This window comes from Felis catus, chromosome D1, assembly GCF_018350175.1.
Source record: "Felis catus isolate Fca126 chromosome D1, F.catus_Fca126_mat1.0, whole genome shotgun sequence".
NCBI lineage: Eukaryota > Metazoa > Chordata > Mammalia > Carnivora > Felidae > Felis > Felis catus.
The window spans coordinates 58,028,062-58,172,240 of NC_058377.1; the positions used below are offsets into that span (position 1 = coordinate 58,028,062).

A 144,179-nucleotide genomic window follows, 5' to 3' on the forward strand; every position below is an offset into this window, starting at 1 on the left:
AGAAATTTAAAAGAAAATTGAAATAAAATAAAAACTTGACATCAAGAATTGGTGAGTACGTAAAACAAAAAGGAACTCTCAGACACTGCTATTTTGTTAGTGTAAATTAGAATAACCACATCAGAAAACTGTGACATTCCCTTGCAAAGTTGATGCACATACCCAAATGTTCAGCATTAACAGTGAATACTATACAGTCTTTGTGCAAATAAGCCACACACACACAAATACATACCATTTGCATAAATGATACCACTTATATAATGTTCAAAAACATGAAAAGATAAATATGTTGTTAGGAATACATGTAGTGATTGCTGTGCTGGAGCTGGTTGTAACAGCTTGGAACAAACTGGCAAATGCTATCAGGGCTATTTTTTTCCTTCTGGTGAGCTAGTTAAATATTAACAAGTACATGCATAGTAGTAAGTAAAATAATAAATAAAAGCAAGAGAATACTAAACAGAGAGGGGCACACAGGGGCAACATTCCTTCAACAAAGAATATTCCTTTTTTTTTTTTTTAACATGTTTTATTTATTTTTGAGAGAGAGAGAAAGAGAAACAAAGTATGAGCAGGGGAGGGGCAGAGAGAGAGGGAGACACAGAATGGGAAGCAGGCTCCAGGTTCTGAGCTGTCAGCACAGAGCCTGATGCGGGGCTCAAACTCATGAACCATGAGATCATGACCTGAGCTGAAGTTGGACACTTAACCAGCTGAGCCACCCAGGCGGCCCTTTAAACTGATTTCTTAGCCACAGTTGCCTCTTTGTAAAGTAAAAATATGGCACTATTTTTTATTTTTTGCATTTCTGAGCTTTCTTGTGAATTTTAATCTCCATTTATTTAACCACTGAAGTTGAGCATCTTTTCATGTGATTGGCCATATTTTACTCTTATTACCAGAAAAAAAGATGTTATTAAAAATTAAACCCAGAGGGTTGGGTGAGAACCTTGCTCAGCCTGGGACTGGCTGAGGTGAATGCAGGGGACTCCATGTAAGGAGCACCAAGTGTGCAGGGGCTGGAGTGAAAGGGGAGGTGGTTTGTGTAGTTGTCAGATTGGTTACTCACAGAAGTATTGAGCAAATAAGTGAAATATTGAGGATTATGAGAGCCAAGTTTCTCACTGTTGGAGGAAGGAGGTATGTATGCAGACTAGAATAATCCCAGTGGAGTTGGACTGGAATTGGGAGACATCAGTGTGAACTCATGAACTTTAGTGTATATCTAGAATGCTGGATGTAGAAATATAGACATATATATGTACTGTCCACTGGTAGGGACTAGAAGCAATAATACCCCCAAAACAAAGAATATACATACAGTGCCCAGACTTGATTTCCAAATCCATTCTCCACTAAAAAGAACTGAAGCCATCTAGACAAATGACTGATTCCAGGACTGGGGTGGGGAAGTATAAGATGAAGCTTGAATATCTTGTAGTATCAGAAAATATGGAAGTGCTAAAAGAAAGATAGAAACATGTCAAAAGGACATAGGATCCAGTTTGAAGGAGCTACCACTGGCTCAGCTGGGACAATTTAAACACCACAAGAAATCATAGTAATAATGGATTATAATCCATAGAATAAAATATGAATCCATGTGTAGTCCACACTAATAGATCTATGATGAATGAGTGAATTAGTAATTAAATAAGTGGGGGAGAAGGGAAAGCTCTACCTTATAGTAGAAAGCAAATTATAAGTGAAAAAGAATGATGAAATTATAAAATCACCTTTTGGCAATTGTAGTAGGAATAACTGGCTCAGACAGAAATCAACAAATGCTGAAACTAAATGATGCAAGTTGTATGAGGAATAGGATATTTATAGTCTCAAAGTAGCTCTCCACAAAATACTAACTTTGCCATGGACAAACCTGGTAGACACCATTTTAACCAGCTGATTATAATAAAAAAGATGGACAAACCAAGTGTTGGCAGTGTTGGCAAGGACATGGAGAAAATAAGAACCTGTATACACCACTGCTGAGAACGTAAAATGGTGCAGCCACTTGGAAAACAGGTGGCGGTCTTAAAATGCTAAACATAGAGTTACTATATCCTTGCAATTTTTCTGAAGGTGTGAAATTACTTCAAAGTGAAAAGTAAATTAGAAAAAAATGTATCCACAAAGAGACGTGTTCAAGAAAAAGAAACCTTTACGGGGCACCTGGGTGGCTCAGTCGGTTAAGCATCCAACTCTTGATCACGGTTCAGGTCATGATTTCATGGTTTGTGGGACCAAGTCCAGCACTGGGCTCTGCATGGACAGTGCAGAGCCTGCTTGGGATTCTCTCTCTCCCTCTCTCTGTCCTTCCCCAATTGCATACTCTCTCTCTAAGTAAATAAAAAAATTTTTAATGTTTATTTTTGAGACAGAGAGAGACAGAGCATGAATGGGGGAGGGGCAGAGAGAGAGGGAGACACAGAATCGGAAGCAGGCTCCAGGCTCTGAGCCATCAGCCCAGAGCCCAACGTGGGGCTCGAACTGACGGACTGCGAGATCGTGACCTGAGCTGAAGTCGGACGCTCAACCGACTGAGCCACCCAGGCACCCCAAATAAATAAAATTTTAAAAAAGAAAAAAGAACAAGAAACCTTTACTTTGCAAGGCTATTGTGAAGACCGTGCCTGGCACCGAATATACGCTCAGTAGCTGATGCCACTGACAGCTTTCCAGATCTCAGAAAGAGGCACTTCTCACAATTAGTCACAAGGGGGCATCTGAAAGCCAGGAGACAAGATGGAGCTTCCCTGGGCCATCACAGCTGCAGAAGGGGGTTGTCCATCCTTCCTTACCCAGAATGCACTCTTCAACCCAAAAGGAAAAAAAAAAAAAGCTTTGTCTGCTGCATACTGGGGATATTCCATTCAGAGAAGACAAGGCTTTTGGCACCTGAGAGCTAGCCTCTACTCTTTCTGTTTGAATCTGGATTTTAGGGCAGCTATCAAGGATCGCTGCATCCATCACAACCAGGATATCAACTCTGGAGACCTATGAAAAGGGGCTTATGGATGTGATGGCAGTGGAAAAGAGTGAATCTTGGAACAGGAACTCAGACACACCTGCTATGTGAACTCAGCCATATCCTCCCTCATCCTGTCTTCTTCATCTGACTTCTTAGAGGTTCCCTTTGAACTTTGGATCCAATGTTTCTGAGCTCCGGAATAGGTCCCTTTGGGTCTACCTGACCTTATCACAAATCACTCCTTAAATGAAAATGGTCTAGTCCCAGAGGTCTTGTGACCATGTGGTATAGTAGAAGGAGCACAGGCCTTGGAGACAGACCAAACAAGGTCCAAAACAAGGGTTTGGTACTTAATTTTTCTTTATTTCTTTTTTTAAAATGTTTGTTTATTTTTAAGAGAGACAGACAGAATGTGAGTGAGGAAGGGGCAGAGAGAGAGAGGGAGACAAAGAATCCAAAGCAGGCTCCAGGCTTCAAGCTGTCAGCACAGAGCCCAATGCAGGGCTTGAACTCAAGAACTGTGAGATGATGACCTGAGCTGAAGTTGGACACTTAACTGACTGAGCCACCCAGGTGCCCCAGTACTTAATTTCTTGACTCTCAGTTTCCTTGTCTATAAAAAAAAAAATACCATTTCCTTTTTAAGAGTGTTATGAGGATTAAGTATATAAATATAGTCCCCAAAATGGAGTAGATACCCAATTATACTCAACAAATAACAGTATTTTATCTTCACAATTTAGGCATACACAACAGGTAGAAAAAAATGGATTTAAAGATAAAACGTGTTCAAGTTCCTGTTCTCTATGACTCTTGGCAAATCAATTCATCTGAGTCTCACTACCTTCATGTCATAGTGAAGTTATAAAGATTACATGCTGTGAGCCATACTATTATTCCACCCAGGTATTGGCTTTTTCCCCTTAAATAAATCCAGATCTTAGCCTACACTGCCCAGCTCAAGTGTCTAATTTCTAAAGCGTAAATGATAAGGTATTCATACTCTGGAAAGTGTTAAAAAGTACAAAGGTCTAAATGTACTAAGTTAAAAAGAACTCAGAGATTCTAAGTGAAAATAAAACATGGAATATATACATTATGACTCCATTTTTATATTTAGGAAAAAAATAAAAAGAAGTGACCATGTTATACCCTTGCTTAAAACTCTTCCATGGGCTTCTCATGAACCAAATGAAATTGAAGCTTCTTACCTGGCACTCAAGCCCTTTCAATCTGGGTCCTGTCAACCTCTGCAGCCTCATCTCCTAAAGACCAGCCTCACCATCCTACGAGCACCGTGTTCCAGCTATGCCTAAAGTGCCCTTCACTATCTCTTCCTCTATGTTCCAAAACTTTAGCATGCATCAGAATCACCTGGCTGGCTCTATCCACAGAATTTCTGATTTAGGGCCGAGGTGGGGCTTAGGAATTTCTATTTCTAACATATTTCCAGATGATACGGATGCAGTTGTTCCAGGGACCACACTTGGACAGCCACTGCCTTTACAATGATAGGATTCAACTTTTATCACCTGTATTTGGGATGATCAACCATGTCAGTTTGCCTAGGACTGAAAGTCACATGTAGCAGAAAATCCCTGCCCAAACTGAGACAGTTTCCCTACCTGTGAAAGAATCTTTCCCAGATTGCTGCTTATAGGATATTTACTGCTAACAAGCAGTCTTTCTCTATGGCCAGGTCCACAGGAAGTGCCCAAGACAGGTACTCAATCAACTTGAATGTCTCTCTACTGGAGAAAGAATATTTAACCAAGTTTTTCAAATTCAGACTCCTTCAAACACATTCTCTTTATTTCCTTCAGAGAACAGGCTTTAGTCCTCTGGTCACTGTAAACAATTAACACAAATGGTGTTAAGAGCAAACTGTAAGCATCCATACCCTTGCCCTGCGTTGTTGGGGGTGAGTTTATATATGCAACATATGTGAGCTTCTTACTTAGTTCACAGTTGGTTTTATCATGGAATGATATTCCATATTCCATGGGCCAATGTAGCTGACTTTCTGTGACTTCCCAAGGGTGCCCAAGACAATAAAGGTCCATGGTCCTTGAGAAGGACTAATGACTATTCTCTTTGTCAACTAGGGCCAATCTTTTTCATTAACTGGGACTCCTCTTTCCAAGGAGTCAGAGATCAGAGAGCTGATAGCGTCGCACAATACCATCTCGACAGCATGTGTAGATCTGCTTCTCCCATGTAGCTACCTGGAACACAAGAGTTCACAGCTCAGAAGAAGCCTGGGATTCTTCCATTTCAAAAACAAAGAACCCTGGGGCACCTGGGTGGCTCAGTCGGTTGAGCATCCGACCTCGGCTCGGGTCATGATCTCGCAGTTCGTGAGTTTGAGCCCCGCATCGGGCTCTGTGCTAACAGCTCAAAGCCTGGGGCCTGCTTCGGATTCTGTGTCTCCCTCTCTCTGACCCTTCCACGCTCGTGCTCTGTCTCTCTCAAAGATAAATAAACGTTAAAAAAAAATTTTTTTTTAACTTATTAAAAAATAAAGAGCCCTGGGGCGCCTGGGTGGCACAGTCGGTTAAGCGTCCGACTTCAGCCAGGTCACGATCTCGCGGTCCATGAGTTCGAGCCCCGCGTTGGGCTCTGGGCTGATGGCTCAGAGCCTGGAGCCTGTTTCGGATTCTGTGTCTCCCTCTCTCTGCCCCTCCCCCGTTCATGCTCTGTCTCTCTCTGTCCCCCCCCCCCAAAAAAAAAAAAGTTGAAAAAAAATAAAATAAAGAGCCCTGTCATTGACCCCCTTTAGTACAAGTGAGTCTAAGAAGCTCTACCAACTCCAAAGACAAGAGGAGAATTATATCCATGATAGGTATTTTAAAAATAGCTGGTGAAGGTTCAGGGTACTTATGACTACAGAACAGAGAAATGAATTATCCAAGTAGAGAGCAAACCTATTAGTGTGGTACATATTTGAGGGCAGAGGGTCTGTACCTGGGAAAGGAGATGATCCACAGGTGGGCCAGGGTATCCCTCAACCTTGTACAACTATATTCAAAGAAGTTCTCAAGGGGCGCCTGGGTGGCTCAGTCGGTTAAGCGTCCGACTTCGGCTCAGGTCACGATCTCGCGGTCCACGAGTTCGAGCCCCGCGTTGGGCTCTGGGCTGATGGCTCAGAGCCTGGAGCCTGCTTCCGATTCTGTGTTTCCCTCTCTCTCTGCCCCTCCCCCGTTCATGCTGTGTCTCTCTCTGTCTCAAAAATAAATAAACATTAAAAAAAAAATTTTTTTTTTTAAATAAAAAAAAAAAACAAAGAAGTTCTCAATACGTGTCTGAGGAGGAGTGAGGCACTGCTGGGGCTATGCAGTGGTACTGGGGGCTATGGTGAGTGCCACTCAGGCTGTGCAGCTCCCAGTGGGGAGGCTCGGCTGCCCCTGCCACCTCACTTGGTGTGCACATGGTGCCAGTAGGCTGCCGGCACCACGGATGGGCCAGTGCAGCATCATCTCCTCCAAGATTTCGGAGCTGCTCATCCTCCTCCAGGACTGGTGTTTCTCAACCTCATCTTCAGGGGGAGCTGGCATTTTGCACTATGTGGAAGCCCATGCCTTCATCACTTATGATGACTCTGACCACTACTTTGCAGATGTATATCCTCTCTTCCCTGCTGCAGTGATCATAGCTGTGGAGCCCGACTTTTCATTTTTGGGCTGACTGGCTGCTGTGCCACAATCTAGGAAAGCTGCTGCAGACTTGCCGTGTCTGTCATCATCCTACTCTTGGTTTTTGTCATAGCAGTTGTAGCAGTTTCGGGATACGATTACAGAGCTAAGGTGGAAAGTGAGGTTGATCACAGCATTCAGGGGAACCCTACAATGGAACCAACCAACCATACTGGAGAAATAGAGACTGGTACAAATAAACCAAAAGACAGCCAGCAGCTATAACGGCAGGTTGGCCCACTCCTCCAACCTCCATGCTGAGGGATGTGAGGCTCCTGTTGTGAAAAAGCTGCAGAAATCATGGTGCATGTTATCTGGGCAGTGCTGGCACTTCCAGCCATTCAGCTGCTAGGCAGGCTGTGTGCACGCATCATATTGTGCAGGAGTAGAGATCTGGCTTATGAGGTCCTCGTCACTGGTGGAATTATGCACAGCAGAAATCGCAAGCCTGAGCTTTTAGTCTTATTTTTCGGATTTGGAAGGTGAATCAAGCAGGTCTACTGCTGTGTTCATTTAGTTAAACCACACGTAACACAGGTGTTGGGACACAGAAGTTTGGTTCTTCGTATGCCGACCTATGACTTTCTTTTCCCTTGTTCTATCTGAGTCTCCATGTTCTTAAATTTTTTTTAAGGTTTTAAAAAATTTGTTTATCTTGAGAGAGAGAGAGCATGTTGGCACACGTGCCTGTAAGCAGGGGAGGGGCAGAGAGAGAGAGGAGAGAGAGAATCCCAAGCAGACTCTGAGCTGACAGCATGGAGCCCCAAGTGGGGCTCAATCCCACAAACAATGAGATCATGACCTGAGCTGAAATCAAGAGTTGGATGATTGGGGCGCCTGGGTGGCTCAGTTGGTTAAGCATCCAAATTTGGCTCAGGTCATGATCTCAGGTTTGTGAGCCTGAGCCCTGCATCAGGTGAGCTGGAGCCCCACTTCAGGCTCTGCACTCTCACTCTCTCTCTCTCTCTCTGCCCCCTCATGGGTTCTCTCTCTCTTCCTCTATCTCTGCCCCTTGCTCACTCACGGTCTCTCGCTCAAAAATAACAAAATATATAAAATAAAATAGACACTTAACCATCTGAGCCACCCAGGTGCCCCCCACATCCCTAAGTTTTTAAGTACAACACTGAAGGTTCTAATTTCAGAACCGTTTGTGAGCTCAACAGTATGGGAAAATTAAAGGAGGACCTGGGCCTTATTTATTTTTTAGAAAGAAAGAGAATGTGAGTGGGAGAGGGGCAGAGGGGAAGAGAGAGAGAATCTTAAGCAAGCTCCACACTCTGCATGAAGCCCGATGCAGGGCTCAATCCCATGATCTGAGCCAAAATCAAGAGCCAGATGTTCAACTGACTAAGCCACCCAGGTGCCCCCAGCGTCCTTTTAAAACAACATATATTGTAGTCCAATAAAACAGCAACTGTACAAAATGGCTAAACTAGATTTTAGAATCATACAGTGTGTATCTTTGTTCATCTTCAAAATCAGACTAAGCTTTGAAACCAGTGTATATTAATGAAAACTGGCCTTATAGGAGGAGCATAACATATGTGCTCTTTTAAAACAATGTGTGTGTCTTTTTTGTTGTATAACTGAGTCCACTCATCATAAATCTAAACTCATTAGGATTAATGTACCCATGCAGACTAGCAAAATAGTTCGTAGATGGGATCTCAGTTGTAAATAGAAAAATATAATCCAAGATGTATCACCCTTCAAAAAAAAAAGAAGCCTGAAACTCAAAGGTTAAGAACCACTAATTTAGTGGAAATAGCAGGAATTCTGGAGGGAACTTAATCTCAGATTTGCAAATCCATAGCTACAGGACCTAAGGCAACTTTTCAACTACTCTGAATCTCACTTTTCTCACTTGTATGGTATGTTAAATCACAATATAGAACACTACATAGAAATTTTTAAATATGAAGCGGATCTAGGGGCGCTTGGGAGGCCCAGCTGGCTAAACGTCCAACTTCAGCCCAGGTCATGATCTTACATTTCATGAGTTTGAGCCCCGCATTGGGCTCTGTGCTGACAGCTCAGAGCCCGGAGCCTGCTTTGGATTCTGTGTCTCCCTTTCTCTCTGCCCCCATTCTGCTCGTGCTCTGTTTCTCTCTCAAAAATAAGTAATAAAACATTAAAAAAAAAAATGAAGTGGATCTATATGCATTTATTTGAAAAGAGCTCCAAGATGTTAAGTAAAAAAAAAAGTTATAGAACAATACATATAGAATGATCCCAATTATGTACAAACTAAAAATAAAACTGTATTATTTACATAAATACATAAACACAAGATGTAAGTGCAGATTGTCCAAAAATAGTCTGAAAGATACATGCCGAACTATTAATGCTACTTACTTCTGGAAAGAAGAGTGAAACTAAAAAGTTCTTATACGGGACTTTTAAGTCTGTATAATTTTGTACTGTTTGAATTTTTACAGGTATGTATTAACTGTATAAAAACAAGAGAAATCATAATACCTATACTTTAAGAATAATAGCAACAAAACAAGATGATACACGTAAAACATCCAAACATCCAGCAGAATGTCTGGTCAATAGATATTTCCCCTTTTGTTTTTCTCTTTCCACTCTAATCAAATGAGTGAACTTTATTATTTCTTTAAAAAACAAATTTTTTTAACGTTTATTTATTATTGAGAAACAGAGAGAGACAGAGCATGAGCATGGGAGGGGCAGAGAGAGGAGGAAACACAGAATCCAAAGCAGGCTCCAGGCTCTGAGCTGTCAGCACAGAGCCCGACATGGGGCTCCAACTCACAAAATGCAAGATCATGACCTTAGCCGAAGTCAGACACTTAACCGACTGAGCCGCCCAGGTGCCTCTCAAATGAGGGAACTTTAAATAATAATAATGACAGTTAATATTTGTAGATGTAAAACCACTTCTGACTCAAAACTCCTTCTGTGTTCTATCTCACCCCTAAGTATTTTATCATCCTGAATGCCCACCAAGTGCTGGATTCAATCCCCTCACAAGCCTTAGATCCCAGGTGAGAATCACCCAGGCCTGTACCTTGTACACAGGGTCACAGTCAGCCCCAGTGAGCTCAATGAGATAGTCTAGGTCTTGCTGGACAATGAAACAGCTTCCATCACCTAAAAGGCAAAAGAAAAAAATCAGATAACTGAAGAGAAAGCTGCATACAAAGGAGTTTAAACTCAGTATTTTAGTTTATTTCTGTACATCACTAGCCGAAAGAAGATTGCCCCAAGACTGAGAATGGCAAATAGATCTCATTATATGGGTCAAATATGAGGACCTACAATGGTTGCCTAGAATGCTGAGCTAGAGGATTTGAAGGCCAAGTGCAAGCTCAGTGGGATAAAGGGCCGTCTTTGATTAGCAATACCTGCCAAAGGCACACAGCAAGCAACTGCAGGGTTATATGTCTGATTACAAACTTATCCTAGACAAGGATTTTTTAACAGAGAATCTGTCTACACAAATATTTTAAGAAAAATCTGTGCTCCCAAATTATTCTTCAATCTATGAATTTGACCGCATAAAACTAGGCAAAGGAGCAAAGTTGTTATAACAAGAAAATAAAAGCATATCTAATTTTTAAACTTAATTTTCTCAAAAGAATGTGGACAAATGAGACTTGAGATGATCTATAAACTGCTGAATGAGGTAATTTTCGTTTTTTTTTTTTTTTACTTAATATAAAAATAGTACATGCTAATTGAAGAAAACTTTAAAAATGAAACAGAAGTAAAAAAAATCACCCATAATCTACCAAAGATAATCATTGCTAATATTTTAATGTTATTTTCCAATCTTTTCTGTGAAAATTTTTATTTTACATGATTGAGAGCATATTGCATAAAAGAATACCTTTATGCATGAAGTTTTTCTGAGCAACACTGTGACTTTGTATAGAACCCGGGAAAAAATTTTTTGATTTAATTAACCTTTTCAAGCTTTTTAAAATTTGAAAAACTGCTGTCCAAAACTACCCGTTAATCAATTTTATTTTAAGTTATTTGTTAATCAATCTATATCCCAACCAACAGCATACAGGAGACTGTATCCTTTCTTATGTTATTATTATAAATCATCTTTTTAATAAAAAAATTATCTTTTAGAGATAAATATTGACAGGTGAAATAATACAATGTTTGTGATACGTTTCAAAATATATTAAGGGTTGGAGATTGTATGGGAATGGGCAAAACAAGATGAAACAGGAATAGCCATAAATTGGTAATAGTTGAAGCTGGATAATCAGGTTCATTATTCTATTCCCTCTACCTTAGTATCTGTTTGACAATTTCTATAATAAAAATTGTTTAATCTGGCAGGAGATTCTAATAACTTTCTTTTATTAGCCTTCGTTTTGTCATCTGAAAACAGAGTTATATTATGATGAATAAGGTAAAGTCATTACTCTCAAGGAACGTGGACTAGAGGGGGATATAGACAATTATAATGTAGAGTGATAAACACTATATGATAAACAAAGTATGCCAAAGAATGGTGGAGGACCATGCCCCTAACCCTGCCATAGACCAGGCATTTAAACCTATATTTATTTATTAAAAAATTTTTTTTAATGTTTATTCATTTTTGAGACACAGACAAAAAGACAGAGCACGAGCAGGGGAAGGGCAGAGACAGAGGGAGACACAGAATCTGAAGCAGGCTCCAGGCTCTGAGCTGTTAGCACAGAGTTCGATATGGGGTTTGAACCCACAAACTGTGAGATCATGACCTGAGCCGAAATTGGACACTTAACAGACCAAGTCACCCAAGTGCCCCTATTTATTTATTTTTTAAATGTTTATTTATTTTGGGAGAGAGAGAGAGACAGTATGCATGAGTGGGGTAAGGGCAGAGAGAGAGAGAGAGAGAGAGAGAGAGAGAGAATCCCAAGCAGGCTCTGTGCTGTCAGCGCAGAGCACAATGTGGGGCTGGATCCCACAAACCATGATATCTTGACCTGAGCCAAAATAGAGAGTCAGGCATTCAACTGAGGGAGCCACCCAAGTGCCCCTAAATCCATGTTTAAATGAACTACAGGAAACTCTCTCATCTCATCTGGCTACTGGACTCACCTTGACTAGCAATGAATCCATCTCTGAAACTTAGCAGGGACAGAACCGGTGCTCCTGACCTGTGGATGACTTGTACTGGAACCCTAGGATTCAAAAAAAGGGGCGATTGCACTTTCTTTCTTCAAAAGCAATGCTTGACAGTATTCAACATATAGTACTAACCATACAAAAGCAAACAGGACGAATATGGACAGAGATTAAACATTCACACAGTTTCTTTCTTGGCAAGATCCTTAAAGGTCATCCATGCAAAACTGCCTTGAAGCGAATCTAAATATGTCACTAACTAAACAAGTCATTGAGCCAAATGAACTAAGCCACCACCAATAACTCCAGTTTTTAGGGGAGCCCTGATAAGAGTTTAAGACAACAATGTTAACAACATGTTAATTATTTTGCTTATAGACAGAATTAAGACAACTGCAAAATATTAAAAATGTCAGGACTCTTTAAAATGAAAGACAAAGGTGAGAATCAATTTAATATATATGTAAGGCTGATTTTCTAATAATGATCAGAGATTCCCTATCTCCACAGGGCAAAAACAAGTAAAAAAGTAAAGTAACTTAAATTATGGGAGAAAAGGTATAAGGTGATCACTCCTTCGTTGGAATTTCTTTACTACTCTTGGAATAAAGTCCAAACTCCTCTGGATGGCTTGCAAGTTCTTTCTAAACAAACTCCTGCTTTCCTGTCTGGCATCACTCCTCCCTCCCACCCAGTCTGTATCATACATATTTGTCATATTTTAGAGATCCCTAAAAGTGCCATACGTGTCTTCACCCTGCTCTATATGTGATTCTATCAAGGCAGGCCCCTTCTTTATTTGGTAACTTCCTACCGGACAAAATCCAATAAAATCCTCATTTCCTTGGAGAAGAAGTGCTTTCTCAAATTCCTGTGTAGAGCACTGATCACACCTGCATCACAACAGTCTTTTACCTGCCCATTTTTACTGTCAGACTCCAACTGCCTCAAAGGCAGAGTCTGTATCTTTTATTTCTGTTCTTCAGTGCCCACAAAAGCCATTCATTTAATGTCAACTGAACAAAGAAAAGAAATGAAAGGAAGAAAGGACAGAAATTGGAGAAACTGTTAAATCCTGGGGCAGAGGGGTTGCTTGATTTTCTCTGGGTATCTGTAAGACCAGAATAAGGCCTGTTTCAGACAGGTTATGATCCAAGCTAAACAAAGAAACACAGCTGGCTTGCATGAACTAAAAATGATCAATCTTAGGCCAACCCAGATTTAATACCACTGAGAAAAATACTGAGCTCCTTAAAATTACAAGTTCTACACAATCATTTAAGTGAAATGTTAGTTCATTATTTAAGCTTAGATTCCACAGTAATCACTACAATAGAACAATCATGACAGCATGAATCAAATTACCTTTTAATATGATTCCAGGAATAATAAGAACAATCAGACAACTCAAACCGGAAAACCTTTATAAATGGAAAAATACACCCTTGATTCAACAGTCATCTCCATGCTATCCTAAATCAATGTTAAAGCTAATAAAAATTTCCACTCTGTAAGAAGACCTGCATCATGCAAATGAGTGGTGACTCACCTCGGACTCCTCACGTCCAGCTGATAAATGTTTCCATCTTGTGTCCCAGCCAATAACAAGAAGCCAGAGAGAAAAGTGCAGCAGTTGAAGGCATCTGAGCCAACAAAGAGGAACACCTGGGAACAAGCAGGAGCCAAAACTGCTGTTTAAAGATTAATTTGTTTTCAGGAATAAACAGCCACCAAAAAAAGAAAATTCTCCTATTTTTAGAGAAATTTTCTTTCTTCTCCCTTTTAACATTCTCAATCTAAATTCACCAACAATGGAGGAGGAACCACTCTCGTGATTTCAGGAACCTGAGGCTCCCTGAGTACTTCAGCAGTTTATGTAATACCATACCCTAAGGTGGCAGTTTTCAAACTATTACCCCTCAATACATTGACTCATAGGATCCTCAATACCCCAAATCCTTCTTCTCCTGCTTTTCGTTAGAACCTTCCATTTGAGAAACACTTGGAATTCACACATTTAAATTTTGCTTCATGTCATTTCTAACAACCTTTTGAAGGGAGACACTATGTAGGAAAAGAAACAAGCTTAAATGAAGTGGCAACTTAAAGAATTACAGGGGCACGCGGGTGGCTCAGTTGGTTGGGTGTCCGATTCTTGGTTTCGGCTCAGGTCATGGTCTCACAGTTGTGGGATCGAGCCCCGTGTTGGGCTCAGCACTGGGCATGGAGACTGCTTGAGATTCTCTCTCTCCCTATCTGCCCCCCCCCCCCCCGCTCACTCACTCACTCACTTTCTCTCTCAAAAATAATGCTAAAAAATAAAAATTAAAAATAAAAAATTATAATTCTCCCCATGTGCCTGACAAAAGAAATTATCAGATTTTTATGTATTCTGTACTATTAGTTCAATGTGATCGTTTCTCCTTCAAATGTTCTAAAAAGGAAAGAAAAAAACAAACCCAGTCAAGCAAACAAAACCTGTGATTTCTCATTGGAAGGAAAAGTCAACATGGAAATTCAGAGTGCAAAAGCAATATGATAAAAAAGAGTGATGTTCCTGGAACGTCATTTCTGAAAATGGAAACATTACTAGCATAATGAAGTAACGAGAAGAAATGAAATACAAAACCTGGGGGTGTCTGGGTGGCTCAGTCAGTTAGGTGTCTGACTTTGGTTCAGGTCTTGATCTCACGGTTCGTGAGTTTGAGCCCTGCATTAGGCTCTGTACCGACAGCTCTGAGCCTGGAGACTGCTTCTCTCTCTGCACCCCCCACCCCGCTCTCTTTCTTTTTCTCAAAAATAAATAAACATTAAAAAAATAAACAAAAAAACCTGTGGCCAAACCAAATCATTAAAGTTGTTTGGGTGATGTTGACAGGAACTGGAAAGAAAATTTAAAAGTTGAATCCCAGGGAACTCAGAGCTTAATGAAGAGCACAGTCTTGCCCAGCAAAACCTCAGAGTCTGAAGGAAGAAAACTAAACTAATTCTTCCATAAAAGACATTCTGGCCATTAATTGATCAAAAGCCCTGAACGTATGAGTCCTTTACTCAGAATTTCTTCACATTACTTTGGACACAGAAGGGAATCTACACAACCTCATCATTTTATATATAGCATACTAAGGCCCAGAGAGAAAGTGACTAAACAAAGCTCACAATGCAGTAGAGCATTTAATCCTAATCACATAACCCTAGAAGGTGAGTACTACTATGCCTAGTTTGGTGACAAGGAAACTGAGGCTCAGAATGGTTAAGTAACCTGTTCAATGTCACAGCCATTGTGGAGGAGCTAGGATGTGAATGTTGCCCTTAACCCAAAACCTCTGTTCTTAATCATTACACTTTACTGTTCCTTATTCCTGCAGCTTCCTCAAAAAGTGAACACAGGGAGCAAACAGAAATGTTTCCAAAACAGCCTTTCAAAAATCAGAGTGACCCAGGTTGCACCAGAGTTCAAAAGTCTTAGAGGAACCACTTGCCGGCTGCCTGCTCTGCAGTCCCAAGCACTGAAGTTTCTTATCTTCCCGTGCCAACAGCAGCATTTTCGACTCTGTTCCAACCTCCCGTTCACCTGCATGACAGATGAGCCAAGTTAACAGTGGGCAAGGCTGATCAGCTGGCTGTGCCCAGAAAACAGATACTGATGGCTGTCTACTGAATTACTGTTAGTGATTAACTTACTAACTTAAAAAAACATTATGTTCTATATCTGGACTTTTGATATTGTTTATATGACTGTACACATATGTCAAAATTCACAGAACTGACATTTTAAAAAGAGTGACTTTTGGGGTGCCTGGCTGGCTCAGTCAGTAGTGCATGCAACTTTTGATCTTGGCGTTATAAGTTGGAGCCCCATGTTGGGGGTAGAGATTACTTAATAAATAAATTAATCTGAACAAAATAGTCTCTGCCCTCAAGGCTCTTATGGTCTGTAGTCAATGAAATTTATTCATTCACTAAACAAATCTTTATTGAGGGTCTACTACATATCAGACACTATCCTAGTAATATACAAATAGCATACACAAATAATAACATAGTAACAGTAATATATAAACAGACAAGGTCCTTACTCTCAAGAATTCTAGTGGAAAGAGGAAATAGTGGAGTAGGTAAATAAACAAATAGGATATTTTCAGACAGTGATGAGTTCCACAAAGGAAACAAAACAGAAAAGTATGATCAAAAGTGAGTAGACAGTGGAAGGAGAGTGAGGAAGGTAACTTTAAATTTAAACTTCAACTTTAAAAAAACTCCAGGGAGGCCATTTTTCAACTGAGACCTGAATGGTAACCAAAAGGTAGTCATGCAAAGAACTTTTGGAAGTACATTCCAGACTAAGGGAAGAACAAGGCAGAGACCAAGAGGCTGGCAAAGTTTGTAGTGATGAAAGAACAGACAGAAGGCCTGTGGCTGGAACGTGGCGGGTCTAGCAGAGGGCAGTATGACATGAGGCTAGAGAGGAACGAGGAGGTTAGAAAGTGGAAGGGTTTGTGATAAGCCCAGAGAAGGGGCTAGGATTTTAATATATGTATAAAAGGAGGCTACTGGAGGAGAGTAGGAACAAAGGAGAGAGACATAACTTATGCTTTTTTAAATGACCACAAAAGTTGCTCTCAGGAGAATGGATTACAGGAGATGAGTACAGGCAACAGATGATGACAGACCAGAACACGAGGCTAGGAGGAAGGGAGAAGAAGAGGGCAGGTGGAAAAATCAGAAACAATCTGTAGACTGTAGGTAGAGATGACAGAGTCTGCTAACATAGGACATGAGGAAAGGTGGGATGGATTGTGAATGATCATTCAAATAGGTAGATGGTAGTGCCATTTACTGAGACAGGACAAAATACAGATTTGGGGTGGAGGGAAATAAAATATTCCATGCTAGGTAAGGTTAAGTTTGAGCTGTCTATCAGACATCTAAAGAGTCTGAAACTCAGGAAAGAGGTCTATACATTAGACCTAGAGCTCAATCTCACAAACTGAACCATGAGATCATAACCTAAGCCTGTTTGGGATTCTTTGTCTTCCCCTCTCTGCCTCTCCCCTGAGCATGCTTGCTCTCTCTCTCTCTCTCTCAAAAATAAAAATAAAAACTTAAAAAAAATTAATTTTTAAGTAATCTCTACACCCAATATGGAGCTTGAACCCACAACCCCAAGATCAAGAGTTGTACGTTCCACTGACTAAGCCAGCCAGGCGCCCCTAAAGATTTTTTTAAGTAATCTCTACACCTAACATGGGGCTCGAACTTACAACTCTGAGGTCAAGAGTCACATGCTGTATCAACTGAGCCAGCCAGGGGCCCCCCACTACTACTCTTAATCAAACCTCTGCCCCGGCCATGCATATCTTTCTACCCAAGTCAATTTTACCTCCAAACCGTCTTAATGTGAACTGCCCCTATTCCTGCCCCCCATCTCCCATTATTCCCATTCTTGTCTGTTCAACCCAAATTCATCCTTCAAGGTTCAAGTCAACTTCTTTCTGACATCTGTCTCATGTACACTAACCTAAAATATAAAATACTCTCTTCTTCCAAAAAACCATTACATTTGCATTAAGAATCATTAAGTTGTTTCAGCTAAAAAATTTTTGTTCTATTTTATAGGCATCAGTCTCGTCTGCTAAGCTAGACTGTACTCACTCAAATGTAGTTAACAATGACATATACTTCTTTTGTAGATTCCAAAGCAACAGGAACATAGTATAGGTAGGCAATAAATATTAACCTTATGGTGAGAATAATCAAATACCAGCCAAAGACCAGGAAAGGATGAGGAAGGAGAAGCTAAGGCAAACACTGAAGGTGCCTAAGGTAACAAAATAAGCTCAACATATCATTATCAACTTACTGGGCATCTGCTCAGGGGAGCCAAGATTTATGGAGTTGTCAGCAGCACCCACAGCCATTCCATTGATGGAAGAACCACAGTCTGCAATGACTCCCAGGCAGGCTGAGCGCCCACAATCCCAAAGTCGTGCTGTTCCGTCTCGAGAACCAGACACCACATTCCTGCCCCGATCAACAATGGCTGTATCCAGAATACCTGGCAAGAAAAAAAAAAAACAAAAAAAACGACCCTGTGATGGAGTGGGTAGAAAAGGAATTACAGGGCAGAGAAGATGGATCTGCATAATGACTCCATTCCTTCACAAACACACACTGGATACGTACTACATGCTGGGCAAGTTCAAGTGCTACAAAACAGAAATAAATAAAAGAGTCCCTGCTTCCCAGTGGTCCAAAGACTAGCCCTTAGAGACAGACATGGAAAAAGGTTTGGATTTAATTCTTAGTGTAGTGTCCTAGAACAGTGGTTTCGAAGCTTCAATTTTGGCTTTAAAACATGTGTTTTAAATAAAAATTAAGAAGACATCTTAGTTCAGTTTGAAAATCACGGTCTTACTGCTTCCATTGAGAACTAAGTGAAAGGATTAATCTCCCCATTTTACAAAAAGATGTGACTTCCAGTCTGGACAAGATAGAGTAGCCCCATCTCCCTCAGGTCGTTCCCCTTGTAAATGAAAAAAACCTGGACATAGAAAGTATAAGAAGACTGAAAGATGGGGGCACCTTGGTAGCTCAGTCAGTTGAGCGACTGACTTTTGATTTGGGCTCAAATCATGCACAATCTCATGGTTGTGAGACTGAACCCTCAGTGTGAAGCCTGCTTAAGATTTTCTCTTTCTCTCTCTCTCTCTCTCTCTCTCTCTCTCTCTCTCTCTCTCTCCCCCTCCCTCCCTCCCTCCCTCCATCTCTCTCTGTACCCAACCCCATCACTCTCAAAACAAAAATAAAACAAAAAACCATACACAAATCTTACCTCTGCTTTAAAAAAAAAATGTTTATTTTGAGAGAGAGAGAGAGAGAGAGAGAGAGAGAGAGAGAGAGAAGAGGGGAAGGGTATACAGAGACAGGGAAAGAGAGAATCCCAAGCAGGCTCTGCCCTGTCAGCACAGAGCCAGATGTGGGGCTTGATCCCATGAAGCTTTTTAACATTCTGATTAAGGATAAAACATTTCTAAATTATCATTTTTTCCAACAAACTAACCAGTTACAAGGGGAAAATGTTCTCATTCTGTCTCTATAACCTAACTGGCTGTATGGCTAATCCATTTTTAGTATCTGAACTGTGACTTAATCCATAGGACCTGACAAGTACCACGCTCTATCTTTGTTGTCTAGTGATGCAGCCATTGCCACCCAGCTTTTATTATCACCTCAGCCAAAGGATTAATGAGAAAATGTTGGCACACATGTCTGTCTCTCCCAGCACACAAGCTGATGACCTCCTGGGGAGGATTTTTTTTCACTTGTCTATTGTGGAAAACAACTATCTGTGTAAGGCAGTTAGTAATAACAAGACTCAGTGTCAAAGTAATGTCTAATCCTTGAGGAAATAGCTCATTTAAATGGCCAGTTGGAGGAATTATTTGTGTTTCTGTAGATAACTAGCTTCTGTTTCTACCTTTTGGTGATTCGTCTCTGGGGATCATTAGAGAAGCCTTTTGGAGAAATTACCCTTCATACCTCCTTTGTGACCTTTGAAGGTCACCACACAGCTAGCATCTTCAGCTGACCAGATCTTCAACTGGGCATCCATTCCCCCACTCAGAACCACAAGGCCTGATGGGAAAAACCTGCAACAATTCACATCAAACACATGTCCTTCCAATACTCTCTGGAAAAACAAAAGAAAATTCCATGCTAGTTCTCTTGTCCATCCCCTGATTTTCTCTTACCTCTTATATCCTCGGTCCCTTTAATGAAATATCTACCTGCTATACCTACATGCTGGGTTTTAGAACTATGGGGGTCAAAAAGGAACTCTTTAGCTCATTTGTATACCAGGTAGTGTTCTAAGAGCTGCTGACTCCCTTTCCTGTAGCTCTGGCTACAGATGTTGTGGATTTGAAGTCCGAGGTTCTCACAGCCATCTTTAAGTCTACTTCTACATACATGGAGGCTTGAGGACTCTTTCCTCTTCTTAAAATCCTCTGTATGGGTTAGAGGAGCTCAGCCATATAATTAGTAATAATAGTCTAGTTACTTTGTCTTAGAAACTGATCACTGAAGGAAGTTCATACCAAGGGACCACCCATTTAGACATTCACAGTGGCTCCTCCACTGTTCCAGCCCCAATTTGTTCTGGAAAATCACCAAGATTGAGGATGGTTCTGAGATTAACATATGGGAGAACAAAGGTCAACTGAAGTGCAGTGGTCCTACAAATTTAGAATGTGCCACTCTTCCACCCATGACCCAGTCTAAGGTTTCTCAGACCACCCTTCAGGCATGAGACCCAAAAAGCATATTCAAAGCCTTTACTCTGAGCTCGCCATTGGAAGCCTGCCAAATCTTCATGCTCCCATCAGCACTAGAAGACACACCAAGGCCGCCTCCACTGGAAATGTCCAGGCACGTTATCTATTCAAAAAACAAAACAACTGGTGTTATAAATAATGAAATGCTCTTATTCTCTTGAAATATGTTAAAGATTTCCCTGTTTCACATTCCCCCAAGACTTCTTCAAGCCTACACTTCCCAGCACAAAGGACATCACCCGTCTCCTAACAAGGCTAGTGCCAATACCTTTTATTCCTCAAAACAAAAAGATGTTCTTCTAATCATCTATATAGTCTCCTGCTTCAGCTTTTTAAACAGTTTTTCCTATCCCCATACCATTTCCATCATTTTCATCTTTTGCTATTTTAGAATTAAGATACCTAATTCTTAGGAACCTATTTACACAAAATAAAGTCAACTAAAATGTACCAGAAGGATTCAAGGAAAAGCAAAGATGCTTCCAATTTACTATTTTACATTCTCTCTGTAAAATCCTAATTATGTGTATATGTCTATTTCAGAATAAGTAACAAAAAATTCTGATTCACTTATGCAATTTCAACATTAACAATGACTTCATACATAAACAATGACCATACACATGTATACATACATACCCTTTTTATTAAAAAACACCCAGGTGCAAACATTCCAGAAATGCAGGACTAAGATATATAATCCCAGATATATTCCTGGCAACAGTGATTCCCACGTGACCTAAATTATCAAGGAGAAAGTAGGGACTTTGGCTTTAAATTATCCAACCTTCCATTTAACTTTTTTCTATGCCATTTGAGCCATAATGAGTAAATCTGGCAAGAACTGAAGGGATACATCTATCAACTCTAACACAATCTAAGACTTTTTCTTCATGTTTTGAGAGAGAGACTTTGAGCATATGTGCAAGTGGGGGAGGGGCAGAGAGAGAGGGAGAGAGAATCTCAGGCAGTCTCCATGCTCAGTGTGGAGTCTAATGGGGCTCAATCACATGACCACAAGACCATGAATTGAGTCAAAATCAAGAGCTGGACGTTTAACTGACTGAGCCACCCAGGTGCCCTTTTCTTTACTTTGGTTCCTTGGAATAAAAGTACGGTTAACTTAATTGTGGATCCTTTAATTTTAAGGATTATGACAACAATTAACCTTTATATCGCGTTTTATCATTTATAAAACATTTTCAAATACATTATACTACTTGATTTTCATAATAATCCCATTCTGCTCCTAGTTTATTGCTGGTAATAGCAACACAGAGGTAAATCGGACAGCCCTGCCTTCACATTCTAGTGCAGGAGAACTATCTCCCAGATCTATCTTTCTTCTCCAAGACCACTGCTACCACCCTAATCTTGGGCCTTAAGCCAATTAACTTCTTTCAACTCCATGTCTGGCTCCCTAGCTACACGACAAGCTCTGTAAGTGTCAGAACAATGTCCAGCACTTTCTTTTTTTTATTTCCTTGAAAGATTTTTAAAAAATTTTTATAACTTTTTTTCTAATTTTTTAATGTTTGTTAATTATTTATTTATTTATTATTTATTTTTTTTGAGGGGCACCTAGGTGGCTCAGTCGGTTGAGTGCCTGCCAAGCTCAGCTCACGATCTCGCAGTCCATGAGTTCGAGCTCCGCATTGGGCTCTGTGCTGACAACTCAGAGCCTGAAACCTGCTTCAGATTCTGTCTCCCTCTCTCTCTGCCCCTTCCCCGCTCATGCTCTCTCTCTCTTTCTCTCCTTCTCTCTCTCAAAAGTAAATAAACATTAAAAAATTAACATAAGTGGAATCAATATTGTTAAAAAATAACTTATTAAAAAATTTTTACATTTATTATTTTTCTGGTGGGGGAGAGAAAGAGAGAATCCCACGAGGGGCAAAGAGAGATAGACAAGAGGGAGAGAGAAAGAGAGAGAGAAAAGCAGGGCCTACCTGAAGTGGGGTTCATGTTCACCTGAAGCGGGGCTTGAGCTCACCCAATGTGGGACTCAAACTCACAAACCATAAGATCATGACCTGAGCCGAAGTCAGATGCTTAACTAACTGAACCACCCAGGTGCTCTTTTTATTTATTTATTTTGAGAGAGAGAGAGAGAGAGAGAGAGAGCGCACGCAGTTGGGGGGGGGGGGGCAGAAAGCGAGGAAGTGAGAGATAGGGTCCGCACTGTCAGTGCAGAGCCCAACATGGGGCTCAATCACAAACCATGAGACCATGACCTGAGCCAAAATCAAGAGTCGGACACTCAACCAAATGAACCACTCAGGTGCCCCTGAAAGATTTTATTTTTAAGTAATCTCTGCACCCAACGTGGGGCTCCAAACTTACTTCCCTGAGATCAAGAATCGCATGCTCTACCAACTGAGCCAGCCAGGCGTCCATGTCCAGCACCTTCTTAACACAATCATAGACTACGTACATAGTAACAACTCAACAAATACCACCAACAGCAGTGTGGTAATAAGAGTGAAGTACCTTAGGGGCACCTGGGTGGCCCATTTGGTTAAGCATCCGACTTCGACTCAGGTCATCATCTCTCGGTTCATGAGTTCGAGCCCCTGCATTAAGGCTCTGTGCTGACAGCTCAGAGCCTGGAGCCTGTTTCAAATTCTGTATGTCCCTCTCTTTCTCTGCCTTTCCCCCACTTGCACTCTGTCTCTCTCTCTCTCTCAAAAATAAACATTAAAAAAAAAAAAAAAAGGAATGAAGTACCTAAACGACACTAGGTAGGAAAGTGAAGCCATCTGACCTATATCCATAAGAGCAACCACAGTCCTCATTTGCAGGGCCCAAGAAACAAAGACACTTAAACACTCTCCTACTCACTCTCTGAAATGGAATTAATCCCTAAAGCAACAAAGCGCAACCCCTTTCCTGACTCAGGTAGTCTATCCAACTGCCAGCTAGGCATCCGTCCACCTTTGGCTTTATAGTGGTCACCTCAAACTTAACATGTTCAGAACAGAACTCTCATTTCTCCCTGCTCCACACCAATACAACTACTTGACCTCATTAGTAAATGGCACCACTATTTACCCACTTCTTTGGAAATTTTTGGAAACATCCCTTCTCCTCATTTTCTCTCACATCTCACACCCACATCATTAGCGAATCATGTTTAGTTCTACACCCCAAGAAGGTAGGCTCTACATCACAGTTTTATTCACTGCTGTAGTCTCAGTGCCCAGAGAAGTACCTGGAATATAGTAGGTGATTAATAATTGGATAAATTACCTACTGATGAACTCAAATAAGAGAAAAGGAGAGTAAGAAATAGAAAAAGAATAAGAAATAGCATAAGAAATAGAAAAATCAGTAAATTTTTTTAAATGACCTTCTTTCAACTATACTCAAATAAAAATAAGTAAATTTGGAGCACTTGGGTGGCTGAGTCAATAGAGCACATGACCCTTGATCTCAGAGTTGTGAGTTCAAGCCCCACATTGGACACAGAGCTTACTTTAAAAAAAAAAAAAGTAAATTTAATTTAATTACAAATATATTTTTTTACAAATGTTTTATATTATATGTATTACACACTGTATTCTTACAATAACGTAAGCCAGAGAAAAGGAAAAAAAAAATTGCCTACTTCTCAAAGGTTCTCCCAACTCTGCCAAAAAGTTTATCACTTCCTCCTTTAGTAAGTCTGCAGCACTATGTTCGTATATTGTAGTGGTCAACCATGGGCAAATTACCTCATCACATTTGGTGATGTCTGGAAACATTTTTACTTGTCACACTTGGGGAATAGCTCACTACAATGAAGAATTATTGAGCTCAAAATGTCAATAGTGCCATGATCGAGAAACTTTGATATATTCTATTGTATCTTCTCAGTTAATATACTGTCCCTGGAGGGGACAGGGATATTGTTACCTTATGTGTGTTACATATCTCTGGGGACCTAGTTCCCTGATATAAAAACTAGTTGAATCTGAACTACTCAGTTCTTCCAAAGTGAGAGAACATTGAAGAGTCGATTATAGGTCATACCAACTGTCTCCTTTCTCCAAACTTTTGTTAAAGAGGAAAGGGAACTAACATTACTGAATAGCTATTATGTACCAGACATGTAACAGACACTACCCAAATCTAGTATGCTCAAAAATCTATAAGATAGGTATTATTTGTATTTTTCAGCTGAGAAATCTGGGGTTTAAGAAGGGATTAAATAATACTGCCAAGGTGAAACAACAGAGCCAGGATGTAAACATAGGTCCAGGTCTAAAGCTAAAGATCTATTTCTTAGTTATGGCAAAAAAAAACCCAGATGAATTGGATAATTCTAAATATTGGATAAATATGACAATTCAAGCGAGTGAGATAAAGGATGGATTACTTTATAGTGCTGTGATATGCTAATCACTTCAAAAAGAATTATGTTAGATCCCTACTTTAAACTAAGTAACAGGAGCACCTGGCTGGCTCAATTGGTAGAGTCTGCAACTCTTGATCTCAGGGTCATGAGTTCGAGCCCCACGCTGGGCATGGAGCCTACTTTAAAAAAAAAAATTAAATTAAATAACAAAAATAAAGTTTGAAATGTAAAAAAATAAAACATTCAAAAAAAATACTATATAATTGTATTTAACACTTATATCGTGCTTACTATGTTTCAGACCGAATTCTAACTGTTTCAATCCTCATAACACCCCTATGAGATATTACTTTTACTCCTATTTTACAAATAAAGCATCTGTGGCACACAGAGGTTAAGTACCTGGCCTAAGGTCACAGTTAGTAAGTGGCAGAACCAACATTCAATGCCAAAGAAGCAAATCAAATGAGTCTATCCCTAAAGTCGGTGCTCTTACCCATTATGCTTACCATTACACCCAAAGTGAATATATAAAAATCATGGACTACCATAAGCAGGACCCCAAAAGTGTTACCATAAAGGAATAAGTTGCTGGGTTTTATTATCTAGAGATATTAAATACCTGTATGTCAAAAGACACCATAAATAAACAATAATAAGAAGCAACTATCTGAAAAATATATGGCAAAGGGTCATACCCTTAATATAAGAGCTCTTATCCTCAACATCATTCATTATCAGGGAAATACAAACCAAAACCACAATGAGATACCACCTCACACCTGTCAGAATTGCTAAAATTTGTAACACAAGTAACAACAGGTACTGGAGAGGATGCGGAGAAAGGGCAACCCTCCTGCACCACTGATTGGGACGAAAAGTGGTGCAGCCACTCTGAAAAACAGTATGGAGGTTCCTCAAAAAAAACTAAAAACAGAGGGTGCCTGGGTGGCTCAGTGGGTTAAGCATCCGACCTCAGCTCAGGTCATGACCTCACAGTTTGTGAGTTCGAGCCCCGAGTCAAGCTCTGTGCTCACAGCATGAAAGACTTCTTGGGATCCACTGTCTCTCCTCTCTCTCTCTCTCTCTCTCTTTCTCTCTTGCTCAAAATAAATAAATTTTAAAGAAAAAAAAAATCTTTTCCCTAACATTTTGCATTTATTTTGCTTACACATATCATTACAGCAGTTTTTTAAAAATCCTCTCCTTTATCAAGTGTTTACAATGCAATCAACTTAGTTTTCAAAGTTTTCACACTTATATTACATTGGTTGGACATATTTAATTCATTAACATAATTTCAGAAACAATATAACTGGAATTATAACTGATCCTTGGTAAGCATTCAACTTAACCAGTAGTGTCAACAATATGCAGATCTCAGGAACGAGCTCATAAATCGTGAATATGCTGTGAGCATCAGTCAGTATGTTTTATATGGGAAATGCAGAGAAACAGTAAGCTCAATAAATTAGTTAAGTGGAAGTCAGTTAAAACATACCAAAAGCTTTATAATTTGCATTTCCTGTGACTCGACAAGTCTATTTTACCAACGTATTCTAATTTCTTCCTATCTTTGTGAGTAAAGGGTTAGCTCTAAGTATACCATCGAAATAGGAAATCAGGAAATCAAAGATACCTGAAAGTCCAGTAAGATTGGAAAAAAATAAACTGTGGTAAAATCATACAGCAGAATACTATGCAGTTCTTAACAGAATATATAAAAAGGTGACGTACAATGATGTACATATTATTAAGGAATATAAAGCAAGTTATAAAACAGCATATACTGTAAAAACCTATTTTGATAAAATATTTAAAGAAAAGACAGGGAGAATCAAGTAAAATAATACATAAAGCTTAGCATGGTACAGACACATAGTAGGCAAACGTTAGCTATTACTACTAAAATTATTATTAATACAGGCTTTGTACCAAAAGTTCGCATTAGTTATCTTCAAGTAGTAGAATGTGAGTGATTTTTCACCTTTTTTACATTTCCTAAATTTTCATTACTAAATCTATGTTCCTTTTATAATATGGGTAAAAACTAGCTATTTTTAAAATAAGAAATGGAAGGTTTTAATATAATCAGTTTATCCACATATTTCTCATTTATGCTTCCATGGTAGTTAGAAAGCATTATCACAACGACCTCTGAAAATTATCCCTCAATATGCTGTACTTGGAATTTTGAGAAAATGTCCCTGCCTTGTCGGCAATGAGACAGAAATATGAGCAGTGACAAATTATACAAACACAGTTACCAGCATTACCCAAAAACCACTAAGCAGCTCTGCTAAAACATATATAAATAAACTTCAGACAATTCCTTTCTCTAAGATTAACAGTGAGTGGATTTATGTACATATTCTATGTGGACCCAAATACCGGTTTTGCCAAACATCACACTTCAGCTGTGTTACCTTAACAATGCACAGTAAATGAAAGGCACATTAATTATGGATGTCTATAAGCACTCAAGCAGATAAAATGAAAAAATAACATGCCATTATATTTTCTCATTTTTTTTTAACATTTTTTTTTAACGTTTATTTATTTTTGAGATAGAGAAAGACAGAGCATGAATGGGGGAGGGTCAGAGAGAGGGAGACACAGAATCTGAAACAGGCTCTGAGCTGTCAGCACAGAGCCCGATGTGGGGCTCGAACTCACGGACCGTGAGATCATGACCTGAGCGGAAGTCGGCCGCTTAACTGACTGAGTCACCCAGGCGCCCCTATTTTCTCCTCATTTTATCAAAATACTTACACTCTTGGAATGAATTCTGGAAAAAGTAGTGTATGGTGCCAAAAACTTCGAGGATGCGTTTTCCTCCGGACAAGAAATATGAATGCTTTTCTAAATAGAGAGGAAAAGATGAAATTCATCAATAAAGTTACTCCAGTGAAATTAAAGCCTCTTAAAGAAAACATCAGGATGATAGGAAATTTTCATCTTTTAAATGTACCCGCTCTTATCGTCCTTTCCCAGCTCACAACACAACCACTCCCCTATAGATCAGCAGCCCTTATAATGCAAAGGGGTGCAATGTAATTTTGTATTGCTTAGATGCCATTATCTTTTTATGGTGAAGTAAACTCCCACAGAAGACAAACCAACAGTAAGTACAAATGACAAACACGAGGGGTGTTTAGGTGGCTCAGTCACTCAAGCTTCTGACTCCTGCTTTTGGCTCAGGTCATGATCTCACGGTTCGCGAGATCAATACCCACATGGGGCTCTACACAAGACAGCATAAGAACCTGCTGGGGATTCTCTCTCTCCCTCTCTCTGCCCCTCCCCTGCTCCCAGGCATGTGTGTGCTTTCTCTCTCAAAATAAATAAACACTTAAAAACACTTAAAAAAAAATGACAAACATGAAAGCATTAATTTTTATGAGAAAATCTAATACCAGTACTTTCAATTAGCAATGGGGGGAACAGGATTAACAGGAGGAAACAGCACCAGATTCCAAGTCTAGGGCCTAAACAATCAGTCTAAAAGTAAACTTACCGCCTTTAAGACCTTTTAGATAAAATGTTAGACTACTGATATCTATAGTTACCAGAGAAAATTAGCAAATTATGGTATACTTATACAATGTGTATGCCTGGTCAGGACTTCAGTGCTCATTCCTACCTAGGACTTAAACTGACTACACATGTTCACTGACTGCTCATCGCCCCATAGCTGTATTAATTCCCCATGTATTTTTGCTCAGTCATTACCACATATCTTTCAGCTGTCGTAGCAAGAAAACTGGTGACATAGTGGGAAACCGCACCTAGAACTAGATGTTAGATTCAGGTGACATAACTTGCAAAGGCAGCCTTTGTAACCATTTAAGATTTCAAGGTAGCATGTATACAGGTATAAAAGGCTTGGTAAACGTTTCAAGGATTCTTGCAAATAGGACAGCCCTTTATTCTAACTGCCAGAATACCAGCACCACCATCTAAGTGTGTGTCTCCTACAGTGAAGCTGAGGAGCCACACTCACCCAATGGTTCCTAACCTGTTATCTCTTTTGCAGCAGTACTTCAAAGTTTCTGGAAATTCTGCTGAACAATGAAAATGTCTTCAAAAATCAAGATTTTCCAAACCTTTTTCTAAGGTTAATCTATATACAACAAACACAGGTCCTCACAGTTCATTAGAAAGAAGAGTTTCAGGGGTGCCTGGGGGGCTCATTCGGTTGAAAGCCCAATTCTTGATTTCAGCTCAGGGCATGATCCCAGGGCTGTGGGATCAAGCCCCGCATCAGACTCTGTGCTGGATGTGGAGGCTGCTTAAGATTCTTGCTCTCTCTCTCTCTCTCTCTCTCTCTCTGTCCCTCTCCCCTGCTTGTGCACCCTCTCTCTCTCTCTCTCAAGTAAAAACAAAAAATTAAAATAGAAGAGATGAGAAATAAAATATTTTTTTAAAAAGTTTCAAAATTATAATATTCTCATCACTAAAAATCAAAATAGTCTTATTACAAGTATTCTACTCCTTTAAAAACACCATCAGAATATCTACCTATACAAACAGCACTTTCTTAGCCAGCATATCCATATGTGGTTGCCCGCAGGTTTTTCATTAAATTAGTTTTTGCTTCTAACCGCATGACAAAGCCCATACGGCAGCAAGAGAGCTGACCTGGATTTGGAATTGCCTCTTGTATCCAAAATTAAAGCGTCAGCTAAACTCTCCTGGTTTAAACATTCCTATCAGCAAGGATTCAAGGAACTCCATGAACTCAGTGTTCAGGCATCTGTTAAGAACTGGGTTTGCTCTCAGAAGACTTCATTTCTTTGAGACTAATTATATGAAAGATTTCACCAATCAATAGTATTCTCTCACTTAATCAATCAAGCAATTCAGCCTTTAATCCATAAACAAACTATAGAGGAAAAGAAATGTTAACTACCTTCCAATATCAGCAGTAGAAAATCATGCTGTTAATGAAAATATTTTAATGAAAAGCTGCAGGATATCAAAACATAAAATTCAGGACAAGGTTTGGGGGAAGAGTGTGAGCATTCTATGCTAAGATAAAATTCAAAGTCAAACTTTTTTATACTCCAGGATTATGTATTTAAGCATAATCTACTGTTTAATAGAACGATGTAGCAACTGCCAAAGTTGACTGCAAAGTAACTCAGGGCAATTAGGAAACAAATGAATGTTCAACTATAACCACTTACTGTCTTACCTAGCAGGTACACTGGCAGAAGTTAACAATGAGGTTGGAAGAGATAAGGATCGTATCAGGGCCTACGTATGAAGGGAAGAAAGGAAATCAGAACTGACGCTGTGGCTGGCAAAACACCTGGGAAAAATGTAGGCTTGCAAGCTGGTGTTCATATTTGGAAGTTTATAGAACTGGTTTCAATTCTGGCATACAGTCTAACTAGATTTGATTACTAGGGTTAATTAATCTCTCAATCTGTTTGCTTACATGCAAAATGGGAATTTAAAATATCAATACCACGGGATTGTTATGATAAACAAAAACTCACTTTTGAAATATTTTATAGTTTCATTCATATGCAGTCTCACTCCCCATTAATCAGCCTATAGGTAGAATATCATCTCCATTTAATTACACATTAAAAGAAAGGCTGGTTTCCCCTTTGGGAATCAGGTTACCCACCAGAGCATACTGACTACAGCCATCAGAATGAGTAAGGAAAGTCAGATCTTGGGTTCTGCAATACAGTAAAACCCCAAGCATAATTCATTACAGAAACATGCTTTTAATCCAAAGCATTCATTTATCAAGGCAAATTTTAAGAACCATTGGCTCAGTTGTGATTATGTGATATTGGGCGTCATATTTTACTCGTATTGCAAGACATTGCTCATTTAACAAGTTAAAATTTATTAGAAATGATTAATCATCTTGCAGAATACTCACAGAAAAGGTTACTCGCAATCCAAGGTTTTACTGTACTTAGTTTAGCCATCTACTCACTTCAAAGACCAATGAGAAAAACTATTAAGTACTATTAACGTAGGTCTTCATCAAGGCCTAGCCAGATAAAGGCTATGCTGTCCAATATGGTAGATACTGGCCACATGAGGTTATTGAGCATTTGAAATACGGCCAGTGCAAATGAAGAGCTGCATTTTTATTTTATTTAAAATTTAATTTAAAAACTAATACTTGACTCAGTTTTTGGAAAACTTTTTAAGTATATTTGGAACTACCTGGGTATGTGAATCTGTGTTCTCACCTGTAAATTTTATAGAACCTAAATACATTTATCAAGTATTTTCAATAAAAAATTAGAGTCTGAATTGAGATGTGTGGTAAATGTAAAATATACACAGGATCTCAAAAACTCAGTAAGAAAAACGGAATGTATAATATCTCATTAACAATTTCTTAATATTAATTATAGGTTGAAATAATATTTTAGATCTACTGGGTTAAATAAAATATATTCTTAAAATTAATTTCAACCGTTTCTTTTTACCTTTTTTATGTGGTTCCTAGAAAGTTTTAAATCACATATGGGGTTTACATTATTTTACCTACTGAATAGCGCTGATATAAGGGAAGTAAGAATAAGTATACATAACTAAAAGTATCTAAAAGTATATGTAACTACAAAAGAAAAAAAAACTCTTGACATTCAAAGGCGTAAAAACTGTGATTACTATACAAGTAAAGATAACACAGATATACAAATAACAGTATACATATTTACAGTAGATATATAGGTACTACCCAGTTTTGGACTCGGTGTCATCTAGAAGACATAAAAACCTACCTTATTTATTTCATTCACAATAAATCCTTCTGAAGCTGTAACTTCTGGGATGCCATCGAGGCCAATTCCTTGACAAGTCAGGCTACCATACAAAGTTGGTTTCCCTACATAGCACAAAAGAAGCATGTCTCAAGAAAATAATAAGAACTCAACATTGTTCTCCTTGAAGACCCAATTCAGGCATTTGTACTTATGGTAGGAAATTGGCTCATGGAAGAATAGAAGGTACTTGTGTTAAAGTGACGTGAAGTGGAAAGAGCACTGTCCTAAGTGAACCTAATTTGGGAGGGAGTACACTCAAGAGCTAAAACCTAGGACAAAGATTTAGAGATGTGATACGGCATTTGTAAGAAAGCTACTAGAGTGATCTCAAATTCAGTTTTACGGACTGTGAAATGGAATTCTTTCAGAATGAAAGATAAAGACCAACATGCACAGATGTATTTATCTACAGTACATATATACATATATATATATATGTACTGTAGATATATATATAATACATAGCAAAGAATTAAGCTTCAGTAACCTAGAAAATTTGCCTAAGTAGACCACTGTTTTTGCAGTGATGAGGGCTAAATAAGACATCCTACACATAAACATAAGCAGATGGTAGAATGGAGTTAAACCATTCTCTTCTATTCTTCTTCTGCACTTTATATATACACTTCTGTAAGAGCCCATAATACACTTTATATGTCTGACCTCCCTATTAGACTATAAAGTCCTTGACTTCAGAAATGATCAGGGTCTACAAATTATTCAGTAAATAATTATTGCACTAAACTGAAATTCTAGGAGTAAGAGGGGAGTAGAAAACATCAAGGATTCACACAGAGTAGGAGTGCTTCCTAGAGAGGGTGGGATTTAAGTAGAACCTTGAAAGATTACACCTAGACAGAGGACAGAAAGATAGGGCTAGGCAGAATATAAGGGAAAGGAAACTCCAAGTCAGGGAGGAGCATGTCAAGAATAAAAGAAAATTAGAAAGAACAAGATAGGGAGAAGGCATCAATTAATGTAACAGTTTGGTTAGGGACGCCTGGGTGGCTTAGTTGGTTAGGTCATGGAGTCAAGATTGTGAGATCAAGCCCAACATCAGGCTCCACACTGCACTTGATCTTAGCCAAAAGGCCGAGAAGCGATTCAGGCTCCACACTGAACATGGAGCCTGCTTAGGATATTCTCTGTCTCTCTTCCCCTCTCCCTCTATCCCCCCCTTCCCCACACTCTATATATAATTTTTTTTAAAATTGTTTTGAAATACCAGTTTGCCAGGGTAACTTAGTTATTAAGCATCCGAATTCGGCTCGGGTCATGGTCTCGTGGGTCATGAGTTTGAGCCCCACGGGGGTTCTGTGCTGACAGCTCAGAGCCTGGAGCCTACTTTGGATTCTGTGTCTGCCTCTCTGCCTCTCCCCCACTCATGCTCCGTTTCTCTTGCTCTCTCTCAAAAATAAATAAATATTAAAAACAAAAAATGTTTTAAATAAGTTTCTTTGCCATTAACATTAAAAAAAAATACCAGTTTGGGGGCGCCTGGGTGGCTCAGTAGGTTAAGCGGCTGACTTCGGCTCAGGTCATGATCTCACGGTCAGTGAGTTCAAGCCCCGCGTCGGGCTCTGTGCTGACAGCTCAGAGCCTGGAGCCTGTTTCAGATTCTGTGTCTCCCTCTCGCTGACCCTCCCCCATTCACGCTCTATCTCTGTCTCAAAAATAAATAAACGTTAAAAAAAAAAAAATTAAAAAAAAAATACCAGTTTGGGGCACCTGGGTGGCTCAGTCAGTTAAGCCTCTGACTTCAGCTCAGGTCATGATCTCCTAGTTTGTGGGTTCGAGCCTTGCATCGGGCTCTGTGCTGACAGCTCAGAGCCTGGAACCTGTTTTGGATTCTGTGCCTTCTTCTCTCTCTGCCCCTCCCCTGCACACACTCTGTCTCTGTCTCTCTCTCTCTCTCTCTCTCTCTCTCTCTCTCTCTCAAAAATAAATAGACATTAAAAAAATTTTTTTAAAATACCAGTTTGTGGGGCGCCTGGGTGGCGCAGTCGGTTAAGCGTCCGACTTCAGCCAGGTCACGATCTCGCGGTCCGTGAATTCGAGCCCCGCGTCAGGCTCTGGGCTGATGGCTCAGAGCCTGGAGCCTGTTTCCGATTCTGTGTCTCCCTCTCTCTCTGCCCCTCCCCCGTTCATGCTCTGTCTCTCTCTGTCCCAAAAATAAACGTTGAAAAAAAAAATTAATAAAAAAAAAACAAAACAAAACACAGTTACTATATGATTAAAAAAAAAATACTAGTTTGGAAAAAAATAAATTAAAAAAACAAAAAGACAAAACACAACAACAAAATACCAGTTTGGTTAAAACAGTCATAAAAAGGTAGTTGAAGGATATAAATGGAGGAACTTACAATCTGGGATAAAGGTCTGGAATAGAGAAAATCTAGCAAAGAAGCTTTGGGAAGGAAAGTGGTGTGAAGTGCTAGTTCAGAAGGAAGCCACAAAAATAGTATCAAGGGAACTGTGCTTTTTGTCCACCTCCACGATTCCCTCCTGGCTTCACCCACTGCCCCATGATGCCTGGTCCACAGGGTATATCATTTTAACCAATCTTCTGTCAACACCCTCAAAATGACCTTTCTACATCTGTAGTCACTGAAATGATCTCAGTCTTGGTTTTCTGTTTATAAAATAGAATTGGTTCAGTCAGTAGAACATAGGAATCTTGATCTCAAGGTCATGAGTTTAAGCCAAGCCCCACATTAAGGCATAGAGCTTACAGGAAGGAAGGAAGGAAGGAAGGAAGGAAGGAAGGAAGGAAGGAAGGAAGGAAGGAAGGAAGGAAGGAAGGAAGACACTCTTAAATGTCTATGTCCACACCAATGCATTTATCTACATCTGCACTTACCCTCACCTTCTTTCATCTTAGTCTTTTAGAGTTAATTGAATCTCTCTCTCCTTTAAGACACTAGCTTTTCAGTTAGCCCTTCTCTCCTCTACATATAACCTGTATTTTAATTGCTCTACATTTAGTTCTCATCTTTAAAAACAAAATCCTTGACTATGAGACCTAGCTACTATCTTCTATACAGCATCATTTTCCTCAAAAGACTGTTTAAAATTCTATTTCTCAGAGAAATAGAATATAGTTATATAAAGAATCAAAGGTATCTGAGGTTAAGGATAATCAGTAAAACGAAACTCACAAATTTATTAAAAAGTTTGATTTTTTTTTTAATAGTACCACAATAACTACAAACAAATGGATAAGACTAACACAGAAGTGTCATTCAAAGAAATAACTGATAGGATTTGGGAGCTATCTGGATGTGACATGGTGAAGTGACTAGGTTTTTCATTCTGATGCCTAGAATGGTGGTAACTTAAATTTGAAAATGAAGAAAGAGGGGCGCCTGGGTGGCGCAGTCGGTTAAGCGTCCGACTTCAGCCAGGTCACGATCTCGCGGTCTGTGAGTTCGAGCCCCGCATCGGGCTCTGGGCTGATGGCTCAGAGCCTGGAGCCTGTTTCCGATTCTGTGTCTCCCTCTCTCTCTGCCCCTCCCCCGTTCATGCTCTGTCTCTCTCTGTCCCAAAAATAAAATAAACGTTGAAAATGAAGAAAGAAAGCCTGTTTGACAAGAGAAGGGCTCAGCTTGGTTTTAGATTTGATAAAATCAAGAGAACAGTGAGAGCTTCAAGCATTAATGTCTAGCAGATAATTGTTCAATCTCTGCTTGAACTTGAAGAGAGTTCAGGGCTGGAGCCATACATCTAGGAATCATCATCAGGAAATCACAAATGAAACTACAGAACTGCTTAGAATACAATAATATATAACTAAGGGACTTAATCACTCCCTGAGTAAGTCTGTGGCCTCCAAATGGAAAACTAATCTTAAGGCCTTCCCCTGAAATGGAGGAGTTGGTGTGAATGGTCAAGAACATTTGAAGACTATGAGCATTATGCAAGGAGTTTGGGTCAAGAGAAAGTATGAAGCTCTCTTCTAGGGGTAGTAAATCCCCTTTCTCTAAAGGGAAGGCATATAGTTTTGGGCATATGGACATTACCTGGGGGGTGACAACTCAGCCAGGCTTCCCCTTCATCCTTCCTATGAGGAGAAACAAAAGATTAATTAGGCTCATTCAATGCTGAAAAGGATGCCACTGGTGCAAGGGGGAAAGAAGATCATCTAATTTTCAGTTTGGACATAGTACTGAGGTATGATCCAGTATAACATCTCATCCAGGCATAGATTATTCTAAGACAAACTTTATTTACTGAAGAAATATTCATGGATTAAGCACTTAATGCATAGATATCTATGGGTTAAATGAGTACTCAAATATTTCATCAATAGGGAGTTCACTATCCATACAGCTGCACAGCTTTGAAAAATCAAGAATACTTTCAAAACTGAACTACTGGGACCTCATCAAAATATAAAGCTTCTGCACAGCAAAGGAAACAATCAGCAAAACTAAAAGGCAACCAACAGAATGGGAGAAGATATTTGCAAATGACATATCAGATAAAGGGTTAGTATCCAAAATCTATAGGAAACTTATCAAACTTAACATCCCAAACCCAAATAATCCAGTGAAGAAATGGGCAAAAGACATGAATAGACACTTCTCCAAGGAAGACATCCAGATGGCCAACCGACACATGAAAAAATGCTCCACATCACTCAGCATCAGGGAAATACAAATCAAAACCACAACGAGATACCATCTCACCCCTGTCAGAATGGCTAACATTAACAACTCAGGTAACAACAGATGTTGGCAAGGATGTGGAGAAAGAGGATCTCTTTTGCATTGTTGGTGGCAATGCAAGCTGGTACAGCCACTCTGGAAAACAGTATGGAGGTTCCTCAAAAAACTAAAAATAGAACTAACCTACGACCCAGCAATTGCACTACTAGGTATTTATCCATGGGATACAGGTGTGCTGTTTCAAAGGGACACATGCACCCCAATGTTTATAGCAGCACTATCAACAACAGCCAAAGTATGGAAAGAGCCCAAATGTCCATCGATGGATGAATGGATAAAGAAAATGTGGTATATATACACAATGGAGTATTACTCGGCAATCAAAAAGAATGAAATCTTGCCATTTGCAACTATGTGGATGGAACTGGAGGGTATTATGCTAAGTGAAATTAGTCGGAGAAAGACAAAAATCATATGACTTCACTCATACGAGGACTTTAAGAGACAAAACAGATGAACATAAGGGAAGGGAAACAAAAATAAAAACAGGGAGGGGGAGAAAACAGAAGAGACTCATAAATATGGAGAACAAACAGAGGGTTACTGAAGAGTTGTGGGAGGGGGGATGGGCTAAATGGGTAAGGGGCATTAAGGAATCTACTCCTGAAATCATTGTTTTACTATATGCTAACTAATTTGGATGTAAATTTTAAAAAATAAAAAATAAAATTAAAAAAACACTTTATATGTAGATATTTATTGGGATTACTGGAAACTAAGTCCTGTGCCAGACACTTTGCAAACAGTGTAATTAATCCTCACAATTTAACAAAATACCTTTTATTATTCCCGTGTTAAAGATTAAAAACAAACAAACATTAAAAACAAACAAACAAACAAAAAACCTGAAGCTCAGGGGCACCTGGACGGCTCAGTCATTTAAACATCTGACTCTCGGGGAGCCTGGATGGCTCAGTCGGTTGAGCATCCAACTTCAGCTCAGGTCATAATCTCTCAGTTGTGGGTTCAGGCTCCACATCAGAGTCTGTTCTGACAGCTCAGAGCCTGGAGCCCGCTTTGGATTCTGTGTCTCCCTCTGTCTCTGCCCCTCCCCCACTCACGCTCTATCTCTCTGAGTCTCTCAAAAGTAAATAAACATTAAAAAAAATAATAATAAACATCTGACTCTTGCTTTCAGCTTGGGTCATGATTTCCCAGTTCCTAGAACTGAGCTCCACGTCCTGCTCCACGCTAACAGAGCAAAGCCTGCTTGGGATTCTCTCTCCCTCTTTGCCCCTCCCTTGCTCTGTCTCTCTGTCTCAAAATAAAAAATTTTTATAGGGGCACCTGGGTGGCTCAGTCAGTTGAGCATCTGATTACTGATTTCAGCTGAGGTCATAATTTCACGGTTCATGGGTTCAAGTCTGGCAATGGGCTCTGTGCTGACAGCACGGAACCTGCTTGGAATTCTCTCTCTCTGCCCCTCTCCCACTTGTGTGTGCTCTTTCTCTCTCTGTCTCTCTCTCTCTCAAAAGAAATAAAACATTTTGGGGGAAGGAGAAGGAAAAAAAAAGTTAGAGAGGGGGAGCCAAACCATAAGAGACTCTTAAAACCTGAGAATAAACTGAGGGTTGATAGGGGGTGGGAGGGAGGGGAAAGTGGGTGATTGGCATTGAGGAGGGCACCTGCTGGGATGAGCACTGGGTGTTGTATGGAAACCAGTTTGACAATAAATTTCATATTAAAAAATAAAAATAAATAAACATTTATTAAGAAAACTGACTTTAAAAAAAAACCCTAAGGCTCAGGAAAAAGTGACTTGCTCAAGGTCACCTAGCTATCTGGAAAACGAATTGAAACAAGGGACTAGTACACAATGTCTGCATTCTAACAGGTCACTGACTTTTTACATGTTTTAGAATGCTCCTCTCCAATCATCCACATCCTTACCTCATCACTCTTAACACTTTTAGGATATAATGAAAAAGACACTTTTAAGACAGAAAAATCTAGGTTGATACTAAGTAACTTTCTGTCACTTACTGGCTGCAAAATCCTAAGCAAGTTACTTCTTTATTCCTCTCCTGCATTCTCTCCTGGTTGGCCCTCAGTAAAGGTTAGTGTTCTTCCTTTATTACTTGTCACACATTCTGTGTTGTAGTAAGTAATTTAGTCCACATAGTAAAGTGTAAGTTTCTTAAATGCAAAAAGCTATGTTTTATTCATCTTCACCACTGTTCCGATTTGAAAAACCCTTAGTAGTAACAGTTGCCATTCATGGCACTGCTGTACTCATCCTGGTGCAGGCAGTAGTAACTTGCACAGTATACCATGAATAAATAGATACTGAATAAATGGTTTGCTGTGCATTCCCAATTAAGCTGTCAGCTTCTTAAAGGCAGGAACCACTGTTTAAAACTCCACAACACTCACAGGGTCTGGACGTAGTGGTTGTTACACTGTTTCCTGAATAGAACTGCCCAATATGTCTAACATAGCACTGGGGGTCCGAGAATACAAGGATTCCATCATACACTCAAAGACAATGTGGAGGTAGGTGGTTGAGTACTAGGACTTTTGCAAATACAGTAAATATTTGCTAAATGACTAGGACTACTTGGCCAAGAGTTTCCCTGCCTCCCAGTTTGCCTGTCTTTGTCCACTCATTGATCCTAATCCTGGTGCTGGGATCTCACAGCACATACGTGTTGCTTTGGCCTCAGGACAGCTCTTCTGAGAATGAAAACCTATGACCATGTGTGACTTCTTTTTCTACACCCAGGGATCCCTTAAAAATCGATGAGGTAATCCTTATCCTGGACTGGGTACAGCGCTCCTTAACGCAAAGACAACATGCGTTACCCGCCTCCTCCGTCCCGGGTCTGGGCCTTTGTTCACCTGAGGGCTTGGGCCCAGTCGCTCTGAATCCTCAAAGGCGCCGCCATCTTAACCCCGCCTCCACCTGCCCGCCTCTTCCGCTCTTCGCCGGAAGTGGGTCCCAGAAGGGGCTGCGACGAGGTTGGAGGGCGGAATCTCTACTGAGAGGCCACCAATGATTATGCGCGGCGGGTCCCTCTTCCCCACTTCCGCTCTCAAGCTCCCTTACAGGCTGGTTTCCGGCCGGAGTGTCGGGAGAGTTATAACTGCCTACGAGACGGACGGCGACGTGCGGGAACGCGCGTCCAAATTCTCGTGTTCCACCTGTTGCTCGGTGAGCACTCTGTACCGCGTCCTTGCGCTGTAAGGCTTAGCCGGCACAGCGGGGCTGCGGTTGGCTGCCGCGCGCGCGCTTGAGTCTTCTTAAACTGGGAGACTTTAAAGTGGAAGCTGCAGGTGATTTGGACACATGAATTTCTCTGCTTTCCTATGACTTCCTAGTCCAGGCCAGTCTCAGCCATCCTGCTGCCGACCATTTGCTTGCCCTGATCTCCAACCATGGGTCTTCCTCTTTTTCCTTCAGGGAAGACTGACGCCAGAATGTGGTGGGGAAAGAGTACCGTCGCATTTACTGTGAGCCCTGTTGTCGCGCATGCGTTTCTCGTCCATTATCATATTAATCCTTATATTAGTTGTATGAGTTCAGTATTATTAAGGAGGAAGCTAAGAAGATTGTATGGTAAAACGTGGTGTCAGGATTCGAACCTAGTTCTCTTGGCTTAGAATCCAGGGCACTTTTTCTGTACAGTAATAAAAACTTATTTATTGAAGTCTTTGGACATGCCAGGCTTACGTGCACTATGTCATTTAGTCTTCAACAGTCTTGTGAGGTAGATGTGAACTCTTTTTCAAGAGAGATTATGAAGTGATTTTCTTAAGGTCACCCAGTGAGTCAGTAACAAAGCTAGGTTTACAATCTTAGTCTCTTCAAAACCTATTACCCACCTCCTTCCTTAAGTTATACTGCCTCCAAAGCAAATGAGTTTTGGGTAGGCTCTGTTGGCTTCACGTGGCCAACAAGACCTTGCTATGATCAGATATTTTCTCATAGTGCCGATTTCATTTGCTATTCCCTAGTCATACAGAACTTTGAGTTCCTCTCCTGTGTCAAATACTGTCTCAACCCCTGACCCTGCTCTTCCATTGACTACCCGTATTGTTTTTCCCCATCCTTGGCTAACTCCTATTCATCCTTCAAGTCTGTTTAGAAATCACTTCTTCCAGGAAGCCTACTCAGCCTGTTCCTGCCATGTCTGGATTAGGTGATCCTCTAGTGTGTTCCCAATCTTAGCTATCTGTACACACTGTGTGGTAACCTGTTTATTGTCTAGATTGTAAACTCCATTAAGGCAGGAACTATATCCGTCTTGGTCACTCCTGTATCCTCAACTCTAGCATAGTGCCTGGTACATGATAGGTACTCAATAATCATTTGTTGAATGAATCAGAGAAACAGGAAAGGCATTGAAGAGTGCTAGTTCCTTTAAAGCCTGTCATGGTGAAATTTGTTCAAAGGCTGAGGTTATTTCCCTTCAAAGCTTTCTCAAGTTCCTTCTGTAGGCTGCTTTCTGCTGGGTGCTCTGAGGCAGATGATCTTGGGAAGACAGTCTGGGCAAATCAACCTCACATTAAGTACTCTCATCTCACAGACTTATGCGCCCATGCACACTCTATGCTACAGCTAAACTGAATTCTCCATTCCTCCTGTATGTCAAACGCTACCCATATTTGGGTAATCTCCCAAGTGTTAAACTATGTTCTTTTCCAGCCATAGGAAAAGGCTAATAGGAGGAAAGGAGAGATTCATTCTTTTGGGGAGACATCTGCTGCAAAAAGGTGACATTTCACCTAATTCAAATTCCGTTAGCAAAATCCATTCAAGCTTATTTAGTGCTGTGCTAAACATTCTCATATACTTTATGTCATTCTATTGAGTTCAAACCGTTTTACAGATCTGCTCTCTTGCCAGGCCTAGTACTGATGGCACCAATGAATCAGGCCCAATATCTGTTCTCAAATAAGCTTACACTCTGCAAGGGGAGACAGATGCACAGATAGGCTATAACAGTGCAGTTTGGTCAATGTTATTGATAGTAATGGAACCTCATAATCACATTCCTACTCTAACTTTGCCTCCATTATTCCAGAGACTCTCAAAGATGTCAACTCAAGGCCATACTTGGGCCCGACAGGTGAAGAAGGAGGATGAGGAAGAGGATCCGCTGGACCAGCTGATTTCCCGCTCTGGTTGTGCTGCTTCCCACTATGCAGTACAGGAGTGCATGGCCCAACACCAGGACTGGCGACAGTGTCAGCCACAGGTACAGGCCTTCAGGGACTGCATGAGTGAACATCAGGCAAGGCGGCGGGAGGAGCTGCAGAGGAGGAAAGAGCAAGGCAGTGCTCACCACTGAGACCCCAAACCACCTATCCCCAGAGGATGTCCCTGAAGAAACCAGCCCAGAGAGATCACAGGAGGAAGAAGTCCTGAACAGTGGAAGTTTGGGCCGAGAGGTGTAGAACATGGGGATTGTCTGGCCAAGACTGACTTTGAGAGCCAGACAGCCATGGGTTTGGACATGACTGCTGTAAAGAGCTGTCATATTTTCATTGTGCAATCCCACACATCCTCACCTACCATGTTACACCAGTATTAAATGTCAACTGATATTTGCCAAGTAAAACAAAGAGTTGGGTTAAGGGATGCTCTCTTACCTTACATCTTGGGTCAGTGTGCCAGGTACTGAGCCGATTACATGGATGTTTAATTTTAAAAGTAAATTCACAATCTAAATGTAAACTGATTACCTAATCAGGTCTTCATTTATTGAGTAATTGGTTCAACACAGCAAGTTTTTCTGAGACCTTCCCATGTGCCAGGTACTGTGTGAATGAATAATATGATCTGATGTGATAAATAATAGGATCTCTTCTTTCATGTTTCTTAGTCTGGTTTGAGAGATAGAAATAAATAAAACAGCATTAGAACAACTAATTACTGGCCATTATATAAGTGCCTTTATCTTTCATTAGTTGTTTTAGACGTTTCATTCAGTCTAAGGAAGGAAGAAAACAAATGGGAAAATAAACATCGAGTGCCTCTTATGTGCATACAGATACAGTCTGACCTCAGCGTGCTTCCAGCCCAGGAAACACACAATGTTGGCCTGACATTTAAAAGGCACATTTAACATAAAATACAGATTTTCAGATTTTAAAAACTGGAGAAGCTATCAACATGGAGCTTATATTCCTACTTGACAGTAATTTGCTGGAGCTGAATATGGATGCTTCTTTTAGGTGGTTATGTTCTCCAGTTGTTAACAGTTGCCATTGATTTTCATTTCCTTCCATGAAACTACATTACCCATTCTATTACTTTCTGCCTAGCCCTATGAGGCATTTGGGAGTGGGAAGGGAGTTAGAAGAGTGACTCTTGCCACAGAAGCTGGAATGCAAAGGGGCATATGCTCTCATCATCAGTTACATTTCTTGAGCATCTATATATTGGAAGCACAAATCTGAAGTATTGTAGGCCGTAAAACTACTTTGAGTCTTTGTTGGTGACTGGGGAGGAAAGAGAAGAGGGTAGAAGACAGGAGGAATACGAGTTTAAAGAACAATAAAATCCAATTAGAATGGGATGACTGGGCATATAGAGAGAGATGAATCTCTTTGGGGTGCATGTCTGCTCAATGCTGAGTCATCAGAGGGAGCAGTGTGGACTGCAGCTGTCAGCAAGAATCTCAAGGGAGTTAGTTGAGTTGAACCTTTAATGATAAAGGAGACATTACCTATTTGTAACATATGTAACAGAATACCATCTGCACAAGTAAAAAGTACCTAGAAATCAGTGAGAAAAAGCAAACAACCCAATTGAAACATAAAAAAGTTAAAGTGGTTATTAGCTATTTCTATTGACAAAAATTAAAAGTATTTATAATGACCAATACTGGTGAGAATGAAGAACAGACACAATCACACTTAAAGGGATAATAAATTAGTAAAGCTTTTGGAGGACAATTTGATGGGATCTATAAATACTTTAAATATTTCAGGGGCGCCTGGGTGGCTCAGTCAGTTAAGCGTCCGACTTCGGCTCAGGTCATGATCTCGCGGTCGGTGAGTTTGAGCCCCGCGTCGGGCTCTGTGCTGACAGCTCGGAGCCTGGAGCCTGTTTGGGATTCTGTGTCTCCCTCTCTCTCTGACCCTCCCCCATTCATGCTGTCTCTCCCTGTCTCAAAAATAAATAAACATTAAAAAAAAAATTAAAAATAAATAAATATTTCAACAGCGGGGTACCTGGCTGGCTCATTCAGAAGAGTATGTAACTCTTAATCTCAGGGTCATGAATTCAGGCCCCACTTTAGGTGTAGAGATTACTTAAAATAAAAACTTAGAAAAAATTAAAATATTTCAATAGAAATTCCTTTTTTAGGAGCCCTCTTAAATATATTTTTACAAGATGTATATACTGTTACGTTCATTGCAGCATTGTTTAAAGAGTGGATAAATGGTCACAATGTAAAACTCCATCAATAAGAACCATATTTGCTTATATATTCAAGTCTTTTACAACAGGAATGTATCTATGTGTTAATTTGTGTAATTAAAATAGAAATGATAGACTGTGGGTAAGGTAGGTGGGATTCTAGCAAAGGGGAAGGTTAGAAGGACCTCCTTAGCAGGAGGAAACTAAACCAGCTAAGTGTAACTTTTTTAGGACTCCAGCTCTACCAGGGAGCTAACACTGGGTGGGTCACAGGATATATCTGGGTAAAGAAGGCTCTGTTGCCACCCAAATCTGTTTCCTCAAAGTAAATGGGAATAATTCCTGTTTAATACACATACTTAGAGAATTAAATGAGGGACAATATATAAATAGCAAATAATAAAAATTACTAGCATATTTTGAACTATTAAAACTCTTATAAGTATTATATTTATGTATATTATATATGTGTGTCATATATAATAAATGTTATGTTATATATTATAATAGTTATGTTATGAAGCATTTAACCCAGGCTATTTGGTTCCATCGTTTTCTCTCAATCCCTATGATACAATGCTTTCAAATCCCACTATGCCACTTAAGCTGTGTGATTTGGGGCAAATTAGTTAACATCTCAGGATCTGTTTTTTTCTTCTGTAAAATACACACCTAGGCCTTAAAACTAATAAATGTAGACCTTCCTTATAAAGTTGTTGAATGAGTTAGAAACTGTGTGGTACACAGGAAGCATTCACTAAATGTTGCCTATTATTGTGTGCTAGGCACTCTCCTGAGTTACATTTTCTCATTTAATCCCCATAATAATTCCATTGGCTCCCATTTACAGAGGAGGAAATAAACGTCAGTTTGGGGGTCAGACTTTCAAGTCTTATTCTAAAGTCTATGCTATTCTCTGTTCTGTGTTCTCATAGTCATCCAGTGCTTAGTATAATGTTTAACAAATAGTAACTACATAGACTATGTAAATACTACCTTTTCTTTCTTTCTTTTTTTAGTGTTTTTTTATTTTTTTTTTTAATGTTTATTTAGTTTTTTGAGACAGAGAGAGACAGAGCATGAATGAGGGAGGGTCAGAGAGAGAGAGGGAGATACAGAATCTGAACAGGCTCCAGGCTCTGAGCTGTCGGCACAGAGCCTGACGCGGGGCTCGAACTCACAGACTGCAAGATCATGACCTGAGCTGAAGTTGGATGCTCAACCGACTGAGCCACCCAGGCGCCCCTTTAGTGTTTTACTTAAAGATTAACCAGTACACATTGCCCACAGGGTTATAGATTGGCACGTTTTTTAAGTCTCTCCACTCTGGAGCCCATAGCCATGGAGCTGTAATTTAAGGTGGTCCGTACTTATCCCTATATAACCTATACTTACCTGTGTACAGAGGCTTGGTGCCAGGGATGAGTGGAGAGACCTCTTGGCTGGGTGGATGCCACCCTTGGCTAGGCCTAGGGCAGACTCAAGAGTTGGCCCTTCCCTGCAAGGTCTTTAGCTGGGGACTTGGCCTGTGCTCAGGACAAAGGTGCACTGTAATGGCATTTTACTAGATGAGTAATAAGAGATGCCTCCCACTCCCTTCCTCAGGTAAAGTTGCGAGGCTAAGTCCTTGGGCTGCTGACTAGAAATCTAAAGAGAACTGGAGCCAGTCCAGGTTGAAACCTTACACTGTCCACTGTATAGAATGATAGAGTTCCCTACTCTGCTCCAGCAGGGACTTAAAGCTGGCAGAAGTGGGAGGGATTCTTTTCCAGCAGCTTTCTTCTGAAGCGTTTTCATTCTCTGGAGCTCAGGCATCTTTCAGAGCCTGGGCATTCTGTCTAAATGGTGAGCTAAATCTGCAATGACTGGGAATGAAAGTCATTCCAGGGGGATTTATAAGAACTAAATGAGTCATTTCAGATTCTCCAGGGAGACCAGACATTTGAAGACAAAAATGGCACAAAGATATCAAAGCACAGATTAAACCAGCACAAGACACATTGGCCAATTCTGTGTGCACTGCCTTTCCAGCAGGTCTAGTTCTAGACATACCTAGTGCTTGCGCAGAGAGCTTTCTTTCCTTAGGTACAATTTACACCCTAGAAATAGGGGTCTCTGAGCATTGCTACAGTGTTTGAATGCCCAAAATGTCCAGATTCCATTTCTTTACCTGCAACTAAAACACTCTCAGAATCCACAGCTGCCAATTTCCAGCTGCCAATTTCTGTGGTAGCAGAACAAGGCATCCTTAGCTAGAAGAAAGGGACTAAAACATGAAGCTAAGGAATTTGCTGGCCTTACCTAGGAAGACTGCCCATTCAATCCAGGCATTCAGTCCTTCTTGAAAGTTACTGATCTACATAAAGATTCATTTCTGAAAATCTCAGTGATATGCACTGACCAGGAATTGAGTAAACTGGAGCTATCTCTGGCTCTCACTGGCTAACACAGTGACCTTGGACAAGTCGGTTTCCCTGCTGGGTCAATTATCTCATCTTTCAAATGAAGACCAAAACGGATCATCCCGAAGGTTATGTATTGATGGAGCCAAAACTAGCACCCAGATGTTCTGAATCCCAATCCATTGATCTTTCATCTTGTCTCTTCTGCCTACCCCTCATGTTTTCATGGTGGTTCTGGGCACAGTTTAACGCTAACCAGGACATTAAAAACTAAAAGTATGCTGAAGGGATGAACTATTGATAGACACAACAACATGGATAAAACAGGGTAAATGAAATCAGACACAAAAGGGTATATACTGTGATATTATATGTAATACTAGAAAAGCAAAACTAATCTGTGGCACTAGAAATGATATTAATGGTTGCTTCTGAGGAAGAATGAACGAATGTCAAGGAACTTTCTGAGGTTATGGAAGTATTCTTTATCTTGATAGAAATGTACTTCTAGGGGTGACAATTTTTTTGAAACTGATCAAATATACACTTAAGATAGGTTGTTTTACTATATATTTTTTAAGTTATACTTAAAAAAACTCTTTTAGAAAACTCTTTAAGAAGTATGCTGAAGAAGTTTAGAAGGGAAGGTAATCCAACATTTACTGAGCACTTGCTAGCCCATTGTACACATTATCTCTATCTCAAACTGCTAAAGGGATTCTTTCCACTTTACAGATCAGAAAACTGAGGTTTATGAGGTGAAAATAATTCACCTGAGGCCTTAAGACTAATAAGTGCAGAAACTAGGAATAGCCCAAGTTTGTCTGACTCTTTCCTTTATAATAAGTTTTCTCAGGGAGAGTGGCCAAGGTATTTTCAACCTAGAGCCAGAAGACTTGCATTCCATTTGATTTCACTGCCATGTGATTCTAGGAAAGTCCATTTCCTTATGGGCCTCACTCTAGAGAGTCAAATGAAGCTTGTCATCGTAACTCTGAGGTTCTAGCAATCAGAATATCTCCCATCCTTCTTGCCAGGATAAGACATTAGGAGCAATTTCCACTTATTTCAGGGCAGACTAATGAGTAACAAAAGCTCTTTGACTCTGGCAAGAGGAAAAATCAACGAGGTCAGTGACATAAGACTCCAAGGTGACAGAACCCAGCTGCCTCCTATTTACGAGATAAGCCTGACTCATCCCTCCATGATGTAATGGAAAGGGATGGACTGGGAATCAAGAGATCTAAATCCTGCTCCCAGCTCTGCCAATGAGGTGCCCAGTGACCTTGGGTAAAGCACGGCCTTTCCTTGGCCCCTAACCCACACCTGCTAAAAGAGAGGGTTAGGCTGGCTGGGTCCTAATGTTCTTCAGCTCTAATATCTTCTCAATTTATGAAATCCTGTGTCCTGCTTCCACAAATCAATTACAAGGAAAAGTGGGAAACTGAAAAGAAATGCTGTTTTCCAGGTTCCTAAATGGAGTCCATATGATAGATATGGGGACAGTGTGTGTGTGTTTGCAAACATGTGTTTATTCATCTTTTTATCTTCCTGTCACTATACATCCCCCAAATTTACACTCATTGTTAGCAACTTCTCTTTTATCTTCTCTAAAGGAGACTCAGCAATGAATAATTCTACAACCAAAATACCAGTCTTCACCTAAAAAATTCTGCCCACACTCCCAGTGGGGTTCACTTGGAAGTACTAGCCTGCTGAACCTCCAATGGGAATTCAGTGAAGCATTTTAATTGAGGGTATCTGCTCTCTTGACCCCTTAGGGTTATACCTTGGAAGGAAATCTTGAGTTTCTTCTTAACTTCCTTTAGAGACCAAGGCAAAGAAACCATAATAACATCAGGACTGAAACTGTTGGGTTTCAGAAAAGTACCTGCAATGCTAAGACTGCTCTGGGCTCCCACAGACCTCTGTGTAGGAGTATCCCACAGAAGTGAGGAGAAAGATCTGCCACTTATTAGCTATGTGACCCTTCAGGAAAAGGAAGTAACTTCATCTCTCCAAACCTCAGTTTCTCCATGTATAAAACTGGAATACTATCAATCTCAAGGATAATCTTTATAAAGTACATAGATATAATGAGGGCTCAGTAAATGTGAGATACATTCATGCATACTCAGACACACCACTCACACATAACCTTTTCACATACACAGATACCCATCCACATGCACACTCCTATACACATCCTAAAAGACTGGTGTAAGGATTAGCGCTCATTTAGTACCTTGAGCAGGGTCTAGCTCAATAAATGATAAGCTATTATGTACAAAAGTATGAACGAACTAATGTTCAAAATAGGAAAAACATCAGAGGTCACTTAGACTAATGGTTCTCAAAGAGGTAATCCTGGGGGGGCCTGGGTGACTCAGTCAGTTAAGCATCCAACTTCGGCCCAGGTCATGATCTCATGGTTCATGAGTTCAAGCCCTGCGTCAGGCTCTGTGCTTACAGCTCAGAGCCCAGAGCCTGCTTTGGATTCCGTGTCTTCTTCTCTCTGCCCCCCTCCTGCCCTCTCCTGCTCATCTCCTGCTCAGTCTCTCAAAAATAAACGTTAAAACAAAAAGTTAACCCTGGACCAGTAGCATCAGCATCACCTAGGAATGTGTAAGAAATTCAAATTATAGGCCCTCATTCAAGATCTACTAAGTCGGAAAATCTGGGGGTAAGAGCAGCAATTTATGTTTAAAAAAGCCCTCCAGGTGATCCTGATACACACTTAAGTTTGAGAATCAATGACTTAGATCAGGGATTGACTGTTTTTATAAAGGACACATAATGAATGTTTTGGTTTTACAGTCTGTGTTGTAACTACTCAGCTGCCAGTGTGAAAGCAGCCATAGATGACATGTAAATGAGTGACCATGGCTCTGTTCCAATAAATAGGCAATGGGGTTTTAGAACTAGATATAGGTGGTAGTTGTATAACACTGTGAATGCATTAAATACCACTGAATTGTTTGCTTTAAAATGGTTAATTTTGTGGTTTGTGAATTTCACCTCAATGAATTACTTAAAAAAAAGAAAAAAAAAAAGCGCGGGGTGCCGGGGTGGCTCAGTCAGTTAATCATCCAACTCTTGATTTCAGCTCAAGCCATGATCTCACAGTTCATGAGGCTGAGCCCCTGTGTCAGATGCACTCACAGCGCAGAGCCTGCTTGGGATTCCCACTCTTCCTCTCTCTCTCTTTCTCTCTCTGCCCCTACCCCGCTCATGCTCTCTAAATAAAGAAAGAAACAAACATTAAAACAAATAAACAAGCAGGCAGTCAGTGGGGCTTGGCTCACAAGCAGTAGTTTTCTGACCCCTGACCAAAATCAACTTTAATTCTTTGTTTAAACCCACTTCAGGTAACCCTAATTAGCAGTTATGTAACATCTGCCTGAATATGACAAGTCACTCACTGCCCCACAAAGCAATTTTTTTCACTATGGACAGACCTTGTTTCTATCTGGAGAGCTTTTTTCATAAGCAAAACCAAAAGCCCTGTCCCTATTCCTTCTACCCAAGTTTACTTATGATCCTCTGTTTCACTAAAAGACTCAATGCCAGATTGCTTTAAAGAATGAGATCATTCTAACTGGAGAAATATTGAAGGGAAGTATGTTTTTGTGCTAAAGAGAAAATAGAATCCCTTAAAGATACTCCACAGGGCAGCTGGCTGGCTCAGTCGGTGGAGCACATGACTCTTGATCTTGGGGTTGTGAGTTCAAGCCCCACGCTGCTGGGTGGGTGTAGAGATTACTTAAAAATAAAATCTTAAAATAAAAAAATAAAAGATACTCCACAGGATGGACGGACTTCTCACATACGCACATGTCCACCAGCTGCAGATTTTTATTAGATGAAGGATGTCTTAGGTTGGCTCAAAGGAAAGTGGTAATCGGCAACACTCCTCCATATAAGAGAGGAGGCATTCCTGGCTAATGGGGATGGGAAGTTACAATATCTAAAGGATCCTCTTAATTTTGACCACCCAGGAAGCTCTTCCCCTTGGCACTCAATATCACCAGTCCTGGCTTGAAAGGGTTTGCAATGAGCTAGTTCAACTTAGCCAACAGTTCTTCTAGTTCTGGCCGAGCTTTGAACCTTCCTTTGAAGTCTTCTTCAGTGTGCTGGGGAGAAGAAAAAGAAAGTAAGTGGGAATTACTACAGAGCTTTCAGTTATTCATACATACACAGCATTAAAAAAAAAAAAAAAGCAGGGCATCTGGGTGGCTCACTCGATTAAGCATATGACTCTTGATTTTGGTTCAGGTCATGATCTCACAGTTTGTGGGATCAAGCCCTGAGTCAGGCTCTGTGCTGAGCATGGAGCCTGCTTGGGATCCTCTCCCACTCTTCCTGTCCCTCTCCCCTGCTCGCACTCTCTCTCTCTCTCAAAAATAAATAAATACACATTAAAAAAAGCCATCAGACAGCTCTGTAGAGAATGATTCAGATTCAACTAACTTTTCATGAGACTTATATTAGATACTAGGGATTCTAAGTTGAATCGGACTTCCTCCCTGCCTTAAATGAACTTAAGTCTGGTGAGAGAAGACAGACATATAAAGAATTAATGTCAGAATGCTGAGTATATCATTAGAAGCATTTAAAGAGAGGCAATGCCCAAATTCTCCATCTACAATAGGAAAGACATAAGGACTGGAATATTTAAGTCAGCATGACCAGCACATTTTCTCCTGTATACAGATCTGTGTGAAACCTGAATAACAAGAAGAGAATTAACAAGCATGGACTCAGAACAAGGAGAGCTGGATGCAGCAAATTGCATCAGTCTAAAATGACCTGATGTATCTGTGTCATAACAAGGCTTGTCTTGGCATATGGACCCAAATACTCAGTATTTAGGCTGAAGTTCCTAATGTTTTCTAAGTTTTGCATGCCAAATTTCCTTCTGATTGGCATTCTTCAGTCAGGCTACAGTCAAGCCTTAAAGGTCCAGGAAACTCTTCTTTAAAGTACATTTCCTTATTTGTGTTCTGATTAATTAGACTGTATGTAATCTTAAATCATGTTATTTCTGCACACAACTATGGGTTCACCCCTAACACCAGGATACTGTGATGGAGTTCTGCTCCTGTGGTCCATAAAGGATCATCCCTGATCCATTGGAAGAGGCAGGATAATGACCACAGTTATACCAGTCTGCAAACCTTTCCTGTTTATTATCTGGGCTAAATTACCCACATTTCTGTCTTGTTTCTAAAGCCAGATGCTCTTATCCATATTGAACACAGGTGGGCCACCAGGGGGCCTCTTCTCAAACTAGCACATACCTCCTTCACTGACAATCTGACTCCTTCAGGAAGATTGCTTTGGATTATTTCCAAGAAAATCTCTGCAAATGTAGCACTCAAACCGCTGATCTGCAAAGGAAAGAAGATGCTCTAAGAGAGAGCACTGAAAGCCAGGTGATTGGGCAGACATGGCAGGGGCTCAGATGTCAGCTTCAGCAGAGCTACAGGGCCCTTGGGGTAGAGGATTAACACCCAGAGCCAGTTTCAGAGCCAACCTCTACAGGATTCCTCTTGCCATCAAAGTGTCTGCTTGCCAACATAGTAGTCATGGCTAGTGTCTGCTCCTGCAGACAATGGATGTCATAACTGGACCAAGAGGTTATCAAGTCCAGGATGACTTTCTGATTCAACTCAGGTGTACCCACATAGACTGGACTAGTGTCAGACCCTGTGCGGAGAATCCAGAGGCGAATCAGATGTGTAGTAGAAGGGCATGCAGGGGGCTGCAGGAACCCACAAGACAAATATCTCCTAACCTAAGGAGGTCAAAGACAGCTTCCAAAAAAAGGTAACTTCTAGGTGGAGTCTTGAAGAAAAACAGGAGTAAACTAGGAGAATTCAGCAGTAATAGGGAGGGTTTTCAAAGCAGAAGAAATCAGTAAAGTGTGTTGCATCACACAGTACTAGGGAATTAAAATGAGTTCCATGTATGGCTGGAATGAATGGGGTGAGAAGAGGAAAAGCAGGAAGAGAATCATAAAGGTATTTAGGCACTAAAGAGATCAAACTTTATCCTAAGGGCCTCAGTGGCAAGATAGATCTTTCTTAAGATCTGTATCTCAAATAATTTATTTCTGATAATATTTAAAGAACTAAAGATTGTTAAGTACTTAATTTTTAAAGTTAGCATAATAGATTTAAGGTGTTACTACCTTAACATTCTGTTACGGAATGTTATATTACGGAACATATATTATGGAATATATACGTCTTGTTGATATACTTCTTGAGTGGGTCAGAAAGGGGTGATGTCCACACACGGGAATATTATTTGGCAATACAAAGGAATGAAGCATTGATACCTGCTACAACATGGATGAACCTTGAAAACATGCTAAGTGGAAGTAGCCAGACAGAAAAGGCCGTATATTGTATAATTCCATTTAAATGAAATGTCCAGAAGAGGTAAGATCATAGAGGCAGAAACAGATTTGTGGTTGCCAGGAGCTGAGGGGGACAGGGAAGGAGGAGTGACTGCAAATGGGTAGAGTTTCCTTTCAGGGTAATGAAATTGTTTAAAATTGTGGTGATGGTTGCCTAACTGTGAATATATTAAAACCCATTTAATTGTACATGTTAAATGGGTAAATTGTATGTGAATAAAATTCTCAATAAAGCTGTTAGGGGGCATCTGGGTGGCTCAGTTGGTTAAGTCTCCAACTCTTGATTTCGGCTCAGGTCATGATGTCACTATTTGAGATCAAGCCCACATCAGGTCCTGCACTGACAGCAGGGAGCCTGCTTGGAATTCCCTCTCTCCCTGTCTCTCGCCCTCCCTCTCCTCCCCCTGCTCACAAGCTCCCTCTCTCTCGCTCTCAAAATAAATTAAAAAAAAATAAACTTAATAAAATTTTTTAGTGTTTACTTTTGAGAGAGAGAGATAGAGTGTGACAGAGGAGGGGCAGAGGGAGAGGGAAACACAGAATTGGAAGCAGGGATCAAACCCCCAAACCGCAAGATCATAACCTGAGCCAAAGTCACAGATTCAACCAACTGAGCCACCCAGGCACCCCTAAAAAAATAAACTTTAAAAAGCAAAATGTCAGTTCCTCTACAATTGGTTTTATATATGCTGAGGGTAGGACACCTGTGGAATATCCCAGTGGAGAAGTCCAGTAAATAAATGGATATCAGGTTTGAAGCTCAACGGAGAGATCAGGACCGGAGATGTTATCTAGGGGTTATTAGTATATAACCCATCAGGACTGGGAGATATGTATCAGGGGGTTGTCGGTATGTTACGATGGCCACTGAGACCCGGGGAATGAGTGAGATTGTATAGAGGGAAGGTATTACACAAGGAGAGATGGAAGGATCAAGAACTAAACCCTGGAGAGCATCATCATTTCAGGGGGCAGGCAACAGGAAGAGAAGGGCATGGTAGAAGGAGAAAAAAATAGAAGAACCAGGAGAGGCAAATACATTTCAAGTTTCTCCCAGAGTGCCTACCTGAACCACTCGCTCATGGGTGGTAAGAACTGAGTCCAAGAACGTTTTGCTGCCTTGGTCTTGCAGCCGCAATACCTCCATGGTTTTGGTGGGCATCGCATAACTATGGGAAGGAAGAGTCAGCTATGAGGAGGGTTCCTTTAAGTCAGCAGCACCACTTGAATCAGGGTGGTCCCTGAGTACAGCCACTCCTGCAATGCAGTGACTCCTGGAATCTAGGGCAGTTTATCTGCAACCAGGGTAAAGTAAGCAGATCCTCTTAAACCTCCTCCAGAAACCTCTAAACTCCCTGAAGGAACAGACCATGTCTAATGCCTTTTGCATCCCTAGTTCTTACCTGATAGAACATTGAATAAAATCTGGTGATTAATAACTATTCACTGCTACTAAAGAAAAGCCAATTCTAAAAGAATTAACCTCATCACTTTCGAGGCTAACCTTGGGTATTTCACCTCTTCTGGAGAAATGAGGCATGAAACCCAACTGTTTTAAAAGAGCATAATTTCTCAACCTCAGCACTATTGACATTTTAGACCAAATAATTCTTTGTTGCAGGGGGGCTGGCCTATGTATCCCTAATCTCTACCCACAAGATGCCAACAGTACCCCCCTGAAATGGTGACAATAAAAATTATCTCCAGGGGTACCTGGGTGGCTCAGTTGGTTAAACGTCTGACTTTGGCTCAGGTCATGATCTCACGGTTCGTGAGTCCTGCGTCGAGCTCTGTGCTGACAGCTCAGAGCCTGGAGCCTGCTTCAGATTCTGTGTCTCCCTTTCTCTGTCTGCCCCTCCCCTGCTTGCTCTCTGTCTCTCCCTCAAAAATAAACATTAAAAAAAATTTTTTAATAAAAAAAATTATCTCCAGACATTATTAAATGTCCCCAGCTTGAGAAATACTGTTGTAGAGACTATGCTTGCTATAATAAGCTTCAGCAGATCTACATGCTGCAGTGAAAAGAACACTGGATTTAGGGTCAAATCTTGGCCCTCTAGCTTATTAGCAATATTTACTAAGGCAAGTTACTTGTCTCTGTCGGCCTCAGTTTATTCCACAATAAAGGGGATTATAATCTAGGTCTAAATTAATAGACGTGTGAAGACCAGGTGTGGTGATAAAATAGGATCAGTGGCTACACAGAAATATGGTATTAGTGTTATCTTGTCAAAAAGGTCATCAAAATGAAGATAAATGGAATAATAACAATAGAATTCCTGAATTTTCATGCCAAACAAAGCTTCATCAATTGATAGCAAGGGGCATGGCTCTCTACGAAATGAATAATGGAAATAATGGAAGTGGATTAGAGACGTGATAGTCCTGGATTTAAATGTTGGCTCTGCCCCTTATTACCTATTTGACCTTGGACAATTAATTCAGTTTTCTGAGTCTCAGATTCTTCAGCTACAAAATGAGAATAATGATACCTAGTTCATAGAGTTGTTGCAATGATTAAATAAGATTATATAAGTAATTTGCCCGGCATAATATGACTACAAATGCCAATTCCCTTGCCCTTATAAAGAGTAAATGCTAGGTACTGCAAACTTCCAAGTAACCTCCCTAAATAACATTCCTTACCACTTTCTAGCACAATCTCTGACTTCCTCTTCCAAAAGCTTTCAGGAAAGTAAAAAGTATTCTAAAACGCTAGTTTTCTTTCTTGACATTCTGCAAATAAGACTGACTAACTAAAGTGGGAGTTGTCCATTCCTGCCACTGAGCATGCATTCTATTCAACACTTACTTCACAAGATTTTGTTCATTTGTTCATTCACTCATTCATTCAACAAACATTTACTCAAAGCCTGTTTTGTCCTAGGCACACTACTGGGCAATATGTAGCCTATCCTTTAAAGGAGCTCACTAAGGGGTGCCTGAGTGGCTCAATTGATTAAGCGTCCAACTTCGGCTCATGATCTCACGGTTCGTGAGTTCAAGCCCCGCGTTGGGGTCTGTGCTGACAGCTCAGAGCCTGGAGCCTGCTTCGGATTCTGTGTCTCCCTCTCTCTCTGCCCCTCCCCTGCTTGCACTCTGTCTCTTGCTCTGTCTCAAAAATAAACATACATTAAAAAATAATAATAAATAAATAAATAAATAAATAAATAAAGGAGCTCACTAAGAGTGTTTTGGAGAGACAAGAAAGTACACAAACATCTTCACTACAGTAAGAAAAAGGCAGTAATAGTCACATACTGAATATTACAGGGACAAGAGAGAGAAAGGGAGCTCAGGGAAGACTTCACAGGTGAGGTAGCATTTTATCAAGTTATAAAGAATGAACATATAGGCATTTGCCTAGGCAGCATTCCAAAAAAGTGAAGCAGCTATTGATAAGCCCTCAGAGAAAACCAACAGAAAAACCATAGTTTGACGTACTTTGACAAAGAAATATTAGGAACTCTGGTCATTTCAAGGTAGAATAGGCCTTTGAGTAGTAAGAATACATGTAATTTTTCTTCAGTGTCTACACTTTTCTGTATTTTACAAATTTTCTTCAATAAACATAACTTGAACGATCAGACAGGGAAAGCAGAAGGGAAGAAATGAAATAATTGTCAAAAGTCAATCTAAAATGACAAAATAATGCTACCTTCAGGATAGCATTCTTACTGCCTGAGACAGGACACAAGGGAGCCTGTTGGGGTATTAGGGAACTTAGAATCCATGGATTCCACTAAATATAAATCATACCTCCATTTTAAGCAACGTAAGTGGACTTCAAGGAAAAAGAAAAAAAAGTAGCGTTAGAGAGAGTGATGCTGAGTGATGCTTTTAGTCTCCACAAAGCACAGGGGCTACATCAGCTTCAGGCTTGGAAGCTGCTCCCAGATGAATAAGATTTCCATCTCCAGGCAGCTGCTCAGCAAGGGAGGCAGGCAGATTAAGAAACCTGCAGGACCTTCTTCCTCTCCCCTCCTGGGTGAGTTGCAGCTGCAGCAGTGCAGACCATTTATAGAACAAAAGCCAGCACTTTGCTCCCCTGCCCAATTCCATCTCAAGGTCAGAACCCTACCCCACCACTCCCAGAGGAAAAATGGATCATGATGAAATGAAAATCAGAAGAAAAGAAAATCATTTTATCTCTGAAAAGCTGGGCAGTGAGAATGCCTAACAATACAATGGTCTGAAAACCTCAATCAATGCAGAGAAGGGAGTTGCTGAAAACGAACATCTCTTTATGCTCTGTGCTATTTGGAGAAATGAGCTAGAAAAGAGGCAAAAAGCAGCACATCATTCATTCTGCTGTTCTAAGAATCATGCCAACGACTATTAAAACTCAATCCAAGTCAATGAATATTTATTCAGTGCTTACTATGTGTCAGGTGCTGGGAAAGGTCTTAGGGTTACACTGCTAATGGAGATCGAGAGTCCTTGCCTTATAGATCTTAGAGTCTAAGAAGGAAGACCAATAAGAGACAAGTAATTACGAGGGTAAGGAATGAGTGCCATGAAAGGGAAGTTATATAATCTTTACTTCTCCCAAATATTTAACATAAAGACTTAATTTAATGAGGTTCTCTGAAGAAGCTAAGAAAAAAGCAGGGGTTAGTTAAGTAAAGGGGAAAGAGTATTCTAAGCTTTAGAGAGCAAGCATATGCACAGGTCCTGAGGTGGAAAGGGATAAAATCAAAGCCTCTGTTAATTGGAGGGAGAGGAAGACGGAACGGGAAATATGAGTTAAGGCAACAGAAGCAAGCCCAGGCCATAGAGCACCTAGCAAGCCATGTGAGGAACTTTCATTTTGATCCTAAAGGAATGGGAAGCCATAGAAGGATTTGAAGCATGGTACTAACATGGTAATATTTCCATTCTAGAAAGATCACACTGAAAGCTGCATATAGAACCAATTACAAAGAATTGAGAATTTGAAAAAAACGTGGATTCAAATCCAGACCTTGCCTTTTATTAGATGTATGACCATAGGCAAGCTTCTATTATATTAATAAATAATAATAATAGTAGCAGCCAACTCTCGTTGGGAACAGTTATAAGCACTTTAAATATATTATCTCCCTTAATTTTCACTATAGCCTTTGTATGTAGGAACTTGTATTAACTCCATTTTACAGATGAGGAAACGAAGATTCAGAGTTTAAGTAAACTGCCCAACGCCACACAATAAGAATGCTGCAGAACCAGAGCAAAACCCTAGCAGTCTGGCCACAGAGCTGATACTTTGATTCACTATGTGTTAGGTGCTGAGGTGCTTCTTGGAATCAAGCAACATTATACAAAAAAAGCCAGAATGGTTGGCTGATAGTAGGTGCTCAACAAATGCTACTGCGTTCCTGCCTTTACTCAAAAGAAGCCAGAGCTTTCCACAGCCAGGTTTTAAAAACAGCACCTTTTAAAAAGTCCTTCTAAAAATGTAAAACACTATTTCAGGGAATTAACCCACTATAGGTATGATGATAACATTCTGTAAATGACACTTAATGCCTCTTTGCCACCACAACCTCTGAGAAGCTACCCCTAATCCCTGCCAGCTAAAAAAATATATATTCTCAGTAGCTGTTAATAACAATATTATTTACAGAGTGTTTACAATGTTCTGGCCTCTCTGCTAAGTGCTATCATACACTTTCTTATTTAATTTTCAGAACTTAAAGGAATAAGAAAATTATCATCCCAGTTAGATAGATGAGGAAACTGAGGTTCAGAATTTCCGAAGGTCATACTGCCAACAACTGGTAGAACTAGAATTTGAACACAAGCCATTTGATTCCAGAGCCTGTACTCTTAACCAATTGTTACTCAAAGTATGGTCCATAGGCAAGTTAAGTTGCTGGTGAACAAACTGCTTGTTATCAGTCCGTTACAAGATAAGAAGCATGCAACAGTCATTAAACACACCAACATTTAATTCAGCCAACATTTTTTTTTTCAATAGTGAGACTTTCTTGATGAAGGAAGCAAAGCACTAATGTACATTTTGGCATTAGCTTCTGATATCTTTGCAGAGTGGCACTTTCAGGAAGCATTGTTCTAAATTATTATGCTGTTCAGCCTCCTTGAACTGACATTGCATTTCATCCTTCACTTACCACCTTCCACATTACGTTGTACATGCGCACACAAACACACACACGTGCGCACACACATACACTCCCTAAAATCAGGGACATTCTCCTTGGTATCCTCCAGTCAGGATGTCTAGTACAATACCAACCATACAGCAGGAATACACTCGATCAGTATTTTAATTCATTAATTAAAGACACTTTCATTAAACTTTAGGAAATGTATACCATATACACCACACACTTGCATTGTTCAGTCACATTCAAGAACCTGTCATTCTTTCAACAACGGCTTAATGTCCCCCATGTGGCAGGTCCTGTGCTAGATGCTAAAGAAATAAAAAAGAACACAGTTCCCACTAGTCAGTAGGGAGGGCAGCTGACACATGAATAGATTATTACGGCCCAAAGCACTAAGTGACATGATAGAAGTATGCGTCAAGTGCTCAAAGAGCAACCAACTCTCTGGGGCATCAGGAAAAGATAAAGCACATCTTTAGGCCTAAAACAATTGAAGTACTATTAGCTGTGAGAGCTAAAGTCACAGGTTATTATCCAATCTTTTCAAGTGCATGTTTAGCACAGTTATATTCCACGTTACCAAGGTTTAAAAGTTCAAATTTAGCTTAAGAATTTAAATTAGACCCTATACGATTAAAAATACTGGGAGACAGGCAGAAATGAGTTAAATCTAGGCCACTTATTGGTTTTGTGACTTTTGGGCCTTCTGGGCCTTGGTTTCCTCATTTGCAAAATGGGAATATACTGCTATCTAATGAGTAAGAAAGTATAATTTTTACCATATCCACACACCGGGACACGTATTACTTGCCACAATGGCAAACCACCAAAATGATTATTCTTTAAATAATATGGCAATAAATGGCAAACCACCAAAATGATTTTTCTTTAAATCAGTTCACTTAAAAAATTATTTAAAAAATAAACTTGAGGGGCACCTGGGTGGCTCAGTTGGTTAAGCATCCAACTCTTGATTTCCGCTCCGGTCATGATCTCACAGTCATGAGATTGAGCCCTGCATTTAGCTCCACAGTGAGCATGGAGCCTGCTTGGGATTCTCTCTCTCCCTCTCCCTCGGCCCCTCCCCTGCTCACATTTTTTCTCTCTTTCAATAAATAAATAAACTTAAAAAAAAATAAAAGAGAGACTTGAAATGTAGAGCAACTGGAATTCAAGTTGCTGATGTGTAAGAAAATGGTAAAGCCACTTTGGAAAACAGTTTGGCAGTTTCTTATAAATTTAAACATCCACTGCCCTTACCATTCGACCCAGCAATCAAATTCCTAGAGAAATGAAAACATGTTCTCACAAAAAGCTGTACATGTTTATAGTGGCTTTATTTATAACTGCCCAAAACAGGAAACAATACAAATGTCCTTCAACTGTTGAATGGATAAACAAACAAGCATCCACTCAATGAAATGCTAATCGGCAGCAAAAAGGAACAAACTACCTGATACGGGCAACATCATAGATCAATCTCAAATACATTATCCTAAGTGAAAGAAGCAGACTCAAAAGGAAAAATACTGTATAATCCCACTTATATGACATTCTGGAAAAGGCAAAAACTATAGGGGCACCTAGGTGGCTCAGACGGTTAAGCCTCCAACATCAGCTCTGGTCATGATCTTGCAGTTCATGGGTTAAAGTCCTATGTTGGGCTCTGTGCTGACAGTTCAGAGCCTGGAGCCTGCTTTGGATTCTGTGTCTCCCTTTCTCTCTCTCTCTCTGCCCCTCCCTCACTTGTTCTCTTCTTTCTCTCTCTCCCAAAAATAAGTAAACTTTTTAAAAAAAATTTTTTTTTAAACATTTATTTATTTTTGAGACAGAGAGAGACAGAGCATGAACAGGGGAGGGACAGAGAGAGAGGGAGACACAGAATCCGAAGCAAGGCTCCAGGCTCCGAGCTGTCAGCACACAGCCCGACGCAGGGCTCGAACTCACGGACTGCGAGATCGTGACCTGAGCTGAAGTCGGATGCTCAACCGACTGAACCACCCAGGCGCCCCAAGTAAACATTTTTTTTAAAAAGTATTAAAAACTATAGGGGCAGAAAACAGATCATTAGTTGTGAGGGACTAGGGCTAAGAGGAGGGACTGACTACAAACGTGGGAGGGAACTTCTTGGGATAATGTAAATGTCCTACATTTGGATGATGATAGTACATACTGTCATTTGTCAAAACTCAGAAATTGTTCACTAAAGGGGTGAATTTTACTGAATTTAAACTATATCTCAGTAAGCCTGACTTTATATCACTATTGTAAATGGAAGACCAGTATCAGCTGCCATCCATAGAAGTTAAAAAAAAATTACAATGGGGGTGCCTGGCTGGCTCAGTCCGTAGAATATATGACACTTTTTTTTTTTTTAAGTTTATTTATTTTGCGGAGGGAAGGGCAGAGAGAGGGAGAGAGAGAATCCCAAGCAGGCTTCATGCTGTCAGCACAGAGCCCCACGTGGGGCTCCAACTCACGAACCATGAGATCATGACCTGAGCTGAAATCAAGAGTCAGACACTCAACCAACTGAACCACAGAACACATGACAGGTGCCCCAGAACACATGACTCTTAATCTCAGGATCATGAGTTCAAGTCCCATGCTGAGCCTAGAGCTTACTTTTAAAAAGTACAACAGAGGGGCGCCTGGGTGGTGCAGTCGGTTAAGCGTCCGACTTCAGCCAGGTCACGATCTCGCCGTCCGTGAGTTCGAGCCCCGCGTCAGGCTCTGGGCTGATGGCTCAGAGCCTGGAGCCTGTTTCCGATTCTGTGTCTCCCTCTCTCTCTGACCCTCCCCCGTTCATGCTCTGTCTCTCTCTGTCCCAAAAATAAATAAATGTTGAAAAAAAATTAAAAAAAAAAAACAACAGATAAAAACTAAGAATAAACTGAGGGTTGATGGGGGGTGGGAGGAAGGGGAGGGTGGGTGATGGGTATTGAGGAGGGCACCTTTTGGGATGAGCACTGGTGTTGTATGGAAACCAATTTGACAATAAATTTCATATATTAAAAAAAAAAGTAAAACAGAAACAAAATAATGGTATAAAATTCTCGTTAGACATGATTGCTAGACAAAGACTCTTGAGTCTGAGGTCCTTTCTCTGCTATAAAGATTAGGAAGTGCTAGAGTGGTGTTAAGGACATACCAGAACCACACTAAAAAATCTCTCCTTGACATAATTAGGATGAATGAGAGTTAAAAAGGGAAGAAATCTCTCACCATGTGATTTAATGTTATTTAAAGCAAACTACAGGGCATCTCACACCTTCTGAAACCCTGAGAGATAAGATATGTAAAGTGCCTGGCCTGGAGTAGATAGCCAGTAATTGTTAGTTCTCTTCCCCTACAGTTTTCCAACAAATCCAAAGAGTAAATGACAACCAGAGCAGGCGAAGAAAGCCTAAATAAATGGGGAGATATACCTCGTTAAAGGATCAGAGGAATCAAAATAGTTGTCAATTCTCTTCAAATTGACCTACAGATTCAACACAATCCCAATAAAATCCCATCAGGTTCCTTTCTGTAGAAATCGACAAACTATAATTATAAAACGTTTAAGGAAAACCAAGTGACCTAGGACAGCCAAAATAATTTTGAAAAAAAAAAAGTTGTAGTTTCAGTAATCCAGCTACAGTAATCAAGACAGTCTGGTATTGGTATAAGTATAGATACATACATCGCTGTAACAGAAGAGAGTCCAGAAATATACCCACACATACATGGTTAACTGACTTTCAAAAAGTGCTAAGACAATTTGATAAAAGCTAGAAAATCTTTTTAACAAGTGGTGCTGGAACAACTGGTTACTTACATGAAAAAAAACCCAAAAACACTTTGATTCATATCTCATACCATATACAAAAATAACTCAAAATGGATCATGGACCTACAAGTAAAACTTAAAAATATAGAACCTTTAGAAGAAAACACAGGAGAATATCTTTGTGATCTTGGGTTAGACAATACTTTCTTAGATATGACATAAAAGCATGAATAAAAAAAAAATTAATAAACTGAACTTCATCAAACTTGAAAAAAGTCTGCCTTCCAAAGGACTCAGCTAAGAAGATGACAAGATAAGTCACAGACAGGAAGAAAATATTTGCAAAGCATACTGAAAAAGAACTTGTATCCAAAAATAGATAAAGAATTTTCATAACTTAATTATAAGAAAACAAACAACCCAATTTTAAAAATGGACAAAAGATCCGAACAGTCATCAAAGCAAATATATACCAAATTAGCACATGAAAAGATATCAAAATCATTATTTATTAGGGAAATGAAAATTAAGACCACTCACTATGAAATACTATATATCTATTAGATATATCTTTAGGGAAAAAAATGACAATACCAAGTGCTGCCCAGGAAAAGGAGTTACTGTAACTCTCATACATTGTTGGTGGGAAAACAAAATGGTGCAGCCACTTTGGAAAACAGACATCAGTTTCTTATGAAGTTAAACATACATTCACCATACAATCTCCAAATCCCAGGTTTAGGTAGCTATCCAGGAGAAAAGATATATGCATGAGAATGCTTATGACAGCTTTATTTATAATTACCAATAAACTAGAGAACAATGAAAATGTACATCAACTGGTGAATGGATAAACCAATTAAGGTCCAGCATTTAATGGAATACTACTCAGCAATAAAATACTTGCAAAAACATGGATGAATATTAAGTGTATTATGCTAAGTGAAAGAGGACAGACACAAAAAGCTACATACCGTATGATTCCATTTACATGATGTTCTGGAGAAATTAAAACAACAGGGACAGCAAATCAATTGTTGGTTGGGATTTGACTACACCAGGGCACTGGGGAAATTTTGGGGTTAATAGAACTGTTCTACATTCTGATTGTGGTAAACTATATACCTAAAAGGATGAATTTTACTAAATGTAAATTACACCTCAAAACCTCATTTAACGACAAAGCAGAGCATGCCACTCACACCAAAAACATCCCATGCAAAGGCATCCTTCATACCTTTCCTCAACTTTAATGGATAGATGGTTGCAGAGGTTGTGAACATATTGGGCATAACTCTCTGCCAGGGCCATGTCGTATGCAGTCAGGTGAATGTTTAAAACCCCATATTCATAATCTGTTCCCAAATTAATGGGTCTCACTTCCACTTTTCCTCTCTTCTTCTTGGGCTGAACCAAAAACAAAAGGAGAAAGAAAATAAATCAAAGCATTACACAAAAAATTCTAATCATCCCGTCTTGTTATCAAAGAAATCAATCTTTCAAATAAATTTACCATTTTTGTCTTAGGTTACCCTACCTTCAAATTGAAGTTTCTTTGGGAAGGAAAGAGTAGCTTCCCTTACCAGTCTGGGCTATGACATCAGCCAACAAAAGGAGAGGGAATATTGCTGGCATTCCTTTAACACAAATACAAGTGACTATCTTCTGCAATTAACTTGATATGAAACCCATCTCTCATCTCTGGCCCCCAGTTTCCCAATTTTCAAATTGGTGGGTTTTTTGATTCTTAATCTAGAATCCATGGAGGAATTTCAAATGGTCTATCAACCCCAAAATTTATATGCAAAATTTTACCAGCATGCATATTTTTCTGAAGGAAAGAATCCTCAGCTTTCATTAGAATCTTAAATCAATTGCAAGGAAACCCAGGATTAGTTCTCTTCCAGCCCCTGCAGCTTTCAATTTCTGCAGTCATTTAGTCTTCCTTTTTTTTTTTTTAAGTTTATTTATTTTGAGAGAGAGAGAGAGTGTGTGTGTGCACACAGGGAGGAGCAGAGAGAGAGAGAGAGAGAGAGAGAGAGAGAGAGAGAGAATCCCAAGCAGGCTCCCCACCATCAGCTCAGAGCCCTACGCAGGGCTAGATCTCATGAACTGCGAGATCATGACCTGGGCCGAAACCAAGAGTCAGATGCTTAACCAACTGAGCCACCCAGGAGCCCCCAATCTTTCTTTAAAAAAAATTGAGAAATAGACAAATTATTTCTTTTTTTTCATTAAAAAAAATTTTAACATTCGTTCATTTTTGAGAGACAGAAGGAGACAGAGCATTAGTTGAGGAGGGGAACAGAGAGAAAGGGAGACACAGAATCCAAAGCAGGCTCCAGGCTCTGAGCTGTCAGCACAGAGCCCAACGCAGGGCTTGAACCCACAAACCATGAGATCATAACCTGAGCTGAAGTCAGACTCTTAACCAACTGAACCACATAGGCGCCCCAAGAAATAGACAAATTATTTCTACTTTACCCTTTTATATTGCTTCACTACATATCAACCTGTGCAGGCTGTGGTAAAAAGTTAAAATGAGGCCTGGGAAAATAGATATTTAACCCAACATAGATCAGGATCAAGAAATCTTCTCAACCAGAAATAATCTAACCTGAATCCCCATCAAGAGTGGGGGACTTGTTAAATAAATCATGGAACATTCATACAATAGTATACATTATGCAGCTTTAAGAAGGAATAGGAATTTCTTTCTGTACTATATGGAAAAGTCTTTAAAATAAATGATAAAAGCAAACTGTAGGATAACATGCTCAGAATATTGCCATGCATACCAAAAAAGGGTGTGTGTGTGCGTGTGCGTGCGTGTGTGTGTAATTACATACGTATTTATTTGCTCATATATTAAAAATATGTCTGGAAGGATGCACAAAAATACTAATATCATTGGCTCCCTGTGAGGGAACTGGATAGCTTGGGCATAGGAATGGGAAGGAGACTTTTTTAGCTATTTCTCTTGTATATTTTTTGAATTTTTAATAAAGTTAATCTTTTGTCAGTTCAAAACTAGAATCTTAAACTCTACCATATTTTTAAGAAAATTTTTTTAGTAAAAGTTTTATTGCAATATAATACGCATACTAAAGTGGTGCTTGGGTGGCTCAGTTGGTTAAGCATCCAGCTCCGGCTCAGGTCATGATCTCTTGGTTCATGAGTTTGAGCCCCACATTGGGCTCTGTGCTGACAGCTCAGAGCCTGGAGCCTGCTTTGGATTCTGTGTCTCCTTCTCTCTCTGCCCCTCCCCTGCTTGCGCTCTGTCTCTCTGTCTCTCTCTCAAAAAATGAATAAAACATTTAAAAAAATTTTTAAATACACATACTGAAAACAATGCATAAGTACACAACTCAATGAATTTTCACAAAGTGAAAATATCTGTATAATCAGTATCCTGAATAACACATAGACGACTACTAGCATCCCAAAAGCTCGTGCTCCTCAAATAAATGACCACTATTCTTACTTCTAAAACCATAGAATGATTTTGCCTGTTCTTGAAATTAATGTAAATGGAATGATACGCTATGTTATCTTTTATGTCTGCCTTCTTTCATTCATTATATTTGTAAGATTCATCATGTATTTGGTGAAATAGCAGTTCTTTCCTTCTCATTGCTCTAGTAGTCTATTGTATGAATATGCAACAATTTATCCTTTTTACAGCTGATGGAAATTTGGATTGTTTCTAACATATGTCCATAATTAATAGCACATCATGAATACCTACACTCTGAACTATTGAATTATAGAGTATGCATATGTTCATCTTTAATAAGTACTCTCAGTTTTACAAAGATGTTTCCAATTTCTTCTCCCACCGGATGAATGAGAGTTCTAACTGCTCTACATTCTTGCCAACACAAAACTTAGTGTAGTTGAGTTTTCTGGTTTGCTTTAGCCATCCTGGTTGGTATTAAATTGTAATGAATTAGGGTTTTAACTTGCAGTTCTTTTGGGTCTATTGAGCCTGAGCACCTTTCCATTTGGATACTCTCTTTTGTAACATGCCTATTCAAGTATTTTGCCCATTTTTTAGATTAGGTTGTCTGCCTTTCTCTTACTGATGTGTAGATTCTTTCTATATTCTAGATATGATCCTTTGTTAAATATACATACTGCAAATATCAGCTCCCTCCCTATAGCTTCCCTTTCATATTTTAATAGTGCACCTTGGGGCGCCTGGGTGGCGCAGTCAGTTAAGCGTCCGACTTCAGCCAGGTCATGATCTCGCGGTCCGTGAGTTCGAGCCTCGTGTCAGGCTCTGGGCTAATGGCTCAGAGCCTGGAGCCTGTTTCCGATTCTGTGTCTCCCTCTCTCTCTGCCCCTCCCCCGTTCATGCTCTGTCTCTCTCTGTCTCTCTCTGTCCCAAAAATAAAAATAAAAAACGTTGAAAAAAAAATTAAAAAAAAAAATAGTGCACCTTGATGAGTAGAAGTTCTTATTTTTTATGTAATTCAATTTACTCATTCTTTCTTTTACAGTTATAGTGATTTGTGTGTCCTGTTTAAGAAATCTCTACCTTAATATTGTGAAGATATTCTCATATGTCATCTTCTAGTTGTAGATTATTTTAATATTTACATTTAGATCTACAATCCATCTTAAAGTAATTTTTGTGTATTGTATGAAATAGGAGTCAAGAGTAATTTTTTTCGGGGTGCCTGGGTGGCTCAGTCGGTTGAGCATCCGACTTCGGCTCAGGTCATGGTCTTGCAGTTCGTGAGTTCGAGCCCCGTGTCGGGCTCTGTGCTAACAAACAGCTCAGAGCCTAGAGCCTGCTTCGGATTCTGTGTGTGTCTCTCTCTCCCCCTCCCCTGCTCATGCTATGCCTCTCTCTGTCTCTCAAAAATAAATATTTAAAAAAAAATTTTTTTTTAAAAGAGTAATTTTTTTTCACAGTCATCCAGTCCAGTTGACTTAGCACCATTGGACGGTAGTGTCACTTTTGTCATCTAAGTGCTCACAGATATATGGATCAGTTTCTATACTCTTTATTCTGTTCTGTTGGGCTATTTGTCTGTCCTTGAGCCAATACCACATCTTAACTATTGAACATTTACGATAAGTCCTACTATTTGGTAGAAATAGATTCTTTAAGGGGTGCCTGGGTGGCTCAGTAGGTCAAATGTCTGACTTCGGCTCAGGTCATGATCTCACAGTTTGTAAGTTCGAGCCCCATTATCAGCCTCTCTGCTGTCAGCACAGAGCCCGCTTGGGATCCTGCCTCCCTCTCTTTCTGCCCCTCCCCACTCACAGGTGTGCACACTTGCATGTGGCATGTGCTCTCTCAAAAATATAAACATTTAAAAAAAAAAGAAATAGTTTTTTGAAGAAAAAGGTCAAAAATCTACCTCTATTTACATGTCTTAAGTCACCCCTATCTAACAGCCAACAGCCTAGTAGCTGCTACAGCAGAACTGTTCCTGGCAAAGCACCTGGAATGATTCTCTCCCATCACTGCTGGGTCAGTCCAAGATAGCAGAGGCCCAATCTAGGAGAGGAGGAGGAAGACCAAGAAATGATCCTTTCACAAGACCAGTAATACTGATGACAGACCTGATCTCACAGGGATGTTCTGAAAACTGAACAAAATATTATGTAAGGTGGTTAATACAATCTGTGCCACATAATTAAACACTGAATATATATAAACTTTTATTGCTATTTTCACTTTTATATTCCAATCTAGCACAGGGCCTGGCAAAGAGAAAACATGCAATGAATCACAAGTTTAGAATTTTAGAGCTGGACAGCATTTAGAGACAATTGTGTCCCAATTCTTCATCTTTGCAGGGGAAGAATACGAAGCCCAGAGAAATTAAACATGTCCCCCAGAGCCACACAGCCAGACAAGCAGATCCTAGGTACTAAAACCCAGACCTCCTGACCCCCAATACAGGGATTTTTCCACTGCAGCCTCTGCATTGCTAAAATTCTTTTTATAGCCTTTATAGTTTCTGGATTTCCCATCTTTATGATGAAAGTCTTCCCCACTTCTTTATTATGTATATAGTCTCTTATAATTTCTCATTGCTAAAATTCTTAACAGTGGTGGCCACCCCAGGGTCCTAGACTTTGCTATGAGTGAGAAGCCAACCTCTAGAGACCAACCATCAAAGAACAGGAGCTTGTCTCTCTCTTTTTCAGAGCCTACCACATTCGTGGCCAAATGCAATGATCCAGACTTCTCATCAAGACATTCAGCACTGCAGTCAGAGCTGTGAAGAATGCTAACGTAGGAATGCAATGAGGAGCTGCTAAAATTTTCCAGCAGAGAGGGGAGGAGCTTCTCTGAAGCCTTTAGAAAGCTTTTATAACCAGGGAAAATGCCAGGCTCTTCAAAGGTGTCACTTTAGGGGAACAAAACAAAACCAAAAAAGCTGATTCCAGTATCCCTCTTGGCATCTCACTTGCTTTTCTGTGTTGGCCTAGATATGCCTGGGCCGATCCACACTATCAGCAGCCCACTGTGACATTATATTTCAGTTCTGAGCCAGGGCACAGCATAGCCAGCAAGAGCTTGCCTTCATATAATATCAGTCACCAGTTCCTATAATTTTACCCGTACAATCTTTCTCATATCCATCCCCTCCTTTCTAACCCTACTGCCTGAGTTTATGCCCTTATGACCACCATGGGGAGTTATTAAAGATATTGTGCAGGGGCACGTGGGTGGCTCAGTTGGTTGAGTGTCCAACTTTGGCTCAGGTCATGATCTCACAGTTCATGGGTTCGAGCCTCACGTCGGGCTCTGTGCTGACAGCTCAGAGCCTGGAGCCTGCTTCTGATTCTGTGTCTCCCCATCTCTCTGCCCCTTCCCCACTCATACTCTGTCTCTCCCTCTCTCAAAAATAAATAAATATTTTTTAAAAATTAAAAAAACAAAGATATTGTGCAAAGGATGTACATGCGCTGTGTTTGGGGAAGCCCACCCTAGTTGCACATGGAGGAGAGTCAGGCAGGAAAGGAAGAGAAGATAGGAGAAAGGCAGCAGGGACAATGGACTACTAGTATCCACCATCAAACTTCGGCATTCCTGTGACTGACCTGTATTCAGTGTGTGATGGCCCAGGGTGGCCATTCTTAGATCCCTATAGGATTGTACTATGATCTTCCAAATAGGCCATGGGATATATTACTAAACCATTTTTGTAAAAAAAAAGTCTACATTATTATCCCCATTTTACAGAGAGAAAACTGAGATCCTCTGAAAGTACCTCACTTGCCCAAGGTTACTAGGAAATTTGCTGGGAACAGGCAGATAGAGAAAGGAGTCAGATTAGAATGACAGGCTGCTGTAACTGCAAGGGATCTCAGAAACAATATAGTCTCTCTTTCTTTCCCTCCCTAATTTTAACCAAGGGGAAAGCTGAAACCCAGAAGGGGGAAATGACTTGTTTACAGTCACAATAGTAAGGACATGGCAAAGATAACCACTTTATGTCTAACCATGGCTAGAAGCTGGGTCTGGGGCCCCAAGCCCAGGCTCTCTCCTCTAGATTCTGTGAAAGTGATAATATCTGCCTAATAGGTGGCATTTTCCAGGTGGGAAAATTGGGAAGGAATAGTACCATCCTAATCCTCAAATGAAAAGGCAAATATGCCTGCAGCATATTTAGCTTCCAAAAATTCTGGTGATGAAAATTTAAAAATTTACACCTGAGGGGGCACCTGGGTGGCTCAGTCGGTTAAGGGTCCAACTTTGGCTCAGGTCATGATCTCATCGGTTCGTGGGTTCGAGCCCTGAGTCGTGCTCTGGGCTGACAGCTCAGAGCCTAGAGCCTGCTTCAGATTCTGTGTCTCCCTCTCTCTCTGCCCCTCCCCCACTTGCACTCTGTCTCTGTCTCTCAAAAAAAAATAAACGTTAAAAAAAATTTTTTTTTAATTTATACCTGGGGACCTGAATGATTTGGTGATGGTACTCTGAACAGTCCATACTGAGTTTATGAGGTGCACAGAAATCAAGTGACTATGTTTATAACTCAATGTGACATACTCAAGAGACACACACCAGACAGAAGGCCTGGCCCTGACTAGGATGGCCAAAAGTCACAGCCTGGTACTGCATAAAGAACACTACACTTAGATGGAAGCCAAAGAAAATCTGGACTCAAATCCTGTCTGCTTAGTCACTAAATGACATTGAATGACCTCTCTAGGTGTCCGTTTCTTCACCTGTAACACCTAAAGTTCTTGTGATGCTTGAAATAGTAAATTTATATGAAATGGAAATAGCATAGACATCACATAGGTTCTGACCACCTTGGTTCAAATGCTGGCTCTGGAAATTACTAGCCAATTAGGCAAGTTATTTAATCTCTCTGAGTCTTAAAGTCCTCAGACAGGGCCTTTAATAACTAGGATATCTGAGGATTGAATAAAATACACTATTTATAATGTTATAAAATGGAGTAACACTTTTTTTTTTACTTTCTTTTTTTTATTAAGTTTTTAAATTTCAATTCCAATATAGTTAACTTACAGTACTATGTTAGTTTCAGGTGAACAATTCTATACATTACTCAGTGCTCATTGTGTTAAGTATACTATAATATTATAAAATAGAATAATGCTTTTAAAGCCTGGTACACAGTAGTTACAGCATCTGGTATACAGCAGTTACTCAATAAATGGTATCTTTAAAAAAGGTTGAGTAATGCATACCAATAGAGCATTATGATACTATAAATTGGAGGTAATCATGCTCCTGGTATCCTACTGGCATGCTTTACAGAATGAAACACTTATTAAGCACCTGCTGTATGCAAAGTACTAATTCAATCACTCTCAGCAAAGACACCAACAAAACAGAAAACACAGTCCCAGCCCTCAAGGAATTTACAGTTCAGAGAGAGAGAAGAGACACATGAAAGACCAAATCTCAATTTAAACATAAAGAGCAGCCCACCTCCATGGCAAGTTCAGCACAAGCTACTTTGTTGGACCATGCTGATTAACTCCCCAAGCTGCTGGTTGCAGTTGAAAGGGCAGTAAGCAGACACACTTAAGGGTATATAGTAGTTACTTAATAAATGGTATCTTTTTTTAATGTTTGTTTATTTTTAGGGAGAGAGAGATAGAGCACAAATAGGAGAGGGGCAAGAATAGAGAGGGAGACACAGAACCTGAAACAGGCTCCAGGCTCCGAGCTGTCAGCATAGAGCCCAATGTGGGGCTCAAACCCACAAACCGTGAGATCACAACCTGAGCCAAAGTCAACCGCCTAACCAACTAAGCCACCCAGGTGCTCCAATAAATGGTATCTTTTAAAAAGGACTGATTTAGACCTACCTACTTCTCAGGTCTTATGGTCCCTCATCCCCTACCTTAGACCCCATGATTAAAAAACTCCTGGGTGGCTCAGTTGGTTAAGCGTCCGACTTCGGCTCAGGTCATGATCTCGTGGTCCATGAGTTCGAGCCCCGCGTCGGGCTCTGGGCTGACGGCTCAGAGCCTGGAGCCTGTTTCTGATTCTGTGTCTCCCTCTCTCTCTGCCCCTCCCCCGTTCATGCTCTGTCTCTCTCTGTCTCAAAAATAAATAAAGGTTAAAAAAAATTTTTTTTTAATAAAAATAAAAATAAAAAACTCCTAAGTTTCCCAATTGCATCTCAGTGTCTTCCTACTTTCACCCAGGAGGTTTCCCCTCCTTGCAGAGTCTTTGACTCTTCACCCCACATGATTAATGTGAGCAACTCCTACTTACTTTTAAGACTGAGCTCATGTTCTTCCAGGAAGCCCTCCCTGATTCCTCAGGTTAAATTAGGTACCACTCTTATGTGTTCCCATAGCAAACTCTCCACCATATATACCACTACCAATCACATGTATGCCTCTGCATTTATTCAACAAATATTTACTGACCACTAGTGATGAGCAAGACCATGGTTAGCATTAGGGATATGATAGGTAATAAGACAGCCATTGTCTCTGCTCACTAACACTTACAATCTATAAGGAAAGGCATATACAGAACAAGTAATTTTAAGGAGATGCATGTTTTACGAGAGGAAAATAGAATGCTACGGGATTGTAAAAAGGCAGACTAATGCTATCACCATCATCATTACCACTTATGGGCTCTATGTTTCAAACACTGTGCTAAGTACTTAAAGTTTTCTTAATTTATTTCTCACAACAACATTGGGAAGTATAATTCCTACATGAAGCCTAGGAAACTCTGGCTTGGAAAAGTTAAATGTATCCAAGGACGTACAACTAGTAAGCATCAGAGCTGAATCTTTAACTCAGGTCTGCCTAATTCCAAAACATTTCTCTTAACCTCTGTCTTTCCCTTTAGGCAAAGTGTGCAGAGCCTGCCAGTTTCCTCAATATCTATTCTCCATTTCTCCTTTAATAAGATAACTGCTGAAACACAACAGTTGGCAGATGGCAAACTTTATTCATGAAAGAATAATTAAGGAAATCAAAGTAAAAAAAAAATAACAGAACTGCTGGATTTTAGCAGGGTATATGACCATTTATAATAAAAACTGCATGTCCCAAGCAATCTTGTAGCTAGGTATGGTTATATGACTCACTTCAGGCCAGTGGGACAAGAGCTTATGTACACTACTTTCCCTTTCTCCAGCCTGCTTGATGGAATGTGGACATGATGGCTGAAGAGGGAGCGGCCATCTCAGGACTAGGGGTTAGAAGCAGTATGGTAAGTGTGGCAAAGCCAAAAGCTAGAATATCTACTTATGCTTTTATGTGAGAGAGAAGTAAGCTTCTATCTTGCTTATGCCTCTAGATTAAGTGGATCTCTCTATTATGGCAACCAAACTACTATCTCAATTCCTATAAGAAGCTACTACATCTCATTCATTTCTCTATTCCTTGAGCCCAGAAACATTAAATGTTGAGTTGGACTGAACTGAATTCTTGTTTGGGTTCCGTCATTCACTAGACATATGTCATAGAGAAATCATTAATGCCCTTCAATCAGTTTCCTTTTCCACCCTGCCTATCTCACAGGATAGTTGGTGAATCAAATGGCATGGTTTTCAAATTTGTTGGTTGCAAAGGGCCTAACAAAACCATGTTTTTCTTTGTGAAACACCATAAAATGTTTGTCAAGATACGTGGATCATATACAACAAGAATGACTTTACTAGCAGAAAATATGGTTATATTATATAAATGGAGTTCTCTGCATCTCAAAAAATATGAAAAAAAAAAGAAGACATATCTGAGTTTCTCTGTTAATATTTGTTTTCATCAAGTAAAACTGATTGGGGAAAAAACCTGAAATTTAGGTTCTAAATTGTGGAAACTAAAATGCGGAAGACTGCCATTAGTACACTTGAGGAGAGGTTTGGCTCTAGGATCACTAGTGTTCCAAAAGCACATGGCTTGAGAGGCACTGAGATAATGGATGTGAAAGCACTTTGGAAATGGAAAGGGATCATTACTACTATTCATATCAAATATGACTCCCTCTAAAACTCTGACATTATTGTAATTCAGCAGAACAGGCAAGGCAGAATGAGACTGGTGGGCTAGAGACCAGGGCACTCTAATGGCACAGGCTAAGAGTCAGGTCATCATTAATAATCACGCAGAAAAGTTCTGGGGAACTCTATCATGTTCTTTATAGCCCCAGTGTTTCCCAGTGTATCCCAAGCAGCTGGTTATTCCTAGGGTCAGTTCACTTTACATACTCAGTGTATGATGTAGGTGGCATTTAGTAAATGTCTGTAGAGCTGACTTCCATAACACCTTCACTGACCCTTTCAGGGAGAATTGCTTCCTTAATTTTGTTCTCTTGTCAGTTCATTCTGCTAGTAAAGCACTTACCATGTACGGTTAGTTACATTTTTGAGCACTACCTTTCCTAGCCTGCTGTATGCTTTGGGTAAGAAGCGATTGTGTCCCATTCACCCAAGCATCACTTGTGTTCACACAGTGCCTGGCACACAGTAGATGCTCAATGATGGCTTTACTTTTCAGTGAGTTACAAGAGGCAGACTTGAGGAAAAACATAGATGCTAATTTAAAACAACTCTTCCCTAAGCCAGTCCTAAATCCAAGTCTAGCCCTATGGTTACTGCACTGGCAAAACCAATCTTTCTGTTCCCAGGAAGCTAGGACTGTCACTATCAAGTGATTCTGATTTGCTGATTTTTCTGGGAACGATGCCACAGTCTCCTCACAGCCTTGTGGCTGTGGGAGCTAATCTATCTATGGGTGTTACAATAAACTAAATAGGTGTCATAAATGACAGACACCTCCTGTATGTCAACAGTGCAAACAGTTTCCAAGACAGAAGACATCTTGACTCCTAGGGGGCCATTCTAGAAAGGGGAAGTAAATTGACTACATTACAAAAAATACACCTTACTCTCTTGCCCCAGGGCCTAGAAAGTAGAACACAGAACAATTACAAACTGACAGCAATTTATGTTGCCTCCATTTCATCCTCCCATACCTTCCTCTTAGCAGTTCTCTGAGTCTTGGATTAATACCCCAATTAATAACAGCTGAGGGCAAGTCTGTGGTCTTGGGAGAAATAACCTAGTGCTACACCAATATGAAGGACTACATTATTTTCATTTCATAGAAATAAACATTCCAAACAATCCAAAGCCTTTTAAATTCAATAGAATGATTCAGGGCCTTGAGGAAATAAAGAGATCTATACATTCCGACACAGTGTTAGGCCTGGAGATTATCTCTGAATGTGATCTCTCACTGCCACAGTCAAGCTGGGTCTTAGAGGATGTGAGATTACACCAGCAGAAATGGGACAAGATCTGGGCACTTTGTACATGAGAATTAACTCTTGTCTTAAGGATGGGGGCTCAAGAGAGTAAGAGGGCCCAGCCTGGATACTAGAGAGGGAAGGAAGGGACTTTGGCTGCTTATTGTTTTTTCTAGGTGCTATGCTTAGGGAAAGAAAGGGGACCACAAGATCCTTTCTAGCTTTTCTAGTCAAATTTACTGGGGGGGGGGGCTGGTGGCAAAAGAGACAGGGACCTGGGACAGAGCCTCTGCAAGTTGGCAGACAAGAGCTTTCATGTGCTGTCCTGTGTCGGAAGCAAGGGGCCTACATCAGTGACCACTACTATCTGGTTAGACACCGAGGGATGATGAATGACATCAGAGAAAAGCCTACAGCACTAACCAAAGACAGCATCACTCCCTTCAAGCAACTAAGGTCATCTGGAGCCAGCTGTTTGCAAATAGTGGGTTGTGTTTGCCAGCTTTGATTTACAAAACCTCGGGGCAGTTCCAATAACCATATTTCAGTTCAGCTCAATCAATATTTCCTGTCCTCTACTTGATACCTGGCCCTCTGCTACACACTGAGGGTGCAGAGAAAAACGAGACACGGCCTCTACCCTTAGAGAGCTCACCATCTGGAAGGGGAGATGGTCATCAAACAGATCGTTACAACAGAGCAGTAAGTCCTAAGACAGAGGAAGCACAAGGAATTGTGGCAGCTCATGGTAGGACAAGTAGCCCAGGTACAGGGAACCCAGGAAGGTTTCTCACAAGGGAGATTCATTGTTTTCCTCCTCACCCCATTTCCCTGCAAGAATTTAAAGGTTTGGGGCGCCTGGGTGGCGCAGTCGGTTAAGCGTCCGACTTCAGCCAGGTCACGATCTCGCGGTCCGTGAGTTCGAGCCCCGCGTCGGGCTCTGGGCTGATGGCTCGGAGCCTGGAGCCTGTTTCCGATTCTGTGTCTCCCTCTCTCTCTGCCCCTCCCCCGTTCATGCTCTGTCTCTCTCTGTCCCAAAAATAAAATAAAAAACGTTGAAAAAAAAATTAAAAAAAAAAAAAAGAATTTAAAGGTTTGATGACGTATTAACCAAGTGAAAAGGGAAAGACCTTCCAAGTAGACAGAACAGCCTTGAAACGGTATGATGATTTGGATGAAAAGCGAGAGGCCCAATGCAGTTAAAGCATGGTATCCCTGAGATGGGAGAAGAGAGTAGGGAGAAAGACAGGGACAGATGGCACTAATGTGGCACTGAGCTTCCTTTTATACCAAATTAGGGAGAAGGTCAGAGCATGGCACATGCAGAAAATTATCTTTTAGAGGAAAAAAATCCCAAGAAATTAACAAAAAAAACAAAGAACACAGGCTCAAACAGAATGAATTTTATTTCCTACTAATTTACGTGGGACTTTTAGAAGAGGGATATCCCAAAATAAAACAACTCCAACAACTACTTTAAGGTGTCACAACTCAAAGAGGGTGTAAGTCACTCCTTTTAAATTTTAATAGCACCTTGTTATCTTCCTTTTAGCACCTGTCGCTTTCTGCTTGGGAGCATAAGTATCTGTGTCTTATCTCTAATGGTTTATCAGCCCTCTGAGCGTGAACCAGGTCTTGTTCATTCATCCTATAAAATTTTATTACAACCCAGTCTGAATAGGCAAGGCACCCTCAACAATGCCTAGCACATAACAGACATTCAACAATTGTTTCAGAACACCAGAGTTACATGATATCAGAACTAAAAGACTCTTTTTAATTTTTTAAAGTTTGTTTGTTTGTTTGTTTGTTTGTTTATTTTGAGAGAGAGAGCAAGCACAAGCGGGGGAGGGACAGAGAGAAAGAGAGACAGAATCTCAAGCAGCCTCTGCACTGATGGTGCAGAGCCTGATGCGGGGCTTGAACCCATGAATTGTGAATCATGACCTGAGCCAAGATCAAGAGTCGGATATTTAACCAACTGTGCCACCCAGGCTTCCCTCAGAGCTGAAAGAGTCTTAAAGATAATTCTAATCCAGTTCCTCAGCCTTTATGAAGACTCATAAAAGCTATGGACTCTCTTCCCAGAAAAAAATCACACACAGAAAACATTTTACATATAATTTCAGGGCCTACAATGCCCAGAGGGGTAAAGTTAACTTATCCAGAGTTGTGAAGGTGTAATAAGTAGCATAACCAAGCCTAGAACACAAGTTTCCTGGTTCCCAGTTAAGGTCTCTTCCCACTACAAACTACAAATGAACAATTTATTTGGGTTGTTCCCTGCTGGGAGGCTGCCAGATGTGGCAATGTTCCTCTGAAATTCCTTACTACAAAGATGACGCTCAGGAGAACATGCAAGTTTAGTGGCTTCTGAGGCCTAAAGACAGTGGTGGACCTCTGCCAAGGAGAAAGAGGGGCAGCAGGAGATGTTCAGGGTTACATGGAAGCATTACAATAAACCAAAGAACCAAAAGTGATGTTGAAGTCTCCCCAAGTAGAAGAGCAAAATCCTTCTTAACTGTACTGTTTACAGGAAGTGCTAGAACCATGACTCAAAGCCAGACCTTCTGACTTTCAGGCCGGTGTTGTGTCCACCTCACCAACAAAATCCTCTGCACGTCCACAGAAATCTAACCACCACTGAAGCAATCCTGTTGCTATGGGAATCCTAAGAAATGGGCTAAATAATCTTAGAATGCTTGGAACTAACTCCCAGTTATCTGTGATAATGGATTCAAGGAACATCAACATATTTTAAATCTGCAAATACTATAAAACTATTTGGCTGAAAATGTAATCTGCCTCTACTTGCCACCAACCATTCAAGTCAAGTGCATATCATTTAATGTGAGGTCCATACTGAAATAAGGACTAAGAAGATACGCTTTTAAAGTACCACAAGTAATGAAGCCAAATCATTTGCGTTTCCCTGTGATAACCTGGTATATGGACAAGATCAAGAGCTGGCAGAAGCAGCCCCACCGTAGATAATATCCAAATGAAATAACTGGAGACGACTAAAGGATGACCCCCCATCCTTTCTACCTCCAATATTATCCAACCAGTGTGTGTCTGATCTTTAGTTCTTGGCAAAAGTTGTACACTGTCCTTTTCTAAAATGGACCCCTGTTCCCTTTACCTCCTGGGCTTTAACTAGGTGCTTATATCTTCCAATGCCATGGGTAGGCTTTGTCTTGTAGTGCCGACTGGTGCTCAACAGAATGCCACCTAAAAGACAGAAAATAAGACAAACCGGTTTCAAAACTCTTCCAGGGAAGACAGATCACACATGAAGAGACAAATTTTCCACCACAAGACTGGGAATATTTGAGGACAGCAGGCCACTTACCGATTAAAGGACTAGAGCTACTTCTTAATCCTGGACTGACTCTCAGTTTACCACTTTTTTTCTCAACTTTTGGGCCCTGGACTATATCCAATCCCCACTACCTATCTTTCCTTGAGAAATTATCTCCTGCTACAGCCACTGGTGGTAGGAGGACAAAATACTTTCTCACAGTGCTCTTGTTTTCTCTTGTCCCCCAACAGGCAATAATCCTTTTAAAGTTTCTCATATGGGCCATACAGAGAAGGAGATGGGTGACAAATATAGCCAGGTAAGAGGACAATCACAAATTTCCACAAAGTTTTACAAACCATCTATTTATTTGTGCTAATATAGAACAACTTCCAACACACATTGCCAAGTGAATAACAACAAAAATAAAAACCTAAGATACAGAACAGCGTGTATGTATACTAAGCATAAACCAGGATCTCCATATACATATTTATTGTGGTAGGCCCAGAGATGCACCACTTGGATCTACCTTCAGGGAAGCCCTTTAATCCTAATTATTTTTATCCCTGTTTACAAATAAACTGTAGCTTGACACATGAAAAGATGTTTAACATCACTCATCATCAGGGAAATGCAAGTCAAAACCTATCAGAATGGCCAAGATCAAAAAAACGAGAAACAAGTGTTGCAAGGATATGGAGAAAAAGGAACCCTTCTTGCAATGTTGGTGGGAATGCAAACTGGTGCAGCCACTGTAGAAAACAGTATGGAGGTTCCTCAAAAAAGTTAAAGATAAGGGACTCCTGGGTGGCTCAGTTGGCTAAGCATGCAACTCTTGATTTTGGCTCAGGTCATGATCTCCCAGTTGTGAGATAGAGCCCCACGTCAAGCTCCACACTGGGCATAGAGCCTGCTTAAGATTCTGTCTCTCTCTTTCTCTTTCTGTCTCTCCCTCTCTCTCCCTCTGCCTCTCCCCTCCACACACTCTCTCAAAAATAAAACAAAATTTTTACATAAAGCTAAAAATAGAACTACCCTACAATCCAATAATTGCACTTCTGGGTATTTACCAAAAAAAAAAAAAAATACAAAAACACTAATGCAAAGAGATACATCCATCCTGTTTATAGCAGCATTATTATGGAAGCAGCCCAAATGTCCATTGATAGATGAAAGGAAGTAGTGTGTGTATATATACAAAGGAATATTATTCAGCCATAAAAAAAGAATGAAATCCTGCCATTTGCAACAACATGGATGGATCTAGGGAGTATAATGTTAAGTGAAATAAGTCAGTCAGAGAAAGACAAATACCATATGATTTTGGTCATATGTAGAATTTCAGAAACAAAACAAATAAGCAAAGAAAAAAAGAGAGAGACAAAGAAACAGATTTTTAACTTTAGAGAACAAACTGATGGCTATCAGAGGGGAGGTGCATGGGGTAGGGGTAAAATAGGTGATGGGGATTAAAGAGTATACTTACCATGATGAGCACAGGGTAATGTATGGAATTGTTGAATTACGATACTATAGACCTAAAACTAATATAACACTGTATGGTAGCTATACTGGAACTATTTATTTTTTATTTATTTATTTTTTTTTAATGTTTATTTATTTTTGAGACAGAGAGAGACAGAGCATGAATGGGGGAGGGTCAGAGAGAGAGGGAGACACAGAATCTGAAGCAGGCTCCAGGCTCTGAGCTGTCAGCACAGAGCCCGACGCGGGGCACGAACCACGAACCGTGAGATCATGACCTGAGCCGAAGTCGGACGCCCAACCGACTGAGCCACCCAGGCGCCCCAAGGAACTATTTATTTTTTAAAAAGCATGAGTAGAGCGGGGGCAGTGAGAGAGGGGGACAGAGGATCTGAAACAGGCTCTGCACTGAGAGTAGTGCGGGGCTAGAACTCATGAACTGTGAGATCATGGCCTGAGCCAAAGTCAGATGCTCAACTGACCAAGCCACCCAGGAGCCCTGGAATTGGAATTAAAATTAAACACTTAATTTAAAAAGAAAAAAGAGGGGTGTCTGGGTGACTCAGTCAGTTAAGTGGACAACTTCAGCTCACGTCATGATCTTGCAGTTTGTGGCTTCAAGCTCCGCGTCGGGCTTTGTGCTGACAGCTCAGAGCCTGGAGTCTGCTTCGGATTCTGTGTCTCTCTCTCTCTCTCTGCCCCTCCCCAACTCGCACTGTGTCTCTGTCTCTCTCAAAAAATAAAAAATGTTAAAAAAAATTAAAAAGAAAAAAGAAACTATAGTTCAAAAGATATAGTGAATTGGCCAAGGTCATCCAGCAAGTGAAAGGCAGAACTGCAATTTAAACCCAGCTCTAGCTCACTGAACAGCCTGTACTCAGATGGGTTATTATAACGTCTGAATTTCTGGAATATAAATTGTGGCTAGATATGATCTTTCCTAGCTCAGATATCAGTTTCTTATCTCTACTCTTTCACTAGAACCAGCCCTCCACAGCTCTTCTCTGTCTCTCTTACTCACTGTCTACCTTCTGGAGAAGTGTTAGTCCTAGGTTCTGCTCCCTTTCCTCCTAGTTCCTGTGGTCCTGCCCTCATCTTCCCCAGGGCCACCATTCTACAGGGAGGTTAAAAAGAAAATGGTGTGAAGAAGTGAAATGTTTCTTAGGCTTCTCTTTTCTAAAATGGACTTCCAAGCAGGTCTGCTCTATGCCAGGCCAATCAGAGATTGGCTTCAGAGCCAATCCTGCATTTACAACCCACACTATTTCACCAAGACAAACCCTAGATATCATGAGTCCCTTCCATGATATGCATTACTCCACATTTACTAGTACATGCCAGAAACTGTATAGACACTGGGACAAAGATGACTAGAATATGCCCCTTTCCCTGGAGACACTCAATGGGTACTAGGGAAAGATGATAGGAAAGCAGATAATTACCTTATGGTGCACAAATTACTTTAATAGAGATGAGAACAAGGTAGTGAGCGCCTAGGGGAAGGAACAATGAATCTGCCTCGGTGGGGGGAGGTGGTGGGAGTAGGGGAGGGTAATGGGAATAGGTTCAGAAGAGGTAACAAATGCATTCTTTAAAGAGGAGTAAGAATTTACCATTCAAGGAAGAAGGAGGTATTTTTGACAGAGGTTCCAAAGGAGCACTGAACACAACGGAGGTATCTTCTTGGCTACTATCCCAATCCTGTCTCTCTGAATCTAAGACCTTTGACCCTTTGAGTCTTCAGGTTCCAGAGCTGTAGTATGAAGCTTACTGTCTAGTGGGAGGAGGGAATCATTAACGGAATAGTCACAAAATAAATATAAAATTACAAATTGTGATACTGAAAAAAAAAAGCACAGAAGGCTATGGCTATACAACTGGTGGATCTATTTTAGACTGGAAGATCAGAGAAGCCCTCTCTGAAAAAAATGACATGTGAATTGAGACCGGAATTCAGAGGAAAATAGTGGTTATCCACAAGGATGGGAAGTGATTAGAAAGCAGGAGGAGTGGGAGACTTACTGCTTATTTTATATTCTTTTGTATCTTTATTGTAGATAAAGATATACACATATTATCTATTCAAAAAAATAAATAAAACAAATTGAGACCTGAAAGGAATTTATTAGGCAAAAGACAGAGGATAAATGTTCCAGGGAGAGGGAACAGCATGTGCAAAGGCCCCACTGTGGGACACCACTTGGCACATTCAAGGAAGAGAAATGCTGTCAGTGTGCCTGAAGCAAAGTGAAAAGGGCACAGAAGATACCAGAGACTAGAGCAGGGGTGGGAACACACCACTCTCGGCCTTGTGAAGGGTTTGGATTTCAAGCTGAACAGCCTAAAGCAGGGAAAGTATATGACTGGTATGTTTTTAAAAGATCTCTTTGGTTGATGTATGGACAAGGGGGTGGGGAAAGAGAACGTGGGTAGGTTAGGAGATTCAAGCAGTAGCCTTGGCTAAGTTGTTGTTGATCTCACTGTATCTACATCCCCCCCATTCCATCCTCTAGAGCTTGCTCCTCAGCCACAGAAAGAACGCTTGCCATTCTGTATAAGCCACGCAGTTGTCGTGCCTCTGTGCCATGCTGGGCGGGCCCCCCTGCCGGGACTACACCTCTCGGACTAGTGAAATCCTAGCCAGCCTCCAGCGCCAGCTCAAATATCACCATCTCCATGAACCTACTCTGTTGCCCTAAACATACAAAGACCATCGAATTTACTTCGTGGTTATAATTCTTGGATACTTCCGCTTTATAGTGAAACGTCCTGTGTAAATAAAGAAGAAAACTCAGATTCCAACCACCATCTTTAAGTACACAGAAACTGAATCACCGCCACCTCCCCCCCCCCCCCCCCCCCACTGGTTTCAAAAAGGTGATCTTTGAGATGGTGACACATCTTAGGCGAAAGCGCCACACTGCCTGCCTCAGCCTCTCATCCGCTGGAATTCCTTGGCGAATAAGCATTTTCAAATTCAGTTTAGGGCAATTCCTATAATTAGAGCAGCTGGTTAATTAAAAAGCTGGTTCAAGCTACTGTTAAATTAACCATTTTCCCCCTTAAATGAAAGGTTTTGGTCAAATTACCAGTGTTTAAACAGCTTAATGAGCCAGTTGTTTACGTTATAAAATGTACCAGTTTGAAAGCCTCTGATTTCTAATAAGTTCAACTGAATTCTTCCCCTGCTCCTAGTCATCAAACTGGCTTTCCTGCTGTCACATTAACATTGCAGCCTCCTAAGAGGAAAGGCAACTCTTTTCACTGAAGACACAGAACCCCAGGGCTTCAAAAGGAGGCTCTGAAGATCTTTCAATTAGCACAATTATAGGATGTAATCAGTATTGACTTCTCCCACATCACATCCCTTTACTTTATATATGCCAGCGTGACTGTCCTTCAGTGTCCTTGCTTATTAAACTGAAAACTAAACCCATTAATCTAGGATGGGGTAAACAATGTCATTTTACTTATTTCTCTTTCAAAATTAGCACAAGTAATTTTAGCAGGGCTATGCTGGAGAGAAAGAGAAAATTACTGGGGTAGCCCCAGTCAGGATTAATTACAGGATATTCTCTCCATTCAGATCCTTACACAACACAAGGGCAGGTATACCCCAGCACCTGACAAATAGTATGTGCTCAGAAATTGCTCTTTTTTTTTTTTTAAGGTTTTTAAGATATTTTACCAAGACAAACTACAATGAAAAACTTTTCCAGTTTTTCTAATTATAGTACACTGAACTACCTGGATTTGAATGTGCCAGGTTTCTCTGATTCCATCTTTTTGCTCATGCTGTAATGAGAGGACTCTGAGTTCTCTTTATTTAAGCTCCTTAGACTTCTTTTTATGTATTTACTTCTACCTCTCTATGTACGTTTAAATCAGTAAGAAAAAGACAATCACTACAACCATGCCCATCTCTTGGAGAGAGCAGCGGGGATGGTACCCAAGCCCACAGAGAGAATGACGGGTAAAGGTAAGAATAGGGCACTGCTCCCCACTGTTTTCTGAAAATCGTTATAATTCAATTTTGGAATTTCTGACGTTAAGGATATCTCAAAGAACTCGTGAAAAATATCAACAAAACTATGTCCTTTCAAGTAGAATTATCTTGGCATGCCAGCATTGGTGAGCTTCTCTGGGCCTTCTAGGCACTAGGATTCCCTGACAACAATTATAAAATGGGCAAAGGAAAAGACAAATGGCAGGTAAATATATGAAAATACAGTCAACCAACTAGTAATCAAACACATGCAAACTACAAATATGAAGGATAGCATTTTTTAACTTATAATATTACCAAATATTAACAAAATTTTTTTTTAACGTTTATTCATTTTTGGGAGACACAGAGAGACAGAGTGTGAATGGGGAAAGGACAGAGAGGCAGACGCAGAATCCGAAGCAGGATCCAGGCTCTGAGCTGTCACCACAGAGCCTGACGTGGGGCTTGAACTCATGAGCCATGAGATCATGACCTGAGCCAAAGTCGGACACTTACCCAACTGAGCCACCCAGGCACCCCATAATATTTCCAAATATTAAAAAAAAAAAAATAGTAGCATTCAACGTTGATGAGTGTAAAAAAAGGGGATTCTCAAATACCAAATAAGTATAAAATAGCACAATCTTTCTGGAGACCAATTTGGTAATGCACATCAATAGCTGTAAAATGTGCATTTCCTGGGGCACCTGGGTGGCTCACTTGGTTAAGCATTTGACTCTAGATTTCAGCTTGGGTCATAATCTCATGGTTCATGGGTTCAAGCCCTGTGATGGACTCTGGCAGCACAGAGCCTGCTTGGGATTCTCTCCTTTCTCTCTCTCTGCCCCTCCCCCGCTCTCATTCTCTCGAAATAAATAAGTAAACATTAAAAAAAAGAATGCACACTTCCTTTGATCCAACCAGTTTGACTTTTAGAAATGTATTCTAAGGGGCACCTGCGTGGCTCAGTTGGTTAAGCGTCCAACTTTGGCTCAGGTCATGACCTCGCGGTTCATGAGTTCAAGCCCCACATTGGGCTCTGTGCTGACAGTTCAGGGCCTGGAGCCTGCTTCAGATTCTGTGTCTTCCTCTCTCTCTGGCCCTTCCCCTTTCGAGCTCTGTCTCTCTCTCTCTCTCAAAAATAAATAAACATTAAAAATTCTTGAAAAAAATATATTCTAAGTTAATAATCAGACAAGAATACAAATACTGGTGTACATGGATGTTTATCATAGTGTTCTTTACATTGAAAAATCCTTTGGGAATGCAAGCTGGTGCAGCCACTCTGGAAAACAGTATAGAGGTTCCTCAAAAAACTAAAAATAGAACTATCCTATGACCCAGCAATTGCACTACTAGGTATTTATCCAAGGGATACAGGTGTGCTATTTCGAAGGGACACATGCACCCCATTGTTTATAGCAGTGCTATCAACAATAGCCAAAGTATGGAATGAGCCCAAATGTCCATTGATGGATGAATGGATAAAGAAGATGTGGTATATATATACAATGGAGTATTACTCGGCAATCAAAAAGAATGAAATCTTGCCTTTTGCAACTACGTGGATGGAACTGGAGGGTATTATGTTAAGTGAAATTAGTCAGTCAGAGAAAGACAAATATCATATGACTTCACTCATATGAGGACTTTAAGAGACAAAACAGATGAACATAAGGGAAGGGAAGCAAAAATAATATAAAAACAGGGAGGGGGACAAAACATAAGAGACTCTTAAATATGGAAAACAAACTGAGGGTTACTAGAGGGGTTGTGGGAGGGGGGATGGGCTAAATGGGTAAGGGGCACTAAGGAATCTACTCCTGAAATCATTGTTGCACTATATGCTAACTAATTTGGATGTAAATTTTAAATAGATAAATAAATAAATAAATAAATAAATAAATAAATAAATAAATAAAATTAAGTAGTAGAACAATAACAACAACAAAAATCCTAGAGACAGCTTAAATTTCTCTAAATAGAAAACTGTTTGAGTAAATTATGTTTACCCAAAAGGATCCCTACAGGATCTTTTTCAATAGATTTTAACATGCCCTATTTGATCCTAGCTTTAAAAACAAAATAAAACCCCCAAAAGCCTCAGATTTAAGTATCTTTCAAATACTAAAATATACTATAAAACTATAGTAACCAGTAGTATTAAGAAGGGTTAGTAGTGGCATCAAATATACAGACAAATCAATGGAACAAAGTTAAAATAATCCCAGATCTATATGGAAACTTAGTATATGAATTTCAATCTATGGATTTTTCAATCAATGGATGTTTCGATAAATGTTGAAACAACTGACTACCCATTTTTTGGGGGAGGGGGTGGGATTGCATCCCTACTCACTTCTAATTCCAGATGGATTACATATATAAAGGGGAAAAAAATACCAGAAGATAACATGAAGATTAAACTAATCCTGGAACAGATATCTTTCTAAGCAAGTATCAAAATCTAGAAATCAAAGATTAATAAACTTAGGTATATAAAAACGTAAAACTTCTTTCCAACAAAAAACACAAAAAGTCAAGAAACAGATAACTAGAAGCAATGCAAAGCAGAGATGACAGAAAAATGCTAATTTCCTTAATATATTAAAACTATGTAAAATGAAAAAGCAAACAATCCAATAAAAAAATGGGCAAAAAATATAGACAGGCAGTTCATAAGGAAAGAAATACAAATAGACAATAAAAATATGGAAAGATGATAAACTCTCTCAAGAAATGTAAATTATGAGACATAATGTTTTACTATCAAAAAAATAAGATTTTTTTTAAACCAGAGAATAGACCAGAGAATAGAAATGTAAATTAATACAGCTTCTCTGAAGGGCAATCTGATGATACTTACCAAAAATTTTAATCACAATCCATTGACTCAGCAATTTCAATTCCAGGAATTTATCTTACAAATGTACAGGAACAAGATCACAAAGAAGTATAAAGATTGTTGCTGCAGCATTTTTTTGAAATAGCAAAAACTAAGAACAACCTAAAAGTCCAGCATTAAGACACAGTTATACACACATAAAATATATATGCTTGTATATGAACACAACTTCTCGAAAAATATATAAGAAATTGTGATCGGTAGATACCACTGGGAAGTAAGACTGGGAAACAGAAAATTCAACTTTTCATCATACACCTTTTTGTACAGTTTATATTTACATTTATCCTATGCATCCATATAAGTGCATTTACAATTCTTAGTTGATAATTTTAATTGTAATTAAAAAAAAAAAAACTTTACTCAGAACACATGCCAGTTCAAAATGAATTTTGCCTCTAATTGACAGGTAAGAGAAGAGACCAAAGCTAGGAAATAAGTGCACTTGATCATAATCTCTTCTTAAAACAAAACGAAACAAAATAAAATGAACATCTAGCAAAATGTTAGTAACTGCCCAATCTGGGTTTATGTGATATATTATCTTTTTTTTTCTCTTCCGTATTTTTTTAATCTTTCAAAATAAAAAGTGTAAAAGAGAAAAAAAACACGTTAAAAAAACAAACACAACACCTTTCCTGGACCCCACATTCCTCTCCACCGCCTTCTAATTCTCTCTGCTCCTGCTCGGAGGTCATAAAAACATAAAAACAGCTTTCTCTAGCTCTCCAACCCCTATTCACTTGTCAACTCACAGTTGACTTCCACAACTAGCCCCACCCCACCTACACAACACACTGCTTTCCTAAGATCACCAGTGACCTCCATGTTGCTAAAGACAAAGAATGTTAGGGTCTTATCTTTCATGATCTCTCAGCAGCACCCAGTGCTAACTCCAACATACTTGACCACTCTTTCCTTCTTGAAGCATTCTCCTTGTGTCTGACATGAAATTATACTATGCTGGTTTTCTCCTACCAGTTTGGCCTCCTTTTTTCAACCTCATTAGCCATCTCTTTCACCCTCTACCCAGTTTTTAAATGTTGGAGTTCCTAAGGGCCTGATTTTTGGACCTTTTCTCCACTTGTTCTCCTCACATGATCCCATTCACTGTCATGACTTCAATTAACATTGACAATATGATGGTTTCCAAATGTACAGTTTCAATCCAGACCTATAATTTGAATTCAGTATCAATGTATCCAATGGGCTACTATCCTCCCCATAGACACTCCAATTCAACATGTTCAAAGCCAGACTCAAAATCTTCCCTTCAGGTACCTGGGTAGCTCAGTCAGTTGAGCATCCTGACTTTGGCTCAGGTCATGATCTTGCTGCTTGTGGGTTCAGGCCCTGCCTCCAGGCTTTGTGTTGACAGCTTAGAGTCTGGAGCCTGCTTCAGATTCTGTGCCTACTCCTCTCTCTGCCCCTGCCCCACTCACGATCTGTCTCTCTCTCAAAAATAAATAAACGTTAAAAAAAATTAAAAAACAAAATCTTCCCCTTCGAACTGTCCAATATAAGGCAGTACATTCAAAATAACTATACTTATATCTTCAAGGTAATAGAGACATATTCACTATGGATTAAGAAAAAAAAAGATTATAAAACATTACATCATTTGTTCCCATCACTGCAAAACAAACAAAATCCATCCCTCTATCCACCTACTTATGTATGTATGTATGTATATATCTATGGAGAAAGAGATATAAACGCCTAGAAAAAGACCTGTTAGGATACACTACAAAATGTTAAACAATAACTTTTTTTTTAAACAATAATTTCTGAATAGTATTATTTTTATTTTCTGTCTACTTCAGCCTCTTGTGTATATGTATGTTTATTTCCCATATTCTTTAAATGCATGTCTTTCAATTTTATAATTAGATATTCTTAGTTATTTTTTTAAATCTCCTGAGAGGATGCCATATGAAGTTCAGGGCACCTGAATCGGGGCACCTGGGTGGCTCAGTTGGTTAAGCGTCCGACTTGGGCTCAGGTCATGATCTCATGGTTGGTTCGTGAGTTCTAGTCCTGCATCCATCTCTCTGCTGTCAGCAGGGAACCTGCTTCAGATCTTCTGTCTTCTTCTCTCTCTACCCCTCCCCCATTTGTACTCTCTCTCTCAAAAATAAATAAACATTTTTTTTAAAAATGAAGTTCAGGGCATCTGTTATGAAATTTTCTTGCTTAAATGGTTTAATTTAAATCTTGTCAAGCTTTTAGATCTAACTTCCAGGTTGTAGGAAGGAGACAGAACATGTTCTACAACACCAGTAGGAAACAGACAAATCAAGAAGGGAGGACATTCTATAAGACAGATGGTCTGACCTAGTCAAAAAGTTACTGTTATGTAAGTGATGAATCATGGGAATCTACTCCCGTAGCCAAAAGCACAGTGTATGCACTGTATGTTAGCTAACTTGACAATAAATTATTTTTTTTAATGTTACTATTAGAGAGAAATAAAAAAAGTGGTAGAACTGCTCTAGATTAAAAGTGACATAACAGGGAAATACAAAGTGGGAAATTTCACAGGCTTTTGGTTATAAACAATGCCCAGAAAAGACATTTTGCAGGTAATTACGGAAATGGATAGAGTATTAGATGATATGGGAGCATTACTATTAATTTTCCTGAATGAGATGATAGTATTGCAGTTCTTTAACAGAATGTAGAGAATGTTCTTACTTCTAGAAATGCTGAGCTGTTTAAGAGTGAAGTGTCATGATGCCTGATAGAGAAAGCAAAATGTTAACAACAAATTATTCTAAATGATGGGTAGAGAGGCACCTGGGTGGCTCAGTCGGTTAAGTGTCCGACTTCGGCTCAGGTCATGATCTCACTGTTCATGGGTTTTAGTCCCACGTTGGGCTCTGTGCTGACAGCCCAGAGCCTAGAGCCTACTTCAGATTCTGTGTCTCCCTCTCTCTCTGCCCCTCTCCTGCTCACACTGTCTCTCTTCAAAAAAATGAATAATAATTAAAAATAAATAAATAATTGGTGGGTAGAAAAGTGTTCACTGTATGTTCTTAGGGAAAAAATTCTTTCAAGACTGTAAGCTTTCCAAATGGCAAGGACTGTATCTTCTCAACGTTGTATCCCAGCACCTGAAACACATCTTGGTACAATAAATGTTTGTTGAGAGAATGAATAAATAAAAATAAGCCCATATTTTGAGATGCTGGGCAGTGGGGCTGGTAGAAATGGTGATGCTCTACATACTGCTGCCATCTTCTGAAAAAAAATAATAGATGTAAAACCTCTTTATGTACTGCCTGACATATGTGAGGCGCTCAGTAAACGTTAGTTCCCTTCTTTTCTCCTTTTCCTTTGCCTCTGACTCTTTAGGCAGATGACAGATGTCATTAAAATCAAACAACTACTTTGAAACTTCTCACATAATAGACAAAGTAAAAAGGGAAAGTAATTGGGTTGAAGCATATTGAAATTTATTGAGTTAATCAGATTGAATGGACATTTATTTTGGACAAAATACTGTAAGAAAAGCCCTTGCCTGGTAGATGATAGACATGAAATACAGGTCTGAAATAGTAGCAATTACAATTACAATAATTAATTTTAGGTATTTTATCTCATTGAATCTTCAAATAATTCACTGTAGCTTGTACTATAATTATCCTCATTGTTTTAAGTGAGGAAAGCAAGCTATGGCAAGGTAGCCAAAGGTCACAGAGTAAGTATGCGGTAGAGCTGGAATCCAAACTTCCCACAGAGCTCTTGCTCTTAACCACTACTTTAGATTCTTGCCCATTGCCCAATTCCACATGAGGGGTGGAATGTGGTCCCAGCCACTCTTCTCAAAGATATGTTAGGAATATTTCTAGACAAAATTATTACAGATCATTAGAGGGTCACTTAAAGCAGGCAGACTATATCAGGAAATAACCACATACCTGCAGAACAGATGGGATTTTCTCCTGAAGTTCTGAATCTAAAAAGAGGGAAAGAGTATGCTGAATAAAATTAGATACCCACATTTAATCTATACCATTACCAAAACGTGTATGCCTCTCATTAAGGATAAGTCAATGCTAGAAAGTCCCTTATTCCCTCCTTCCCGTCTTTCCACAAACATTATTAAGTGCCTATTGTGTGCCAGACATCCTGAGGATATAAAAATAAGTAAAATGTCTCTCTCTATAGTCTAGTTGGGAGAGAGACATGTAAATAAATGTGAGCCACAATACATTGCTGATCCAGAATGAAAACTTATACAAGATTTGGTGGAACATGAAGGAAAATGTGGTCATTTCTGCTAGGGGGGTAAAACTGTTTGACTGGAGTTTTAAAAATGAAGAACTGTTCTCAACTATTTAGCCTTAAGGAAAAGCATTCCAGGCAGAGGTATGAAAGTGGTATATTTGGGGAACAGCAAGCAGCTGGATATGGGTAGAACTTAAGCAGCAGGGAAAAGGGGAGTTGGTGAAAGAGGTTCTCCTGGGCCAGGTGAGGAAGAACCTCATACGCTGTGATAAGGAGTTTGGTCTTTACTCTGTATAGGCAGTGGGAAGCTCCTTGCCAAGTTTAAGCACAAGAGTGACACGATCAAGTTTAAGCTTTGGAAAGTTAACCTTGGCAGCAGGTGAGCAATGAATGGGAAGAGGTGAGACTGAGGCAAAAGAAGTAGTGAGGTGGTAGTCTTGCATTATTAGCACATGCCCAGGGAGAGGAGAGGAAAGGACAGCAATGACTGCAGACTGAATACAGAAACCAAAGAACATGGAAGAGAATAATACGGCTCTGTCAGCTCACTAGGTTATCAGGTTCAGCATCCTGCGAAATTTTGAAACTAAATTGAGGAACAAGTTGGGAGACAAGCAGATCTGTGATTAAATGCTGACTCTACCATGTTCAAACTGTGACCTTCAACAAGTTCTTTTAGATCTCTGTAACTCAGTTATCTCCTCTTTAAAATGCAGATAATAATAGTATAATCCCATGAGATTGAAAATCTATCTTAAACTCTCTGAGCCAGTTTCCTCTTTTGTAAAAGGACAATATTTATATTTGTCCTGTCATGTTTTTGTAAAGATTAGAGAGAACATGTAAAATGGTTCTATAGTAACTACTTATTGAAGAGTTGACTGATTAATGATGGAAAAATAGATTAAGATGGAAAGGAAATAATAGGAGAGAGGCCTCAATAAATGTAAAGGATTAAAGAAATCATTCAGGCTCATGACTGTCATGTGGTCCAGGGAGATATACAATTCATTGTTTTATATTATATGGCCGCCACACATAAAACACTCAGTGAATATCTCTACTGAATAGAGAAATAAACCACCAAATGCCATTCATTATCATCTAGAGAAGATGGGAGGTAGCAAACTATATATGCAAGGCAGTGAAAAAAGAACTTGGGTTTGAATCCTAACTCCAACAACATATTAGCTATGTCATCTTAGAGCAATTAATTTACCTCTCTGTACCTAAGTTATTTATGTATAAAATTAAGATAATATGACCTGTTTCACGAGATCACTATAAGGATCTATTCGTTCATTAAACAAATATTTATTAAATGCCTACTATGTGCAAGACACCATTCTAGGCTCTAAGGATACAGCAGGAAACAACACTAACAAAATCCTTATCTACACGATGCTTATATTCTAGAGGACAGATAGGGAAGACAATTTAAATATCTGGTATCTGCACACATACATATATATAAAATGTGTCAGGTGGTGATACCTGCAATGAAGAAAAACAAAGCAAGGTAGGAAATAAAGTCTGATTGGGGTGGAGGGAGCTATTTTACATAGGGTAGTCATTGTAGAGCTCTCTGATAAGATGACATCTGGGCACAAACCTGAATAAGGTAAGGGGGTCAAGCCATATGGATATCTAAGGGAAGAATGGGCAAAGATCCTGGGGTAGGAGAGTGCTTAGATCATCAAGGACTAGAAAGGGAGCCACCAGTATGGCTAAAACTGAGTAAGTAGTAGTATGCGGATGAGGGAACAGATTATGTAAAGCCTTGCAGGATATGGTGGAGTGTAGATTTTATTTTGAGTAAGATGGGATACCGTTGGAGAGTTCTGAGAGAGAAACTTGATTTTAAAAAGAACCACTCTGGGGGCACCTGGGTGGCTCAGCTGGTTAAGCCTCCGATTCGAGTTTGGCTCAGGTCATGATTTCACTGGTCATAAGTTCAAGCCCCACATCGGGTTCTGCACTGACAGCTTGGACCCTGCTTGGGATTCTCTCTCTCTCTCTCTCTCTCTCTCTCTCTCTCTCTCTCTCTCTCCCTCTTCCTCTATCAAAATAAATAAAAAAAACATTAATAAATAAATGGACCACTCCGATTAGAAGACAAAACTAAGTTTTGTCAAATACAAACTAAGTTTTGTCTTCTATCCTTCATGCTAAAATCAAAAAGGAGGAGGAACAGTTAGGACGCAGGATGATGGTAATAAAGAAGATTAGAAGGAACTGGTCCCTAGTAGTTTAGCAAAACAGAAAGCATGAGACCTGAAACTGGAGGTGAGAAATGGTCTGATTCTGTATGTATTTCATAAGTAGAGCTGAGAGGATTTGTTAAAGAATTGGATGTACAGTGAGAAAAATAACAGTGTCAAGACTGACTGCAAGAACTTTGGCCTGGGCAACTACATGAATGGAGTTGTCATTTACTTAGAATGGGGAAAGAGAAAGATGGCAGGAGAGTTAATACTTGAGATGTTTAGCAGACACACAAGTGGAGATGATGAAAGACAAATGATGGGTGAACCCTAGGCGAGTACAAATATTGGCTATATTTAACCACTGTTATTAATATCCTTACCTTAAGAGAGAAAAGACTTGCTTAAAAATGGTATCATTCCTTGGACACAGCACCTACAGCAAAATAGCCATGTTAGGACAACCTTAACCATTCATAGCCTTCCAAGCACTTCTTCAAAAAGAGGCTAGAAACTCAAAGCACACAAACCAAAAAGAACCCAAAGGCTCTTGTCTAGCAAAGATGATGTCCTTCAGTTGACAACAAATATGCAGGCAAACCAAAGTCATCTTCTTTCTTATTCCACCCACTATAGGAAATGCTAAAAAAAACAAAACAAAGCAAAACAAAAAACCCAGAAGTTCTCTTTCCATGCTGCTCTTTTTTTTTTTTAACCTTATTTTCCCTTTCCAATTTAATCTATTTTTTTTCTAACATCAATCAACAACTATGCATCTGCCAAGCACAGGTACCATGCAAGGGACTTTCTTAATTCTTCCTTAATTTTCAACACACTGCAAGGCAATTTTACAGGTGAGACAGCTGAGGCTATCTCACTGTTTTACTGTTTTACTCCAGAGGCTATGCCTCTGGTACAGCATCGTCTCAATAATAATAATAATAATAATAATAATAATAATAATAATAAATGCCAATATCAACAAAACAATGACAGGAGACAGTAGCAGTGGCAACTTCCCTGAGTTTCCACCCTCCCCAGTTATTTCAAGCTCACTCTGCCCTACTGGCATCCATTTGAAAGATCAGTGGTATAACTTTACTACGGGAGTGTTTAACATAGAGGTCTTTTTATAAAGTAACTAGATAATAAATACTAAATGTCCTAAGACTCTCTAATGTAAAGAGACAGTCCTGTCCTCTACAGGTAACAATTTAAATCCCTTCAACATGTACATGTTAAAAACCTACTACACAAAGAAAGTCTGAGAAACTGTCATAGATAAGAGAAGCCTAAGGAGACATGATGACTAAATGTAATGACTAAATGTAATATAATATCCTGGATGGAATCCTGGAACAGAAAAATGACATTAGATTTTAAAAAATGAAAGAAATAGGAAAAAATATGGACTTTAGTTAATAATATATCAATATCAGTTGATTAATTTATGAAAAGTGTAAGATAATAATAGTCAAAACTGGATTGTGGTATGTGGAAATTCTCTGTACTATCGTTGCAACTTTTCTGTAATTCTAAAACTAAAATAAAATAATTCTAAAACTAAAATAAAATAAATTTTATTTTGGGGTCTGGATGGCTCAGTTGGTTAAGCTTCCGACTCTTGATCTTAGCTCAGGTCATGATCTCATGACTCGTGAGATCGAGCCCGGTATCAAGCTTTGTGCTGACAGCACAGAGCCTGCTTGGGATTCTCTCTCTCCCTCTCTCTCTGCCCCTCCCCTGCTTACACACACACACACTCTCTCTCAAAATAAACAACAAAAAAATAGTTTAATATAATAAAATAAATTTTATTTTTTAAAAGGCTGTTATATGCCAACTACTGTGCTAAGTATTAAAGGGAATATAAAAAGAAAATGTAACAACATAGACAGACTTTGAAAATATTACACTAAGTGAAAGAAGCCAGTCACAAAGAGCCAGATATTGTATGACTCCATTTATATGAAATACCCAAAACAGGCAAACCTATTGAGAAAGAAAGTAGATTAGTGGTTGCCTACAGCTAGAGTCTGAGATGGTGGGGATGACACCTAAGGGATATGGGGTTTCTTTTTGGGGTGACCAAAATGTTCTAAAATAGATTGTAGTGAAGGATGCACACTGTGTGTGTGTGTGTGTGTGTGTGTGTGTGTGTGTGTGTGTGTGTGTGTTTTAAAGTAATCTCTAAGCCCAATGTAGGGCTTGAACACATGCTCTTCCATACTCTACTGGATGAGCCAGCCAGGCACCCCATACTCTGAATATATTAAGTCATTGAATTGTACACTTTAAATGGGTGAATTGTATGGTATATGAATTGTATCTCAACAGAGCTGCTAAAAAAGCGTAAGCACAATCCCTGTCCTGTAGGAGTTTGAATGGCTGGAGATACAGACATACATCTATATTAAACAGCTAAGTGGGCACCTGGGTGGCTTGGTTGGTTGAGCTTCTGTCTGACTTTGGCTCAGGTCAGGATCTCATGGTTCATGACTTTGAGCCTGGCATCCAGCTGGCTGCAGTCAGTGCAGAGCCTACCTGGGATCCTGTCTCCCTCTATCTCTCTGCCCCTCCCCCTCTTGCACTCTCTCTCTCAAAAATAAATAAGCCTTAAAAAAGAAAATAAAAATAAACAGCTAAGCAATATACCACAAGCATTATATGATTTAAGACAAAATACATGATACGAATAATAAGCACCTCTGGCAGGAAATTCAGGTGGAGATGGCCAGCAGAAGTCCTTAGCGTTTGGGGTGATACAGACACTGAGAATCTGCTCAAAGTCATGAACATTCTCCCCAGAAGATTCACCCATACACCACTATGCTAAACTAAGAGCTCCTCAGGGGCAGAGGTCTTGTATTCTTCTCAGGCACGTTGTAGACTTTCAGTCAAGGTTTGTTTTTGTGAATAAATAAATGATTAGAAAGTGAATGAATGCCATTTATTAAGCACCCACATCTATTTTGTTGAGTACCTACCATGCATCTGAATCAGAATAAGTATTATTACCTCATTTTACAGTTGAAGAAAGGGATGTTAAGTAATCTACCCGAAGTCAAACAGCCACTGTCAGAACTAGCATACGATCTTAGAATTCTCTGACTCTAAAGTCCATAATTTTCCCACCATCTATATCCTCTCTCATATGTGTTAGTGCTTAAGAAATTGGGCTGGGGGTGATCAAATTTAGGAAAAGTCTCTCAGAGAATGTGAGGTCATGAAGACTGGAAAGGATATGAATAGATGGAAGGAAAGGCAAAATGCATAGGCAATCCTTAAAACTGCAATTAAACCAGATACTAAAAGACTTTGTAATTATGTGCACAATATGCTTAACCTAATATTAGCCAGCATAAAAAGCAGGTAGGCAACGGGGAGCCTTGGGAGACAGGAGCTCCAGCCACCAGCCATCACACCTTGGCCAGTACTTCCCCTCTGTGAAGCTGGAGCAGATTAGTCTAAGATTCCTCCAGGCCCAAGGTCTACCAACCGTGACAAACAGAATAGAAATGAGTGAAGAAAATATATTAAGTGGGTTACCTCATACAGAAGAATTGGATGGGAAGAAAGATCTAGAGGACACTGATTTTTCCTCACTTTAATCATTCAGATTTCTGAGTCTCTACAAAAGCAAAGGATTTAATTATCTAAAAGCCAGGATTAAGGGTTGACAACTTTCTGGAAGACATTCAAATTGTAGCGTGAACTCTCCCTTTCAGCTCTGGGAAATGTGATTCCTCTTCCCTGCGATGCTCGATGCTCAATGCTCGGCATTATTTATCAGAACAAAAGTAATCTATTTTGGGACTGTATCCACAAATACCCACTCCCTCCCAATCAGCAAATGAAAAGCAGCAATAGCTCCACAGCAAATGGGAGAGGAGGTGGTGACGCTAGTGAATGAATGAATGAATGAGGACACAGCTGCTGCAGTGGGTTACAAAAATACTTGTGCCATGAGCTCAGGAGCCAAGAACCAGGGGACTGCGCAGCTACAGAGAACTGAAGTCATGGGGAGAAATCTATACGGAATGAGTATCTTCACACACCCAGAACCCCAGGGTGAGTGGTGACAACAGTGAGTCAGGGGCCCATGAAAGCAACTGAAAGTTGTTTTACAAATATTAACAGAATACATTTCTATATCAACAAATATTTAAAGTAGCAGTTACATCATGTATTGAGTACCTTCTTTGTGGTAAGCACTTTGCATATACTATTTCAGTTCATCTTTACACTAATCCTCTGATAGAGGCATAATTGAGATAATTGCATCCATTTTATAGAGGAAAAACCAAAGGTTTAGGAAAATTGCCCAAAGTTATAGGTTTGATAAGAGGCACCAAGAATTCAAACTCAAGTCTGAGTGAATCTAAAGTCCACGCCTTCCATTCTACCACACTACCTCTCAAAAGAATGATACTAATTTATATTAGTATGAAATTCATATGCTAATAATAATGGCATCAATAATCCCACCATTCGCTGAGCACCTGCTATATGCCAAACATCATTTCCCTTAATCCTCACAACTATTTGTGAGGTAGGTATTTCTACCCCCATTTAACTGTGAGGAAACCAAAGCTCAGAAAGGTGAATTCATGTGCCTAAAGCACACAGCTGGCAAGTGGTGTTCTGGCCAACTTTTTCCTAAGTTCTTTCAAAATTGCTTTTGTTTGTAGTTTTCCCTTTGGCCAAGTCTCTTCCTCATATATTTAATATGTTGACTGTCCAAGTCCATCTTTGCACTGAGTCTTTATGGCTATTAGGAGCACAGATTATAGATTCACACAAACCTGGGTTTAAATACTGAAACTTCCATTTTATTTTTTTTTTAATTTTTTTTTCAACGTTTATTTATTTTTGGGACAGAGAGAGACAGAGCACGAACGGAGGAGGGGCAGAGAGAGAGGGAGACACAGAATCAGAAACAGGCTCCAGGCTCTGAGCCATCAGCCCAGAGCCTGACGCAGGGCTCGAACTCACGGACCGCGAGATCGTGACCTGGCTGAAGTCGGACGCTTAACCGACTGCGCCACCCAGGCGCCCCTGAAACTTCCATTTTAATAGCTAGCTGTCTGATCTTTGGCAAGTCACTTAAGAAATATTTGGCCTCTGGGGCGCCTGGGTGGCTCAGTCGGTTAAGTGTCCAACTTTGGCTCAAATCATTTCTCAGTTTGTGGGTTCGAGCCCTGCATCGGGCTCCATGCTGCCGGTTCAGAGCCTGGAGCATGCTTCAGATTCTGTCTCCCTCTCTCTCTGCCCCTCCCTACTCATGCTCTGTCTCTATGCCTCTCAAAAATAAACATTAATTTTTTTTTTTTTTTTAGGAAGAAATACATTGCTTCAGGGTACCTGGGTGGCTCAGTTGGTTAAGCATCTGACTCTTGGTTTCGGCTCAGGTCATGATCTCATGGTTCATGAATTCAAGCCCCGCATCAGGCTCTGTGCTGATGGTGCACAGACTGCTTGGGATTCTCTCTCTCACTCTCTTTGCCCCTCCCCTGCTTGTGCTTGCATGTGCACACTCTCTGTCTCTCTCTCAAACAAACAAATAAATAAATAAATAAATAAATAAATAAATAAATAAATGTTAAAAAATATACTTGGCTCTGCATACTTATGATTTACTTACATGAAATGACCAGAACAGACAAATCCATACAGACAGCAAGCAGATCAGTGATTACATGGGGATGGGCAGTGGGGTGAATGAGGAATGACTGCTTATGGGTACAGAGTTTCTTCTTGCAGAGAAGAAAATGTTCTGGAATTAGATTTTGATGATAGCTGCACAACTCTGTAAATATACTAAACACCACTGAATTGTCCATCTTAAAAGGGCAAATATTATGGTATATGAATGATATCTCAATTTTTTTAAAAAGAAAGAAACATCTGGCCTTCCACCAAAACTGCTGGATGGTACTTCTAGGCCACAGTTGACCTTTATTAAGCCCAATTTCCTACCTTCCTCCAGGGCTAAACTGTTTCAAAATACCTGTGGTTACCTGAAATTTAAGTCCAATCCCCTACCATCTCCCCAAGTCTCATCCCCACATTTCTCTGCACATTCTCCCTTGGTTCAAGTCCCACTGCTTCTCTCATTCCCAATATCTTCTGGGCCCTCTGGAACTCCAAACGTGTTCTCATTTCAGGGCCTTTGCACATACTCTCTCTGTCTGAATTCTAGCATTCTTTAAGTCTTAGTCATGTAACATCCTCAAGAAAACTTTCCTTACTGCTCAGATGTACCTGGATCCTGCTGTTATACACTCACATAGCACCCAGAATCTCTTTTGGGGCATTTATCACAATTAATTAAGTAGTTATATGCTTAATTGGCCTGTCTATTTTGCTAAGAATATAAGCTCCATGAAGACAGGAAACTGCTACATCCCAACACCTACCATACTCTGGCACATTGTGGGTGGTCAGTAAACATCTGCTGATTAAATTAATAAATCCATCCAAACCTCATTTCCTTATCTTTAAAGAGGTTATAAAAATATTTATCTCATAAGAATTGTTGATACGATTAAATTAGATAATAAATAAAAAGGACTTAGCAAGTGCAAGGCACATTGTTAATGATCAAATTGGTAGCAGTGATGATGATGTGGTGATTGTTCAGCTCCTCATTTATTAAACAATATGTACTTTAGTGTGTGACAGGTGTTAAGGAGAAAACCATGAACAAAATAGTAAAATATCCCTGTCCTGCAGAGCTTACAGTCTAATAGTAACCAGAAAATAGCCAACTTCCTAACCACTTTCCTGGGCTTTGGGACTCCCTGCCTTTCTAGGCACCCTGAAACGTGTGCCCTCCTATGTCACAATTTATGTCCTCCTAATTCATGTCTGTTGGTTTGTCATTTGCTTCAGTCCTCACTGCTCTTTGTTTACATGAACTCTACCCCATGTTAGACTTCAATGTTTTTAGTTGAAAACATCTTACAATGAGATCAGTACCCAAGGTTGCTCCTTCTGGCATACCTTTTGTGATCACCACACCTCACCTAACCATATCCTTGTGGTTCAGAGGTATGGTAATCCCAGAGGGAAGAACAGTAATCTCAGGGTGAGTGACATTCAGACCTAAGCCTGATATTCCAGGACCATCCATTTTATGTGTAAAGTAACTCCACAGGTGAGTCATTACTCATTCCCTGGTATGTTCTGACTTGCACAGACATCATCCTGCCATCTTGATCAATCAGTATGTTTTCTGGGGTCTGATGAATATCAGCATTATGGTCTTTTTTTTTCAACGGTTTTTTTTTTTTTTTGGGGGGGGGGGACAGAGAGAGACAGAGCATGAACGGGGGAGGGGCAGAGAGAGAGGGAGTCACAGAATCGGAAACAGGCTCCAGGCTCCGAGCCATCAGCCCAGAGCCTGATGCGGGGCTCGAACTCACAGACCGCGAGATTGTGACCTGGCTGAAGTCGGACGCCCAACCGACTGCGCCACCCAGGCGCCCCAAGCATTATGGTCTTAACACTACTTCTACTTACTACTTCTATTGACCCAAAGAGGTATGTAATCCCACCCTGTTTTATTCCACTAAAGCAGGGCTTTTCACTCATCTAAAATGGGAGATGACTGTAAGCTAAAAACTCCTCGGGCTCCTAAGGAAAGAACACTGAGCTAAGAGTCTGAAGTTCTAGTCCCAGCTCTACCATTTACTTGCATGTAATGTCAATTTTTGTTCAGTCACTTATTCACTCAATATTTATCAGGAGCTACTTTAGGCCAAGTACACTGTGGGCTGGGTACATATAGACATAAAGAAAATAGAGTTGGGGCGCCTGGGTGGCTCAGTCGGTTAAGCGTCCGACTTCAGCTCAGGTCACGATCTCACAGTCCGTGAGTTCGAGCCCCGCGTCAGGCTCTGGGCTGATGGCTCAGAGCCTGGAGCCTGCTTCCGATTCTGTGTCTCCCTCTCTCTCTGCCCCTCCCCCGTTCATGCTCTGTCTCTCTCTGTCTCAAAAATAAATAAACGTTAAAAAAAAAATACAGTTGCCTACTGTCAAATCTTTCTAGTGAAGGCAGGAGATGTGCAAATTATTACACTGCAATGTGAGAGCAGTGTAATGGGCTGTACAGGTCACAAAGATGGAAAGGACTGGGAAGGTTAAGGAAGGTTTTGGTTCTCCTCATCTGTGAAATGAGGAATGAAAAAGGAAAAGTAGTTGGGTCTTAGGAGAGGTAGAAAATCTTGGCTCCAGTCTCAGCTCTACCACTTAAATGGCTGTTGACCTATTTAAAAAAAGAGCATTCATTCATTCAGGCATTCGGTAGAATATTTGAGAACTATTATGTACCAGACACTGTGCCAGTAGCTTGCTTCCATTTCCTGATTTGTTGTGCCTGCCAAGATTATCTCATAATACTGTGAAAATCAAATGAAATTATGCAAATGAAAGCAGTATATAAACTGTGAACTAATATCAATATTCCTGCATATATTCCTTCACACCTTACAAACTAATCTTATTTACATTATCTTGTATAATCTTTACAACAATTCCATATGGTGGGCATTATCATCTGCATTCTATAGATATGAAACTGAAGCACAGAGAGCTCAAATAACCCACCTAAGGTCATATACCTCAAAAGAGATAGAATCCGGGTGTGATGCAAGTCACATGGCTTTTCCTTATAAACGTAAAGTATTAACTAACACTTCCAGACAGGCTGAGACAAAGATGGTCACAAGACTACATATGATTAGATGCCAAAAGATAACACTAGCTAGTTGAGACATTTTAGACAGTGTGGTCAGAAAGGTTTTATGGAAAAGATGAGACCTGAGCTGGGTGCTGAGGGATGGAGCATTTGGATGGGTGGTGAGAAGGTGAGGACACTCCAAGTGAAGACTCTCTGGCCAAAGCAATAGAGCAGAGTGGAAGAACAAAATCAATAACAAAGGTGTCTGAAAGGTAACAGTGGCATCAGACTTGGAGAGGTCCTATCTGCCCTTGAATCTTTAGGTGATGCCCTAATGACAGATTTCCATGGGGTCTCCTGTAGTAGAGAATGGTAGAGAACAGTATTCCTTGAAAAATTATCCCTCCCTTTCAGCAGTCCTCAGAATAAAAAGAAATACAGCAGGAGCACAGAGTCACCAATCTGACTATCTTTAACAATGGAATTTTGAAACTTCCTGATTTTTTTCTATTATCCTTTCACCAGATCTGGCCAAATTCTCACAGTTAGGCTGAGGTGAACATCAGTGAGTTATTTCATAAAGAAGCAAGGTGTGCACCATTAAGGAAACAAGCCTAAAGACATTCAGGGCCCACCCGAAGATACCTACTGGTAGATCCATGAACAGCAAAGATCATGCTGATCTGTACATCATGGAGACATAATCTCTACAATTAACGGCTAAAATACAATTTTAACAAAAACTGCTAAAAGTAAGACATCATTCTAAGCATCATGATATATCTAAAACAAGACACTTGTAATCTGTTCGTCTGTTAAAAGGGCAAGAGAAGACCAAGGACTGCCTTTACCGTGATTCAGACGGTTTTACTGAAGTCATTTAAATAGGGTTTTGTTACGTAAAATTTTAGCTTATTATCCTTTTCTCATCGTCAAGTAGCCTCACATCCTAATCAGGTCACCAAGTTAAAACACTCTGGAAGTTGATTACTTAACGCAAAAATAAAAATGACCTGCTCAAGGTCACAGACATTGTCGGAACCAGCATAGGTTCCGACAATCTCTAAGAGTTTTCCACTGTGCGGCTCTTCCCTTTCCAGGCCAATGGGTGGCGAGGGTGGCTAGCGGAGGGGGCGTGGCTAGCGGAGGGGGCGTGGCCCACGGGTAATCGCAGCTGTGTTCGCCCGGGGAGGAGTGGATGAAACACAACGCTTTGACCGCAAGGAGCCGCGGGTGCTGCCGGGAGAACCTTGTTCTCGCCAGTGTTTCATACCCGGATGTCTGCAGAGGCCGCGATAGCCAGGCGGCCACCACCCACCTCTAGTCTCCCCACCACCTCCGCCGCGCCCAGCGTGCGTGGAACCTACCTTTCCTAGAGCGCCGTTCATCCTTTGCTGCTGCGGCCGGTAGTTGTGCAAGCTGAAGACCCACCCAAGCTGTAGCGATCTCCCGGCGTCTGGAAACACTGACGGAACACCTCGCCTGGGTCCAGTAACAATATCCGACCGAGACACATTCAATCCCTGCAGCACCTTGGTTCCGGTAGCTTCTGAGACTCAGTATCTAGAAATCCCTTCAAGACTGCCCTAACCACGGCGTAAATGTCACCTTCACTGCAATTTTTCCAGGCAGAATTCATTGCCACATCTGTGTTGTCCCAGTGTTTTGCACACAATTCTGATATTTCATCCAACATATAATGTATTAATTAATTGTTACTGTCTCACATACTTGTGAGTTCCTCAAGGACTGAGATCCTGTATGATTAATTCATTCCAGTGGCTAGCACAGGACATGGAGAACTGACTTCTAACATTGATTTAAAAGCTGATTGGCCCTAAGCGAGTTTTTCTGACGTTCAGTTGCCTTGTAATTAATAATTGATAATAACTTTCTTTTTTTATTACTTAAAAAAAATTTTTTTAGTGTTTATTTATTTTTGAGAGAGAGACAGAGCACAAGCAGGGGAGGGTCAGTGAGAGGGAGACACAGAATCCGAAGCAGGTTCCAGGCTTCTAGAGCCCTACTTGGGACTGGAACCCATGAACCGTGAGATCATGACCTGAGCCTATGCTCAACTGGGTGAGCCACCCAGGCACCCCGATAATAACTACTTTCTACTGAGTGACAATTATGTGCAATGCATTGTGCTCAGAGCATCACTTAATTTATTCCCCACAAGCCTGTTAGTGAAATATTATCACTTGATTTTAGATATAAGGATATTCCAAGAGGTTAAGAGACTTCTTTCAGGCCAACCAACTGAAGCAGAGCTGAGTTTCAAACTCAGTCTCCTTATGCAAAGTGTTTTCCCTCTTATATAAGCCTTCTCACATGAGATAATGATGACACTGCATATTCATTTACTTTACACACATTAACCATTTACTTATCATAACATAGTGCCAGTCCTTTTATTGAATCTTGGGAATACAGAGATGAATATTACATGGTCCCTGAACTTAAGTAGCTCATAGGGAATTTCATCAAACTAAAAAGCTTCTGTGCAGCAAAGGAAACAATCAACAGAGTGAAAAGACAACCTACAGAATGGGAGAAAACATCTGCAAACCATACCTCTGCTAAGGGGTTAAAACCCAAAGTATATAAGGAATTCAATTCAATAGCACTCAAAATTTTTTTTAAGTTTACTTATTTATTTTGAGAGAGAGAGAGAGAGCACGCATGCACGTGCTCGAGCAGGGGAGGGACAGAAAGAGAGGGAGAGGGGGAATCCCAAGCAGGCTCAGTGCTGTCAGGGCACAACTGGATGTGGGTCTTGAACCCATGAACCGTGAGATCATGACCTCAGCCAAAATCAAGAACCAACACTCAACCGACTGAGCCACCCAGGCACCCCAATGGCACTCTTATTTTATTTTATTTTATTTTATTTTATTTTATTTTATTTTTAATATATGAAATTTATCGTCAAATTGGTTTCCATACAACACCCAGTGCTCATCCCAAAAGGTGCCCTCATCAATACCCATCACCCACCCTCCCCTCCCTCCCACCCCCCATCAACCCTCAGTTTGTTCTCAGTTTTTAAGAGTCTCTTATGCTTTGGCTCTCTCCCACTCTAACCTCTTTTTTTTTTTTTTCTTCCCCTCCCCCATGGGTTTCTGTTAAGTTTCTCAGGATCCACATAAGAGTGAAACCATATGGTATCTGTCTTTCTCTGTATGGCTTATTTCACTAAGCATCACACTCTCCAGTTCCATCCACGTTGCTACAAAAGGCCATATTTCATTTTTTCTCATTGGCACTCTATTTTAAATGGACAAAGGCAGGGGGCGCCTGGGTGGCTCAGTCGGTTAAGCGTCCGACTTCGGCTCAGGTCATGATCTCACAGTTTGTGAGTTCGAACCCCACGTCAGGCTCTGTGCTGACAGCTCAGAGCCTGGAGACTGCTTCGGATTCTGTGTCTTCCTCTCTCTCTGCCCCTACCCCATTCACACTCTGTCCCTCTCTACCTCTCAAAAATAAAGAAATGTAATTTTAAAAAATTTAAAAAAATAAAAAATAAAAAAAAAATAAATGGACAAAGGCAATTGCCACAACATGGATGGGCCTAGAGGATATTATGCTAAGTGAAATAGGTCAGAAAGAGAAAGACAATTAACCATATGACTTCACTTATCTGTAGAATCTAAAAAACAAAATAAACAGATTCTTAAATACAGAGAACGAATTAGTGGTCCAGAGGGGAGATGGGTGGGGGTGGGCAAAATAGATGAAAAGGATTAACAGGTACCAACTTAAGTTATAAAATAGGTCACGGAGATGAAAAATACAGCATAGGGAACACAGGCAATAATATCGTAATAACCTTGTATGGTGACAGATGGTAACTACATTTATCATAGTGACCACTGAGTAGTACATAGAAGTGTTAAATCAATATATATGTTGTACACTTGAAACTAATATAACATGGTATGTCAATTATAAATCAAGAATTTTTTAAATGGGCAGAGGACCTGAATAGACATTTCTCAGAGGAAGACACACAAATGGCCAATAGTACGTAAAAAGATGCTGAACATCACTACTCATCAGGGAAATGCAAAACAAAACCACAATGAGATCTTATCTCACACCTGTTAGAATGGCTATTATCAAAAAGACAAAAGCTAACTTTCGGCAAGGATGTGGAGAAAAGGAAACCCTCGCACACTGTTGGTGAGAACGTAAATTGGTATATCCACAATGGAAAACAGTATAAATAGTGAATATATAATGAAATATTATACCAGCCTTTCAAAAGAAGGAAATCCTGTCATTTGTTAAAACGTAGATGAAACTGGAGGATATTATGCTGAATGAAATAAGATGGGCACAGAAAGACAGATACTCCATTATCTCACTGATACTTGGAATTTAAAATAGTTGGACTCATAGAAGCAGAGTAGAGAATGGTGGTTACCAGGGGCTTGAGCAGGACTGTGGGGCAGAATGGAGAAATGTTGATCAAAGGGTACAAAGTTCCAGTTACTCAGGATAAATTAAGTTTAGAGATCTAAAGTACTACATGATAACTATAATTAATAATACTGTATCGAATGCTGCAAATATGCTAAGAGTAAATTTTAGGTCCCCTCATCACAAAAGATAACTATATAAGGAAATGGTATGTTAACTAGTTGAACCACAATAATCATTTCATTATGTATATATATCAAATCAACATATTGCACACCCTAAATATTTATAATTTTTTAAGTGGCTGGTAGAGATCAGTAGGGAAGTCAAATTATAAACAATTATAAAGCAATAAGGGATTCTAACTACAGAGATATGCACATAAACTCTGTGTATGAAGGGAGTACATGGTCACATAAAGTCAACGTCAAGTGAAATAATAAATATGCAATTATTTTTATTGTTGCTGTTATTATTGCTGCTACTGATTTTGTTGTTATTGTTTTCCTTAACAAGGAAAAGATGTAAAACCTGGTAAATATGAATGGGGCTTCAGTGATAGGGAGTTTGCTTTGGTGTCAGAAACCCTGTCAAGATCCCTTAACCTATTGTTTTATCAATTTCTCCTATGATGAAATTCCAAGGAGCTGCAAAGGGCTAAGTAGGTAAATCTATGCCCCCCAAAGGTAGCCCTTAATCTCTTAGGGGCAGAGTTGCTAAGAGATCATCTAAAGGGACAAATTCATAGTTAAGTGATGCTCTGAGCATACAGCATTGCACATAGTGGTCACTTAATAGAAGGCAGTTATCAATTATTATGAAGCAAACAGGGTGCCTGGGTGGCTTAGTCGGTTGAGTGTCTGACTTCGGCTCAGGTCATGATGTCGCGGTCTGTGAGTTCGAGCCCCGTGTCGGGCTCTGTGCTGACAGCTCAGAGCCTGGAGCCTGCTTTGGATTGTGTGTCTCCCTCTCTCTCTGCCCCTCCCTCACTCATGCTCTGTCTCTCTCTGTCAAAAATAAAATAAACATTAAAAAATTATTATGAAGCAATTGAATGTCAGAAAGCCTCACTTAGAGTCAATCAGCTTTTACCTATTTTTTTTTTTTAAGTTTACTTCTTTCTTTTAGTAATCTCTAAACCCAACATCAGGCTCAAACTCACAACCCCAAGATCGAGCGTTGCATGGTCTACCGAATGAGCCAGCGGGCACCCCTCAATCAGCTTTTAAATCAAGGCTAGGGGCGCCTGGGTGGCGCAGTCGGTTAAGCGTCCGACTTCAGCCAGGTCACGATCTCGCGGTCCGTGAGTTCGAGCCCCGCGTCAGGCTCTGGGCTGATGGCTCAGAGCCTGGAGCCTGTTTCCGATTCTGTGTCTCCCTCTCTCTCTGCCCCTCCCCGTTCATGCTCTGTCTCTCTCTGTCCCAAAAATAAACGTTGGGGAAAAAAAATTAAAAAAAAAAATCAAGGCTAGAAGTCAGATCTCCATGTCTTGTGCTAGCCACTAGAATAAATTAATCAGATAGGAGCTCAGTTCTTGAGGAACTCACAATTTAATATGTGGAGGAGATAGTAACAAATAATTAATATATAGTATAGTAAATGAAATAGTAGAATTATGTGCAAAATATTGGGACCACACAGAGATGGCCTAGAGAAATAGCAGATAAGTCATCCCTCCTCCACCACAGTGACTGTTTTGTTTTGTTTTGTTTTGTCTTTTGCCTGCACGGGGTATCTAAAAGCTGTTGAGATTTTAGAAAAAACAAAACAAAACAAAACTATTGAGTTCTTAGTTTGTGCCAGGTCAGGTCTTTCCAGGTATATAAGTTCATTCAACTCCCCCAATGCCTGTGTGAAGTTGAGAATCACTCCCTCGTTTCATAGATGAGGAACAAAGAAACAAAGAAGTTACCTAGTTAACATAAGTCACACTGCAGGTGATGACCTACCTGATTTCAGCACCTGTGCTCCTTCTGTTCCATCGGATGGTGACTATAGGTTTTCTTTCTTTCTTTGTCTAGGCCAGGCAAATGTAACCTGGTAAGATACAAAACCTGTCTTTGTACTGTTCATACACTCCGAGGAGGCAGAAAGCTGAGGTGAAGAGGGATAGGAAGGAAGAAAGGGACAATTAATTCTGTTGGCAAAGCACAAGGATTTTTCAAGACAACTAGAATACTTTAAAAGGTCAGGAATCTAGGACCCGAAAGGAAGGTGAAATCAGCATATATGGATGTAAAGATACCATAGAAGCATATCTATTAATGTGTTGGAATGGATATTATTGTTTCCAAGCTCAGTTGATGATGTCATGTGTTATAAAGGAATATGAGCTTGCTGAGTTTGCCAGAAAGACACTTTCATACAGATGTGGCCAGAAATCCTTGTATCTACAGCTATTCTGTAATTTCTCTGGCTTATTTTGTCTCTAGCCTCTAAAAACTAAGACTCCCTTAGAGAAACCAAGATAGCTCAACACAGGCCAACTTTCCAGGTACCAAGGCTCCTGCTTTCTTGCTTTACCCTCCTACAGACTATGAGCTGCCCAAGGTAAAGGATGTACCTTATTCATCTCTGTATCTCCAACATCTAGTCCAGGGCCTGGCCCATAGTAATATGCATCTGGTGAACTGAAATGAAAGCTTCCTATTCTTCTTTCTCTTTTTTTCTCCTACCTCTATGACATCATTCTTGTCTATACATCCATAAGTGGCATAGTAGACACATAAAGATGGGAGAATGTGCAGAGAATATGGGCTCAGATCCAACCCTGCTTCCATCATTTACCCACTGTGTGATTTGTTATTATTATTATTGTTGATAATATTATTATTGTTATTATTTTAAGTAGGCTCCACACTCAATGTGGGGCTTGCACTCATGACCTGGAGATCAAGAGTTGCACCCTCTACCAATTGAGCCAAGCTGGGTGCCCCACTCATGGTGTGATTTTGAAAAAGAGGACTAGTGAATGTTTCAGGGACTTCAAGTTTAACTGAAATGTGTATATAAAGAAACATTCTCCCTGGCATGTGACCTGCTGCCACCCCCCTCTTTATTTCCTGAAGCTTCTTGGGCCATCATCCTAGAGTGGGAAATAGATTGAGGCTCACCAAATTCCTCCTGACCTCCCCAGTGGGAGAAATAGAAGAAAAGGGGTAGAACATTTGAATGCCACCTGTAAAGGTTGCCTGAAACAAATCCTTTTGGGTCCATGTTCTGGATAGTTTTGCCTTCATGATGAGTGGATATTATAAGAGAGGCAGCTAAGATAGTAGGGCTAAGGATAACAGAACCAAATAGTAATTTGTGATCACTTAACTTTAAAAAATGATTATGGGGCACCTGGGTGGTTCAGTTGGTTGAGCATCCGATGCTTGATTTTAGCTCAGGTCATGATCTCAAGGTTTGTGGGATCAAGCCCTGCATCCGGCTCTGTGTTTGTGGAGCCTGCTTGGGATTCTCTCTCTCCCTCTCTCTCTCTAGGCCGTTCCCTGTGCATGCTCTCTCTTTCAAAATAAATAAATAAACTTAAAAAAAATTATTGGGGCGAGGTGCCTAGGTAGCTCAGTTGGTTAAGCATCTGACTGATCCTCCCAGCTGGGGTCATGATCTCATGGTTCCTGAATTCAAGCCCTGCCTTGGGCTCTGTGCTGACAGCACAGAGTCTGTTTGAGATTCTCTCTCTCCCTCTCTCTCTGCCTCTCCCCGCTCTCTCTCTCTTTCTCCCTCTCAAAATAAATAATAAACAAACAAACAAACAAACTTTAAAAAATTATTGGGGCACCTGGGTGGCTCAGTCAGTTAAACCTCCAATTCTTGGTTTATGCTCAGGTCATGATCTTTCAGGTTTGTGAGATCAAGTCCCACATTGGGGTCTGCATGGTCAGCATGGAGCCTGCTTGGGATTCTCTCTCTCTCCTCTCTCTCTCTCTCTGCCCCTCCCCCATATCGAGGTCACTTTCTCTCAACACACTATTTGCATTGTGAGAATTTTTAAAGGAGTAATTTTTTTCACCTAAAAGATTAACACAGATATTATTGTGTTTATTGTTTTGTACTTTTCAAACAACTTACATGAACATTATGCAATTTTATCAAAGTTACGATAGGTAAGTTTTCTCACTTTGTAGATAAAAAACCAAAGGGAAGAAGATAGGTGGCTTGCCTAAGCTTAAACAACTTGGACGTGGCAAAAAACAGGGTAATGACAATATATTTCTAGCTCTGGATGTTGCTTCTAACGGTCAACAACACCAACACCAAAAGCAAACTACAAGTGCTGAGATCCTCCCATTGCCAGTCTCAAAAAACACTTGGTGAACTGGTGTCTATACAGTACACATGAATTTGGGCCACAAGCAACTTTACTGAGGGACTCACAGTGAGGTCTTTTCCCAGATAAGAATGGAGGCTAAGTGCACTGAAGCACCAACTTCTTTAGCCTTGTAAATTCCCCTCCCGCTCCAGACAGAGGTCTCCTAATATTTGTCCACTTTATCTTTTTTTTTTTAAGATTTTTTTTTAAGTAATCTCTACACCCAACGTGGGGCAGGAACTCACAACCCTGAGATCAAGAGTCACGTGCTCTACCAACTGAGCCAGCCAGGAGCCCCAACTTCATCTCATACTTAGTCCTGAGCAGTGTATTCTTAAAGGAGTATTCTTCATTTTTCTTCGTATCCCAATAATTTACAACATTTTATTTATTTTTGGGACAGAGAGAGACAGAGCATGAACGGGGAGGGGCAGAGAGAGAGGGAGACACAGAATTGGAAACAGGCTCCAGGCTCCGAGCCATCAGCCCAGAGCCTGACGCGGGGCTCGAACTCATGGACCGCGAGATAGTGACCTGGCTGAAGTCGGACGCTTAACCGACTGCGCCACCCAGGCTCCCCTCGTATCCCAATAATTTAGCACAGGTCATAGAACATAATGAGGCTCCAACAAATATTGAATGAAGTAATGAATGAAAGAATATTTAAAAGTTCTTAGTGATAATTACGGAGTTTAGATTTCTCCAAGATCTTGCAACACCAAAAAAACATGGAGGAACTTTGCCTTTCTGGCTTTATTTTTACAAGTCAACCTTCTGTAAAAGCCTAATTTCTTTTTAATGTTTATTTATTTTTGAGAGAGAGACAGAGACAGAGCGTGAGCAGGGGAGGGACAGAGAGAGAAGGAGACATAGAATCCAAAGCAGGCTCCAGGCTCTGAGCTGTCATCACAGAGCGTGACATGGGACTTCAGCTCGTGAACCGTGAGATCGTGACCTGAGCCGAAGTCGGACACTTTACCAACTGAGCTACCCAGGTACCCCCTCTATAAAAGCTTTAAAAAAACCCTGCTCCAGTCCTCAGCACAGCCACATCAGAGAAAGCCTTAGGGAAGAAGAGAGAATAAAGGGAGGCCCTTTTGAAGAATATGTTTGATCTCAGATTAAACTTCCTTTAAAGTAATAATTCTATGGTACCTCTTATAAAAAATTTCCCAACATTGCCAAATAGCTCTAGTTTATGGCTAAAGTAAAAATATATGCATTAAGCTACCTCCAATTGAGAACTATTTTAGCTTCGGTAGAACTTCTCAGCTTCTATTCTTTGGAATGGTTTTGGTACAAAGAAAATCATACTTACAAGAAAAAATCGAAAGATAAAAGGCCAGAGGCGAAAGAGAGCTGGCTACCAGAAGGAAAGCCGGAAGGGAATGATGCTGACGCACCAGCCTACACCTTACCAGGAATTTTCTGCTTGTGCAGGGCTAGGCCCAGTGAGAAGGGATTACCTAACCCTGGAGAAAGGGAGAAAGGATGATGAAAGAGGCTGCAAGAGGGAAGCTCGAGTGGTTAGTGAGATCATAGAAGGCTGTAAGAAGGAAGGGTACAAAGAACCATTTATCAGGCAGCTAGGTGTGCAACTCAGTCAATCCTTCCAGAAACCCAGAACCTGTGCTCAGGTTAGTCCAGCCCAGCCTCTAGCACAGGGATACTGGGAGAGTACCTGGTGCACAAAGCTCGGCCAGCACAGGGCCACTAGGATACGTGGACACCTGAGAGGCCATCCTCCTCCCCTCCTTCTGTACCTTGCACCAGATACCAAATGTATACTGAAAAACAAAACAAAACAAAACAAAACAAAACAAAAAAACAGAAAGAACATAATTTCACTCTAGCAAACTATTCATAACCTCTAGTGCAATTCTCCTGCCTGGTAGCTTGGGATGAGGAGACACAGGTGCAGATTTTACACGATCATGGTGTGGAGGCAGATTTTGAAATAAATTCCTCATAGAATAATACTACCTCCTTGAACTACTGAGATAGGAGTTTCTAACTTTCATCTCCAGCTATCCTCTACCTTTATTTGAATGCTCATTTTCTTTACCTCCATACTGCCCAAGGTCCACTTTCACAGTCTTCTACCTGAATTATTGTGCTGGCCTTCTCATTGATCTGCAAACCTTCAGTCTCATCCCCACCCCAGTTCATTTCCAAAAGCAGTCATTTGAAGCACATATAATGGAGATTATGACTTAACAAACAAAATAAAAATGGGGTGCCTGAGTGGCTCAGTTGATTAAGCATCTGACTTCAGCTCAGGTCATGATCTCATGGTTCCTGGACTCGAGCCCTGCATTGGGCTGGACAGCTCAGGGCCGGGGGCCTGCTTCAGAGTCTGTCTCCCTCCCTGCCCCTGCCCCTCCCCCTCCCCCACTCATGCTCTGTCTCTCTCACTCAAAAATAAATAAACATTAAAAGAAAAAATTTAAACAAACAAAATAAATCAAACAAAACTTTCAATAGCTCCTTACAGTTCTCTAATTTAACAACACACTCCTTACCTTGGCATTCATTGCTCTCATGATCCATCTCCAATTTACCACTCTTTATTTATTTGTTTGTTTGTTTGTTTGTTTGTTTGTTTATTTTAAGGGGCGCCTAGGTGGCTCAGTCGGTTGAGCATCCGACTTCGGCTCAGGTCATGATCTCCCGGTCTGTGAGTTCGAGACCCGCGTCGGGCTCTGTGCTGACAACTCAGAGCCTGGATCCTGCTTCGGATTCTGTATCCCCCTCTCTCTGACCCTCCCGCGTTCATGCTCTGTCTCTGTCTCAAAACTAAATATTACAGGGGCGCCTGGGTGGCTCAGTCGGTTAAGCGGCCGACTTCGGCTCAGGTCATGATCTCACAGTCTGTGAGTTGGAGCCCCGCGTCGGGCTCTGTGCTGACAGCTCAGAGCCTGGAGCCTGTTTCAGATTCTGTGTCTCCCTCTCTCTGACCCTCCCCCGTTCATGCTCTGTCTCTCTCTGTCTCAAAAATAAATAAACGTTAAAAAAATAAACATTAAATTTTTTTTTAATTTATTTATTTTTGAGACAGAGAGAGAACAAGTAGAAGAAGGGCAGACAGAGAGGGAGAGAGAATTCTAAGCAGGCTGGGCAGAGTCCAAAAACTGTGAGATCATGACCTGAGCCAAAATCAAGAGTCAGACGCTTAACCAACTGAACCACCCAAGTGCTCCTCCAATTTACCATTCTAACCACTTCTGTTACATACCCATTACTCCTACTACACTGATAACTGTGCAACATATTTTCCTATACTCTCTTTATGGACTTTATTATCTATTTTATAGCTTTTACAGATTTTTTTGTGTGTCTGACTACCAGACCATGCTGCCTGATTTAGAATCCTTGTCTGATTCAGCATGTGTTTCTCCCAGCATCTTTATAGCATTTACACATCAGAGGCACCCCCAAAAATACTTGTGGACAAAAATTGAGCTTGCTGTAGAAGTTTAACACCTTTGTCTCCAAGGTTTGCTAACCAAAATGTAAATGGTTCTTATAATAATCTACACTTCCTTGAGCCTTTGAGAGCCTTTTCTTAAAAAGGGTAGGGGTGGGGCATACTTACTGTAAAGCATTTGGAGAAGACAGAAAAGAAAATTTTGTTTTAATCTACACTACCCAAAGATAGCCGATATCTTAACATTTTATTGTATTTTTCTTTTATCCATGTCTTTAAAAAATAGTTTTAACACAGTCTTCATACAATTTTAGGGGCAGTTTTGTTTCCAGTACATAATGACATAAACATTTTCCCTAGGTTATTAAAAATTCATGGGGTGCCTGGGTGGCTCAGTCGGTTGAGTGTCCGACCTCAGCTCAGGTCATGATCTCACAGTCTGTGAGTTCAAGCCCCCGTCGGGGCCTGGAGCCTGCTTCCGATTCTGTGTCTCCCTCTCTCTCTGCCCCTCCCCCACTAATGCTCTGTCTCTCTCTGTCAAAAATAAAAATAAACATTAAAAAAAATATAAAAAAAAAAACTCATTGCAGGGGCACCTGGCTGGCTCAGTCAGTGGAGCATGGGACTCTTGATCCCGGGGTTGACTTTGAGTCCCATGTTGAGTGTAAAGATTACTTAAAAATAAAATCCTAAAGGGGCTCCTGCATGGCTCAGTCAGTTGAGCGTCTGACTTTGGCTCAGGCCATGATCTCACAGTTTGTGAGTTCAAGCTCATCAGGCCCACCTCTATCAGCACAGAACCCGCTTCAGATCCTCTGTCCTTCCCCCCGACCCCCCCAGCCCATCCCCTGCTCATGCTCTCTCTTTCAAAAATAAATAAACATTAAAGAATAAATAAGTAAAATTCAAAAAAAAATTAAAATTAAAAACTCATTCCAAATATCACTTTGTAGCTGCATAATATTCTATTATAAAAATGTATCATTAGAGGGGCATCTGGGTGGCTCAGTCAGTTAAGGCTCTAACTTCGGCTCAGCTAGGGTCATGATCTTATGTTTGTGAGTCAAGACCCCCATTGGGCTCCTCCTTCACAGTGCTGGGCCGCTTAGGATTCTTTCTCTCTCTCTCTCTCTCTCTCTGCCCCTTCTCCTTCCTCACTCCCCCCCTCCCCCCCCTCAAAATAAATAAACAAACTTAAAAAAATGTATCATTAGAGGGGCACCTGGGTAACTCAGTCAGTTAAACCTTTGACTTCGGCTCAGGTCATGATCTCATGGTTTGTGAGTTGGAGCCCCAAATGGGGCTGTCTGCTGTCAGCACAGAGACTGCTTCAGATCCTCTGTTCACCTCTCTCTCTGCCCCTCCCCCACTTGCACTGTCTCTCTCAAAATGAATGAATAAACTTAAAAAAAAAAAAGAAAATGCCTATCTTAAAAAAAATGTATCCTTGGATCCTAAATTGTTTACTTTCAATACTGCAGATCATTATCATTATTATTTAAGTTTATTTACTTATTTTGAGAGTGCGCACATGCACACACACGCGTGTGCAAACAGGGGGAGAGGCAGAGAGAGAGAGGGAGAGAGAGAATCCCAAGCAGGCTCCATGCTGACAGAGCCCTATGCAGGGGTTGATCCCAGGAACCATGAGATCATGACCTGAGCCAAAATCAAGAGTTGGACGTTTAAGTTTAACCGTGTCACCCAGGTGCCCCAGTACTGCAGATTATACTAAATCTTCATATTTAAGATTACTTTCTTATGATAGCTATCATGATAAGCAGAATTAGTTCTAGACAGATTCATTTTGAGACTTTTGTTGCGTTTGCCAAACTTTATTTCAGAGGCACCAAATCCTGTTTTTGCCACATCTTCACAAGCATTGAATATTAATATATTTGAAAACTTTCCAAATTTGGTAAGTAAAAATCAAAAATATTTGTGAATGTATACTTCGTGGAAGTATATCAAAAATCTTTGTGAATAGGGGTGCCCATTCGCTGATCTGCTGATAGCATAGAGCCTGCTTGGGATTCTCTCTCTTCCTCTCTCTGCCCTTCCCCCACTAGTGCAAAAGCGTGCACATACACACACACACACTCAAAATATATAAATAAACATAAAAAAATACACTCCAGATACAAAATAAGTAAGTCCTAGGATTGTAAGGTAACGTAATGTATTAACTCTAGTTAATAATGCTTTTGGTATATCTGAAAGTTGCTAAGAGAGTATATCTTAAAAGTTCTCATCATAAGGAAAAAAATTTATAATTAGGTGTGGTGATGGATGCTAACTAAACTTATTATGGTGATCATTTCACAATATATACATATGTTGAATCATTATGTTATGTATCTGAAACTAATATAATGTTATATATCAGTTATATCTCAATAAAATTAAATCTTTGAGAATTGGTTGTTCATAAATCATGTTTTCTTTTTCAGTTTTTAGTATGGTTGAACCTTTCCTCCATGCTTTGTTACTCAACTGTATTTCCTTTGTGAATTGCCTGTTCATGTCTGTAACCTATTTTTCCTTTGGTGTTAATGCTTTTATTCCTGCAATCTCAGTCTTTTATACACATTCTTATGTTTTAGGAAATAGTTCATGTTCAGGGAAAGAACTGGAGATCATGAAAAACTAGGGGTGCCTGGGTGGCTCAGTTGGTTAAGTGTCCGACTTCAGCTCAGGTCATGATCTCACAGTACGTAAGTTCGAGCCCCGCATCAGGCTCTGGGCTGTCAGCGCCGAGCCTGCTTCAGATCCTCTGTCTCTCTCTCTTTCAAAAATAGATAAAAATTAAGAAAAACTACCAGTATGTGACATAGAGAAAGTCATTTCCACTGTATACACCTCAAATCTGTACCCAAATCTACGTACTGAAATCTATAAAAGGAGGGTGATGCATTAGAAGCTCTAAGAAGAGGAAAAGGCCAAGTGAATGGGGCTACCCTCCCAAACTCTTGCTTTCTTCTTTATCTAGAAGTTGTTCCTTTTTATCCATTGTTATACATATAATACAATAAATACACTATACAGACACACACACACACACACACACACACACACACATATATTCCTAAAGTCCTTCCATCTCTAATGACCATGGATTCCTTTATTCTGCCATAGTAGACTATAACCAGTTAAAGAAAAATTCTGTGGTTGTTATTTCCATTTTACAGATGAAGAAACTAAGGCTTAGTCCAAGTGAATAAATGATTCAAGTCTGGCTAAGAGGAAGCCAGGCCTTCCAACTCTGGATACTCTGCCTTGGTGAAAGTCTGGATTTGTTTCTTCAGCACTCTTACCACTCTGAGATTTAATGATTCTGAGTTTCTCAAGACTGTAATACTCTAGAATCCTAAGACTGTAACATCTCTGAACGCTCTAAAATCTAATTCTTGTGGAACAACTTACATCCTTACATCTTGTGGAGGATGAAGTTGTGGAATACCCCAGCTCTTAGCTATCTCTCCTCTACCTGCCCCACCTCCAACTGATTATTCACTTAAAGTTCCAAGTGTTTAAAAAGCCATTGGGGAAGGAGTGCCTGGGTGGCTCAGTCAGTTGTGACTTGGCGGGACTTGGACTCAGGTCATGATCTCGTGGTTCATGAGTTTGAGCCTCACATTGGGCTATGTGCTGACAGCTCAGAGCCTGGAGCCTGTTTAGGATTCTGTCTCCCTCTCTCTTTGCCCCTCCCTGCTCACACTTTCTCTCTCAAAAATAAACATTTAAAAAAATTTAAAAAGCTCATTGGGGGAATATGAAAATTATGGCTCATTCATCCATGGAATAGTTTATACTATGCCTATAATTAAAATGACAAAGAAAAATAGTATGTAACAACAATAGATAATTTTATGCAGCATTGTCCCAATTGTGTTAAAACAGATACACAGTTGAACAAAAAAAGGAAGAATGATAAACTGTAATCTTGATCGAGTTTGGTTGGTGGAGTAATAAATCATTTTTGTTTCATCACAATCTTTTAAATTATGCGTATATTTTTATAATCAGGAAAAAATTTGTTTTAAGTTAAAAAGCGTCAGGCCACACCTGGAGTCGTCAATTTGTCTCAGAGATGGGATGTTGAGATGAGTCATCTTAAAGGAGTGGGAGGGGACAGCTGGGCTTTGAGTAGGGGTGGCTTTGCAGGGGAGGGACAGGCACTGAATAGGGTGGAGACTGATCAACTCAGCTGGAATTCAAACCGGAAGCTCTGACGGTGGCATCCAACAGGGCAAAATCCAGCAGCAAAAGCTGGGGATAACGTGGCAACCACAACACGCGCTCAAGTCCAGCCTGGCCCAAGAACCCCCCCCCCCCCCCCCCATCCCTCACTGCCCTGCAGCCGACGCCCTCGCTAGTTCCGGCCCCTTGTCTCTCCCCACTGGTCCGTTGAAGCCCTTTGGTTTCCGGGGCCCGCCCCTCTGAGGCCCGAGATAGGTGGGCCGCTCCCTCGCCCACTTCCACAGGGGCAGCCATGCTGAGAGTGGCGGGGCGGAGGTGGGTGGGGCTGTTGGCTCTATCCACTATCGCCGTACTCTCCCAGTGTTTCTCTGCCGTGCGCTTTGGGAACCCAAAGGAAAGAGTTGATTGATCGCTTGGGAGCTAGGCGCTTGTATGAAGTGCTCACGGCTCCCGCACTGCCTTCAGTTGCCTGGAGGCCGGTGGGTTTTAGTTTTCTAGAGATGATGTCATCATGAAGCCTTTCCAAGGTCCTAATGCCCGTGGTTAGGATCTCAGAACCATTGAAAATTAGAGATCCTTAGAGATAGGATGACTATATAATTTATTATCCAAACTAGACAGCTTTCAGAGTCTAAGAGGATACCATTAATAATTAACGATTGGTACAACAGTTGTAAGTGTGGGCTGTTCTGGAACTTAAATAAGCCACCCTACTTAGAGATTAACTGATCCTAGGACCAACTCTTTTTATTTTTATTTTTTCTTAATTGTGGAAAAATGTAAATAACAAAATTTTCCATTTAAACCCATTTTTTAAAAAGATTTTATTCTTTTGTAATCCCTACACCCAATGTGGGGCCTTAACTCACAATCCAGAGATCAAGAGTCGCCACTGACTGAGCCTGCCAGGCACCCTCCATTTTAACCATTTTTAAGCATACAATCCAGTGGCGTTAAATTGATGGCGTTCACTTCACCATTATCTATTTCCAAAATGTTTCATCACCCTACATGGAAACTACCCAGTAAGTGATAACTCCCCATTGCCCCCTCCTATTAATCACTTTTCTGTTTCTTTGAATTTGCCTATTGATATTTCACATGTCCTAAGTGGAATTATGCGCTTTTGTCCTTTTGTTTTTGGCTTCTTTTAGAATAATGTTTTCAAGTTTCACCCATGTTGTAGCTCATATCAGTACTTCATTCTGTTTCATGGCTGAATAATACTACATTGTATGGATATACCATAATTTGTTTATTCGTTCATCAGTTAATGGACATTTGGTTGTTTCTACCTTTTGGCTATTATGAACAGCAACTATAAACACTTTCATTCAGGTATTTGACTTTGTGCTTTCAATACTTTGGAGTATATAACTTGGGAATGGAATTGCTCGATCATATGGTAATTCTATGATACAAAGTTTTGAGGAACTGCCATGCTGTTTTCCATGGTAGCTGGACCACTTTATATCACCACCAGCAATGTTTGAGGGTTCCATTTCTCCATATCTTCACCAATACTTCTTATTTTCTGATTTTGTCTTTAATTTTTTAATTTTAATTTTTTAATTTTTTAATTTTGTCTTTTAATTTTATGGCTATCCTGGTAGGTGTGAAATATTATCTCATTGTAGTTTTGTTTTGCATTTACCTTATGACCAACGATGTTGAGCGGCTTTTCATATGCTTATTAGTCATTTTTTATATCTTTTCGGGAGAAATTTCCGTTCAAGTCCTTTGCTCATCTTTAAACTGTTGAGTTGGGGGCGCCTGGGTGCCGCAGTCGGTTAAGCGTCCGACTTCAGCCAGGTCACGATCTCGCGGTCCGTGAGTTCAAGCCCCGCGTCAGGCTCTGGGCTGATGGCTCAGAGCCTGGAGCCTGTTTCCGATTCTGTGTCTCCCTCTCTCTCTGCCTCTCCCCTGCTCATGCTCTGTCTCTCTCTGTCCCAAAAATAAATAAACGTTGAAAAAAAAAATTAAACTGTTGAGTTGTAGGAGTTTTTTTAATTTAAAAAAAAATTATTTATTATCATTATTGACGTGTATGTAGGACTTCTTTATATACCCTGGATATATGGCTAGAAAATATTTTCTCCCATTCTGTGGATTGTCTTTCTACTCATTTGATAGTGGTTTTTTTAAGCTTATTTATTATTTTGAGAGAGAGAAAGAGAGAGAGAGAGAGAGACAGAGTGTGAGTGGGGGAGGGGCAGGGAGAAAGGGAGACAGAATCTGAAGCAGGCTCCAGGTTCCCAGCTGTCAGCACAGAGCCCAACTCAGAGCTCGAACTCTCGAACTGTGAGATCATGACCTGAGCTGAAGTCAGATGCTTAACCAACTGAGCCACCCAGGTGCCCCTGATAGTGTTTTTTTTTTTTTTTTTTTAATGCACAAAAGTGTTTTATTTTAGTCAAGTCCAATTTATCTATTTATTCTTTTCTTGTCTGTGCTTTTGGTGTCATATTTGAGAAACTATTGCCAAATGCAAGATCATGTGGCCCATCTCATTTTACAGATGGAGAAAATTGAAATGTACAGGGAGAAAGCCTGAGCACACAAGGTCACTGGAAGTTAATAACAGCTAAGCCTGAACTCTAGCATTCTATTCACAACCAGTGATAAATAAAAGAAAACACACACTTAAAGTTATTTAGTGGAGTTTTGTCTTCAATAAGACAACATAATAGATTAGAATCTTCAGAACAACTTTGCTCCTAGTCTAAACAGAGAAGGCTGTATGTAAAGATCAAATTATTATGACAGTAGACAACTCTGAGTGGATAATATAGGGGTCAGTATTAAACAAAGAAATGAAAGTTGATGTCTTTGATAAAGAAACAAATAGGATCCTGGCTCACTTCAGGACATAACATCTATAGAATGCACTTTACTTCATAGCCTGGAATACTAGGATTTTAGAAATCTAAATCTTTCCTGGCTCAGCTACCTGAGAGGCTCTCTACTGAAGCCAAAAGCCAAAACGTCAATTTCACTTTCATTTTTTCATCAGTGTATATTAAAAGAAATTCCCTTCTAAAAGTTGGCTTTTTATTTATTTATTTTAAGTTTATTTATTTTCAGAGAGAGAAAGAGAGAGACTGGAGATCTCACGAACTGTGAGATCATGACCTGAGCAGAAATCAAGTATCTGATACTTAACTAACTGAATCACCCAGGCACTACCAAAAGTTGTCTTTTTAAAAATATTAGGCCCACATGTCTGAAGTTTAAATTCCTTTTATTCAACAAATATCTACAGATCACTTTAAATCTATTAGCTTCTTTATTCTTATATTATCAATTAATTTGTAAAGTAAGTACTGGCAATTTCTCTTTCTCTGACATTTACACATGGTATACCCTGTTAGAACTTGAACAAGGCTAGTCCCATCATATATCCAAGTCAGGATGAATGTGGTGTGTAGGTAATGCCCATGCTTCCCCATAACATTCATTTCTGGACATTTTTAAATAGCATCATTTTTTTCCTTCAAGACTATAAGCTTTGGTAGAGGAGCAGTTAATTAGAAATCAGAAAGGGAGGAGGGAGGAATTCTCAGAACCTGTCCTAATCAAAGTAAGTGGTAATGGTGGTGGGGTCATTGACATATTATGATGTGCTTTTAAAAAGAATATGGACGCTTTTACTTTTGGAAACTTAAAAAAATATTTGTGTCTAAAATAGAAGCTGCATTCACTCAGCATTTAGTTTTATAAGTGGAGAAATTACCAATAATAATATCTCCCTCTTTTAAATATTTCTACCAATCTTCCTATCTCTTGAGCCAATCTTCTATTAGAATCAGCTTTAAAAATAAACTAATCTGAAAGAAAAGTGTATATAAATATGATTTTTTACCTGCAGAGCATATCTCTTCGCAGGAACATAAAAAGACATAATAATTATCTGTAGAGAATTTTTCTGCAGAGAATTATAGGGAATATTTTATTCTATCCTCTCTATAAAACGAGACCATTATAGTATAACATGTTTTCTAGTTCACTCTCGGATGACCATGTGGGATCCGTTGGTTCTCAGACTAGAGCAGTTTCACTACTAAGGAGAGAAGCCCTTAGCTAGTCTACGTGGCTGCAAAATCTGATTTCTTACTAAAGGTTTGTTAAAAACAAGACAACAGGCCCCAATGGAGTCACTTAATGCTAAGCTCTGTGCCACCAAACTGAGGCTTAACTTAGAGTATTGGCTCTCCCCAAAATGGAATCTTAAACCAGTCAATCAAACATTGCCTAATCAGCACTAGTTAAGTCATCTACCTGGTAGACCCTTGCCATCCCCTAAAGGAAAGTGTCTTTGGCACAACCAGTCCTCTTTTTTGTCTAGTATAACTTCCTTTCTCCACTCCTATAAAAGTCTCTTATTTTGTACAGCTCCTCAGAGCTACTTTCTGTGTGCCAGATTGGATGCTGCATGATTCATGAATCATTGAATAAAGCCAATAAAGTCTTTAAAATTTACTCAGTGGAATTTTGTTTTTCAACAGGTTACCCATATTTAGAGTTGCCAGAATTAGCAAATAAAAATTGGGATGCCCTGTTAAATTTGAATATAAAATTTTAAGTCAAATTTAATTTGGCATACTATATTTTATCTGGCAATGCAATCTATAATATACCAATATTACACATTTATTATTTCAATGTCTTTTTTCAATGCTTATTTATTTTTCAGAGAGACAGATAGAGAAAGGGGGGGGGGGAAGAGAGAGAGGGAGACACAGAATCTGAAGCAGGTTCCAGGCTCCAAGCTGTCAGCACAGAGCCCGATGTGGGGCTAAAACCCACAAACCTTGAGATCATGACCTGAGCTGAAGTCTGGCTCTTAACTGACTGAGCCACCCAGGTACCCCTATTTCAATGTCTTTATTGAACACCACTACAGTAAAACATTGGATTAGGCTTTGTAGGTCAAATGAAGGTAAAATTTGTGTCCTCAAAAATTTATAATTATTGGAAGATATAAGTCAGGACACTGAAATTACATATAAGCAAACAAAAACTACATGTATAATAATATTTCTACAAAGTGCTGTTAATCTGTGTGTAGTTTATTTCTTTGAATTTTGAATACTGATCCCTTCCAGCATTTGTATTTATAAGGGCAAGAGAGTACACCGTCTGTAGTCAAGCTCTGTCTTGGAATCAGCATGGCTTTTGTCTGTTCCTTGCTATTGAAGCATAAATATCTGGTATTAAACAGGATTGATCAATATTTTAATTCTCTGTATAGTAAAATGGAAAGCTAGAGAACAACTAACTCTTTTTTCATTTAAATCTCAAATGTGCTTTATCTTAATTTGTGATTGATATTTAATCAATAGTAGTTTGTTATACTTGAACTTTTGTTTTTCTTTCGGGTAGAAATTTAATGGAATTTAATGATCCCTAAACAAATACTTAAGAAGGTGGTGCTTAAAGAAACCTTGTTAAAAATCTTTTGGGGGGGCACTTGTGCTCTCTCTCTCTCTCTCTCTCTCTCTCAAAAATAATAAGCATTAAAATTTTTTTTAACTTAAAAAAACTTTTTGTTTTTAATATATATTTTTAAAAGTTTATTTACTTTGAGAGAGAGAGAGCTCATGTGGGGAAGGGGTAGAGAAAGGAGAGAGAGAATCTCAAGCAGGCTCAGTGCATTCAGCACCGAGCCTGATGCTGGGCTCGAACTCACAAACTGTAAGATTATGACTTGAGCTGAAACCAAGAGGGGGATGCTTAACTGACTGAGCCACCCAGGCACTCCAAAACCTTGTTAAAAGTCTTAAAGGGGCACCTGGGTGGCTCAGTCGGTTAAGCATCTGACTTTTGATTTCAGTTCAGGTCATGATCTCACAGTTGGGTTTTGTGGGATGCAGCCCTGGGTGGGGCTCTGTGCTGATGGCGTGGATCCTGCTTGGGATTCTCTCTCTCCCTCTCTCTTTCTGCCCCTCCCTAACTCACACATGCAGGTATGTGCTCTCTCTCTCTCTCTCTCTCAAAATAAAAAAAACATGCAAAAAATCTTAGAAAACAGCAGGGGGAGGGGGCATCTGGATGGCTCCATAGGTAGTATGACTCAGTCTCGGGGTTGTGAGTTTGAACCCCATGTTGAGTATAGAGATTACTTAAAAATAAAATCTTGGGGCACCTGAGTGGCTCAGTCGGTTAAGTGTCAGACTTTGGCTCTGGTCATGATCTCACAGTTCATGAGTTCAAGTCCCACATCAGGCTCTGTGCTGACAGCTCGAAGCCTGGAGCCTGCTTCAGATTCTGTGTCTTCCTCTCTCTCTGCCCCTCCCCTGCTCACGCTCAGACTTTCTCCGTCTCTCTCAAAAAATAAATATTTAAAAATAATAATAAAAAGTAGGGGCACCTGGCTGGCTCAGCCGGTTAAATGTACAACTTTGGCTCAGGTCATGATCTCGAAGCTTGTGTGTTCCAGCCCCATGTCGGGCTCAATGCTGACAGCTCAGAGCCTGGAGCCTGCTTCGCATTCTGTGTCTCCCTGTCTCCCCCGCCCCGTTTGTGCTCTCTCTCTCACTCTCAAAAATAAATAAATAAACATTAAAAAAATAATAGTGATAATAAATAAAATCTTAAGGGGCGCCTGGGTGGCTCAGTCGGTTAGGCATCAACTCTTCATTTTGGCTTAAATCATGATTTCGGCTCAGGTCATGATCTCACAGTTCATGAGTTCAAGTCCCTCATTGGGCTCTGCACTGACAGTGGGGAGCCTGCTTGAATTTCTCTCTCTGTCCCTCACCCCCACGTGCATGCTTTCTGTCTCTCTCTCATAAATAAATAAACATTAAATTTTTTTTTAAGAATAGAATCTTTAAAAAAAAAAAAAGAAACCTTGTAAGTCCTTGGCAACTGATGGATTGTTTTGTAATGTGAGTAATTTAATTCCCTAATTTATGAGTTTATAAGGAAAATGGGTTAGTAGTTTGATACTAATGTTAAGTTTTCCATAAAATACTATAAAAGGGATGGTATTCCAAGGTGGGAGAGAGTGACATCTGTAATTGTTTTTTCTTTATTTTTTTCATCTCTCTCCTCCAAATGATAGTAACTATCTATTGAGTTTTTTCTCTGTATAGGCTAAATGCTCTACAGGCATTACTAATTTAATTCTTATGGAGAAAACAAGGCTAGAGAGATTAGAGATGTGATCTAATATTTTTGGAGGATATCTGGTGACCTTGGAAACATTGACAACAGAAAGCACAACAGCATACATTTTTTTTCCCCTTAGGTGAACAGTTTTATTTTATTTTTTTAATATTTAGTTTTAAGAGAAAGAGAGAGAGAGTGCATGAGCAGGGGAGGGTCAGAGACAGAGACTCTGAAGCAGGCTCTGTGAAACCAGACAGAGAGCCTGACGTAGGGCATGGACCCACAAATCGTGAGTTCATGACCTAAGCCTAAGTCCAACACTCAACCAAGTGAGCCACCCAGGATACGCCTTAGATGAACAGTTTTAAACACTCAATTCCGAATGGAGAGATTTGGGTTAAATATTAGGAAAAACTTCCTCATACTGAGGAACTGGAATGAGAGTGGAGAGATTTTCTTCACTATATATACTGAAAAATCAGCTGAATCATATATGCCTAGAGGCTGATAGAGATGAAAAAGCCCTATTGATACTCTCATGACTCAGTAATTCTGGGAAAAGAGTTTGCCTACAGACCAAAGAGGGGAACTTAATCTGCTGTGTGTTGCTTTCTTTGTAGCTTCAGTTCTATCTCCACTTACTGTGGAAACTTGTACTAAATTTCTACTACTTCAGTTTCTACTTCTAAAAGAAAAAGTAGTAATTATTTACCTATAATTATTTGGATTCTTACTTCAAATGGAATATGCCTACAACTAAACTCACTCTTTCTCTTTTTCTTGATCTGCATGCCTCTTTAGTTGCTGCCTGTTTGTTTTCTTTCCTCCTCTTAAAAACCAAATTCCTGCAATGAGTCTTCACTTCTTGCTGCTATTACTTAATCTCCCATGTCCTCCTAAATCCAAATCTGGTTTTTGTTTTTCTCACGCCGTTGAAACTTCTCTGACTTAGGCCACCAGTGACTCTTTAAAAAAAAAAAATCCACTTTACTAATATATGATTTACATATGATAAAAATCACTCATGTTGAGTGCACAGTAATCCACTGATTTTTAGTCAAAGAATTGTACAATCATCATCACAATCCAATTTTAGTACATTTTTATCACCCCAAAAGACTCCTGTGCCCATTTGCAGCCATTGATCTTTTGAGAGCAGTTTCAAAGAATGATTTTCAGTCTACAACATATGTTTTTGCTCTGATGCATTTGGTGTTGCTGACCACACCTTTCCTTTTGCAACTTTCTCTTCCCTTCTTTTCTGATCACCACTCTCTCCTGGTTTTCCACCTAACTTTCTGGTATTTCCTCACAGATTATTTTCTCTGGCTTTATTTTATTTTTATTTTTATTTTTTAAGTTTTTAGTTATTTTACAGAGGGAGAGACAGAGAGAGACAGACCATGAGTGGGGGAGGGGCAGAGAGAGAGGGAGATACAGAATCTGAAGCAGGCTCCAGGCTCTGAACTATCAGCACAGAGCCCGACATGGGGCTTGAACTCACGAATCAAGAGACCTGAGCCGAAGCTGGATTCTTAACCGACTGAGCCACCCAGGCACTCCATTTTCTCTGCCCTTAAATACTGTTATTCCAGAGGATTCTCTCCTGAACTCTCAGCGTATACTCTACTTAGGTAATCACATCCATCCTCATGACTACAATCACCACCTGTAAAGTGATGACTCCTAAATCTGTACTTCTAGCTCGGACTTGAGTTCTGAGCTCCAGACTAGTATAGTATAGTATAGTATAGTATAGTATAGTATAGTAGCAAAAAGACTTATCACCAACAATGAGTCTTTTCTTGGGCTCGGGTTATAATAAAATGTACATAGAAAAGTCATCAAAATAGGACGTAAATCCTATTCTTCTTGGAGGAGGAAATTACAATTCACCCATATGTAATTAAGTTTCAAAGTGGTCGATGAAATATGAAATATATGTATGATCTCTGAAGTCTATAAACAGTAATACACTCTTCTTAGCAGATCTTGTAAATTAGTTTTAACGTACCTGCATCTCTATTCCTTACTTTATTCTAACTTATTTTATTTTATATTTTAGTTTAGTTTAGTTTAGTTCAGTTTTACATAGCTTTCTGACCAGGAGATTGATATAAACCTGAGAGCAGGAACCAAATGTTTTAATGCTTTGTCCTTCCAGTAGGAAAACACAGTGCTTGGTACCTAGTGCTTTGGTACAGGCAAAAGTGTTTGTAGAATAAATGAACAAATGAATGTATGGGAAACGAGCATGCCTGAAACTGAACTGATGTGTTAGTGTCGTGAACATTGGTGGTGGACTGCAAAATGTCATTTTCAATCTTTTCCCCTTTATAACAAAATTATAGTTTTATTACAATAATCTGTCTCCTTCCACAAAGTCATATACTTTTGTATTTGTCATAGTAATCCCATTTCTCTTGCCAGTGACAGATTTAGGATAGGTATATGAAGATATTCTGGTCAGTGAGCTGTAATAGGGAATCTGCTGGGGGCATTCTGGGGAAAGTTTTTCACATCTAAATAGAGATACATCGAGCCATCTTCTCTCTTTGGACTTTATAGTGTCTAGATGTGTCAACCTGAACTATGACATCCATCTTGTCATTATTGGAGAAGCCAGTATCTAAAGAAAAAGTCCATATACTGAAGAAAACAGAGCAAAGACAGAAGAACCTCATCATTTCAGACATTGCTAGGCAGAAATTAACCAAATCTGAAGCTTCCCTAGCTTGGAACCTCTTAATGTGATTTGCCCTATTATTTAAGCTATTTAGAGTTGGATTTTCTTTCCGCTGAAGGATTCCTAACTCACAATGTTAGTAAATGAATAACAAAGCAAACAACCTGTGCCTTTTTTTTTTCCTCTCTCATCAGACTACAGTGGAGTGTGGACAAAGGGCACATATCAACCCTGTTGTCTGTATTGGAATACAGCTGCAGTGTAGATGTTCTTTCAAGCCTCTTCTGGAAAGACTGTTTATACGCTAACCTTGATAATCTCAGATCTGGGCAACAAAAACAACAATTTAGGATCTTACTTTTTCTGATGAAAATAATGAGACTTTTCAGCCTGGCTCTACTATGCAATGCTGACATTTTCAGCACAAGGGAACAATCTTTTTTTTTTTTTTTAATTTTTTTTTTTCAACGTTTATTTATTTTTGGGACAGAGAGAGACAGAGCATGAACGGGGGAGGGGCAGAGAGAGAGGGAGACACAGAATCGGAAACAGGCTCCAGGCTCCGAGCCATCAGCCCAGAGCCCGACGCGGGGCTCGAACTCACGGACCGCGAGATCGTGACCTGGCTGAAGTTGGACGCTTAACCGACTGCGCCACCCAGGCGCCCCAGAACAGTCTTAATAGTAATAATTTTCAGGAGACTTGAAGACATATATTGACACTGGTTATATATATAATATATAGTATATAATTATACACATCTTTATATATAAAAGATAATTATATATAACATATAATATTATTATAATATTTTTTTACAAGTTTCAGAACTTTTACCTTTTCTACTCCCCTTCCATCTACTCAAATTCTGCTATTATGCCGAGATGCAGCTGAGATTTCATCCTTGTCATAAATATAATGTATCATGAGGTAACCTCTCTTTTCTCTAATCTCTTAATTGCCTTAGTACTTTATTTGGACATGCAATGCTTTGTGAGATCTCTGTTTATTGTTTTAAAATGTTGTTCGAATCTTTATTAAACTTTTATTTTAATTGAAATTTAAAAAACTATTTTATTTTTATTCCAGTATAGTTAACATTTAAGCTTTTCATATGTCTTTCCTTTTCAACTTCATTTTAAGTTCCACAATGGCTGAATACATGTCAAAGTATCCTCACACAAGTATCTCATCTATTAGTTAATAAATTGTCGAATTATTTTTTGACAATTTTAATAAATTGTCAATTTAATTTTATTCTTAATAATTATTTATTTTTGAGAGACAGACAGAGAAACAGAGCACGAGTGGAGAAGGGCAGAAAGACACAGAATCTGAAGTAGGCTTCAGGCTCTGAACTTGTCTGCACAGAGACTGACATGGGGCTCAAACTCACAAACCGTGAGATCACGACCTGAGCTAAAGTCGGTGGCTTCACTGACTGGGCCACCCAGTTGCCTCTGAATTGTCAATTTATTAAATTATCAAATAAACAAAATGATTGTTTATTTTTTATTGTCAATTTTTAATTTAAAATGTTAAGAATGTGTAGAGAGAAGAGATTTGGCAAAGGAGTTAGAAATCTCATTAGAAATGTTCTTTGTATTTTGTTGCTAAGAACTAAACAGATTTCTTTGATTGCAAAAATATCCTTCCTTTACATCCTAAATTATATAATAATTCAGTGGTAATAGGTATAGAGAATCAAATAAAATAGGATTTGTTTAATTTTTGTAATTTATATATATACATATATATGTGTATATATATATATATATATTTTTTTTTACATTTATTTATTTTTTGAGAGACATAGAGAGACCTAGCACAAGTTGGGGAGGGGCAGAGAGAGAAGGAGACACAGAATCCGAAGCAAGCTCCAGGCTCTGAGCTGTCAGCACAGAGCCTGACACTGGGCTTGAACTCACAAACCGTGAGATTGTGATCTGAGCCAAAGTTGGATGCTTAACCAACTGAGTCACCCAGGCACCCCCAATTTTTGTTATTTGTATCAAGTTTTTATTTATTTATTTATTTCTGAGAGAGAGAGGGAAAGAGAGAGCAGGGGAGGGGCAAAGAGAGCAGGACAGAGAGAGAATCCCAAGCAGGCTCTGCACTGTCAGCACAGAGCCCAATGTGAGGCTCAAACTCATGAACTATGAGAACATGACCTGAGCAGAAACTGGATGCTTAACCGACTGAGCCACCCAGGTGCCCCTGTTTCAGTGTTTACATGAAGTTGATGTCCAAACTTTGTTTTCTCTCCCCCCTCCTCAGCACAAGGCACATTGCTTTGTGTTTCATTTGTACATAGTAAATGTTGAAATACATTAAACAATGTATACAGACTTGGGATTAGGTTCATGGATATTTATTGTACTGTTATTTTTTTAATAGACTATTTTTTAGAGCACATTTATGTTCATAGCAAAAGTGAGATGAAGATACAAAAGTTCTTTAAGGATCTCCTGCCCCAACCCATGCATAGCTTCCCCCATTATCAATACTCTCCACTAGAATGGTACATATATTAGGATTGATGAACCCATATTGATACATTATTGTCACCCAAAGACCATGGTTTACACCAGTGTTCACTCCTGGTGTTGTACATTTTCTGAATTTGGACAAATGTATAATGATATATATCTACCATTTTAATATCATACAGAGTAATTTCAGTGCCCTAAAATTATCTCTTCAACCCTTCCTCTCTGAACCCCTGACAACCACTGATCCTTTTACTGTCTCCATAGTTTTGATTTTTCCAGAAACATGAATATTTAACATAAACATCCAGTTAACATGAACATTAAAACCCCTTTTTCATCCTACCTTCGATTAGGATAAAGAAGAAGGGTTGCATAGATGGCTTAGTCAGTGGAGCATACAACTCTTGATCTTGGGGTTGTGAGTTTGAGCTCCCCGTTGTGTGCAGAGGTTACTTAAAAAAATTTTTTTAATAAAGAAATAAGAAATAAAGAAGAAACCATACCTGTGACAATGCTTCTGTATAACATAAACTATTGTACTTATGTTTACTTTTTTAATTGAAAGATGATTCACATATCATAACATTCACCCTTCTAAAGTGTATATAGTTCAGTGGTTTGTATTGATTCACAATGTTGCACAGCCATCACCACTATCTAATTCCAGATCTTTTCATCATCCCCAAAAGGAAAAGCTAATATGAGGCCTTTTGCATCCAGGTTCTTAGCATGTTTTCAAGGTTTATCCATGTTGTTTTATGTATCAGCACTTCATTCCTTTTTGTGGCTAAATAATACTCCATCATATGGATATATCTGATTTTGTTTACCCGTTCATCAATTGATAGAAATTTGAGTTGTTTCTGCTTTTTGGATATTAAGAATAATGCTCCTGTGAACCTTAGTGTGCAAGTTTTTGTGTGGACATATGTTTCCAATTGTCTTGGATGTATACCTATAAGTACAATTGTTGAGTCATATGGTAACCATATGTTTAAGATTGTGGGGAAGTACCAAACTGATTTCCAAAGTGGTTGCACCCTTTTATATTCCCAAAAGTAATGTATGAACGTTTGAATTTCTCTACATTAATTCTAATTCTTGTTTTCTGGGTTTTTTTTTTATTATAGCCACTTGTAAGGTGGTATCTCATTATATTTTTTATTTGCATTTCTCCAATAGCTAATTATATTGAATGTATTTTCATGTGGTTATTTGCCATTTATATGTCTTCTTTGGAGAAGTGTGTGTTCAATTCTTTGTCCATTTTTAATTGGGTTGTCTTTTTATTGTTGAGTTATAAAAGTTCTTTATATATTCTTGGGGCACCTGGATGGCTAAGTCAGTGGAGCATGTGATCTTGACCTTGGGGTTGTGAGTTCCAGTCCCATGTTGGGTATAGAAATTACTCAAAAAATAAAATAAAATCTTTTTTAAAAAAATTCTTTAGGGGTGCCTGGGTGTCTCAGTCGGTTAAGTGTCCGACTTCGGCTCAGGTCATGATCTCACAGTTTGTGAGTTCGAGCCCTGTGTCAGGCTCTGTGCTGACATCTTGGAGCCTGGAGCCTGCTTCGGATTCTGTGTCTCCCTCTCTCTCTGTCTCTCTGTGTCTCAAAAATAAACATTAAAAAAAAAGTTTAAAAAAGTTATTCATATATTCTGGATACTAGATCTTTATCAGATCTATGATTTGTAAATATTTTCTCCATTCTGAGTGTTATCTTTTCACTTTCTTGATAGTACTCTTTGGTGCATAAAAGTTTTAAATTTTAATGTTAATTTATCTATTCTTTCTTCATTGCTTGTGCTTTTGGTGTCAGATCTAAAATATCATTCTAAATCTAAGATCATACAGATTTACACCTGTATTTTCTCTTAAGAGTTTTATAATTTTAAGTCTTTTAAGTCTTTGATCCATTTTTAATTAATCAATTATTTATTTGTTTATTTTAAAGTAATCTCTACTCCCAACATGGGGCTTGGACTCACAACCCTGAGATTAAGAGTCACATGCTCTACCAACTGAACCAGCCAGGGGCCCCTTTTTAATTTTTTTGATTATATATATACATATATATATATATATATATATATATATATATATATATATATACACACACACACAATCTGTATATAATGGATATACAGTTGTCCAAGCACCAATTTTTGAAAAGATCATACTCTTTTACTGTAAGTTGTCTTGGCACCATGTTGTAAATCAATTGACCAGAAATGTGTAGGTTTATTTCTGGATTCTCATTTTGATTCCATTGATTTATGTGTGTATCCTTATGCTAGTACTACAGTCTTGATTGTTTTGGCTATTCTGGGTCCTTTGAATTTCTGTGTGAGTTGCAGAATTAGCTCATCAATTTCTACCAAAAAACCCAGCTGATATTTGGCTAGGGAATGCATTGAATCTATGGATCAATTTGGAGAGTATTTCCATCTTAACAGTATTGAGTATTCCAATCCATGAACATGGGAACTCTTTCCATTTATTTAGGTCTTCTTTAATTTTTTTCAGTTCTTTAATTATTGTGTCATTTTCAATGTAAATATCATGCACTTCTTTTGTAAATTTGTTCCTAAATATTTTATTCTTTTTTGGTGCTATTATAAGTAGAATTGTTTTCTTAATTTCACTTTCTATTGCTCATTGCTATCTATAGAAATACAATTGATTTTTGTATATTTATTTAGTATTCTGCAACCTTATGGAACTAACTTACTATTAGGTCTAGTTGTGTGTGTGTGTATGTGTGAAGCCTTAGGATTTGTATATACAAGATGATGTCATCTGCAAAAAGGGATATTTTCTCCTTTCCAATCTCTATGCATTTTATTTCTTTTCCTTCTCTAATTGGTCTGACTAGAACCTCAAATACAAAGTTGAATACAAGTGGCGAGAGTGGATATTCTTGTTCCTGATCTTAGGTTGAAAGCGTTCCATTTTTCAGTATGTATGATGTTAACTTTGGGGTTTTCATAGATGCACTTTGCCAGGATGAGGAAGTTCCTTCCTTTACTAGTTGAGTATTTTTTTCATTACAGGGTGTTGGATTTTGTCAAATGTTTTTTCTGTATCTGTTGAGATAATGCATTTTTGTGTTTTGTTCGGTTCATACGGTATAATATGTTCATTGATTCTCATGGAATAAATATCACTTGGTCATGGTGCATAATCCTTTTTATATGCTTCTGGATTAGGTATGTTAGTATACTCTTGAGGACTTTTGTGTCTATATTCATAAGGAGTATTGGTCTGTAGTTTACTTTTTTTTCTTTTGGTGTCTTTGTGTAGTTTCAATAACAGGTTAATACTGGCCTCATAGAATGAGTTGGGAAGCGTTAGCTTATCTACTTTTTGGAAGAATTTTTAAAGGATTAGTATTAATTCAAATTTATTTATTTATTTATTTATTTTATTTTATTTTTAAACAACGTTTATTTATTTTTGGGGGGACAGAGAGAGACAGAGCATGAACGGGCGAGGGGCAGAGAGAGAGGGAGACACAGAATCGGAAACAGGCTCCAGGCTCTGAGTCATCTGCCCAGAGCCCGACGCGGGGCTCGAACTCACGGACCGCGAGATCGTGACCTGGCTGAAGTCGGACGCTTAACTGACTGCGCCACCCAGGCGCCCCTTAATTCAAATTTAAATGTTTGGTAGAATTCACCAGTGTAGACATCCAGTTCCTGGAAAGTTTTTTTTTAATTATTATATTTTTATTTTGGATGAATGATAATCAGGTTTTTTTTTTTTTTTTTACTTTTTTTTTAATGTTTATTTATTTTGAGAGAGAGAGAGAGAGACAGACAGAGAGCAAGATGGATAAGGGCAGAGAGAGCCGGAGACACAGAATCCGAAGCAGGCTCCAGGCTCTGAGCTATCAGCACAGACCCCCACTTGGGGCTGGAACTCATGCACCATGAGACCATGACATGAGCTGACATCAGGCACTTAACCGACTGAGGTCTCCAGCGCCCTGATAATCAAGTATTTTTAATCAGATACACAATTCTTTTTTTTTTAAGTTTATTTATATATTTTTCAAGAAAGAGAGAGAGTGCGAAGGAAGGGCAGAGAGAGGGAAAAAGAGAGAATCTCGAACAGGCTCCACACTTCTAGTGCAGAGCCCAATGTGGAGCTCAAACCCAGGAACTGTGAGATCATGACTCCAGCTGAAACCAAGAGTTGAACATTTAACCGACTGTGCCATCCAGGTGCCCCTGGAAAGTGTTTTGATTACCAGTTCTTTCTTTTTACTTGTTATAGATGTATTCAGATTTCTTTTTGGGTCAGTTTTGGTAGTTTATGGGTTTTTTGTTTGTATGGTTGTTGTTGTTGTTTCTGGAATTTGATCATCTCGTCTGGGTTATCTAATTTGTAGTCATTTAATTCTTCATAGTATTCCTGTATAATCACTTTTATTTCTCTATTGTTGGTAATAATGTCCCCTCTTTCACCGTGATTTTAGTAATTTGAGTCTTTGCTTCCTCTCTCTGTTTCTCTCTGGTTCAATCTAGCTGAAGTTTTATAAATTTTGTTAAACTTTTCAAAGATTAACTTTTGGTTTACATTGATTTTCTCTGTGGTTTTGCTATTCTTTATCTCATATGTTTCTGCTCTAATCTTCGTTATATTCTTTCTTCTGCTTTTTTGTTTGTTCTTTTAGTTTATTAAGGTGGAAGTTTAGGTCATTGATTTGTGGTCCTCTTTCTTTTTAACATAGGCATTTATAGTTTAAAATTTTTCTTTAAGTACTGCTTTTGCTGCATCCCAGAAGGTTTGGTGTGTTGTGTTTTTCTTTAATTCATTTGAAAATATTTTCTAATTTCCCTTGTGCTTTCTTCTTTGACCTATTGGTTACCTAGGAGTGTAGTGTTTAACTTCCACATATGTGTGGATTTCCCAAATTTCCTTCTGTTATTGATGTTTAAAGTTTTTTTTTTAAGTTTGTTTATTTATTTATTTAAGCAATCTCTACGACCAACATGGTGCTTGAACTCATGACTCATATCAAGAGTCGCACACTCTTCCTACTGCGCCAGCCAGACACCCCTGTTAATTGATTTTTAATTTCATTACATTGTAGTTAGAGAACATATTTTGTATGATTTTAATACTTTCAATTTATTGAGACTTGTTTTATGGCCTAAGATATGATGATAGACCATATCTTAGGCCATAAAGATGGGCCTATCTTAGGCCATGTGTATTTGTTGCATCCATGTTGAAAGTAGGGTATTAAAGTCCAACTATTATCATTGAATTGTCTATTTCTCCCTCAATTCTGACAGTTTTTGCTTCATATATTATTAAATCTTCATGTATTATTAGGTCCATATATCTTTATTAGTGTTATGTCTTCTTGATGGGCTGATGCTTTCACCATTATAAAATATGCTTCTTTGTCTCTAGTAACATTTTTTATCTTAATTAGTAATAATTTATGTAAATATTTAATATACATTCAACTCTACATTTAAATGTATGCCCTCTTAATATAGGAGTAAATGATGCAGTCCAGTAAAAATTATAAGTTCCTTTTTTAAAAATGTTTATTTATTTATTTTAAGAGAGAGAGAGAACAGCAAGAGAGGGGCAGAAAGAGAGGGAGAGAGAGAATCCAAGCAGGCTCCACACTGTCAGTGCAGAGCCCAATGTGGGGCTTGATCTCATATAGCATGAGATCATGACTGAACTGAAATCAAGAGTCAGAAGCTTACCTGACTGAGCCACTCAGGCACCACAAAAATTATAAGTTCTAAAGATTATTGATGGTATTTGCTCATTTTATTATTTTTTATGCATTTATTTTTTATTTTTAAATATTTATTTATTTTGAGAGAGTGAGAGTGCAAGCAAGCAGGGGAGGGGCAGAGAGAAAGAGAGAGAATCCTATGCAGGCTCCACACTATCAGCACAGAGTCCAATGTGGGGCTCGATCTCACGAACCATGACATCAGGACCCAAGCCGAAATCAAGTTGGACACTTAACCAACTGAGCCACCCAGGCACCCTTTGCTTAACTTATTTTATATATATTGCCATGCACATAGATTCAATATTCGGTTCTTAGCATATTTTTCTGAGCACCAAATACATATAAGACCCAGGAAGTACATTATATGCATCAGGCACACTCCTACCTTAAATAGCTTATAATCAAATTGACAAACCAGGACACAAAGAAAGTGTGGAGTAATAGACTGATTCTCAAACTTAAAGTGCATAAAATTCCACTTGTTAGACCCGTTAAAAATCAGTTTCCAAAGCCATACTTTCAGAAATTTTGACTTAGTAGCTTCAGTTTAGAGCTTTATCATCTTAATTTTTGACAAGTTCTTCAGATTGATCCTGATCGTAGATATAATGAAAGTCTCTACTGGAGAACATTGTGGAGTGCAGAGAGTGACATTTTTGTGTTCCTTTGGACTCTAGTGCCATGAGAAATGGGCCTGTGGTAGGAGCATGAAAGCCCAGATTCATTCAAATTATCCTACTAATGGTAACAGTGAATATGGAGACAATTAAATAGAAGGATGTTAAAGAGTAGCTTTCATAGGGTTTGGTGACTGATTAGATGGTGGATGATACAGAAGAAGAAAAAGTCAAGGACGACAGTAACTTTCCTGACTTAAGTGATTCCCATCTCCTGTTAACTCTATTACTGATTTTCTAAATTCCACATTTTTTAAGTGAAGATAATGGTATCTAACTCATTGCATTGTTATGAAGTGTAAATAAATTAGGGTGGTTAATAGATACTCAATAAATAGTTTTCTGAAAGAAGTTTAACAACAATAGAAGGTATGGTTAGTGTTTAATGAGGGACTGGCAAACTATAAGAATTAGAGAAGAGCTTTAAAACTTAAAGAGTTAATTGTTTAATCAAGAAAATATATGTATCTTTGTATAATAACATACATATTTATGTATATATGACTCGTTTAAGAAAGTCTTAAAATAGTGGGGGCGTGCCTGGGTGGCTCAGTCAGTTACTCTTGATCTCAGCTCAGGTCTTGATTTCAGGGTCATGAGTTCAAAACCCTTTATTCACATGCTGGGTGTGAAGCCTACTGAAAACAAACAAACAAATTAATTAATTAAATTTAAAAAGAAAGCCTAATAGCGCTCGGAGCACCTGGTTGGCTCAGTCGGTAGAATTGTGACTCTTGGTCTCAGGGTTGTAAGTTTAAGCCCCACATTGGTGTAGAGATTCCTTTAAAACAAAATCTTTTAAAAAAAGTCTGATAGTGGGGCGCCTGGGTGGCGCAGTCGTTTAAGCGTCCGACTTCAGCCAGGTCACGATCTCGCGGTCCGTGAGTTCGAGCCCCGCGTCGGGCTCTGGGCTGATGGCTCGGAGCCTGGAGCCTGTTTCCGATTCTGTGTCTCCCTCTCTCTCTGCCCCTCCCCCATTCATGCTCTGTCTCTCTCTGTCCCAAAAAAAAAAAAAAAAAAAGTCTGATAGTGCTAAGATGCTATTTCCATTTGCCTAGTTTTTGTTGCACTTGTTGGCAGCTTTTCCTCTAGTTGTCTCAACTCCATTTCCTATGTGGTTAAATTTAACTTCCATTTTTCTGCTCCATCTCTACTGGTTACTCTCTAGGCCTGCTGTACAACTGTTGCCCTGTGACTACTCTTTGCATTTCCTGAGAATACCTTTTACTTTTTTCCTGTATAAGATTTTTGATTCCTGGATCTGTAACTTTTCTTTCATTTAGCTCCTTGTTTGGGTCTTCCAATAGCTTTTTGGAAAAGTGTGAATTTTTGAGACCTTGCATAGCTGGGAAAATCCTTTCACTTAGAAGAAATTGCTTCATTGTTTCCCAATTTCCAGTGTTATTATTGAGAAGGTTGATACCATTCTGGTTTTCAATCTTTTCAATATGTCCTGCTTTTAATTTCTGGGAACTTTTAAGATCTCCTTTTGTCTTTGATGTTGTGGAATTTCATGATATAAGCTGATGTGGTTTTCTTTTATTTTTGCTGGGCAACTGACATACGCTTCAATCTGTAAACTCATGCCCCCCGGGTGTGAGAACTTTATTTATATAATTTATTTTCTAATTTTTTTTGTACTAAAGTTTTCTTTGTTTTCTCTCCATATACTTCCTGTTATTTGTATGCCCCATCTCCTGGATTAATCTTAAAGACTCCTCAAATTATCTAGTGTCCATCTCTTAGCTTTTTGCTGTGCTGTCTGGAACATTTCTTTAATGTTATCTTCCAATTCTTTTTTCTTTTCTTTTCTTTTCTTTTCTTTTCTTTTCTTTTCTTTTCTTTTCTTTTCTTTTCTTTTTTCTTCAGGTTTTATCTTTATCTAAGTAATCTGTATGCCCAATGTGGGGCTTGAACTCATGACTCTGAGATCAAGAGTCATATGCTCTTCTAAGGACTCATATGCTCATATGGACTTCTAAGAAAGCCTGTTCTTCTTTCAGTGTTCCTTTTTAAAAACTATGATCTTGGGGTACCTTGGTGGCTCAGTCGGTTAAGTGTCAGACTTCAGCTCGGGTCATGATCTTGAAGTCTGCGAATTCAAGCCCTGTATCAGGCTCTGTGCTGACAGCTCAGAGCCTGGAGCCTGCTTCAGATTCTGTGTCTCCCTCTGTCTCTGCTCCTCCCCCACTCATGTTCTGTCTCTCTGTCTCTCTGTCTCTGTCTCTGTCTCTCAAAGATGAATAAACATTAAAATTTTTTTTTATATGATCTTGTTCTTCTTTCATAAATGCAATAGCTTTTCTCTCATCATAGACTTTCTTATTTATTTCTTGCTGGTTTATTTGTGTTATTTTCTTTGTTTCATATTGGAGACTTTTATCAAGTATATGGGAAACCTTTAAGGTTTGTTCAGTTTTAATAGCAGACATCAAACTAATTGGAAGGTCAATGTGAGGAGGTAGCATTTACTGATTAGAAGGGTTCATTATAGAATGATTTAGTGGTCAAACAGCTTTAAAAATTTTTTTTAAATGTTTATGTATTTTTGAGAGAGAGAGCATGCAAGCAGGGAGGGGCAGAGGGACAGGGAGACAGTGGATCAGAAGCAGGCTCTGTGCTGACAGCAGACAGCCCGATGTGGGGCTTGAACTCATGAACCATGAGATCTGACCTGAGCTGAAGTTGGACGCTTAACCGACTGAGCCACCCAGGTGCCCCTCACCTGGCCTTTTTTTTTTTTTTTTTTTACTGAAGTTACCCCCATATTCAAAATTTACAGGTCTTTTTTTCTGGGATGTTTCAGCTTATCTTTCAGTCTTTTGGGGAGGGCATATAAAACACTGCCAGTGTTATGAAAGGGGCATGGGGAGAGACCTTTGGTTATCAATTCCCCTATCTTCTGGTGGCACCTTACCCTAGCACTCCAGTATGCCTGGTTATCTGAGCCTAGTACTCCTAGTACACTGTGCCTGGTTATAGAGCCCCTTGTGTTTAATTCTTCCATAGATGCAGGTGGGTTCATGACTACTATTTATGTAGTCTTTGATACAATTCCCTTGGTTTTGGCCCCATTCCTTACCCCTACCTTCTGTAGTACTTGGTACTTCACATTCTTGAACCTTTCTAGGGTTCTGTTTGGTTACTTGACTTGCTTCTTGTTACTTTCTCCTTCAGGGAGCCCTTTCTACACTGTTTAGTCAGTTACTGCTGTTCTATCTTTGTCTCCCAACTTAAAATATTACGGCTCTGGGTTACAGAGAGCCAGAGTTTGCATTTTTATTTTTTATTTTTGTTTTAGAACAATTCCAGAAAAGGAAGGAAGCAGAAACATCTTTAATCTCTCATCCTGTAACTGGAAGTTAGTTTAATTTTCCCAAGTGATGTTGTGGCTTCTTATCTCACTGGATAGTTTCAGCTAGCTATATCAGCCACATCGCTGGATGTAATGACTTCGTAAAATAAATAAACTGAATAGATAACAAATACATAAATTAAATAAATTAATTAAATTAAATAAAAATAAGTCCTAGTCACTTTGTGCTATTCAAAAATCGGGAGAAATGTTCACAAAAAGATGGCTTCTCTTGGCTTCTTAGGCAAGTTACAATTTGGCTGTACAGTCTGTTGGCATTTTAGTGCAAACAGTATTGGTCCCACTTTTCTGTCCTAAGATGCTCTGTTCTTTACATAAACAGCAGTAGAAGCAGTTGTTCTCTTCTACTCTGAGAGTGATTATCTCTTAGTGGTAAGTGGAGTGATTCATTCTCCTATACATCTTAGAGGAGACTTTATTATCTGTGGGGGATACAGTGTGGGGAGAGGAGAGCTCTAGCAATGTGTCAGGTATTACACATTCTGGACTGGCATAAAAAGAAGCAACCTCTTCCCCCACTGCAATTTTAAATCCTGGAAGTAACACCCCACATCTAAGGCTGTGAGAAATCACATTATTCATAACAAGGACCATGATTCACATGAACGGAACAAAATGGAATTATCAAAAATAGATTCTGTAGATTAGTCTGTAGCAAAAATATCTTCTGACTTAGCTTATGAATTGGCTATAATCACAGGAAGGATGATTCCATTGAGGTTTTACCACCTTCTCCTCCACCTTGACTGAATAACCTTTATACTTCTCCCATGGCACATCTTTGTAGGTCAGGGTATTTGGAAAACTGATTTTGACATGACGCCTCCCTCCTCTTTTTTTTTTTTCTCATAGTCTTTAAAAAAAAAAAATGAGACTCACCTAAAACATACCTTGTGTTAATTCTACTCATTTCATTGGTCACCTTGAATTATTGAGCATTTTTCATTTTTATGCTTTCTATATTGACCCACTATTATTTTTAGCAGTGATGATTATGATAACCTGCAGAGTGGGCTAGAAGGGCTTCACATTTGATGGAATTTGAATTCCTGCCAGAGCTATTATTTGTTTCAAATATGAACAATATGATTACAGTCCTTTTACCTGGGCAGTTTTCTACTTCTATTGATTTCCTGCCTCTCCAAGATTAAAAAATTCTTTTTAGGGAGTAGTAAACAGAAAAGGGCAGTTCCTTTTGATAACTATCACTGTATTATGTATACACACACACAGTATGGCATAACTGATGCTCAAGGAATTGTGTGAGATGTTTTAAGAGATCTGAAGATGAGAATGTCAGATGCTTTCAGCTGCAAGTAACAATGATGAAGACATCTGAAGACATTATTAAATACAAAGACATTTATTGTTTTGCTAAAAAGATATCCAGAGGAAGGCCATTTCCTGGATTGGTACAATGGCTCAATGATGCTTTTAGCTCAGCCATCAACAATGGGTTGGGTTTTTTCTTAATGCTCTAGATATCATGTCCTTATATAATCACATCTAATGACAGAAGAACGGCAGTTTTTCCTCATCTACCTCTTTTTTTTTTTTGAGGACTTTTTTTAAAGTTTATTTATTTTGAGAGAGAGCATGGGGGAAGGACAGAGAAACAGGGAGAGGAGAATCCCAAGCAGTCTCGGCGCTGTCAGCTCAGAGCCCAACTCCAGGCTGGAACCTATGGACCGAACCATGAGATCGTGATCTGAGTGGAAAACTTCACTGACTGAGCCATCCAGGTGCCTCTAATGATCCCTTTAAAATTGTTTAAAGAAAACTGTTCCAGATACTTTTGATTTGGAGCTGCCAAAGCTGTCCTCTCTCGTTGTCCCAAATTTTTAGTCACAAATCTGTTCTGAGCATCTTTTTCATAAGTGGTGTTAAGGAATGTAGTATCAATTTACATAGTGTGATTTTTTTTTTTCAAGCCAGCGCCACACCCAGCATGGAGTCCATCGCAGGGCTTGAACTCACAACCTGGAGATCAAGACTTGAGCTGAGATCAAGAGTCAGACATTTAACCAACTGAGCCACTTAGGCATCCTTACATAATGTGATTTTAGGTGATGTTCTCTTCCTCCAAAATGCTCTCACCCTTACATCTTCACATGCCCAAATCTCATTCATCCTTTAATAAAAGCTAAAAATAATGCCTCCCATTTATTTCATTTATTCCGCAAATAACTGTCACATGCTTACTATGTCAGCACTCTGCAAGCGTTGGGTATACAAGACATGAGCTCTGACCTCATGGAGCTTACAGTCAGGTGGGGAACACTGACAATTAACAATAACAAGTGATAGGGAAGAATAAGGTACAAGCAGAGGACAGGTAGAAGTATTTACACTGTTGGTGGGGATGGAGCAGACAGAGAATTCTTCTTGAAGACTTTTGAAAGATGATACCTAAAGGATGAGTAGGAATTGGAGAGAGAAAGGGAGGGGAAAGTGTTTATGGTAAGGAGAAGAGTGCATAAGAAATCATGGAGCAGAAAGTGTTGGTGAAAGCACTCTGGAAAAAGGCCTCTTTAATTCCTCCTCCCTGCCCACCCCCGCAAGTAACTTTCCATTTGATGAACCCCATGCACTTGATATACAATTTTTAGACCATAAGATCTCTGAAGGCAATACATATGACTTATACACAGAACTGGATAAATATGAGTGCAACTTCAGAGAAGAGTGAGGCTGTGTATGTGTCAATGCAAAATGCTAGCTTAAATATTGAAACAGCTAAGGGAAGAGGTGGATTATACCACATCTCTCTTCAAAATGATAAGAAAAGCATCACCTGTCTAGGTGACTACAGGGACCAGGGAGGCAACAGGGAGGAATTGATTCATAAAGTTCTGGAGGAAGTACAAAGTAATTATAGCTCCAATCCTCAGATGTTACTTTAAAAGCTATTTCAGGAAATATAATGAAAACCTGGTACCCATCAGGAAGAAAAAATAGCCACTCACTTATGTTTGCAAGAGGTTTTCTTTTTGAATATTCTCTTGGCGTGGGCTGCTCTTGGTGTGTGCCACGGTTCTGGGTTACTGGTGGGGAGGGCCCAACCAGACCTGACAAACTACTTTTAAAATCAAATATTAAAAAAAAAACAACAACACAGAAAACACAAATGTCCATATCATGACTTGGGTTTTTATCATTTATTTTCCACTTCATTAAAAACTTTTTTTTAACGTTTATTTACTATTGACAGACACAGAAAGACAGAGCATGAGCAGGGGAGGGGCTGAGAGACGGGGAGACACAGAATCTGAAGCAGGCTCCAGGCTCTGAGCTGTCGGCACAGAGCCTGACGCAGGGCTCAAAATCACAGACTGCGAGATCACGACCTGAGCCGAAGTCGGATGCTTAACCAACTGAGCCACCCAGGCACCCAATTTTCCACTTCATTTTAGATGTGTGTTCCAAAATCCTTTTTCCACTTGGCTGTGAGGAACCAAAAGTGAGTACATTTTGATAGGGAAGGAGGTTTGGGGATACAGCTATTGTCTTGATAGGCCAGAATAGACAGTATTTTGAGTTCTCATAGAAAGCTCCCCTTAATTTATGTCTCTCCTTAATTCTAGTTCAGCAATTCATCCCTGAGTTTGAGATGGTGCTTGTTTGATCCTGTAAGATTTTATTTCGTTGTTAACTTGGGAAGTATTTTTGATAGTTTTTTCTTTAAAGTAATCTCTACTCCCAACATTGGGCTCGAGATCAAGAGTTGCATGCTTTATTGAATGAATCAGCCAGGTTGTCACTCCCCATTTTTTTTTTTTAATGTGTATTTATTTTGAGAGACAGAGAGAGACAGACAGAGTGCGAGTAGGGGAGGGGAAGAGAGAAGGGAGACACAGAATCCAAAACAGGCTCCAGGCTCTCAGCTGTCAGCACAAAGCCTGATGTGGGGCTTGAACTCATGAACCATGAGATCATGACCTGAGCCGAAGTCAGACGCTTAACCAAGTGAGCCACCTCAGCGCTCCTTCCACGTTTTTTTGATACTAGTTTTTTAAAAGTGTCCTCCTCGACGATAGAGATTACATTTTTGGATGCTGTCCCATAGTGTGGTGAGGTGTGGATGCTGAATTCTTTAATTCGGTGATTCTTAACTTTTTGTTTATGT

General features: G+C 39.7%; 3 protein-coding genes and 1 pseudogene across 10 annotated transcripts; 2 read left to right on the forward strand and 2 right to left on the reverse strand.

Annotated features, from left to right (window-relative positions):
• Positions 1 to 1,412: 1,412 nt before the first annotated feature.
• On the reverse strand, positions 1,413 to 38,976 carry PAAF1 (proteasomal ATPase associated factor 1). 6 transcript variants are annotated; one of them, XR_006586301.1, is made up of 13 exons: positions 38,813 to 38,950; positions 35,267 to 35,307; positions 31,206 to 31,309; positions 27,217 to 27,306; positions 20,113 to 20,211; positions 19,315 to 19,465; positions 17,636 to 17,830; positions 15,255 to 15,346; positions 13,322 to 13,437; positions 13,138 to 13,193; positions 11,746 to 11,828; positions 9,704 to 9,786; positions 1,413 to 1,464 (listed from the first exon to the last, which is right to left on the reverse strand). XR_006586301.1 is itself a non-coding variant. In XM_045038762.1 (12 exons), the coding sequence occupies exons 1-12, from the start codon at positions 38,857 to 38,859 to the stop codon at positions 5,122 to 5,124; spliced, it is 1,143 nt and encodes a 380-aa protein (XP_044894697.1). In that variant the 5' UTR covers positions 38,860 to 38,976; the 3' UTR covers positions 4,766 to 5,121. The 6 variants fall into 6 exon arrangements, 4 of the variants coding, with proteins under 4 accessions (XP_044894697.1, XP_003992786.1, XP_044894698.1 ...); XR_006586300.1 differs by lacking the exon at positions 1,413 to 1,464 and adding an exon at positions 5,147 to 5,199; XM_045038762.1 differs by lacking the exons at positions 1,413 to 1,464; positions 15,255 to 15,346 and adding an exon at positions 4,766 to 5,199 and having other exon boundaries at positions 38,813 to 38,976.
• On the forward strand, positions 6,288 to 7,330 carry LOC109491965 (annotated as a pseudogene).
• Positions 38,967 to 41,846, forward strand: COA4 (cytochrome c oxidase assembly factor 4 homolog). Of its 3 annotated transcripts, none has more exons than XM_003992739.5 (2): positions 38,967 to 39,125; positions 40,999 to 41,846. In XM_003992739.5, the coding sequence occupies exons 1-2, from the start codon at positions 38,967 to 38,969 to the stop codon at positions 41,263 to 41,265; spliced, it is 426 nt and encodes a 141-aa protein (XP_003992788.2). In that variant the 3' UTR covers positions 41,266 to 41,846. The 3 variants fall into 3 exon arrangements, with proteins under 3 accessions (XP_003992788.2, XP_006937014.1, XP_006937013.1); XM_006936952.3 differs by having other exon boundaries at positions 39,108 to 39,247; XM_006936951.5 differs by lacking the exon at positions 38,967 to 39,125 and adding an exon at positions 39,258 to 39,424.
• Positions 41,847 to 49,582: 7,736 nt separating this feature from the next.
• Positions 49,583 to 118,232, reverse strand: MRPL48 (mitochondrial ribosomal protein L48). The gene is made up of 12 exons (XM_019811839.3): positions 118,089 to 118,232; positions 111,993 to 112,098; positions 111,730 to 111,783; positions 102,936 to 103,114; positions 93,269 to 93,321; positions 90,372 to 90,409; positions 86,413 to 86,466; positions 77,912 to 78,000; positions 63,286 to 63,455; positions 53,236 to 53,338; positions 51,046 to 51,135; positions 49,583 to 49,878 (listed from the first exon to the last, which is right to left on the reverse strand). The coding sequence occupies exons 1-12, from the start codon at positions 118,230 to 118,232 to the stop codon at positions 49,804 to 49,806; spliced, it is 1,155 nt and encodes a 384-aa protein (XP_019667398.2). The 3' UTR covers positions 49,583 to 49,803.
• Between the last annotated feature and the right edge of the window lie 25,947 nt (positions 118,233 to 144,179).

Coding starts and splice junctions, on each gene's coding strand:
- PAAF1 (XM_003992737.5), bottom strand. CDS start 38,859: ATGGCGGCGCCTTTGAGGATTCAGAGCGACTGGGCCCAAGCCCTCAG. Junction 27,307..31,205: donor TTGTGAATGAAATAAATAAG/GTAGGTTTTTAT, acceptor CTCTCTATTTAG/AAAAGCATTCATATTTCTTG. Junction 20,212..27,216: donor CCAGAATTCATTCCAAGAGT/GTAAGTATTTTG, acceptor TTTTTTGAATAG/ATAACGTGCCTGGACATTTC.
- COA4 (XM_003992739.5), top strand. CDS start 38,967: ATGATTATGCGCGGCGGGTCCCTCTTCCCCACTTCCGCTCTCAAGCTC. Junction 39,126..40,998: donor CGTGTTCCACCTGTTGCTCG/GTGAGCACTCTG, acceptor CCATTATTCCAG/AGACTCTCAAAGATGTCAAC.
- MRPL48 (XM_019811839.3), bottom strand. CDS start 118,232: ATGGCTGCCCCTGTGGAAGTGGGCGAGGGAGCGGCCCACCTATCTCGG. Junction 63,456..77,911: donor ACCTAGTTAAAGCCCAGGAG/GTAAAGGGAACA, acceptor TTTTTGGTTCAG/CCCAAGAAGAAGAGAGGAAA. Junction 49,879..51,045: donor TCAGATTGTCAGTGAAGGAG/GTATGTGCTAGT, acceptor TCTTCTCCCCAG/CACACTGAAGAAGACTTCAA.